The sequence below is a fragment of the Lactuca saligna genome, chromosome 4, assembly GCF_052625555.1.
Source record: "Lactuca saligna cultivar CGN05327 chromosome 4, ASM5262555v1, whole genome shotgun sequence".
Taxonomy (NCBI): Eukaryota; Viridiplantae; Streptophyta; class Magnoliopsida; order Asterales; family Asteraceae; genus Lactuca; species Lactuca saligna.
In genome coordinates, this window is record NC_136420.1 from 312,880,762 (window position 1) to 313,024,940 (window position 144,179).

A 144,179-nucleotide genomic window follows, 5' to 3' on the forward strand; every position below is an offset into this window, starting at 1 on the left:
AAAATCGTCTCTTTTTAGTGCTTTTAATCGGGGGTATCATAATTCATAAGTAATATTGTTTTAACTTTAGAGAGAATTTCAGAAATGACCAATGAACTATTCTGTTTATCTACTTTTACTAACTTAACTTAATTTTGTTCATTTTTACGTAACGAAATTTCCAAAATTATAATCTTTTAGTCTCTTTAAACGATTATAGTCCTTAATGGGCTTACATGACACTTTTATAATGACTTGTATTAAAACTTAATTAAAGTGTTAGAACCACATGTTTCTTGACGGCAAAGGAACCAACCCAATTCGATGTTGGTAATTTTAGTATTATCAATAAATATTATTGTCGAGAAATGTCGGGTTTAGTTTACCATTCGAGACTGAAGGTGCGGAGTGTTAAATATGAATTCGGGTATACATGGTTCAGGGGTAGCGTCCCTTGTGGGGTCCAATGGGAAGATCCCATGGCGCAAGTTCCATCCTAAAACTACCATGCATTTTCCCCCCAAAGACCTATCGATGACATCATGGTGCTGATCCTCATCTGATGATACACTGACCGAAGATCAATCTTGGAAAACCAAGATGCACCCTGAAGCTGATCGAATAGATTATCAATCCTCGGAAACGGATAATGGTTCTTCACAGTTAGCTTGTTCAGCTACTGATAATCGATACACATCCTGTGTGATCCATCCTTCTTTTTCATAAATAGGATCGGTGGTCCCCACGGGGAACTGGTCACTGCTCGGACGAGTGAATCCCCAGTCTAGCAGCTCCTGAAGTTGCGTAGATAACTCCTGCATCTCAGGCGGAGCCAGACGATACGGTGCCTCTCGAGAGGCATCCCAGGCAACTCCTCTAGAAATACATCCGTAAAATCCCGCATAATAGGTACCCCACCCATCTCTGACGTGGCCTCCACCCTCGTATCTGATACATAAGCCAAGAACCCCGAACAACCCTGCTGAAGAAGTCTCCTAGCCCTCGCAACCAAAAAGAGAGTTGGCCCATGCGAGGCTCTCTACCCATGAATAACCAGTTATCCCCTACTTTGGGTTCGAACCTTCACCAGATGACGCTCACAATCTATCATGGCCCCATTGGGCACCAACCAATCAATCCCGATGATCACTTTCAATCCTCTTAAAGGAATCAAAACCAGATTAATAAGAAACCTCTCCCCAAACATATTCAAAACACTCATCCGAAAAACCCTCGCAGCGCTCACAGTGTGGTCATCCGAAATCTCCACCTCAAGTGGGGAATCCAAAGTTCCTGGAGCATCTCGAAACTTCTTGCCGAGTGCAAGGGATACAAATGATCGGGTATCCCCTAAATAAAAAAGAACATAAGTCGACAATCCATTAACCAAAAAGGCCCCTATACAAAATCATAACAACATAAGCATATAAAATAAATAAAGCAGAAAAGGATCACATACCAATCACGATGTCCGACGCTGCTCGAGCCTCCTCCATAGTTAGCTGAAATGTGTGACTCTTCACTGCAGGAGCCTCCGACTTAACCGGGCGTCCATCGGTGATACTCATTGTGGCGGGCACAAGCGTTGCCACTGCTCCTCCTCCTCCTCTAGACAACCACGGACATTCAGCCTTTTATGACTTGTCTGGTTGTAATGGAAACAAATCAAGCCCTTCTTGGGGCAATCCCTGCTCATGTGGCCCGGTTAGCTACACACATAACATGATGAACCTAACACCTGACAGGCTACAAAATGTTGCCTGCAGCACTTGGCACAGCGGCCCCGACCCTGCTGGCCTCTGCTGGGAGGATCAGAGGTCTTAAGCTTCTTACCCTGACCCATAGCCGTCTGAACCTGCTCCGGCTTCCACTTCGTGTGGATCTCTAACTCAATTTCCCATTCCTAGGCCTTCTCCACCATGTCATTCAGGGTCTTGCACCCTGAAAAACTCACAAACTCTCGGATGTCAACTCTCAGAATGGAATGATATCTGGTCTTCTTCATCTCCTCGTCCGCAACATACTACGAGACCAATAGTGCCCACTCCCAAAACTTGGCAGTGATCTCCGCCACAATCTCTGTAGTCTGCTGCAAATCCTGGACCTCTCACACCAAATGATGCGCCTCAATGGATGGTGCAAACTCCTGATTAAGCCTCCTCATAAACTCCTCCCAAGTCATCTCGGCCACACCAGTCTCGTGTTCGGTCCCTCAACATACAACATGCGAACCCCAACTTTGCTGCCTCAGGGAAAAAGCTCGTGTACTGGGCATTCTCCATGTGTGCCAACCAACATCGACTAGTGATGGGGTCCCTGACCCCAAAGAACTCAGGCGTACCACACGCCTTAAATTTCTAAAAGTTCTTTAACTACACAATAGAAATTGGTTATTAAACTTTGGGTGTAGATAACATGGGTGGTGATATGGCAAGAACTCATGCAAAATCATAATTTTTATAGATTTCAAGTTACAAGCTACCCTAAACCTTATGAAAAATTGTAAATTTGTAACTATTCTGAGTAAAAAAAGCATGTTGTCTTTAATGATAGAAAGAGCTATATTAAAATGAGAAGATAGCTCACTAGCCTAGATCGTTCATATAAGGCATGTCTCAAATAACACCTTCTGTACGTCACCACTACTTAACAGCTCCACCACTGAAGCCATAACTTTTAGCTGGAAAAATGTTTATCTATTAAATGTTTTCCATTTTATCCAGTTAAATGAAAGAAAATAATGATCGCAAGTGCCCTTGGTTCATGATATATGGTGTGGATGGAGTCTCCAAGAGAATGACAGGATAAGGTCACGCAATGAATCTTACCGAATGCAATAAGTGGAATATTGTGTTCTATTGTGTAATCAAATGCATGTGACACTAACACCATATGATTAAGTATCCAAATTCAAGATGAATTAACTATAAAAGTATAAATTATAAATTATAAATACAAAAATACATTTAAAATAAGGTGAGAAATTCAAAACAAATAATAAAAAAAAAAACTAAATTTTATGTTTTCCGGTAGCTATCGCAACTTTTACACCTTTTGATAAGCCTCCCTTAAAGCCTTAGCATTTGTAGTAAAAAAATTTCTTTTGCTATTCAGAAGTGTACCTTATCGTGATTTATTGGACTGTAAGGATAAAATAATCGTTTCATCACATTCAGATGTTTTATTAAGAGCATTTGAAGTAAATCTCAACATCCATGTCACAGAAGATATAGCTGAATTTTGGTTTGTAGAATCGAAGACTACCAGCTTTCTTCCTTCCTTTTGACAAATCAAATGTAAAGCCAGTTACAAATATATAATTGTACTTAAAACTTGAAAAAGATATGGATCAAAATTTTAAGTAAATTAAAAATACCATCATAAATCTTTAGTAATGGGGCTTCATCAGATTAAAGATTCAATAGAAGATGCACTTTGTATCAATCCTTTTCCTTTCCATCCAAGATTCTTCAAAACAGGTGAACATATGGAAGATGATTGAGCAATGGAGGATGATCGTAGATTAGAGACAAATGTAGAAAATGATACATAGGAAGAGTGAATCATCATCATATTCTCATTGTGTTACTCAGTTCACATGTATTTGTAATTAACAGCAAAAAACCCTAATGGTATTTTGGGTATGTTGAGTGGTATTTGAATGGTTGCTTTGATTAATTAAGAGCTTATTGGAATAAGTTGGTTTGAACAGTCACCATGACGTGATGGATGGCTACCATGCGACTGTTTCGTCCTCTAGTCACCATGACGTGGCTGGAGCTAACCATGACATGGCGACTGGCTGAGTTGACTTGTTGATTTTGACCTTTAACCAGGGTTTGACCTAAGGGTGTTTAGGGTATTTTGAGTGGTATTTGATATTTGTCATTTCTTGATGAATAGGTGACCGGTTGAGCTGACATTCATAGTTATTGTTGGGTTTTGAGCAATCTAACACTTCCTAAGTGTGCATGCAACCCTAATAAACCTTGGATCTATGTTTGTCTAAATACATGCAAAATAATAATTTTCCAAGGTTTATAACCTATCTAACATGGTATGGGGAACATTTCAACATAAAAGAGTTAGAAGAGATTACATACCTTTTGTTGAGTTTGGTTCTAAGGAGTTTGAGGGCCAAGCACCAATAGTGTGAATGCCTCAAATGGAATCACAAACACCACAAACTCTTGGAAAAATTTGAGAGAGTATACACCTTGTATAAAATCGGCCACACACATGCACACACACACTAGTTCACTAGTTTTCTCTTAGGCTCTATTTCATGCTCCATAAGCATGCTTATATAGTGTGCATGGTTAGGGTGAAACCCTAATAACCCATGTCTTTTCCTTTTCCAAGGATCCATGGGTTAAAAGCTCCATGGATCATCCATGGACTTCCACATAAGCCTAGCCCATTAACAAATGAGTATTAGCCCACACTATATAAAACAAATAGCCCATAATTTAATTAGTATTCCTTTTAATCTCTAAATTAATTCATAATTAATTTAAGACTAAAACTAATTAAATAACGTAACTTCATATTAATATATTATAACTCATAATATATTAATAAACATATGTGTATAACTCTCATAAAATTATCCATAATAGTTTGGATGAGATGCAACCCAAATGGACCATGCCGGTCGGGTCAAGTATATACCAACTAAGTTATGGACTTAGACACCTTATCCAACAGACTCCCACTTGGATAAGTCTAATAACTATATTTGCCTATAACTTCAGGAACCAACCAACAATCGTAGCTCTCGAAAACTCCCTCGAACAATGAAGACTCTGTCGAACTATGAAGCACCATTTTAGATAAGTGATCACATAATCCTCTGTTCTCATGATATCAGCCGGACAAACACATGGAACTATGTCTTGCTTATTGTCTAGCAGTTGTTTCTCGATTTTCCGATTTGTTTGACGAAGAACTTCACTGAACACATCGGTTTAGTTCTGACCAGGCCTGGTACATGGGTCAACACAAAATCATCGAGGGGCCCAGATATCGCTTCTATTTCTAGAAGGAACAGATAAACTTCGACTGATATGCTTGTTCTACTACTTATTGAATTGTACACAAAGGCACGTTTTATAACATCAAGTTACTGATGCGTTTACGTGCAATCAATGCACAACCAACTCATAGGTAACAACTCATATCTCTAGGTTTAAAGATTTATATGATGTTATCGTCTCACGATCACTCGAGATAAATTCCATGAAGTGATACAAGTGAGCGTGGGTTTATACCAATACTCATAACTTATGAGTACTCATGAATGTTGCAGCAACCATTGCCATGTCTAAACACCTTTAAGGCATCTACAAACCCAATTCATGACAATCTTGATTCATACCTACTTCCGACGTATGATCGATTGTGGAGGTTTGAATAAATTAATTATTCTGGAAGTCAAAACATGCAAAACTGAAACAATAGTAAATAATTGACAATGATAGTAACACTTTACTCATAAATAAATCACAAATTTTATTCATCATCAAACATCGATTACATTTTACAAGTTTCAGGAAAACTATCTAATCTGTAAAACTAATATCGTCCCTCAGCCCGATGCGTCTCGCATGCTGAAAATGCTTAACCCTCGTCAGTCCCTTCGTAAGGGGATCTACAGGATTCTCATCCGACGATATCCTCCTTGTCACAAGGAGTCCTTCTTCAATCTTGTGTCTTATGAAGTGATATTTTCTGTCAATGTGTCGGGATCTGCCATGATCTCTTGGTTCCTTGGCTAAGGTAACCGCACTATTGTTGTCACAGAAAATCTCTATAGGTTCCTTAATAGCTGGTACAACTCCAAGGTCTCCGATGAAGTTCTTTAGCCATATCGCCTCCTTCGCTGCTTCACTCGCTGCTATATACTCTAATTCACAAGTCGAATCAGCCACCGTCTCCTGCTTGGAACTCTTCCAAGAAATTGCCCCTCCATTTAAGGTAAAGATCCAGCCCGACTGAGAGCGGAAATTATCCCTATCAGTCTGAAAACCAGCATCACTATACCCTAATATTCTCAAGTCATCACTGCCACCAAGGGTAAGGATCCAATCCTTAGTCCTCCGCAGGTACTTGAGAATGTTCTTTACCGCGGTCCAATGAGCCTTGCCAGGGTTCCCCTGATACCTGCTGACCATGCTCAAAGCAAATGCCACATCAGGACGGGTACAAGTCATAGCATACATGATCGAGCCAACTGCGGAAGCATATGGTAATTGGCTCATCTCAGCTATCTCTGCCTCTGTACTCGAACTCTGAGTCTTACTTAGTTTGGTATTGCTTTGGATCGGTAAATCTCCTTTCTTGGAATTCTCCATGTTGAACCTTTTCAACACCTTATCCAAGTAGATACTCTGACTAAGTCCAATTAGTCTTCTACTCCTTTCTCTTAATATCCTTATCCCTAGGATATAGGTAGCCTCCCCTAGGTCCTTCATAGCAAAGCACTTCCCAAGCCAGGACTTAACCTCCTGCAAGGTTGGGATGTCATTTCCTATGAGTAGTATGTCATCCACATACAGTACCAAGAAGCTAACTATACTCCCACTAGCTCTGACATACACGCAAGACTCATCTTCGCTTCTCAAGAAGCCAAACTCTTTTACCTTCTCATCAAAACAAAGATTCCAGCTACGAGATGCTTGTTTTAATCCATAAATGGATTTCTCAAGCTTGCATACTCTATTAGGGTACTCTGCATTGACAAAACCCTCTGGCTGATTCATGTACACATCCTCAGCCAACTTTCCATTAAGGAAAGCGGTTTTGACATCCATTTGCCATATTTCATAATGTCACGACTGGAAATTTTGTGTCATGTAATCCATACATTCAAACTAATGTGAACCAAAAACTTTGATCAAATACATTATACAAGTACTACAAATAGTCACCAAACAATTGGAAGACCCTAGAAGTCCTTGTTTAAGTCCACTTTGGACTAGGACTCTCTTATTGGATCCAAATGGACCAATAAGCTTCCAATTAGATTATCATGAGCTTAGAACCCTAATTGGGCTCTAATTTGGACCCACATTCATTTATTTCAATACTATGGGTCACATTGGGCCTAGAATGAAATAAATACAAAATTTTGAACCATGATTAACCTAAACTAGCCCAACAAAGTGTAAAAATCATACTATATTTCTTTTGGGACTAAAAACCATCCAACCTAACTTATATATGGGCATAGGGCATTAAAGCCCAATTTTTCCTCCTTCCATTCCAAATTCTCGGCCCAATGCACAAGCCCAAGAGGAAAGGAAGCATGTTGACTTGTGAGTGACACCTCACTATTATCCAATGGACTTCTATGCACATATCACATACCTCCATGCATATATCACTTCAAATATCACCTCTTCTCTCCCTCTCTCTCACTCTCGGCCGTATGCAAACACACACACCACAAATATCTCTTCCAAACTCTCTAAGTCTTGAAGAACAATCCTCCCTCTTTCTTCAAAATTTTCGTGAATCAAGAAGCCTCACAAGGAGAATCCATCACCAAAAATCCTCATCTAAGGTAAGTTGATGATTAATCCATGATCTAGCTACTTCATTCCATCAAAAACCTCCCCTAAATCTATTCCAACTTGTGATCTTACACCTTAGAAGTCATCAAACTCGAGATCTACCAAGGAAAGGTGCTAAGGCCGAAAAATCACTCCATTTCTTCCATATTCTCTTCAAAAACCGAAACTACATCCTAAGGTGAGTTTCATATCCCCTTATTTTCGATTTTTATGAGTTTTTATGGGGGAGAATACAAGAAAATGTGAAGATCCATCATTATGTGTATGTTGTGGTTGATTTCTATGCTTATATGCATGTTTTGTATGATTTTATTGATAGATCTAGGGTGATATGCTAAGAACCGAGACATACATTTTATCATAGCACAAAATAGACTATCACATGCAAAGTGTACTAAGAAAATGGCTAAATAGCTTAACAACACTTAACTTGGGCTAAAAACTCATTTTTTTGACATAAAATGTTGAAAATGCAAAGTTGAAGGGCCTAATATGAAACATTTCGAAATCTGATGGGTGAGATGAACCAAAACAGTTTACATAATGTATTTTTCTGAAAATATACTATTTAGAGGGTTAAAAACATAAATTCCAAGCTTATTGGGCTAAATATGACATTTTCGGCCCAATAAGGCCCAATATGCGAAATTTTCTAAATTGGAGGACCAAAACTGCATTTTTCTGTAAAACAGTGGGCTATAAGTGTTCCATATGCTTTTCAAAGGTTTAAAATGCTTTCCAAATTTGAAAGGGACCAAAATTGTAAAATTTTTCCAAATTGGGTCAAAAATGTAAAAGTTGCGAAAAATAGGGGCTATAACCGAGAAAACTGAAAGTTTCAAGGGCTTAAACTGTTTTCTATGATAAGTTTGCTGGAAAAATACTTATGTCAATAATTTTTGGTATAAAAATGTCAAGAAAATTGATTTAAGGACCAAACCGGAAAGTTTTTAAATAAAGGGGTAAAAAGAGTAAATTCTTCAATTAAGGAGGGGCTGAAAACAGAAAATCTTCAAGGCTAGTTAATATATGCAATTTGACCAATTGATGGTAACACGCTTGTCGACGAAATACAATATACTACAATACCAAAAGTCGTTGTCAAACGAATTGGTTCGGTCTCGAACCAATAAAAATCCAAAATCACTAACACGACGAAGCTACGACATTTTGATTCATAACCATAACGATTACGATTACATGCGAGTGTGCACAGACGTCTACGCACCATCTTTGGGCCCCAAAAGTGTAAAATCTTGTCTGTTGAGCCTAGCTAGCCCAACGACCTGATCTTAAGGCCCGAAGGTCTCTCTCTCTTACGAAGTGTTGGGTTTTACCGACCCTACATGACGTAACAAGACTTTCAATGGCAACATGCTGCTGGTCCCCAAGGGTCCTTCAGTGCTGCTAGTAAAGTCTGTAACTCACGATTGCGAGTTGGGCTTCGGGCCCTTCGCAATTGCATTTGGTCTCGGACGACGCGGGGAAACCCCGAAGGTTTCGTACCTTCTTCCTTCCCTCCGGTCGTGGGACTTTACAAGTCCGGGAGGATCGAGTCGCGTGAAGATTTACGAGTGACGCCTATGAGGATCGCTTGTAAGGTTGTTGACTTGTCGTTTTCACTAACGCATGTCCCAACACTTCACCACCCTCTGTATTCTCGATGCCTCCGGAATACAACGATACAACGATAGGAAAACATCGGGTTTTCCCAGGATTTCAATAACGATTACAAATTTCCGGTCGAATTTCACAACTCTTACGCTTACATCTATAGAATTCAAACAAGCATACTCATGGATCGTTACTTATTTTTATTACACCATTCAATTTCTAGAAAATATCGGATTTTCTAAAGGTTTTCAAACAACACATTGGATTTCAAACTCTACTTATGAACTCACCAACATTTCATATGTTGACGTTTTTCAAAATACTTGTATTCTCAGGTAACAGATAAAGTGAAGATGATTTGTACTCTCTGACGTTTTGCTGTGATTTAAGTAGTACCAAACAGTTATTTCTTTGAATGTAATTTTTGGAACAATGTAATGTATGTAAACGTTACCAGTTGTATCATTTCCAAATGTTGGTGATGTTTTATGTTATGTTTCATGTATATGCATTGTCATGGTATTCAATGAGTCACGATAGCCCCCGGACGTTTCCGCCGTCTGGTTCGGGGGTGTGACACATAATCATGAAATGCTGCAATGGCTAACATAACCCTAATAGACTTAATCTTTGCTACCGGCGAAAAGGTTTCATCATAATCAACACCTTGAGTTTGAGTAAAACCCTTCGCAACCAGTCGAGCCTTATAAGTATGCATTTTTCCTTCCATGTCTGTCTTCTTCTTGAAGATCCATTTGCACCCGACTGTTTTACGGCCTGGTACATTGTCAACCAAGTTCCAAACTTGATTGTCATACATGGACTGTGTCTCGCTGTCCATAGCCTCCTTCCATTTAGCAGACTCTGGGCCTGCCATGGCTTCCTTAACACTGCTAGGTTCATCTAAATTTACTAGTGTACTATCACTAATAAACGTATCACCTTCCGTAGTAATATGAAAACCATAATAAAACGAAGGTGTGTTCCTAACCCGTGTGGAACGCCTCGGAGGTACAGACTCGTCAGCTGGATCAACAGGCTCCTCAGGTTGATTGCTAGTGTCTGAGGTTCCTTCACCAATTGATTCTTGAATTTCTTCAAGATCAATCTGCCTCCCACTGTCTCCTTGGCTTATAAATTCTTTCTCGCGAAAGATCCCTCTTCGTGCTACAAAGACCACATTCTCACTGGGTTTGTAGAAGAGGTAACCGAAGGATTTCTGTGGGTAGCCGATGAAAATACACCTTTCACTTCGGGGTTCAAGCTTATCATGAGTTTCGCGCCTCACGAAGACTTCGCAACCCCAAATTTTGATGTGGTCCAAATTGGGAACCTTCCCAGTCCACATCTCATGAGGTGTTTTGGTAACCTTCTTTGTAGGGACTAGATTAAGGATATGGGCGGCAGTCTCTAAGGCATACCCCCAAAAAGAGATTGGTAACGAAACTCGACTCATCATAGAGCGAACCATGTCCAACAAGGTTCGATTACGCCTCTCAGCTACACCATTCAGCTGTGGTGTCCTGGGAGGAGTCAATTGTGAGACAATCCCACACTCCTTAAGGTAGTCAAGGAACTCGGTACTAAGATACTCACCACCTCGATCGAATCGAAGCATCTTAATGTTCCTGCCCAATTGATTTTCTACTTCCTGCTTGAATTCCTTAAACCTTTCAAAGGTTTCGGACTTATTTTTGATTAAGTAGACATACCCATATCTACTAAAATCATCAATAAAAGTCACATAATACCGATTAGCATCCCTTGTGGCGGTTTTGAATGGCTCACATACATCAGTATGTATTAGGTCCAACAAACCTTCACCCCTCTCACAAGTTCCATTGAAGGGTGATTTTGTCATTTTTCCAAGTAGACAAGATTCACAACTATCATCTGATTTGAGGTCAAATGATTCCAAGACTCCACTCTTTTGGAGTTGGCCTATGTGTTTCTTGTTTACATGTCCAAGACGACAATGCCACAATGATGCTTTATCTAGGCTAGTAGAAGAATCAATATACAACACATTATTTCCTAAGTTGTCCACAATCGACACAGTTTCATACACACCATCTCAAGGTAATGCTTTAAAATAAAACACATTATTAAAGAAAGCATTAATACCACCACATTCATTATCAAACGAAAAGGTAAAACCTTGTTTGTACAAAGCATGAAAAGAAATAATATTCCTCGCCATTTCAGACGAGTACACACATTTATTCAAATCTAATTTTAACCCATTATTAAGCAACAAAGTATAAACTCCAATCTTGGAAACAGGTGAAGCCTTCCTATTCCCCATGATTAAGTTTATCTTCCCGTGCTCCACATCCTCACTTCTTCTTAGGCCCTGCAAATCAGAACATATGTGAATACCACATCCTGTATCAAGCACCCAAGAGTTAGAATATGTTGAGTAATTAAAAAATATAGTGTAAATACCTGCATAGGTGGGTTTCACTTTCCCGTCCTTTAGATCCTGCAAGTACTTAGGGCAGTTTCGCTTCCAGTGTGCCTTTTCATGGCAATAAAAGCATTCAACATCCTTGGGAATGGCAGAAGGAGTGACATAACCGTTCTTAGTCTTTGATGAGGAGCCTTCAAGAGATTTTCCCTTGGTACCCTTCGAAGGGTGCTTCCTCTTTTTCCCTTTGCCTTGCCCAATAGCTAAAACAGGGGTAGAAGTTGGAGTAGGAGTAGTAGAGGTAACAACCGCTTTACCCTTAAGACCGGTTTCAGCGGTCTTCAAGAGTCCTTGAAGCTTGCTGAGGGTAACTTCCTCCTTGTTCATATGATATGTCATTCGAAAATGATCATAACAAGAAGGCAAGGAGTGCAAAATGATGTCAATTGCCAACTCCTCGGGGATGTTAACATTCAGCTTCAGCAAGCGGTCCACATACCTTTGCATCTTTTGCATGTGGCCCGTGACGGATTCACCATCCTTCATGCGGGTAGTTATTATGGAGGAGATTATTTCATACCGCTCCTGACGAGCACTCTGATGGTACCTTTCCATCAGGTCTTGGTGCATCTCAAAAGGGTAGAAATCTTCATACGACTTTTGGAGCTCGGCTGTCATCGTGGCCATCATGATACATGCCACCTTAGTAGCATCTCTCTCATGAGTCCTGAATTCAGCGATCTCCTCAGGAGTCGTAGTAGACTCATCAAGTTCTTTTAACTCCTTATCGAGGACATATTCCTTGTCCTCGTAACGAGTAACCATCCTGATGTTCCTAATCCAATCCATGAAGTTGGAACCATCAAAGATGACCCTCCCACAAAGATTCATGAGAGAGAAAGAACCAGTTGGGTTAGAGCCTGAAGCATTAGTGTTGGAAGACATCTGAAAGAAGAAAGTAAGTTTAGATTAGATAGTTAGGATCCTTAATAAGACACCCAAATGTAATATTAAGGCTAGGATCCAATCACAATATATTACACTTAGAAGAGGGATGCCGTAATCTAAGTAATAATATATTTGAAAGGTAGGTGAATGACGATTCACCAATTTCCACCATGAAAACGAAATGATTTATTAGGTTTAATTGGATTTGAAATTCCTAGATTCTGTTGAGATTCATTGAACTTTTCAATGGCATGTTTCAATCTCGATTGTGCCCTTCAAGTTTTGTGACTGGGATGCCGAGGATCACAAAACAAGGTGTGAATAACCATGCTAATTCACTTGGTACTCTTAATATTATCACCTAATCAATGTGCCGGTTAACCACACACGCTCCATTGATCTATGACAAACATTAAGTCACCCTTCGTGATCCTTACTAGTCCTAGTTAGTGTGCTAGTTAACCACACACGCTCCACCAACGACTTGGTAAGGTACAAAGTGTGAATTCCATGGACTAGCACCATGTTCACATTTTTCCTAAAATAACTAAGATTGGGAATTAAAAGAGTTTAGTTATTTTATAATATTCATTATACTTTTAATGAGGATTTAAAGTCATTGTTCTACCCGTTCGGCTAACGACCTTCCACCGATCAAGCAAGCGGTGGGTGAGAGTATACACCCATTAAGTCGCCATTTTATAGGCAACAACCTTATACCCACCTTATAGACCGGCTTCGTGAATGAGGCCTACTAACGGTAAAACGACTTATTCTTATACATATATATAATAATTAACCATTAATGTTATAAATAGTATAAGGGTTGAATTTTAACTATTAAAACTCTACGGTTTGGAATTAAAGTTTATTAAAGTGTGTGAAACTTTACAAATTCCAAAACTTGAGGGCAAGTTTTGTAACTTTGCAAAACTCTTCATTTCATAACTTATGAATTAAAGGTTCATAAAAATGAAGACTCTTCATTTTCATGTAACTTATGTGTTTTAAGTGTGTGTTAAATGAAAGTGACCTTTGGTAATCCATAACTTGAGGACAAATTATGGACTCCATTAAAAACACATAAATGATAAAGAATTAATCCTAAACAATTCAGCAAATAATTCCTATCATTTTCTAAATTCATAAGAACATGAACATGATCATCAAAAATTCAAGAATTATATGAACACATAAAATCATGGAATTTTGATATATGCTATTGCAAATGGATTAGAACAACCATTACACCAACTAAAATAAGTTTTATAACACCAAAACAGTTTAGGGTAATGTTTCTAGTCCATTTCCAGCAGCAAAAGTCGAGGATCTGCATTCCTTCGATCCTACTCGTCGAGTGCACGAACTTACTCGCCGAGTAGGTTGAAGTTTGCCTTGGACTCGTCGAGTCCCCCCAATGGACTCGGCGAGTCCACCATGCTGACAGCAACGATTTCGACTTTTTTCACTATTTTGCATCAAGTATCAAACAAGCAAGCCTAGGCTCTGATACCACTGTTGGGTTTTGAGCAATCTAACACTTCCTAAGTGTGCATGCAACCCTAATAAACCTTGGATCTATGTTTGTCTAAATACATGCAAAATAATAATTTTCCAAGGTTTATAACCTATCTAACATGGCATGGGGAACATTTCAACATAAAAGAGTTAGAAGAGATTACATACCTTTTGTTGAGTTTGGTTCTATGGAGTTTGAGGGCCAAGCACCAATAGTGTGAATGCCTCAAATGGAATCACAAACACCACAAACTCTTGGAAAACTTTGAGAGAGTATACACCTTGTATAAAATCGGCCACACACATGCACACACACACACTAGTTCACTAGTTTTCTCTTAGGCTCTATTTCATGCTCCATAAGCATGCTTATATAGTGTGCATGGTTAGGGTGAAACCCTAATAACCCATGTCTTTTCCTTTTCCAAGGATCCATGGGTTAAAAGCTCCATGGATCATCCATGGACTTCCACATAAGCCTAGCCCATTAACAAATGAGTATTAGCCCACACTATATAAAACAAATAGCCCATAATTTAATTAGTATTCCTTTTAATCTCTAAATTAATTCATAATTAATTTAAGACTAAAACTAATTAAATAATGTAACTTCATATTAATATATTATAACTCATAATATATTAATAAACATATGTGTATAACTCTCATAAAATTATCCATAATAGTTTGGATGAGATGCAACCCAAATGGACCATGCCGGTCAGGTCAAGTATATACCAAATAAGTTATGGACTTAGACACCTTATCCAACCGTTATACCCTATTCAGAGATCTTTTTCAGAATAAGAGTTGATTTTTCATCGATGTACTTGTGAGTCGAAGGCACCAATGTCGGCCTACTGAGTTATGTAGCCTGGTTTAGGGAATGTTGCTATGTTGCATTGATCTGTTATAACTGAGTCCTGGTATATAGGATGTTATTATGCGGTAGTGATCGGTATATATTCCTGTGAGTCTGTTGTCTGGCTATATGATGTCTGTCGAATATATGTTATATGTTATATGTCGACATAGTATGGTTGGGTTGAGACTATACTGCTTTGTGCGGCTGGTCAACAAACCCTCGACAATCCAATCGGGAGGTTGTATGCCAGGGAAATCCAACCGAAAAGGTTGGGGGCCAGGGTAATCCAATAGGGAGGTTGTGGACCCAATACGTTATTTGTAGGGCAATCCAATCGGGAGGTTGTGGACCCAACATTCATTTTGTAAATATGTTTGGTTGTGCTATGTGGTACTTTGGGGGAACTTAGTAAGCTTTGACTTACGATTTCATTTTTATGTTTTAGGTACTTCGGATGACCGGGGCAAGGCGAATGCGTGATTGTACACATCCTTCGGTGATATGTTTTAGGAGATTTTATGATATATTGATCTTGGGGATATTTGTATGGATACTTGATTTGATATGGTTTTGGTTGAAAACAATGGTTTCTTTTAAGTTAAAAATGAAAAAAATTATTGTGATTATTGGAATGTTACGCACGAACGAAATTTCATTAACATATAAAAACAACTAAATGTTGATATGATGTATTTAAAGCAACCTATCAATCCAAATGACAGATGAATCGAAACTCACGTGTCAACGAAAGCAAACAAAGAGATTCGACCAAAAATTTTAGATGATAGCGAGGAAGAGGCGAGAATGGAGGTAAGATATGTGGGGAATGAGATGAGGGAAAACAGGAACCCTCACATGATACCATGAATCAAAAGCTCTCCCTCTATAATTTGTTGGTATAAATACCACCAGAGAGAAGTTAGAGGAGCATAAAGCCAGGGGAACGTGGGAGGAGGCGGTTCTTGACTGATTTAACATGAGAAGTTATCAGGAGGTTATAGAAGGATACATGGGTATTAAGAAATGAGGGAGAAGAAGAAGGAAGTGTGTCGATGAGCTAAACACGGCTGGAACCTCCGATTAACGGTAAATACAGAGTTATTACGGTCCAAATTGAAAGTTGGAGGAGTTTGAAGGACTGAGATGTGTTGGACGGGTATTGACTCACAATCGTCAATAATATAAAAAATAACTTTTGAATTTATCAAGGTTATTTCAAATACTAATAAACTATTAAAAAAAATAGAGATACTCTTGCAAACATTTTAAATGAGAACTTATTCAAAAGGTTATTACTATCTAAAATAACAAAATAACAAATATAGGTATTTATTAAATGTATATTTTACTTTTTTTTGTTATGTATAAATAACCCTCTCCTCTAAATATAAAAATTTCAATTTTTTATTACATTTCACTAGTTAATTTATACTATTAAAAGATTCAATAAGATTTTCATGTACTAAAGTTACATTTATAACAATTATATAATATTTTCAATGTTAGATTTATCTTTAAAACTATATATAATAATTTATTCACTAATTAATTTCTACTAAGAAACAATTTTAATTTTATTAGAATATTAACGTCTAGCAATATATTTTTATAAAACATATCGTATTACAGCTGCTTAACAAAAAAAAAGACCCTTTATAGAAAGGTTAACCAACAGTTGAAAGTTTTTAATAATTAGTTAAATTTAGCAGATAACTACGGATTTTACAAACATAATAAGTCATAATATACGTTGACCATTGTGGATAACTACTACAATGAAAATATTAGAATAGAACATAAACTTAAAACACTATAGGAGTATTTTGTGTTACTATAATTACTTATTTGAGAACTAAAGGTCTTTATTAATGGGTCAATAGTGCTTGGTGGATACGTTACGGTTATATGTGATTAAGGTGTCATAGACTCAGAATCTGTGATCTTTTCTTTATTTCCTGTTCCTTCTTTGGTTGTGGATTTGGAGTTAGGATAACTTATTCGAAGGTCTATCCTGTTTTGACGGCTTGTAACTGGTATGCACTATGCAAGTATTCAAGTAACTGGTAAAGATCATCCTATAATTATCTTAATTAGTATGTGAGAAATTCAAAACAAATAATAAAAAAAAAAACTTAAATTTTATGTTTTCCAGTAGCTATCGCAACTTTTACACCTTTTGATAAGCCTCCCTTAAAGCCTTAGCATTTGTAGTAGAAAATTTTCTTTTGCTATTCAGAAGTGTACCTTATCGTGATTTATTGGACTGTAAGGATAAAATAATCGTTTCATCACATTCAGATGTTTTATTAAGAGCATTTGAAGTAAATCTCAACATCCATGTCACAGAAGATATAGCTGAATTTTGGTTTGTAGAATCGAAGACTACCAGCTTTCTTCCTTCCTTTTGACAAATCAAATGTAAAGCCAGTTACAAATATAGAATTGTACTTAAAACTTGAAAAAGATATGGATCAAAATTTTAAGTAAATTAAAAATACCATCATAAATCTTTAGTAAAGGGGCTTCATCAGATTCAAGATTCAATAGAAGATGCACTTTGTATCAATCCTTTTCCTTTCCATCCAAGATTCTTCAAAACAGGTGAACATATGGAAGATGATTGAGCAATGGAGGATGATCGTAGAGAAGAGACAAATGTAGAAAATGATACATAGGAAGAGTGAATCATCATCATATTCTCGTTGTGTTACTTAGTTCACATGTATTTGTAATTAACAGCAAAAAAACCTAATGGTATTTTGGGTATGTTGAGTGGTATTTGAATGGTTGCTTTGATTAATTAAGAGCTTATTGGAATAAGTTGGTTTGAACAGTCACCATGACGTGATGGATGGCTACCGTGCGACTGTTTCGTCCTCTAGTCACCATGACGTGGTTGGAGCTAACCATGACATGGCAACTGGCTGAGTTGACTTGTTGATTTTGACCTTTGACCAGGGTTTGACCTAAGGGTATTTAGGGTATTTTGAGTGGTATTTGATATTTGTCATTTCTTGATGAATAGGTGACCGGTTGAGCTGACATTCATAGTTGTACCCTATTCAGAGATCTTTTTCAGAATGAGAGTTGATTTTTCATCAATGTACTTGTGAGTCGAAGGCACCAATGTCGGCCAACTGAGTTATGTAGCCTGGTTTAGGGAATGTTGCTATGTTGCATTGATCTGTTAGAACTGAGTCCTGGTATATAGGATGTTATTATGCGGTAGTGATCGGTATATATTCCTGTGAGTCTGTTGTCTGGCTATATGATGTCTGTCGAATATATGTTATATGTTATATGTCGACATAGTATGGTTGGGTTGAGACTATACTGCTTTGTGCGGCTGGTCAACAAACCCTCGACAATCCAATCGGGAGGTTGTAGGCCAGGGAAATCCAACCGGAAAGGTTGTGGGCCAGGGTAATCCAATAGGGAGGTTGTGGACCCAATACGTTATTTGCAGGGCAATCCAATTGGGAGGTTGTGGACCCAGCATTCATTTTGTAAATATGTTTGGTTGTGCTATGTGGTACTTTGGGGGAACTCAGTAAGCTTTGACTTACGATTTCAGTTTTATGTTTTAGGTACTTCGGATGACCGGGGCAAGGCGAATGCGTGATTGTACACATCCTTCGGTGATATGTTTTGGGAGATTTTATGATATATTGATCTTGGGGATATTTGTATTGATACTTGATTTGATATGGTTTTGGTTGAAAACAATGGTTTCTTTTAAGTTAAAAATGAAAAAAATTATTGTGATTATTGGAATGTTACGCACGAACGAAATTTCATTAACATATAAAAACAACTAAAAGTTGATACGATGTATTTGAAGCAACCTATCAATCCAAATGACAGATGAATCGAAACTCACGTGTCAACGAAAGTAAACAAAGAGATTCGACCAAAAATTTTAGATGATAGTGAGGAAGAGGCGAGAATGGATGTAAGATATATGGGGAATGAGATGTGGGAAAACAGGAACCCTCACATGATACCATGAATCAAAAGCTCTCCCTCTGTAATTTGTTGGTATAAATACCACCAGAGAGAGAAGTTAGAGGAGCATAAAGCCAGGGGAACGTGGGAGGAGGCGGTTCTTGACTGATTTAACATGAGAAGTTATCAAGAGGTTATAGAAGGATACATGGGTATTGAGAAATGAGGGAGAAGAAGAAGGATGTGTGTTGATGAGCTAAACCCGACTGGAACCTCTGATTAACGGTAAATACAGAGTTATTACGGTCCAAATTGAAAGTTTGAGGAGTTTGAAGGACTGAGATGTGTTGGACGGTTATTGACTCACAATCGTCAATAATATAAAAAATAACTTTTGAATTTATCAAAGTTATTTCGGATACTAATAAACTATTAAAAAAAATAAAGATACTCTTGCAAACATTTTAAATGAGAACTTATTCAAAAGGTTATTACTATCTAAAATAACAAAATAACAAATATAGGTATTTATTAAATGTATATTTTACTTTTTTTGTTATGTATAAATAACCCTCTATTATTCGATAATATTTAATTTCACTCCTCTAAATATAAAAATTTCAATTTTTTATTACATTTCACTAGTTAATTTATACTATTAAAAGATTCAATAAGATTTTCATTTACTAAAGATTACATTTATAACAATTATATAATATTTTCAATGTTAGATTTGTCTTTAAAACTATATATAATAATTTATTCACTAATTAATTTCTATTAAGAAACAATTTTAATTTTATTAGAATATTAACGTCTAGCAATATATTTTTATAAAACATGTCGTATTACAGCTGCTTAACAAAAAAAAAACCCTTTATAGAAAGGTTAACCAACGGTTGAAAGTTTTTAATAATTAGTTAAATTTACCAGATAACTACGGATTTGACAAACATAATAAGTCATAATATACGTTGACCATTGTGGATGCTTTTAGGGTTGTTTGATAAAACCGAAGGTTCAAAGAATGAGAATGTAGGGTTCCTTAACTTTCAAATGCCGTATCAAACACACTGAACAACACCTCCGATTGGTTCCATTAAGAAGCTATCAAACAACCTTTCAAATGATTTCAACATCTTAATGCTTCAGAGACGAGAAGGTATAGGTCCTTAACCGCATTGGATGATTCCATTTAGAGGTTATCAAACAACAACTTGGTACATACCAAAGACAACAAGTAAAATTATAAACCCTAAAATGTTACAAAGTGTTTCTTCAAAGTAGAATGCCTAAATCAACAATGTTACAAAGTGAAATACTATAGAAGCAAATCACATTTTGGTCTCGAGAAAATAAGTTGAAGAAACAGCTAAACCATCGATGTCATAAGTGCGAACGAGTCTCTGTCTTTTTGTAGGGGATTTGGGTTCGACCCAACAAAACTCTAAATGAAAAGACTTTGCTTCACCCACTTGTTTTCCCACATCACATGGACACCCCATGTACATGCCTCCCGGTAATAATGTGATTTGATAGCCACCATCATATTTCACCAAGTTACCCGACATCTTGCCTGTCCATCGCACATTTGTCGATACATTTTTGTCCTTGTATGTTGATGTTTGATCCTGTTTACCATGATTTGTTACAGTTTTAGTCCCTATGTTTATAACTTTTTCTCGGTTTTCATCCCAAGAAGAATCCGTTTGCAATTTTGGTCCTTATCTTGATGTTACAAAATTACACAAATGGTCCTTGTGGTTTAGTATTTAACCCTAAATTTTTTTAAAGGACTTATGGTGCAATGTTTTCATACTACAATGATCACCGGTGTCATAAAGCTCTCATAGGGACCATCTGTGGCCTCTTTTGTAAACCACAGGGACCATTCATGTAATTTTGTGTAATGATATTTAGACCTGAATACTCAGCTTTTAATTTATTTTGAATGACCATTTTACGGTTGGAACAAAACTGAAAAAACTGTATACAATTTGGGCCCAATTCATAATTTTCTCGTTATTTTATTATTAAACTATTTTCTAAATTTAATGTATTTTATTTTTAGTTATATATTAAAAGATTTAAAATTTTCTTGTTTTACATTGGAAAATTTGTTTTGGCAATTTTGGTCCTGATGTGGTGATGCTGATGTTTCATAATGATAATGGTCCCTGGATCGTTAAACCTACCTACTCAAATTAAATTTGGGTAAATGACCATTTTGCCCTTGGAAGAAAACTGAAAAAAAGGAATACAATAGGGGCCAAATTTGTAATTTTCTCTTTATTTTATTACTAAACTATTTTCTATAAGATATTTTATTTTTAATTATTATAAAATTAAAAAGTGAGTTTTAAAACTATTTTACATTTAAAATGACCATTTTGGACCATATTAGTAATTTTCTCTTAATTTTAATTATCTTTTTTAACGGTTTCAAGAATAGGTTTGAAATTTTTGTCAATATTTTAATGTTTCATTATGGCTTTCGTCCCCGAATAGCTAAATTTAAATCTAACTATTCAGCTGTTAATCTTTTTAAAATGACGAATTTGCCCTTTGGACCAAAACTGGAAACAGTATACGGTATACCACAGGGACCAAATTTGTTAATTACTCTTAAATAAAACTATACTATTTTCTAAACTATAACGTATTTTACATTCAAAATGACCATTTTGCCCTTGGTCAACCAAAACTTTTTTTTTTCTATATTGCATGTACTAATGTATTCAATACGATGATATAAATTATACTATTAAAAATTCATTCTTTATATATATATATATATATATATATATATATATATATATATATATATATATATATATATATATATATATATATATATAGAGAGAGAGAGAGAGAGAGAGAGAGTCAAGATCAAATAAGAAGGAAAATTTTGGTAGGAAGGTAAGAAGTTTTTTTTCTACATATTTTTTTAGCGAACAAACAAAATGAATCATCACATGAATCATTTGTAAGATGATTCACAAGAAAAAATTCTCAAAAAAACATGTTGATGATTCATTTATACAATGATTTTATTGTTATTCACTAAAACTATCACAAAAATGAATATTTTCTTAATTTACTTAAAAATGAATCATCTAGTGATTCATTTATTTTGTTCGTCAAAAAAATATACAAAATAAACTTCTTACCTTCCTACAAAAAAATATTTCTTACCGGATCTATATATATATATATATATATACTAATTCAAGAAAAAATAAAAAAATAAACCTGGATTAGCTGACCCTTGTCATCAATTTTAAGTGATGTCACTGTGTCAGCTTCAGCATCAGTGGCACCATAAACACCACTACGCTTTGTTACAGAGTGACCTTTCCATGTTCCAAGATGCTGATTGATCCTGTTTTCTTTCTCCTAATATATAAAGAAAAAACAAAACAAACACAAGAATTCAAAAGAGAGTTCATATCACTTGAAATTTGATAATAATAAATAATCATCATAAAGCCATGAAAATACCTTAGATTCATCAAGAAAAGGAGGAGTAACCACTCCAACACCTTTTTGTTCAAGAAAAAGGATAAGCATCTCAACAATACCTTTCGGATCCATTATGTGGAATGCTCTTGCTCTCAAATCTTTGTCTAGTGAATAAAGACAGTTTTCACATACAATAGAAGGTAATTTAGAAGGAAGCTTCAGGTTTCTGCATATGGTAAATATAGTATAAGATAAGTTACAAGCAGATAAAACAAATTGTAACATTAATTTATACCATTAAAATACTCACTTGGGTGATGCTTCTCCAATGTCATCTTCACCTAATACTCCTTCTCTTAATACTGTTTCTAACATGCCTGCTGTCTGATACCTTAATGCAAATGCCTTCTCTTGGGGAAAGAAACCAATCTGTAGACTAATTACAGTGGATATATTTAGTAGGAGAAGATATCAAAAGTGTTGAACACTTAAAACTATTGTTACACATTATCTAGATGCACAAATAAAAAAACCTGTTGATATTTTTCAGCAGTAAACATGTTGGTTTCTTTGATTTTGTACTCTGCCCATTCGGCTTCATGATCTGTTTTGGAAGCTGAGTAGCTTGATGAAGATGATTGTTTGATGTACAACCTGAATTTGACAATGGGAACCATGGTTAAGTGAGTAACACATAGCACACACAATGCTAGCTAACAAAGCATCCAATATGAATCAAACTGATAAACTCATCTTGAGCTTGAATAGGTATGTTGCATTTCTGTATTAATTCTAAGATACAATTGTTACAGAATCACAAATCTAATATTCATGTAATTTAAATAAATCAATTTGATTGAAGAAGAATCTTACGTCTGAATCAAACTAATCAACTCATCTTCACCATAAGATCCCGCGGATAGCCTGGTATCCACCTTATGCATCAACTTCCCCATTGAATCGAATTGCTGATCAAAACACCACATAAATGTCTAATTAATAACAAAACAACTTCGAAAACCAAAACAGATGATCCGAATTGTGATACCGACGTGAAAAGAACCGGTCCAGTTCCCCAAATTGAGTCTGATGAATCGCTTAAGAGCGTCGATGCTCATCGATTCCTGATTTGTTTTTTGAGGATTATTATACGAAGTCGACGAAGGAGACGTTGCGTTGGTTAACAATGACGTTTTGTGAGGAATTGCTCGACGGTATGGTTTAGGGTTTACGAAAATTGAATTGACCGAATTACTACTGCTGCAAAAAGCACCAATAGGACAGAAGGCTGCCATTCGAGTAATCAATTGAGGCCAATTGATATCTTTGAGTTTTGATGGAAGCTTAGTTCGTTGTGTTTGAAGTTATGTTGGAAGATGAACTGAAAGCATTTCCATACAACCAACAGATTTGCAAATATCTTATCCACACTAAAATCTGTTACTGCATGTTTTTTTTTCAGCCGTTTTATGTTTTTGTTTATTATCCCTTTTCCAACAATGTTTTGTATATTGGTTTAAATGGTTCTTCGTGATTTTTCTTTTTTTGCGTTTAAAGGGTACGAAATTGTGTTTTACCGGTTAATTTCGTACATTTATCTATTTTTGAAGGTTACACTGCCTTTTTCACCTGCCAACTAAGCAGGTGAGTCAACAATGACTCAGTGGTGAGTCGACTCATCGTTGCCACGTAAACCAAGAGTCTAAGCACAAAATCGAACTTCGTCTTCTTCATCTAAAAGAAAAGCAAAAATACCCAAACCTTTGGTTCCTTGTGTTCTTTATCAGAACTCGAAAGACACCTGACTAACACAACCTTCATACCTATTAATCCGAACCCAACACCAAAATCCCCAAAGACACCTGATTCTCCCTTACTGATATCCTAATTACAACTTCAATTCATCGCCATAAAACCACTGAATACACAACCATCATCCCCAACTGTTGCCTATGCTAAAAATAAAAGAAACAAACAGAAGAAACATAGAGGCGATTCAACGAAAAAAGGGAGGGGTCTGCGATTCAGCTCAACATGATCAGATCCAGAGCGATTCAGCTCAACATGCTCGGATTCAGGTTATGGCCAATCGAAGGTTGACATGAGGTTTGTGACCCAATCTTAGGCGATTCAGTGAGAAAACGGGCAATCACCCTCTTGAAACTTCCCGTTTCTCCCGCGGTGAGCACTAAAGCATCGAACACTTCCACCGACAACACTGTCGGGAGTTCCAATCGCCAATCAAATTGGAGTATCCAAGTAGGAGGTAGTGTAGATCAATCCGGTATGAGAGGCATCAAGTTTCTAGTAATTCATTTGGAGGAGGTGTCAGAAGTACATGGTGGTTCACCCTTTTCTATCAACGATGATAGTGGTGGTGTATTCATCTTCTTCAATGGGAGTTCTCAACAGAACTCCATTAGACTACATAAATCTATCTTCGATTTCGATTTCTTGTATCACCACATCATCGTTAACTATAGATGTTGGACGATTCTGGTGGCAGATGATGGTGGATTAGTGGTGGTGTTGGAACACAGGTTAAAGGGAATAATATAGGCAGACATCGATGGAAGGAAACGGGGAATTAGGGCTTTCTGGCGATGTGGGGATGAGAGAGAGAGAAAGAAAGAGAGAGAGAGAGAAAGAGAGAGAGAAGGGAGAGAGAGAGATCTTAATTGATAAGAGACTTCTGATGAGGTGGCATTTTTTTAACTTTAAACATGCTGACTAGGAAAGGGTTCACCGGATGACCCCTTCATTTTTTTTAGAAAATGACTTTTTAAACCCTAATAATATGAATTTGTACCCTTTAAATGCAAAAAAAAAAAAAAAAAAAAAAAAAAAAATTCACAATGGACCATTTAAACAAATATACGAAACATATATATATATATATATATATATATATATATATATATATATATATATATATATATATATATATATATATAATAGAAACATTTTTTTCATGGATTTCATTTGAAACTTCCATGCATTTTTCTTTTCATCATATTCATTTGAAACTCTTGTAACTTTTCAATTTTTTGCTAATAATAATTATAAATTGGTTAATAAGATTAAATAAATATTAAACCTAAAGTGTAATTATATATAAACTAAATTTTAATATTAAAATAATATATTTACTTCTATCTATATAGTTATGTTTTTTTTTTAACTTTTAACATATTATACTTAATTTATTAATTTTAATATATTGTTGGATGTAACCATTATCATTTTAAATATACAATTTTGGAACAATTTGTATAAATTATTTATATTGTTAATTTAAATACAACATTACAGGCTAAACTTAAATATGAATTTTAGTTTAACTTAAACAAACCAAAAAATATTTTTTAAATAGTTAACAGTGATAAATTATAGTCTTTCTAATAATAATTATAAGCTGGTTAATAAGGTTAAATAAATACCAAACCTAAAGTGTAATCATAAATAAACTAAATTTCAATTTCAATATAATATCTTTAGTTTTACTTATAAAGTTATGTCTTTAGCTTTTAACACATTATACTTAATTTATTAGATTTAAAATGTTGTTTTATGTAATCATAATCAGTTTAAAGGTACAACTTTTGAACAGTTTGGACAAAATACTTAAATTGTTAATTTAAATATAACATTACAGTATCAACTTAGATATAAATTTTAGTTCTACTTAAAAACCAAATAATATTTTGTAAATAATTAAAAGTAATAAATTGTAGTGATAAATGCAAAAACCAAATTGTAATATCAATTTAACTAAAATATTTTCTAAATAAATTTTTATAATCGGTAAAAAATTTCAAATAAATAGCTTAAAATAATTACAATACCAATAGTTAAAAATAACTATATATAAATGATTATATTGTTATATTTAAAATCAAATAACAATGTTTGATGTTTTAAATAATTTTAATGATAGAAATTAAAACATTAAGCAAATAAATTTTTAAAAATTAATTAGCAATAACAACTATAAATAACATTAAACCATATATCATATTTAATTTTATTTATGTGTAATTCGCGGGTAGAAATCATTCAAACGATTGAGATTATGCAGTTATAATAGATGTATATAGTATCATATAATTCAAAATAATTAATATATTATATCAATTTGGTATACGAAATATTATATAAAATTTAACAACAGTGTTATTGTTATATATATATATATATATATATATATATATATATATATATATATATATATATATATTTCTAAAACTTCAACTATATAGGTGTTTCTGCATAACATGCGGTAATTCGCCTAGGATACTTATAAATGAAGTATTTTTCCTTTCACTACATTCATTTGAAGCTCGCATGTATTTTTTTTTTCTTTCACCACATCCATTTGAAATTCCCATGACTTTTCAATTTTTTCTAATAATAATTATAATTTGGTTAATTAGGTTAAATAAATATCAAACCTAAAGTGTAATCATACATAAACTAAATTTCATTAATAAAATAATATTTTTACTTTTGCTTATAAAGTTATGTTTTTTAACTTTTAACATATTATACTTAATTTATTAGTTTTAATATATTGTTGGATGTAAACCATTACCATTTTAAAGATATAATTTTGGAACAATTTGTATAAAATACTTACATTATTAGTTTAAATATAAAATTATAGGGCCAATTTAAATATAAATTTTAGTTTAACTTAATCAACTGAAATAATATTTTGTAAATAGTTAAAAGTGATAAATTATAGTGTCTTTCTAATAATGATTGTAAGTTGTTTAATAAGGTTAAATAAATATCAAACCTAAAGTATAATCATAAATAAACTAAATTTTGATTTTAAAATAATATATTTACTTCCACTTATAAAGTTACGTCTTTAACTTTTAACATATTATACTTAATTTATTAGATTTAATATGTTGTTATATGTAAACCATTATTAGTTTAAAGCTACAAATTTTGAACAGTTTGACAAAATACTTAAATTGTTAACTTAAACATAATATTACAATGTCAATTTAAATATAAATTTCATTTCCACTTGAAACCTCAATTTAACTTAAATATTTCCTAAATAAAATCGTTAAAAGTTTTCAAATAAGTAGTTTAAAATAATTTACAATAATTACAGTTAAAAATAACTATATATAAATGGTTATATTGTTACCTTTAATTTTTTTTTTAATAATTATAATGATAGAAACTAAAACATTAAGCAAATAAAATTAAAAAAAAATAGTTAACAATAACAAGAAGAGAAAATGACAAAAATAACCATTTACACTAATGACATTACAAAAATAGCCAAAAAATATCCAAATTACAAAAATAGCCAACGATTTCGCAGATGAAAATGCCCCATCTGCGAAATCACCTTGTCATCTGCGAATGTACAAGCAAGTAAAGCACAGCTGTGCTTTAGCTGCTTGTACTTTCGCAGATGGCTTAGGCCATCTGCGAAATTGTAAAGCCATCTTCGAAATGCTCTTTGTTTCGGTATATAAGCGTTTTTCTTTTCTCCATTTTCCCCCTTCTCTACACAAAAACTCTCTCTAACTCTCTCTATCTTTGGAGTATTTTCGCGATTTTGGCTACTTTTTGAAGAAAATGGAGGATTATGTCAACAATCCGGCGAATATGGTTAGATTTTAACTCTTTAAATGTTGAAGTTTTTTTTTGTTATTATTTATTGTATTATTTAGTGTTAACAAAAGGGTAATTTTGTTGTATTTTGATAGTTTTAATATTTCTTTATTATACTTGAAGCTTAAATGGTATTTTGTTAGTGTTTGTTTGAATGTACAAGTAGAGACTGCATAGATAATATTTAGAATTTGTTATTTTTGTTGTTTGTTTAGTTGTTGTATAACCTGAAAACTTGTATATTGTTATCGTATAATTGTTTATATAAAGTGAAAAATAGTTAAATTATAGTATGTGTAAAATAGTCGTTTGTATATATATTTGTTTTATAAGTACAACATTTGTATAAGTTGAAAATTTGTCGTATATATATTGTTAGAAATTGGTTGTGTTTGTCATATAAGTTGAACAATTGTTGTCGTATAACTTGCAAAATTGTTAATTTGGTTGTCGTTTTATTTGAAAAATTGTTTGTTTATATGATTATAAAATGTTAGTTTATAGAATTAGAAATATAAAAATTGTTTATGTATTTGTCGTTTAAGTTGAAAATTTATCGTTTATATATTTGTCGTTTAAGTCGAAAATATGTTTAATAAAATGTTTATATAATTATATATGATATTGTTTTTTAACGTAAATATTTTTGTTGTATAACTTGGAAAATTGTTTATATATATGTATGTTATTGTTTTTTATCGGAAATATAAAAATAATTATTAATTAAGAAATAGTATTTGCATTACCAATTGTTTATGTATTGCAGTTCGTAATCATATATTTTAAAAACAAAACATTTTTTAGTTATCTAATTTGTTTTTGTGTTTTTTTTGCAGCATGATTTTAGTTTTATCAATGTGAAAGCGTTTGCGAACTTAAAAGGTTCTGGCGGTAACATATGAGAAGTATTTGAAGTTTTAGATGATGCCAGACGTGCCATTTTCAGAAATACCGTATTTGGTTACTTTATTGACGTCCCTCGTTTACAAGGGGATGCATTGTTGTTCCATAAAATGTTCCTTCATCAGATCCGGCCGGACCCTGTTTTATCTCCAAATGGAATAAAACGATTATATTTTCGAGTAGGCAATACGAAAATGGTTTATGGGCCGGAAGAGTTTTGTTTGATAACCAGCTTCAATTTTGGGGAGTATCCAAAAAACATTGGGAAAAAAGGGTCGGAAAAATTATTAAGCAGTAAAAAAAGATGTTTATTGCGTGAACGGCTATTTCCGGACCATACCAATAGTTCAGTGAAAATCGGCGACCTTAAACGTTTAATTTTAAATCGAACATTCGTAGCACTTGACGACGTTGATGCAGTTAGAGTATGTTTGATATACATTCTATGTGAAGGTTTTTTGGGTAAAGAAGTTAATGATCGGGTGCCACAAGATTGTTTTTTTTTTTTTTTGCTGAGAATTTGGATCTCTGGAACAGGTATATTTTGTTTACGTTAAAAGTTATATTTTATTAAAGTTATAATTTATATAAAAACTAATATTGTTTTTTTGTTTTGTTAGTTTCGCTTGGGGTAGCTATCTTTGGGATTTTACTTATGTTGACCTTGAGGATACATGGAACAAAATACATCATTATTTATCACTTTTTGAGCGTGGTCAAACTTTAAAGTACTCCGTATCTGGATTTACGGCTCCAATTAGGGTATAAAAATATTCTAATATTTAAATTGTTTTATTGTTAAGTTTTTTATTTTAATTTTAACTTTTATTACTGTAATTGTAAAAATTTGTAGATATGGATATATGAGATGATTCCGGCTGTTCGCGCATGTGGATTTGTGTTGAAAAAAAAATAAAGACTTACCTCGGATGAAACGATGGAGTGGAACTAAAAAATTAAAATGGGTTGACGTGAACAAGATTTGATCAAAGATGCAGGTTTATAAATATTTCGTTTATTATTAATAAATTTGATTATTATACTTTTATATGCATTTTTAATATGTTTAATTTTTTAGGATGGTCTACCACCAAGATAAAACATGTTACCGGGTGATGGTGAGATGACATCTTCTTATTATATGTCATTTCAAGAGTATGTATATGGTGAAGGGAAAGCAGTTCCATCCCCAGTACGGGACCCTTTTAGGAGACAAGACGAATCTTCGTCTAGTATGTCGTCCAGTGGTCGCTCTCATGGTACAGGTAGGGGCAGTGGAAAACACAAGTTAGACGAGGTGTTGAAATGGCTACATGCACTGGAGCAACATGTGTTTATGAACCGACAACCTACAGAGTTTTTTGGTGAACAAGTGAATACTGAACAATTTTGGAACGACATTTTTTATGATGATCCGATAGTGTCACAAAGAAATTATGATGAACAGGTTAGTTACACGCTACATTATTTTTTAAATTTTATTAACAAATATGAATACCTGTGTTCATATTTTATATTTGAAAATATAAGTTGTGCAAGATGAAGTGTTGAATAAAAACAATACAACTGAAAATACATTTGGTGATATTCAAGACAACAAGGTTGTTATAGATATTACCTTTACGATTTTAATAATTACTTTTTAATAATGTGTCTTTCGTTATTAAGTAAAAAGTTATATTTTTAATGTAGGTGTCGGAGGAGAGGAATGAGTAAGCGGGGAACAAATTTGATGATGATGTGTTTGATGTAAATGATTATACTGAATTTAAAGAGGTTCTTATAGTTACATTAATTTATATTTTGTTTTTAGTAGATTAAATCATTTATTTAATTAGATATTATTGCTTATTAAATTATGTGTTTTTCGTTATTAAGTGTAAAGTTTTATTTTTAATGTAGGAGTCGGAGATGAGGTGTTTGACGTAAATGATTATAGTGAAGCTAAAGAGGTTCGTATACTTACATTAAATTATATATTTTTTTAGTATATTGAAACTTATTTATAATTAGAGATTATTGGTTATTAAATTAGGTGCCGGACGAAGATGCAATAAGAATTACGGCAGTTGTAGATTATTTTTAGTATATTTTATTTTATGATCCTTATACAAGTCTTATTGCCGATTCATTCATCCCCTAATCATTGGCTATTTGGGGAACTACGATTAGCATCAATGGGAGTCTATATTTATGACAGTCTTGGAAGATCGGCTTATGAAAAATTCTACTCTGAATGAATCTTTTCCAAATTTGAACGTCGGGTGGCAAATTATTTGGACAAGATTAAGTATTGGGCCTGGAGGAACACCCAAAGGATTCCATTGAATATGCAATTCATTTATGAAGAAAATGTTCCCCAACAAAGTAGTCATTTGGGAGATTGCGGTGTTTTTCTTTGTATGTTTATGGAGCAATTCGTTTCAGGTCAACCAATACGTGTTATTATTGACCCAAAGACCGCAGCTTTAGAGTTCCGTCAACGGATGGCAAAAATTTTTTGGGGGTCTAGTCTTGGTCCTATGTAGTAGGATTATATAATTGTATATCTAAATTAATGTTGGATATGATTATTAGTTTATTTTTTCAGTTTCGTGAATGGATGGCAAAAAATATAACGTTACGACAATTACAACAAATTAATGACCTACTAATAACTTATGAATACATACAACATACATAAGAACGACTACAACATTTGTTTTAACGTTACAAGTAGACTGTTGTAAACGTAAGTACAAATACAACAATTTATTGACCTAACAACTTCAAAACCATAAAAACAATATTAAAAAGCTTACAACTTGTAAACAAGAACTACCAAGAACAACACCCAACTACAAATCAACGCTATCTTCAACTTCTTATTTTCTGATTGAAAGAGCTTATTAGACTTAACTACTTTCGCTATTACCATAGATGATTGGTCCTTCTCTTCATCAACCCAACTGATAAACCCGCATTTTGATCCCTGTTAAATTTAACATTGACAGTAAGAAAAGAAATTAATTGTTTGTCATGTAGACACGAGGGTTTAAATTTGAATGACGTTAACAACATGATACCAAATATGGGCAAGCGTAAAACAATCTTCCTGGGTTTTTAGATGTTCCCGAAATCCTAACGATACGTTCTCCTCCGCAGTTGCAGTATGCCATTAGCCTTGTTTTTCTTATAAATAGGAGTTGCTTTGACAGATACAGTTTTCATACTGAGTGACACCCTTTTATAGAAGAAATCATGTTATAGACAATTCTTTTTGACTATGAAATGAACTGGTTTGACTATGAATTCAAAAAGTTGAACTACGAAATCCAGACAAGTACATTCTGTAGTATTGTCTTGTCGGTCAGTGAAATTTAACTATGAAATGAAATGGTTTGACTATGAATTCAAAAAGTTGAATTACGAAATCCAGACAAGTACATTCTGTAGTATTGTCTTGTCGGTCAGTGAAATTTGACTATGAAATGAACTGGTTTGACTATGAATTCAAAAAGTTGAACTACGAAATCCAGACAAGTACGTTCTATAGTATTGTCATGTCGGTCAGTGAAATTTGTCTATGAAATGAACTGGTTTGACTACGAATTTAAAAGGTTAAACTATGAATTGTGAACATTAGAGATACAATATTTTCTATTTATAATCTCATTTTATTGATATTGCATTTGTGTGATGATTGCAGAGCACTTTCATCGGTTTTGAAAATGAGTACTAACATCGGAAGAAGCTTTTCTCAACTACCAATTTTCTTGCATAACCTTCAAAGAACAAATCCTAATACCTTCACAGCCATCAAGAAAACCGATACCAACCGCTTTCAATTCTGTTTTGTGGCTTTAGGTTGCGTGTTATAACATACTACTTTTATTGAGTTATATAATATTTCATGGTAATGTATCTCGATTAGTTTTTACTCATCACTAATATGTGTTCGTTTTTATGTAGATTCGTACCTTCCTTAGGTGCATGATACCGCTGATATATGTGGGTTATTTACCCCTTATTGGGAGCTATCTGACAACAATGTACTTCGCAGTGGCTTTAGATGGAAATCATGAACCACTACTCTTAGCAATTGGTTTGGGAACCTTAGAGTGTGAAGAATCATGGAGATGGTTCATGATGAGGTTAAAAGATTGTTTAGGTAACGACATAGAGGTTGGTTTCATAAGCAACCTGTGTGATAAAATAGAATTTGGTGTTCAAAGTGCCTACCCGGATTCCTATCATGGATATTGTCCTAAAGATATAGCTCAAAAGATACGTGACTCTGTGGGACATAACAGTACGGAAGTTGAATCGTTGTTTTGGAATTCATGCAATGCATATAGCGTTGATGATTTTTACTTGTGTTTGGAAAGGTTGCAAACTGCATGTAGGAAATCACCTTTCTTTTCCTTGCTTAGGAGTCCAATTTGCAGGGAGGGAAGTAATACGAAACAACTACAACGGATATTAAAATCTATTTATAAAGACTCCTTACTTTCCTGCTGCAATGGCTTGTCAATTCAAGCAGCAATGTATTGTGTTGTCATTCGACCGGGGATGACTTGTCAACTCGAACAGTGCTCTGTTATGTTATAAGTATAGTACACTGCATTCGTCAGTTAATTTTGACTATGAAATGCAGACATATTAGAAGATTGGACTGCGATTTTGTGTAGAAACTACTATAAATTGACCTTATGTTACATAAATACTTTATTAAATAAACCAATACATCTGTTCAAATATTGTTTTTTATATTCCACTCTCTTAGTTTCAATCAAAATGAGTTCTATATCATGGAGCAATGAAGAGTTCTTGGTTCTTACACATGCTTATATTCATGTGTACGAGACAAACAAGTTGAACGATCCAATGTTTTGGAGCTGTTTAACCAATATTTTCAATGCTGAAAACCAAAGGGCTACAAGAAACGATCGTGACGAACTAGACATCTTAGCAAGATGGTATGAAATGAAAACCGAAGTTCTATTATTCAACGATCTTTATACCAAAATTGACGACACCCGTTTAAATGCTACTGAGGAGGTTATCTTGGAAGCTGCTAAGGAGGAGTACAAGTCATTAAGTAACGGGTTGGAATTCCAGTTTGAAGCCCCTTGGAATATTTTGAAATATATCTCGTTTGTGTAAAATCTATTATAGTTTATTATGTGAGTAGTAGGTTATTTTCATGTACTAGGTTATTTTCATGTATTTCGTATGTATTTCGTATGTATTTCGTTTGTTTAAAATCTAAATTAGTTTATTATGTGAGCAACTCGTATGATTAATTTGAATTAATAAATGCCCTTTGCATTAGTTTTCACAATACATTAACAAGGATTCCATGAACCATTACAAACATTACAACAATTACATGAAAAACAACGACATAATACGAACAAACCATTAACGTAAAACACAAGTCCATGGGTTATTCTTAACAGAAATTAGAGCGGTCTACATGAAATACTGTTTATTTTTAACAACCTTCCAAACTTCCTCATATTCGAAGTCTCTGTCGTCATGCTCACAGATGTAAAAATCTGTAACAACTTCCAAGAGCTCTTCTTCATCCCGATAACGAACATTGTTACGTTTCGCATAATTACATGCTCGATTGAACCATGTCACTTCTTCCTTTACATCCAGCCACTTAGTAACAACATCTGATTTTTCTCTTTTTTGTCCTTTTCCCATCTTATGGTTAAACAAAGATGTTATGCGAGTCCATTCATCACCAATTAGGTAATGCAGGGGAGCAAGTAACGATACACCATCCTTAACACTTAGCCAGCAACGTGTTAGAACTAACACCTCGTTTGTCGTCCATGGCCTTTCAGAATTGGAACCAGATAGTTCATTCGAAGAACTTGCTGCATTCGATGACATTTCTAATAAAGGGAGTTCGTTTCGTTTAGGTGATTTGGGTGTTTGGTTTTTAGAACTTAAACATCTATTTATATAAATAAATAGACTACGAATTAAAACTTTGACTATGAAATGGTTACATTTGGAATACGATTTTCAGCTTTATGCAGTGATTTATCATGTCAAACTATCTTTTATGTCATGTCACTTAAGGGTTCCACTACGATTTGCAGGTTACTACAGTAACTTGGCATTACTGCCTACTCATTTCAAAGTTGGACTTGTCATTACTGTCTAGTATGTATAAATACCGCTTATAGATCAAGTTTATTAAAAACTAGATACAAAATTGTTGTTATATTATCATGATACAGATTAGGTTGCAAAAGGATCGTTTGTTATTTTTTTTTTTAAATAACAAGTTGTAATTGTTAAAAAAGTTATGCAAACTATATTTTATAAAATAAAGGCTTCATTAATTGTTATAATCAACAAACTAAACAAAAATATGAAAGCATAGCAATGTGTTGTAAGATTTAATAAAAATATTACAATACATGATAAGTTAACAACTCGTCATTAGTCTTCATTTCAAGGTTGTTTTAAATCAAAATCAGCGTTAAAGGTTTGTGAGCAACTCGCTGAACCACCAATATTAAATGTCATTTCTGCAGTAGAAATTATGTGACGTGCTCCGCTACCGGACGCCCTTCCAGTACAATTATTTCTCGTGTGTCCTATTTGACCACATGTAGAACACTCTTTTATAATTGGACCCTCGCCTTGGGATGGAATGCGGTATGTGTTTCTTGGCCTGCCTAGCTGACGTTTATCCATTATTGGTGGCTTAACAATCATCAAATCATCGGGGATCTCCCATTCGGATGGATTTGGCAGAGGGTTTATTGATTCCTCATATGTTTTCCTCAGTGTTTCGGTGAAGTAAGCATTTAATGCATACCTCGAGCAGTCTTGGTAAGTGTTCACTGTTAAACATCTTATGACATGACCACAAGGGATCCCATCAAGTTGCCAATGCCTACATGTACATGTCATATGTTTGAAATCAACAATCACATTTTGTGCCCCCTTTTTGACCTCGCATTTCGTATTTGAGATCATGAGAACATCCCATTTGGTAAAAATTTTCTTATTTTCTTTTACAATTTCATCCGCCCAAGGGGTAAGTGTTATTGTTGCTTCCGCTAAAAAAATAGACGAAATGAAGAAGCTAAGATCAATAACATCAAAATTAATAAAACATTAATATTAAAAATTTACTTAATACCTGCAAAGTTACGTCTTTGAAACCACCATTGTTGCATTCTAGCACGAAAAAAATCGATCAACATAAGTATTGGCACCTTACGTGCGTGTCTAGATAATGCATTTATAGACTCCGCACTGTTGGATGACATAAGATTGTATCGGTTCCCTTTAAAATGTGCTCTTGACCAAGTTTCTGGATTTATACTTTTTAAGTACTCCCATACTGGTTCTTTTGTCTTTTTCATAACATCGATGGCAGCATCAAAATCATCAACTGTGTACACTCTACATGCATCCCAAAAAATTACTTTAACCGTCTTACTCTTGCCGAATCTAGATACTATGTTGAAATACAAATGGACACCACATATTCCATGATGAGCGTGAGGAAAAATGTTGGCAACGGATGTTGCTATAGATGGAGACCTATCAGATATAATTGTAAACTCCTGCATATTTCCTATGCACTCACGTAGTTTTTGAAAAAACCATGTCCAAGAATCGGTACACTCATTTTTGCATATACCATATGCAACCAGTAATATTTGGTTTTTTCCGTCCTTAGTAACTGCAAGTAATATGATACCTTTGAACTCTCCCTTTAGGTGAGCTCCATCTACTACTAGGGTCGGCTTACAAAAATTGACAAAAGCGCGTACCTACAATACATTGTATATCTATTCAAATACATCAAAACAAATATTAAAACATTAATATAATATGATAATACTAACCGAGCAACCGAGTGCGACATACAAAAACTCAAAGCGATCATCAGCATCTGTTTTAATATGTGTGACGGTACCGGGATTATGTTTGGCCAATTTGTGACAATACGCCGGAAGTTTGGTAAAAGAATCCTCTTTCGTACCCCTTAACGACAACAATGCATATTGCTTCGCACGCCATGCCTGATGGTATGAGATATTGATATTCAATTGAGCATTCATATCATTAACAATTTCTTTTTCCCGATAAACTCTACTATAGTCTTCAGCCAAAACATCAGCAACATATTCACCCAAAACATATTTGTTTGCTTGTCGATGATTAGGTTGCAACAATGGTGAAGAACATGTGTGTGCATCAACAAATTTATTCACTTGGAAAAGTCCATCAGAATTTTTTATTGCTTTTGCTCTTAGTAACCAAGAACAATTTTTCGAAACACACACAGCTTCATACCTGGATTTGGTGGATCTACTTGTCCTCGTCTGGAAACCTTGTCGAAGACATTTTTTACCAATACATCGCTTTAAAAATTCTTTGTTCTTAAATATACTCTCACATTGAATCTTTTGAAGATTCATGTCGACAATCTGTGTTGGGATATCTTCATTAATATCAACTGGCCATGCTGGTACAGGGGGCATACCGTGAAAAAGGTTATCGGGAAACTTAGCTTTAACTTCATCACCCAACTCATCTCTATCGGAATTGCTTTGTAGCTCGGTTATATCTAAACATACATCACCAACATCAACATAATGCCCGTAAACATGATTTTTTTTCATTTTTTTGACTTGAATTTTTTTTCTTTTTAGTTTTATCTACCACACGCCTACTTATAACTTTAACTTCTTGTTCGGCAACATCATCACAACGACCCACATCATCAAGATAAGTACCAACATCATCATCACCAACATGCTTGTAATTCTCAGGATCCACATAGTGAATAGGTGAATAACTAACATTAACATTTTCAGCAACATTGTGAAACTGAGGTACACTAGGAGTATTGAAAGTACCTATCGGATCGTTGCTCCCTTTATAACTGCATAAATTACCAACAAGCTGGTTTCCAATTTCACCACCCCCATTAACCTCCTCATCTTCATCAACCACCACAAACACTTTCACAACCCTTCCTCCACTACATTTGATTACGTTTATCAACATTCTAACATCCATGTCTTCAACTATAGCTATATAATAATTTAATTCGGGATGGTGGAAACGAAGACTAATTCTATATTTGTCTAACAAACCAATTTTGCTTCTTATCAAAGATACAAAATCACTATAAGTAATATACTCAGAAAATATCAAAGCAAGTTCAGAAATACCTCCCTGTGGACATATGTATTCCAGATTAGTTCCATTAACTTGCCATCTCCCACCGGTTACAAGACAAACCAAATATTCAATCATTTTTTGAGCAAATTGTAGAGAAAGTTCCTAAACAAATAAAAACCAAAATGATATTTTTCTACAAAACTTTTTATATAGTAACATGATTTCGTAGTCAAACCAATTCATTTCATAGTCAAACTAACAAAAAAAATACAAAAAACATCAGTATTTCGCAGATAGGATGAGAGGATTTCGCAGATGGACCTTCTCCATCTGCGAAATTACCCCTATATATACACAAAAAAATTTTAAAAAAAAAATAATACCACCTGCGAAAGTACAAGCAGCTAAAGCACAGCTGTGCTTTAGTTGCTTGTACTTTCGCAGATGGCAAGGTGATTTCGCAGATGGGGCATTTCCATCTGCGAAATCGTTGGCTATTTTTGTAATTTGGATATTTTTTGGCTATTTTTGTAATTTCATTAGTGTAAATGGCTATTTTTGTCATTTTCTCTAACAACAACTAAAAATAACATTAAACCATCTATTATATTTAATTTTATCTATGTGTAAATCGTGGGTAGAAGTCATTCAAACGATTGAGATTATGAAGTTATAATAGATAAATATATTATCACATAATTCAAAATAATCAATATATTATCTCAATTTAGTATACAAATTACTATATCAAATTTAATAACAACGTTATTGTTATATTAAAAAAAAAACTTATATTTGTAAAAACTTCAATTATATAGGTGTTTCTGCACAACGCGCGAACATTCGCTTAGTATTACTATAAACCCGGTGGGTGTGATGTCACACTTATCATGGTCCATATCATATTTGTCACATTGTTTTCATTCATTTTTTTGTAAATTAATTATATTAAAAATAATTAATTTAAACAAGTTATTTTAAAACTAAAGATTATAATAATTAACTTATACTTTGGGATATAATAATAATTAACTTAAATATAAGGGATTTATTTAAAGTAATCAAAAGTATGAAACATTAAATGAAAATGAATAAATCTAATGTCAATTTTTATAAAGTTAAAGGGTAAATATAGTATTTTCATTTTAAGCTTAGGGTAAACGGTGTAGCTAAAAAGAACTCTCAGGGGCCAATATTGAAACTTTCAATTAAAAAATATTTCTCTTGTGTTTGCCACCGTCACCTCGCGGTGTTGGCCGAAGCCACATCAGCTTTGCCGAGCTTTCTGTTGAACCGCACCCACCAAACTAAGATATTAAGTTACTATACGATTTATTGTTTTTTTTAATTAATTTTCTCTTAATTTATTGTTTGCATATTTAAACAAGAAAATAGGCCAACTCCGATAATCTTTTACGTTTTTTTAACGGAAAACATATACCTTCTATACTATTTTAAAAATACTTATTTTATCTTCAATGATACTGTGACAACCAGCAAATTTTGAGTAAAAAAGGTATAAAATGTATCTATGTATAAATAAAACTACATCATAATATTGTTGCAATAAATCATTGAAAGCTAAAAGACATCATATATATATATATATATATATATATATATATATATATATATATATATATATATATATATATATATATATATATATATATATATATACATATATATATAGCTTGAAAACCATGTTGTTCTAAAATATAACAATGTGGTAATTTGGGGTCGACTTACTGGCTACGACTGATCGTACACATCACATCATTTCTTGATTATTTTGGAAATAATTTTGAAAATCATTTTTAAAACCCTTTTCATTCCTTAGTTTGAGACTTGATTCACATGAGTGTTCCACCAATTCACTCAAATCAAGGCTCTGATATCAACTTGTAACATCCCAAAAATTCTAACAAAATTGAAACTTTCAAAACGACCCATTTATTAATAAAATTGTTTACAAACCATTATTTCCAAAACATTATTTAAAATTAGAGTCTCCTAAGATTCAGTCAGTTGTAAAACCAATGATGTGTACGGTCACACCTTCACATTGCCACGGTCCACTAAAGTACCTGAAACCATAAACCAAAACTGTAAGCACAAAGCTAAGTGTGAAACGATAAAAATTTCAACAAATTTTAGACTTTTCAAAACATCCCAATTTCTTTAAGTTTTACAAAAAGGTTTTCAATACATTTATTATCAAAGTATTCCCAGAACCATAATCATAAAACATAAACACGAGGAGCGGTACGATCACGTCTTTGTCTTGCCACGGTCTCCTGAAGAACCTGAAAAACATTAAACCACAACTGTAAGCCCGAAAGCTTAGTGAGATACCCCCAAAATACCAACCACATATACCATACACACATAACATGCTATATCATAACAAATCACAGAATACAGAACAGCCATGCACTTCGGGTCTACTGTGTGACTAGTCCACCGCACCGGTCTTCAGTCCACCTGGTCCACCCTCCGAGTCTAGCCTTATCCATCGAGTCTGCAGTATGGTTGGTCCGCCCGCATCGGGCCTTCAACCTACATGGTCCACTCTCTGAGTCTACAGTATGACTGGTCCGCCGGTACCGGGCCTTCAATCGGCCTGGTCCACTCTCCGAGCCTTGGCACGTCTGGTCCGGACTCGTGGGGCCTACAGCCTATCCGGACCGCTCGCTGGGCCTTCGGGATATCCGCTCCGCCCTGGGTATGTTGGCCTACAGCACGAAGCAGGACCCACCTCAACCCATCCCCAGTCAAACAACCATGTGCACATAAACATACAATCATATAACAATTCACATCCAATCAAACCGATCTAACAGATCACATAGCATAGCATCACCCTATATACCAGGATACCGACCTTAACCAGGTCTCTAACATACACCATCCTAACTACCAGGATGCAAACATAGTAAAACAGCAACATAACAACAATATCCGGATTACAATCCGATAAAGGGCCGGCCTTGGTGCCTTAGACCCTGTTGATATAGTGAGGATAACTCACCTTGCAACTGCTGACTGAAAAGTTAAGATCACGCTGCTCCAACCTCCCACACGAACTCCACCCCTGATAAAGCCGAAAGACTAAACCCAATAAATACCACAAAATACCAAAATGCCCTTAGAAGACAACTGGTCAACTCTTGGTAAAAGTCAAAGTCAAAGTCAACCTTTTGGCTGACTCTACTCGCCGAGTCAGCCTGCTGACTCGCCGAGTCCCCCAACACTGAAAAGACCCATCTCAACTCACTGAGTCATCCCTTGACTCACCGATTCTTAACTTAACCAGGAAAGGCTAAGACCTCAAGACCATACTCGCCGAGTCCAAGAACAGACTCGCCGAGTCCAAGAACAGACTCGCCGAGTCCAAGGCTATCTTCAACCAACTCACCGAGTTGTTCTTCCAACTCGCCGAGTTGTTCTTCCAACTCGTCGAGTTCCTGCCCACCTTCAAGCAACTCGCCGAGTACACCCTTGTGACTCGCCGAGTACCACTAGCTCTTAACCCATACAGAAGCCTTCCAGGCCATGCAATCGATCCAAAATGTAGATCTACCCTTCTACAACCCTTCCATCACGTAAAGTGGCAAACTTTATGTGAATCCAAAGAGATCTAGGCATTTTACACTCTAGGGCTAGGGTTTGGAGCAAGATGGCTTCACCAAACACTCAAGAACAGGGACTTTAATGCACTCTAGACCTTCTCCATTCCAGATCTGAGGTAGCAACCTCAGATCTAACCTTCAAACTCAAAATACCACAAGCTAAACTTTCCACAAATTCCAAGATGATGAATCTAGATGAATAACAGCCCAAGAAACGAAGTAATACCTCAAAAGGAAGCCCCAACAGAAGAGAAATCTGAATCTTAGCAAAGCCCCTTGCTCCAAGCCTCCTAATTCTCCAAGATCTCCTCCAAAATCTCTTCTCCAAGGTTCAAATGCACTCAAATCCCTCACAAACGCGTCTTAGGGTTTTCTGGACTTCAAGAGAGGGTAAAGAGGCTGGGGAGAGGCTATAATGTCCTTTATATAGGGCTCATCCCCTGAAATTAGGGTTTTCTCCACTCAGCGCCTACTCGCCGAGTCCAGCCTCCGACTCGCCGAGTTGGCTACTTAACACGCAACCAGAGTCGCGACCCTACTCGCCGAGTCCACCCATGGACTCGCCGAGTTGCCCTTTCATATTTACACTTTGAACCCTGAACTTGCACTCCTGAACTCGGGATGTTACAAAGTGAGTTCCCCCAAATACCAATGCACATACATATAACATATACCAATAACATCATGTATTGGGTCCACAGCTAAAAGAATGGATTACCTCTGAGCCCATAATATGAGTTTGACTTGCATATCAGGCCCATAACTCATATCTAGCTTGCTCTTGAGCCCACAACATAAGTCTAGCTTGCCCTCGGGGCCCACAACTTATGTATGGCTTGCTCCTTGACCCAATCAATCATCGGATTGGAATACCAATGTTCAGCCCTCAGTACGAATTTGGCATACCAACCGGTCCTCAACTTGTATCTAGAATACTAATGAGTAGTACAACCATAACCCAACACAATATGTCGACATATAATAAATAACAAACATATATAGATAATCATACAGACAGAATCATAGGTCGTCCTACACATCTACCATACTAGCATATTAGCAACTAGCATATAATCATGTTGATCTATTCCATACTCAGCATACCAGTGAATAACATGATATCAAACCAATGGTCCGGCCTTGGTGCCTTCGAACCATAAGTACAGTGAGGAAAATGTTGAGTTATGATCATTCTAACACTCCTATGGTGTACATGCAACCCTATAAACCTTGGATCTATGTTTTCTCTATTATATATGCAAATAAGAACTTTCCAAGGCTTTAATCCTAACTAGCATATTATGAAGTTCTTATACTACATAGTATTAGTTAGATGACATACCTTTTGATTTAGCTTGATGTCTTCAAGCTTTAAGAGCTTAGCCCTAATAGTGTGGAAGCCTCAAGTGGAATCACAAATCACCAAAACACCTTGGAAGACTTTAGATAATATGGATACTTGGTTCTCTCTAGTGAAATTGGCTAGCCCTTCATAGTGTACCCACACTAGTGCCAATTTCACCAACCAATGACATCTTTATATAGTATGGAGACTAGGATTAAACCCATGACCTTTCATTTCATATGATCCATGGGTTAAACACTCCATTGACTATCCATGAGAGTTTAGCCCAACCTAAACGAACTTGGCCCATTCCATATATATAAGAGTCCATATTTAATTAGTTCATTTTGATCACTTTATTAATTCTAAATTAATTCTTGATCAATACTAATTAAATAATATGATTCCATATTAATATATTAGAACTTATAATATATTAATATTAATCATAAATATACTATTCTCAAAAGACTATCCATATAAATTGTGTTGGTGAAGTGCAACCCAAATGGACCACGCTGGGTCGGGTCAAGTACATACCAAATATAGTTATGGACTTAGACATTAATCCAACAGTCTCCCACTTGGATAAGTCTAAAACGATTATTGAGTATGACTTCAAAACCTAACTGGCAATCGTAGCTCTTAAAGCCGCTGTCGAACTCTGATCTTGTCAACGAACTTGTCCATTAGATAAGGGATCATATATTCCTCCATTCTAGATATCATATGGACTGAGAAATGGATTATAATCATTCTCTCTATCCATTTGTTGTTTCCCGATTTCCGATTTATGACGACTGACTAATTGAACAAATCAAATCAGTCCAGGCCCGGCCGAGCACTTCCATTTGTCATCATCAAATCATCGAGGGGCCCACAGATATCGCTTTTATCCTGAAGGTAAAAGGAATGGATAAACTTCGACTCATATGGTGTCACAACTAGAAATTTTGTGTCTTGTAATCACTACATTCAAGTAAAGGTTGAATCAAAAACTTAAGAGCATGTGTGATACCTATTATTATGACATCAAAAACTTCAATCAAATACATCATGCAAGTGCTACAAATAGTCAACAACCAATTGGAAACCCTAGAAGTCCTCGTTTAAGTCCATTTTGGACTAGGACTTCCTTATTGGACCCAAATGGACCAATAAGCTTCCAATTTGACTATCATGGGCTCTAATTGGACCCACATTAATTTATTTCAACATTTTGGGCCATATTGGGCCTAGAATGAAATGAATTAAAAGCTTTGATCCATGATTAACCTAAACTAGCCCAACAAAGTGTAAAAATCATATTATATTTCCTTTTAGGTTAAAACTCATCCAACTTAATTTACACATGGGCTTGTGGGCATTAAAGCCCAAATTTCTCTTTTTCCTTCTATATTTTCGGCCCAAAACAAGCCCAAGAGGAAGGGTTGACCTTGTGAGTGACACCTCACAATTAACCAAAGGATTTCCATGCAACATGTCCCATACTTCCAAGCATGCATCACTTCATGGTCTATTTCTCTCTTCTCTCACTCACTCTCGGCCGAAACACACACACACATACACAAATATCTCTCCAACTCTCTCAAGAACACTCAAGAACACTTCCTCCCTCTCCACTCCAAAATCTCGAAATTTAGGAAGTTTTTAAGAGGATATTTCCACAAATTCTTCATCTAAGGTAAGATTATGCTTAGATCTATGACTTAGATTCTTTTTGTTATCAAAATCTTTTCCTAATCCATGCAAAACCCGTGATCTTACATCCTAGAAGCACATCAAACTCGAGATCTTCAAGAAAAGGGTGCTAAGGCCAAAACCCACCAAGTTTTCTCCCATCTTTTCTTCAAAAACCGAAATCACATCCTAAGGTGAGATTCATACCCCCTTATTTTCGGTTTTTATAAGTTTTTTTGGGGGACAATACAAGCAAAGGTGTAGATCCATCATTATGTGTATGTTTTGGTTGATTTCTATGCTTATATGTATGTTTTGTATGATCTTGATGCTTAATCTAGTTATGAATTGCTAAAAACCGAGATATATTTTATACTAGCATAAAATATACTACTACATGCAAAGTATACCAAGAAAAATAGCCAAAAGGCTTGACAACACTTATTTTGGGCTAAAAACTCATTTTTTTGACACAAAATGTTAAAAATACAAAGTTGAAGGGCCTAAAATGAAATATTTCGAAATCTGATGGGTGAGATGAGTCAAAACAGTTTCCATAATGTATTTTCTGAAAATATACTATTTGGAGGATTAAAAGCATAAATTTCAAGCTTAATGGGCTAAAAATGACAATTTCGGCCCAATAGAGCCCATTATGCGAAATTTTCTGTTTTGGAGGGCCAAAACTATGTTTTTCTGTAAAACAATGGACCACTAGTGTCACAAGTACTTTTCAAAGGTTTAAAATGCTTTTCAAATTTAAAAAGGACCAAAGTTGCAAAAAATTTCCAATTTGGGCCAAAAATATAAAGATTGCGAAAAAGAGGGGTTACAACCGAGAAAACTGCAATTTCAGGGACTTAAACCGTTTTCAATGAAAAATATGCTGAAAAATATTAATTTCAATAATTTTTGGTGTTAAAATGTCAAGAAAAATGGTTTAAGGACTAAACCGGAAATTATTTTACCTAAAGGGGTGAAAAAGTAAATTTACAAAATAAAGAGGGGTTGTAAACATAAAATTTTCAATGATAATTCAATACACTCGTTGTGAACAAAGATTGACACTACGACTCTCGATGGATTACAATACACAATATCACCAACAATCGTTACCAAACGAATTGATTCGGTCTCGAACCAATAACAAATCCAAAACTACTAACACTACAACGCTCAATACACATATGGAACTCTTTACTCTCGTGGAATTACTCAATACGTCGACGTACACTCCTTAGGCCCAAAAGTTGCAAATCATGCTTGTCGAGCCTAGCTAGCCCGATGACATGATCTTTAGGCCCAAAGGACACTTGCTTACATGTAGTTGGGTCTAATACGACTCGACCGCGTGTAAAAGGACTTTCAATGGCAAACATGCTGCTGGTCCCCAAGGGTCCTTCAGTGCTGCTAGTAAAGTCGGGAACTCACGATTGCGGGTTGGGCTCCGGGCCCTTCGCAATTGCAATGGTCTTGAACGACGTAGGGAAATACCGAGGGTTTCGCACCTTCACTTTTCTCCTCGGTCGTGGGACTACACAAGTCCGGGAGGATTGAGTTGTGTGAATAACTGCGAGTGACGCCTAAGGGATCGCTAGCACGGTTGTCAACTTGACGTTTTCATTAACGTACGTTACAACAATTCACCACCCTCTGTATACTCAATGCCTCCGGAGCTCAACGAACACCTCTAACGTAACGAAATAACAGTACACAAACTAAGTAAAGCAAAGTGATAGGAAAACATCGGGTTTTCCTAGGGTTTTCAACAAGTACACTTATGAACTACATGTCGAATTTCACAACTCTTACGCTTACATCTATAGAATTCAAACAAGCATACTCACGGATCTTCACATATTTTTACGCTATTCTATTTTTAGAAAATATCGGATTTTCTGGTGGTTTTTCAAAACATTACAAACATTGGATTTCAAACATTACTTATGAACTCACCAACATTTCACATGTTGACGTTTTTCAAAATACTTGTATTCTCAGGTAACAGATAAGTGAAGAAAGGACTGTACTCTATGATTGTTTTGCGGTTGTTTAAGTAACAACGAACAATGTATTTTGGAATGTAATATTTTGAAACAATGAAATGGATGTAAACGCTACCAGTTGTATTATTCCAATGCTTGGTGATGTATGATGTGACGTTTCATGTATATTCACTGTGATGGTATTCAATTGAGTCACAACAGCCCCTGGACGTTTCCGCCGTCTGGTTCGGGGGTGTGACAGGTTGGTATTAGAGCTCTGTTTATAGTGAACTAGCATATCTAACCATACATTGATATGCAACTATAAACCAAAAGAGGGACTAACATAACTCTGAACAAAACAAGTAAAACATAACAATAAAACACCCTTGCTTGTATTAGGAACGAGAACCTAACACCGAACCAAACAAGATAATGCTAGTATCTCGGTTAATCCAGGACTGTTCTTGGTTGTATCAAGGAGCGGATGTAGCCTGATCAACTACATTCCCTCCAAGGTACAACCATCACATGTCTGGAAGAAATCGTGATAGCTAGGGAATCTAAAAACATACCCCTTAATCTCCAAGAAGGGAACCCCAACTAAATCTATGCAATAGTTGTAGAATTATAGGAGTAATTGGTATGCTATGTGTTTCTAGTATTCATAGTCCTTCGTGCAATACGCTATAGACAAGTATCATTAGTCAGGAAAACTCTATCTCCCTAGTCAAGGAACAGTAGGGTGGCTCGATCCAGAGGAAGAACCGCAGGAGGAACACGAAGTAGAACTCGCCGGTGAACCCGCCAAGTCAATAAGTGGACCTCGAGGGAGGAAGAGCCCAAGGGCAGAGATGATGATGACTCGGATGCATAATCTGATGCCATTAACCATCCATGAAAAGCCAGAGTACCGACTTATCGTGTGGGCCCCAGTGGCCCCATGCCCCCTTGGGCATACGAAATTTGGAAATAGAGTCACCAGCAGGGGATATGACCACACTAGGGCAGGAACCGAGGTCTCTCCGACCATCGGCCATAAAGGACCCGCTGACCAGGCTCTCCCAGTCTTGGTCTGACTCACCCGAGGTATTGATAACCAAGCTCAGGACACCCCAAATCGAAAGAAACAAATGTGGTTTGCTGATAGGAGGGATGAAAGGCAAACACGGGAAGTGAATGGAGACTCTCGAGCGAGACAGTTAGTTTGGGAAGTACGCCTACGAGATACCGAGCAACAAGTAGCTCGTCTCCAAGGTGCATCCACTTCACCAGCACCACCACCAGACACTTCCCGCCACGATTAGGATCAGCCTTTTCTAGTTTCCCCCTACTATCCGACATGACTCTTTTTCGTGTACTGAGATGGTACTTACCCCTGAAACAATTAGGTGCTATATTGATTTCACATTACTGCAAAGACTCAATAATATGCACAAGCGAACCCTCAAGACCGCTAGACACTCAAGGATCTCAAAACCAGAACACCTATATACTCTAAGGATAGACGCAACGATCATGCCAAATATGTGATTACGTACTACCACAAATACATCATAGCGATGTAGATGGAAACACATGAAAATGCCATCCCGCAAGGATAACAAGCGCGCCCGCGAGACACCGCTCCTGCAGATGGACTCTGCTACATTTCAAGTTGCTGTAATGGTGGCAGTAACCGCTACTATGGAACAAATCGATGCAAACAACCCAAATGGAGGCGGGAATAGCATTGACATCTCCAGCTAAAGGGACGAACATGGAAACCAACAAGTGACAACCTATCAAGGAACTCCAAACCCCAAGCTTAAGAGCAGGAAGCTGAGGTCTGTAAGTAAGAGAAAGGGACATCCCACTCAAGGGTTCTCAAGGAAGCAACATGTTGTTGTTGTTCATGAGACCATGACCCCTATTACACCAACAACCAGGAGACCATATGTTGGAATCCTTCCAAAATGCAACCAGTGCAAATTCCATCATAATGGAGCCTACCGGGAGATGCACTGTGACAAATGCAACCAAAAGAATCACCCCACCAAATTCTGTAGAACTTATCCATGCCAGAAGCGTCAGCCAAATGAAAACGACAAAAATTGCAACAACCCTAACAACAACACCAATAATGAGACCATTCACACCTGCTATGGGTGTGGAGTAACCAGTCACTTCTGGCGTAGTTGCCCCAAGGATAACAATCAAGGTGCAGAAAGATCAGAAATGGTCCTGACCTGGGGTCAAGGCGAAGCAGTCCAAGACCCAACGGTTGTTATTGGTATGTTCCTACTTAACAACTCTTTCGCTTACCTCTTATTCAATGGTAAATCCGCGTGAAGTTTCGATTAGTAACATATTCAAACACTTACTAAAACAACATCCCCAAAGCTAAGCTAAGCCTTCTCAATGGACATGGCCAATGGGGAAAACTGATTTAACCTAGGGTACTTATGTGGAGTACACCTTAACACTAAAAAAAAAAAAAAAAAAAAAAAAAAAAAAAAAAAAAAAACATTCGTTACAAATAGATTTCATGCCAGTAAATATTAGGAGTTTTAATGTGATAATCGTCATGGTTGGGTTAAGCCCCCACCGTGATGATACTATGTGTCGCGAGAAGGCCGTTTGCCTTCACCTTCCTAATCACAAAAACTCTAATAATCCATGGTGATAAACCTGGCGCCAATCCTCTTCCTATCTCGTGCATCAAGGCGCAGAAGTGCCTGCACCAGAAGAACTACGTTCTCCTCACTCATGTTGTGGACAAGACCGAAGAAGAGGTAGGCATACAAGGGATTCCAGTAGCATGTGATTTTTCCAAATGTGTTTCCCGAGGAACTTTCAGGAATATCCCAGAGAGACAGGTCGAGTGTCGAATCAACCTCATATCGGGAGCCACATCAATTGCCAGTTCACCCTATAGGTTGACTCCCGCCAAAAATTCACAAGTTATCCTGTCAACTGAGTAGAATTGTTGCATAAAGGATTCCTTAGACCAAGCTTCTCATCCTAGAGAGCTCCGGTCTTGTTCTTCAAGAAGACGGATCCTTCAGAAGGTACATCGGTTTTAGGAAATTGAATAATCTCCCCATTTAAAAATTGATACCTACTTCCACGGACTAACGATCTATTTGGCCAGCTCCAAGGAGCTAGCTACTTCTCTAAAATAGATCTAAGAATCGGTTATCAACAACTTCAAGTCCGAGAAGACGACATTTCAAAAACTACTTTCCGAACTCGTCACGACCATTTCAAATTCATTGTGATACCCTTCGGTCTAACGAATGCTCCCACACTATTCATGGACCCTACGAACCAAGTTTTCCCAACCATCCCTAGTTAGCCTTTTCATTATTTTCATCAACAACATACTCGTCTGCCCACGAAGCGAGAACAAAACACTGTCAACACCTACTACCAGCCTTGAAAGCATCAAAGCTGGGGAATATCGCAATGAAAGCACTGCACGGATGGATAAAACTCTCGAAGTTGAAAGACGAAGCTTATAGGTACGCAAGTTAAATTGGGCGTTAACTGGGTGATCGTCGATAGGTTAACCCAAGCTGCCTATTTCCTGCTAATACTAAAATCAAACAAGACAGAAAGGTTTACATGCATCTATATCAAGGAGATCGTGAGACTCCACAAGATATCGGTATCTACTATCTCGGATCGAGATAACGGGATTACTTCAAGACTTTCACAGTCACTTCCGAGGGCTATGGGAACATAGCTAGATATGAGCGTTTCTTACCACCTTCAAACCAATAGCCAAGGAAAATGAACCATTCAACCACTTAAAGTCATGCTATCAGTCTGGGTGTTTGAATACAACAAGTCAGGGAATACCCAGTTTCCCTTGGCTGAATCCTCATACAATAACAATTATCGCACGAGCATCAAGATTGTTCGTTTCGAAACTCTCATAGTCATAAATACATATCACTCGCCAGTACTCTCATGAGACCAGAAACCATTTGCGAAGCAACAGAGAAGTTAATCCAAATCAAAGCTCGATTGCAAGCATCGCGTGACCGATAAAAGAGCTACGCCGATAAGTGGCGAAAGCCCTTAGAATTTCAGGACGGTGATCGAGTACTGTTGAAAGTCTCACCCTGTAAAAGGGTTATACGTTTCGGAAAACGGGGAAAACTGAACCCACGGTACATTGGACCTTTCGAAATCGTCGCCCGAATAGGTCCTGTAGCATACAGACTGCAACTACCCGCAGAGCTAAGCGGTGTACACCCCGTGTTTCATGTCTCTAATCTGAAGAAGTGCCTATCTGATGAAACCCTTGTCATTCCTTTTGACGAGATTGAAATCAATGAGAATCTCCTGTTCGTTGAAGAACCAATTGAAATCATGGACAGGGAGGTGAAGCATACTAAGCAAAGTCGCATCCCGATCGTGAAAGTACGGTGGAACGCAAAGCGTGGGCCAGAATTCACGTGGGAACGCGAAGACCAAATGAAACAAAAGTACCCTCACCTATTCTAGCATTCTCAAATCTAGCTTTCAAACAGAATTTCGGGACGAAATTCCCTCTAACGGGGGGATGATGTCACAACTAGAAATTTTGTGTCTTGTAATCACTACATTCAAGTAAAGGTTGAATCAAAAACTTAAGAGCATGTATGATACCTATTATTATGACATCAAAAACTTCAATCAAATACATCATGCAAGTGCTACAAATAGTCAATAACCAATTGGAAACCCTAGAAGTCCTCGTTTAAGTCCATTTTGGACTAGGACTTCCTTATTGGACCCAAATGGACCAATAAGCTTCCAATTTGACTATCATGGGCTCTAATTGGACCCACATTAATTTATTTCAACATTTTGGGCCATATTGGGCCTAGAATGAAATGAATTAAAAGCTTTGATCCATGATTAACCTAAACTAGCCCAACAAAGTGTAAAAATCATATTATATTTCCTTTTAGGTTAAAACTCATCCAACTTAATTTACACATGGGCTTGTGGGCATTAAAGCCCAAATTTCTCTTTTTCCTTCTATATTTTCGGCCCAAAACAAGCCCAAGAGGAAGGGTTGACCTTGTGAGTGACACCTCACAATTAACCAAAGGATTTCCATGCAACATGTCCCATACTTCCAAGCATGCATCACTTCATGGTCTATTTCTCTCTTCTCTCACTCACTCTCGGCCGAAACACACACACACATACACAAATATCTCTCCAACTCTCTCAAGAACACTCAAGAACACTTCCTCCCTCTCCACTCCAAAATCTCGAAATTTAGGAAGTTTTTAAGAGGATATTTCCACAAATTCTTCATCTAAGGTAAGATTATGCTTAGATCTATGACTTAGATTCTTTTTGTTATCAAAATCTTTTCCTAATCCATGCAAAACCCGTGATCTTACATCCTAGAAGCACATCAAACTCGAGATCTTCAAGAAAAGGGTGCTAAGGCCAAAAACCACCAAGTTTTCTCCCATCTTTTCTTCAAAAACCGAAATCACATCCTAAGGTGAGCTTCATACCCCCTTATTTTCGGTTTTTATAAGTTTTTGTGGGGGAGAATACAAGCAAAGGTGTAGATCCATCATTATGTGTATGTTTTGGTTGATTTCTATGCTTATATGTATGTTTTGTATGATTTTGATGCTAGATCTAGTTATGAATTGCTAAAAACCGAGATATATTTTATACTAGCATAAAATATACTACTACATGCAAAGTATACCAAGAAAAATAGCCAAAAGGCTTGACAACACTTATTTTGGGCTAAAAACTCATTTTTTTGACACAAAATGTTAAAAATACAAAGTTGAAGGGCCTAAAATGAAATATTTCGAAATCTGATGGGTGAGATGAGTCAAAACAGTTTCCATAATGTATTTTCTGAAAATATACTATTTGGAGGATTAAAAGCATAAATTTCAAGCTTAATGGGCTAAAAATGACAATTTCGGCCCAATAGAGCCCATTATGCGAAATTTTCTGTTTTGGAGGGCCAAAACTATGTTTTTCTGTAAAACAATGGACCACTAGTGTCACAAGTACTTTTCAAAGGTTTAAAATTCTTTTCAAATTTAAAAAGGACCAAAGTTGCAAAAAATTTCCAATTTGGGCCAAAAATATAAAGATTGCGAAAAAGAGGGGTTACAACCGAGAAAACTGCAATTTCAGGGACTTAAACCGTTTTCAATGAAAAATATGCTGAAAAATATTAATTTCAATAATTTTTGGTGTTAAAATGTCAAGAAAAATGGTTTAAGGACTAAACCGGAAATTATTTTACCTAAAGGGGTGAAAAAGTAAATTTACAAAATAAAGAGGGGTTGTAAACAGAAAATTTTCAATGATAATTCAATACACTCGTTGTGAACAAAGATTGACACTACGACTCTCGATGGATTACAATACACAATATCACCAACAATCGTTACCAAACGAATTGATTCGGTCTCGAACCAATAACAAATCCAAAACTACTAACACTACAACGCTCAATACACATATGGAACTCTTTACTCTCGTGGACTTACTCAATACGTCGACGTATACTCCTTAGGCCCAAAAGTTGCAAATCATGCTTGTCGAGCCTAGCTAGCCCGATGACATGATCTTTAGGCCCAAAGGACACTTGCTTACATGTAGTTGGGTCTAATACGACTCGACCGCGTGTAAAAGGACTTTCAATGGCAAACATGCTGCTGGTCCCCAAGGGTCCTTCAGTGCTGCTAGTAAAGTCGGGAACTCACGATTGCGGGTTGGGCTCCGGGCCCTTCGCAATTGCAATGGTCTTGAACGACGTAGGGAAATACCGAGGGTTTCGCACCTTCACTTTTCTCCTCGGTCGTGGGACTACACAAGTCCGGGAGGATTGAGTTGCGTGAATAACTGCGAGTGACGCCTAAGGGATCGCTAGCACGGTTGTCAACTGGACGTTTTCATTAACGTACGTTACAACAATTCACCACCCTCTGTATACTCAATGCCTCCGGAGCTCAACGAACACCTCTAACGTAACGAAATAACAGTACACAAACTAAGTAAAGCAAAGTGATAGGAAAACGTCGGGTTTTCCTAGGGTTTTCAACAAGTACACTTATGAACTACATGTCGAATTTCACAACTCTTACGCTTACATCTATAGAATTCAAACAAGCATACTCACGGATCTTCACATATTTTTACGCTATTCTATTTTTAGAAAATATCGGATTTTCTGGTGGTTTTTCAAAACATTACAAACATTGGATTTCAAACATTACTTATGAACTCACCAACATTTCACATGTTGACGTTTTTCAAAATACTTGTATTCTCAGGTAACAGATAAGTGAAGAAAGGACTGTACTCTATGATTGTTTTGCGGTTGTTTAAGTAACAACGAACAATGTATTTTGGAATGTAATATTTTGAAACAATGAAATGGATGTAAACGCTACCAGTTGTATTATTCCAATGCTTGGTGATGTATGATGTGACGTTTCATGTATATTCACTGTGATGGTATTCAATTGAGTCACAACAGCCCCTGGACGTTTCCGCCGTCTGGTTCGGGGGTGTGACATATGGCTTGTTCTACTACTTGTTGAATCATACACAAAGGCACGTTTTATAGCACCGAGTTACCAAATGCGTTTTCGTGCAATCAATGTACAACCAACTCATAGTAACAACTCATATCTCTAGGTTTGAAGAATATAAGATATTATCGTCTCATGATCACTCGTGATAAAATCCATGAATTGATTCCAATGAGCACGGGTTGAATCAAATACTCAGAACTTATGAGCACTCATGAGTGTTGTACCCCTTTGTCCAACACCTTAGACCTCTACAAGCCAACCCATGACAGTCTTAATTCATATCTACTTCCAACATATGACCGACTGTGGATGGTTTGAATAACTTAGTCATTCCGGAAGAATAATCTAGTTTATTCGGGAAGTCAAAACATGCAAAGTGAAACACAATAATAATTGAATCCAATATGGTATCAAAACCTATGAACATAAATAAAACACCTTTTATTTATCACCATATGATTACACATTATTCATTGTATACTGTTTCAGCTATCAACTTTATTCTTGAATTTAAAACAATAGTTGTCCCATGCTCCAAGCATGTACACTATGTTTTCTAAACACTAGTCATGCCATACACCAAGTATGCATACTATGTTTGTCTATGATCTTTACTTTGTGAACTAGATCCATTGAACATAACTTCAATGATTCTATTTTCACACTCCCAAATCCATACTGCAAATACAAGAATTCCAAATTCATGTCATTTACAGAAATCTGTTAGATTCTAGACTTATATGCATTGATCCTCTTGTAATGATTATGCACAAAGTCAGAAAGACTTGACAACAACCATTACAGAGCATTCCAAAGAAGATCAGCTCCTTAGAAACATCCTTCTTGCATTAAGTTTCCTAATCTTAGACATATTGAAAATTCTAACTTTGAAACATTTCCAGATTCCATTTTGACTATCACTTCTGAATAAGAGTTGCCTCCTTACAGATTATGTCACTATCTTCCTTCCAGAATTATCACTATACTTCTAATTGTCCTTGAGCAACCAATCTTTGGTAAACCTTAGATTGTCCTCGACAATTGTTTAATCCTTTTAGTCATATCCAGTTCTAAACCTTTTCCCTTCTTAATGTCCCAGGCATTTGGGAAATTTTTAGAAATGATGAATATAGCACATGTAATCGATCCTATATCCGAAGCATATGGGACACGATTCATGATGTCTCACATAAAGACTAAACCAGTCTTTTGCTATAACATTTCCATTTCTATTTGCCAAGTTCTCATAATTCAGATTATGAAAAGGGATGTCATAATCATAATCGAATTTAAGAACGCAAATAATGGACCCATATACAGAATTTCCTTATGTTGAGCCATTCCAGCATGAAATTCATATATATTTCCTTGACTAAATGATTAAAGCCTCACGATCTAAGCTTATAGATTTGAGATGAAGTATAATTTCCTCTCCCTTAATTATAGCAAAACAACTTTTTCCCAATTGAAACCTTTTGTTTTCTATAATTAACATTGCTAACTTGCAACTTTTATCATAATTATCATGCTCCCACTAACATGATGATTATTAGCATAACACTTATGCTCCCACTAGCTTTGACATATACTCAGAAATCAGATGACTTTCTTACCAAAGTTCAGATTTCTAATACTAGATTGTTTTGATTGAACTTTATCAAAAACATACAGCTTCCCTTAGATAGCACACTTGTATGTCTAAACAATTATGAAGAGGGATGCTGTAATCATAATGGTTAGACCTTTTTGCCACTTCTCACAAGTCCAGGTTAGTGTGCCGGTAAACCACACACGCTCCACTAACGACTTTGAGAATGCAAATATCACAATTGCTATCTAGCTAAAATCTACTTAGTGAAAGTGTTTCCTCACCATCATTTTCATGAATCGCAGAGAAACCTTATGACACTTAGATTTATTGGTGTATGTGTTCTTATCCATGTGAATTGTCAAAACCATAGTCACAAGACAAGGATAATGACAAATCCAAACTCGTATGGACTGAACTCAATCTTAATTTCTTGCCACCTGGCAGCTCAAGGGCCTACCATTGCTTCCAAGTTGTTGTGCAACAAATTGAGAACTCTAAGAACTCATATGCAAAGCCAACTTTAACTAGAATGGGCACAAAATATGTCAACACGGTAGGTTATAAACCTTAGTCGTGTGCTAGAGAAGAACTCTAGGTTCTATTATTGATTAGTTCTTGAGACTTTCAAGACCTTTAAGACTCCCACTGTCCTCTTGACCTATAAGACTCCCTTGTCAAACATCCAAGAGATAGTGCGGATTCTAATCAAGACAAACACTACACACAATTGGCCTTAGTTGGTCTTTGTTTAATCCAAAACATCACAGCTTACCAATTTCAAATGTACAAGAGTACATAACTTTTACTCTTACATTTGACTTGTGTTTTTAAACCTTCTCTAAGACTTTTCACTCAAATTACAATCTTGGAGTATGACTCTAAGACTTGTATTAGAACGAAGTATGACTCATCTTCTTGATTTAACCACTTCAACAATTCAAGTTCCTCTTCTTAGTTATAAGAATGCACTAAGATTTTCCTTAGAGAACTAATTTTGATATGGTTTCTTAATCATTAAGATGATCACAAAGCTGATACTAAAGTACTCTCCCATTTTTTCAGATTTGAGAAACTTTTATCCTTCTACCTAATTTGATTCTTCTTATTCGCTCTGCCTTACATTGGAACCTTTTTCCAATGTCTCAGAATTACACTTAAGCTTGTAAGTATAACCATATTTACTGAACTTTAGTAAATTATGACGAATAATCTTATTGATCTTTTGTGGTGGACTTAACCAGTGCACAAGAATGTGTACTCGATCCCTTAGTCCATTACTTTACTCACACATCCATGTGAATAAGTAATTAGTCTTAATTTTTCCAATACTTTAAAGTTCTCATTCATCATGTTATACAACTTGCATGATTCCAAGTTCCGGTCCAACTGAAACTTGGGTGATGAGAATCTTTCCTTATTTGGTAAATTTAGACATTACCACAAATGAAAGAATCAATTTCATACTTCCACTCTTGCTATTAATGGAATCATATAAGCAACAATTTTTCCTCAAATGCCATTCTAAGGATATTTTAAAATATCTAAAATCAAAAATTTTCTTTTATTTTAAAACTATGCGGAAAAACTTATCCTTACAATCCATATGAAAACTTGTTGTTATCTATTCCTAAGCAATATCTCATAACTCCTAAGAAGTAGCTCAAGAATCCGATCTTCAAACTACGCGATAGAAATCCATCTATGCGATCAGATTCAGCATATTCTTTCTTTAAGTTCCTTCACTTTTATTTGATTCTTAAAACATCAACATGTGACCCAGTCACATCATGTAATAAGAATCTCAGAATAGAAACTTAGCAGAGTTAGATAGTGGACTTTACCTGAAGTAGAGTCAAACTTATTGACTTTAACATCCTTAGGTGAATTTGGCAGCTTCGCAACTAATGACCCTTTCTTTGGCAATATAAACATATGGACCCTTTGATAATGGTACACGAGACTATCACAGACTTAGCTTTTCTCTTTACCATTTGTTCAACCGAGTTGACTATGACCGATCCCTTTCCATTGGGAAGAAAATGCTTTTCTGGATTTCCTGTGTCACTATTGTCAATGTCCATCAAGTTTTGAGGAAGTTGATCTTAACAAATAGATAAGATCATTAAGGGTCTTATCATAGTCTGTTTCATAGGTGTTCCAAAAGAACTCACTATGTGACTTAGAAAGTGATTGAACCACCAACTTTCTCAAGACATTGACACCCAACTCTCCCGGCTTGTCAATATGTGACTACATCTCCAAGATGTGACCACACCTAGACCTTTACTTGCCAATAGGGCTTGAGTGACCTTAAACTTTTCAAGAACTTGTGGGGTAGGGATAATAATTGGAGGAGGTGAAAGAAGTATGATTTCCATGGAACATCATCTTCATTTAGGAAAGCTTGTTTCAAGAGATTTGGGAAGATCATAAATGTCTAAACCAGACATGTTTTGGGAGATATTCAAGATAGTTGATCTTAAAGTCCTTAATATGACACCCAATATGAAATATTAAGGCTAGGACCCAACAAACTATTTTATAACTTAGAAGAGGTATGCCGTAATCCAAGCTATAAAACAATTTGAAGGTAGGTGAATGACGATTCACCAATTTCCACCAAGATAAACGAAATGTATTATTAGGTTTTAATTGGTTTTGAAACTCCTAGATCTTTTGAGATTCATTGAACTGTTCAATGGCATGTTTCAATCTCGAGTGTGCCCTTCAGGTTTTGTGACTGGGATGCCGAGGATCACAAAACAAGGTGTGAAGTAACCATGCAAATTACTTGGTACCATTAAGTGTTTACCCCTCAATCGATGTGCCGGTAAACCACACACGCTCCATCGATACTATGATAAACATTAAGTTACCCTTTTCCTACCTTGTTAAATACGAGTTAGTGTGTCAGTTAACCACACACGCTCCACTAACCGACTTAAACAAAGTGCAAAGTGTAATTTCATGGATTAGCACCTTATTCACATTTTCCTAAGTAACTAAGATTGGGTATTATTAAGAGTTTAGTTACTTAGTATTTATCATTAATACTTTTAATGAAGGGAGAATTATAGTCCTGTCAAACCCGTTCGGCTAACAACCCTCCACCAGTCAAGCAAGCGGTGGGTGAGAGTGGACACCCATTAAGTTGTCATTTTATAGGCAACAACCTTATACCCACCTTATAGACCGGCTTCGTGAATGAGGCGTACTAGCGGTAAGACTGACTTTACTCTTATACATATATATATTATTAACTTATAGTATTATAAAGTATAAGGGTTGAATTTTAACTCTTAAAATTCTAAGGGCTAACTTTGAATTAAAGTATTCATAAGAGAAAACTTTACAAATTCCAAAACTTGAGGGCAAGTTTTGAAACTATTCAAAACTAATTAATTCCATAACTTATGTGTTTAAAGTAGTTTTAATCCAAAAACTCTTCAAGTTCCATAACTTGAGGACAAGCTATGGAAGACTTTAAACTAATAAAAGAATTAACTTTTCCTTTATTTTATAACTCATGGAATTAATTAAGGTTACACTTTTATTTATTTATTATTTAATGAAGAGACTCTTGGTCCTCCATAACTTGAGGACAAATTATGGAGTCGTAACACCAATTAATTAGAACTAGACTCTTCATTTTGTAACCTTTGCCAAATTTTATAAGTTTTATGAATATTAAATGTGACTTTTCATATAACTTGAGGACAATTTACAAAAACACATTTTAGAATCAACTCTTAGATTAATTTGGATTGAAAATAACTTTTTCACTCAACTTTTCTATTAATCTAAGCAACTCATAAGAACAAGATAATTCAAATCAAACTTTTTCATGTAATTAGTCTAAACCTTAAACTAATACAAAACATGAATCTATTGACAATTATCTTTGAAATTGGATTAGCATGAACATTACCACATCAAAAACAAGTTTATAAGTCCAAAAACATCTTAGGGTAATGTTCCTAGTCCAATTCCAGCAAAAAAAAAAGTTGAATTTATGCTGTCTGGGGGTCCAACTCGTCGAGTGCACTAACCAACTCGGCGAGTTGGATGCTTTTTGCCTTGGACTCGTCGAGTCCCTTCATGGACTCGGCGAGTCTGCTGGGCAGACAACATCAAAACTCGATTTTTCAGCTCCATTTGCAAGTATAACAAGAAAACAAGCCTAGGCTCTGATACCACTGTTGAGTTATGAGCATTCTAACACTCCTATGGTGTACATGCAACCCTATAAACCTTGGATCTATGTTTTCTCTATTATACATACAAATAAGAACTTTCCAAGGCTTTAATCCTAACTAGCATATTATGAAGTTCTTATACTACATAGTATTAGTTAGATGACATACCTTTTGATGTAGCTTGATGTCTTCAAGCTTTAAGAGCGTAGCCCTAATAGTGTGGAAGCCTCAAGTGGAATCACAAATCACCAAAACACCTTGGAAGACTTTAGAGAATATGGATACTTGGTTCTCTCTAGTGAAATTGGCTAGCCCTTCATAGTGTACCCACACTAGTGCCAATTTCACCAACCAATGACATCTTTATATAGTATGGAGACTAGGGTTAAACCCATGACCTTTCATTTCATATGATCCATGGGTTAAACACTCCATGGACTATCCATGAGAGTTTAGCCCAACCTAAACGAACTTGGCCCATTCCATGTATATAAGAGTTCATATTTAATTAGTTTATTTTGATCACTTTATTAATTCTAAATTAATTCTTGATCAATACTAATTAAATAATATGATTCCATATTAATACATTAGAACTTATAATATATTAATATTAATCATAAATATACTATTCTCAAAAGACTATCCATATAAATTGTTAGTGAAGTGCAACCCAAATGGACCATGCTGGGTCGGGTCAAGTACATACCAAATATAGTTATGGACTTAGACATTAATCCAACAGAAAACTCACCTCACAGACTGAACAATAGTTGATGAAGTCCTGTCTCTGAATCTCAACTCTAAGCGCCACCTATTCATCCAAAATACCAAATACTTAAAATCCAACCAAAATACCCCTTAGTTAAACTTGGTCAAAGTCAAAGTCAAACAAGTCAAAATCCATAAGTGAACTAAGTCAACCTAACCGAGCCGACACAGTGCACGTACGCGGGGCGTACTCCAGCTATGACCGCCATTGAGGGACTTAACCACGTACGCGCTACATACTCAAATTATGCAGGGTGAACGCATAGTTTTCCGAAAATCTCTTTAAGAGCTTATTTCATTAAGTTCTTATGTCCAATCTTCAGATTCACATTCAAAAATACCACTAAGAGTCATAAAGTTTCCAACTTTATGACTTTGCATGTCCAATAAGTGCTTAATCCATGAAATCTCAATATCTTAATGCTTTAAGACTTTCCATACCATGCATGGAGCAAAACCAACCCTTAATACTGCATTTTTATGGCTTAAGACCCCTCCTAAGGTCTGAAAGGACGGCTCAGTGGGTCAAGAACATGCCATGCTCAAAACTCCTCAACTTGGGACCAAAAAGGACATAAAATCAATCAACACATAAAAAAGATTTAACAAACTAGCCATCAAGGTATGAACTTTATACCTTCTAATGATAAGGAATGATGCAACACTTCCAGATCCAAGCTTTCTTCTAGCTTCCAAGCTTTACCACCACCTTATTTGTGATAACCTGATATTTTCGAATCAGTGTACTAACCTAAAAGGTCAAGAATTGTAATCTCTTTTAAGGTAATGAAATTTGCATCAAAATTTGAATGTTCAAAAGTCTCTATTGGGTACATAAAATGATAAACATCGTATCAAGGGTTTTAGAAATATAAAGAACACTAAAATTCGAATTATAACGAAGAAGTTATGACCAATCTAAGAGTCACAGTAAAAATCAGCAACACTGATAAACGTAAAACGCGAAGTTTCAATACAAATATATTTAGCCTTAACTATCGAAATGAAAGTTATAGATATCATTAAACCGCATGCGTATATAAAAAGAACGTCCAAATCTGACTTCGTATGAGAAAGTTATGATTTTTCCAAGTTCCGGATATAGTAGCAGACAGCTAAAATACTCAAAATAGAGATCGATAGATTTTTAGCCGATGCAACCTAAATGAGAATCGAAGATCTCAACAATAGTAGCACAATGGTATAAAGTATGACGAGAACGGACATCACATGAAGAATTTATGGATTTTTAACGGACTTTTTGTGTCCCGGCTTGTTAAAAAAAAAAATCAAAATTTGCCGATGAAGTCTAAACAAGAGTTGTAGAGAATAATCTCACATACGTGTGGATATAAACAACGTTAAAAACGGAGCTCGTACGCGGAAGTTACGAATTTTACAAGTTTGCGACACAAAATCTGAGGTTGTCAGGCCTACCATGACGTGGTATTGTGACTGATGGGTGCCAGGTTCGTCCGCAAACGTCTCGTCAATGGAAGAGGATAGAATCCCTCACCACGACGTGGTGAGGTGTACCATGACGTGGTGCCCAATATAGCGCTATAAATAGCAGCCAAAGGTGTTGGGTTTCATTGCTCATTTCTTCTCTCTCTTATGCCGAAGCTCTGCGTTTAAAACCCCCCGAAGCCCCGGTCTTCATACCCAAGTTCCGAAGGAAGGTTTTTCACTCCCGAGACTCCCGAGATTCCCGAGAATCCCGATTAATTCAACTTTCCCTAGTCGAAGTTCTGCTCAGTTTTCGTTTCACCTTATTCTATCTATCAAGTGAGTTCATACCCCTACAACTACATTTTCAAATACTTTATAAATGCTTTTATACACTTTCAAGGGGGGAAATACAAGTAAACACACGGTTACCCTCATGTGGAAAACATTAAACTCTTACTACACTTATCTTTATATAACAAATCATATGTGATTCATAACTATCATATGAAAACGTTCGCATGCAACACCTATTCAATAACATTTTGTCCTTTAAGAGTAAAAACATGTTGTATACAAATATCAAACACTTTATTTATATTTTGGTGTATAAATGTTCAATAGTGTTATTACAAATGTTATACTTATATACCAAGCTAATACTACACTAGGGTTCATCATACAACGAATCATTCATTTGAGAAAAACTATAATAGGTATAATTTACTAGATATTCAAGAGATTTTACACTATAAGTACTATATCAAGGAAACACTTTCATATACAAGAACAAATGAACTTTTCATACGTAAATCTATTCGATACTAAGTTTTCTAAGACGTTCAGCTTCACGTACTTTCGAGTATGCAGTTAAAGTCCTATATTATATACCATAATCTCTTGTAGGGAGAGTGCGATACTTGTGTATATATCTATACGGGATTGATAATCCCGCACCTAAACTGTTAGCTACAGTTAGACCGGCAGGTTTGGGGTGACAAACGTCATAACATTCCAACGCCTGAAGAACGTTGTTACAGGCAGTCTGGGTCAATAGTATGGTTATAAAACTCATATGGAGTATTAAAAACACGTTGATTTACAGGGTTATCCAATGCCTTAGCGATTTTTTTTACATAAATTAATCTACTATTCTAGGCATGAAAAACACTATTGCATAATAGTTTTTTGGAACTTTTTAACTACCATACACTTATGGAAAAATATCGGAATTTTAGAAACAACGTTCAAAACAATCGGGTCTTAGTAGAAGACTACTTTTATACTAGTAGGAAATATGAGATTTTCTAGGAGTTTTCAAACATCTACAAAGAAATTCATTCAAATTTATATAAACATTGACATTAAATACTTATGAACTCACCAGCTTAAATGTTGATCTATTCTTTCAAATCTACTTGTATTTCTTAGGGATTCAGTAATATAGGTAAACTTCAGCTTTTGGAGAAGTGATGTTAAGATGTCAGTTTTAAACTCATTTTGTCATCATATTGTAATTTATTTTTGAAACAAGTATCATCCAACAATGTAACTCTTAAATTATATCTATGATTGTTGTGTTTACTTTCTTTATTATGTATTCAACTGTTACGATACTACATGAAGTCATCCACCCTCGAACGATTCCGCCGTTCTGGTTTAGGGGTGTGACATTATTCTTCCTTTGAAACACACCAAAGCTCACACTAAGACATCCAAATGCTTAATGGTGCTAGGGTTTGCAAGAGAAGACGTTATAGCGATGGAGGTTGGAAATGGGGCTTGATGATGTTTAAATATGGGCAAATCCCTAAAAACTAGGGATTGGAATCTGGATACGTACGCCTTGCATACGAGTGTACACCTAGCATATTAGGGCGTTCCCTAGTACGCCCAACGTATTCACGTACGCACCGTGTGCTCCTCAAGGTCTGAATTTATGAAAATGCCACTAAGGCCTCTTTATCTTTTCTCACTGAGGGACCAAAAATGCAATAAATCTCAATACAAGGGTCAACAATGGAAGTGCCTCAAAACCAAATGTTACAAATCTCATCCACAATTGCAATACCAAAATGTTAGGCAAAACGGAAGGGTAATGAGACTTCTTATAGTGCGTCAGATGTCAACATGGACATAGACGAAATGCGGAAACTGACGTTGCATTTGATCAATACAATCCGAACTTCACTGAACATTTAACATTCGACAAAGAAAAAGAAGCAAAAAAAGAAGGAATGGGTGGAAAGGTAAGAAATGGAGAATGTGAAGTTCTTGATGAAAAACATTGATAATCTTTCAGAATTGACCCTCGAGCTAGTTTTAAAGAAGAAAGAGAAGATCATGAAAAATTATTTTTCGTAGATTGTTTTGTTTTGTTTTTTTTTTTTTTTATCTTTTTAAATCTAGGTTATGTTTTCTTAAATCTTGGTTGTTTTCTAAGGTCTTTTATTCTTAGTTTGTTTTTATGTAATTTTTATTTGAAGTAATGAAGTATTTTTATTTTAATTAATTTTTGTGTTTATTAATCATTTTATAAAAAATATATATTTATGTTTTGAATTATAAATCGTAAAAATCAATAATTTTTATTTAAAAATAAAATAAAAGTGAAAGGTAATGAAATGTGACCATTTCCTACCTTTCTGGTGAAGAGAAAAATAGTGAGAGAAAACTGACATGTTGCTCAAAAAATAAAAAATGATTCCCATATACTTGTGGTATAAGGGTAAAAGACTTTTAAATCTTGTTATACATGGATAATGACATGAAAAGGTAATGAACTTTTAACTTTGGTTACATTTAGTAATTGATTTTTTTTCGTGCATGATATACCCTTAAATTATTTGAAATTGTTCACATTTTACCCTTATGACCAGTTGTTATCGAGCATAAGAGTAAAATATGAGCAGTTGCAAATAATTCAAGGGAAAATCAAGTACGAAAAAGTTCAATGACTAAATATATCAAAAACAACACTTAGAAATGCCACAGAATCAACTTCAATCACATAGAAACTGAAGGAAAAAAATTATGGTGGTTTCAGACATATATTTAGGACATAAGTGGCGGTTTACACTCCAGTTGGCGGAGACGTCGTTATAGATCGATACTTTTTTCCTAGATATTACTTGCATATATCTTTACTACTTGTATGTTGGTTCTATATGTATTTCTTCTTATTCTCCTTTTGATTTTCGTTCTTATTTTTAGTTTTATTGCTCGTATATGTGTACTTTTGCCTTTGTGAAACTCTACTGATTATTTCTTCTTTGTGAGTTGACGTTTCATTTATTAATGAATAAAGAAACTTTAGTTAAGCGTTTATCTCATGAACTAGTACTTAAAGTCATGAACTAAAACATGGTTATGTGGTACGTATTCTATTATGTAATACTTTTTACAAACACAACACAAAACAAATCGTAGTGAATGAAATCAAAATTATTAATCCGAGTAATTGCTACCAGTAGACAAAATAAACTAACGTATTATTACAAAACTGGATAATGACTTGAAAGAGTAATAAACTTTCAATTTTGTTCGTATTTAATCACTAAACTTTTTTTTATTGTTGATTTATCTTTGAATTATTTGAAATTGTTTACATTTTACCTTTATAACCGGTAACCTAGTCATAAAGGTAAAATGTGAACAATTTCAAATAATTCAAGAGTAAATCAAACATAAAAAAAATTTAGTAACTAAATGTGACTAAAGGTGAAATTTCGTTACCCTTACAAGTCCTTATCCATGTTATATAAATTAGCGTCGCATTATTTTTTAACTAAAAGTGTTTTTATTTGATTAATTTTTACAAGTCTCAAGAATGTGTTTCCAATTCCCATTTTATATAATATTCAACACATGCTGCTTTTCTATATATTACATAAACAAAATTAAAGGGAAATTGTTATAAAAGTCTCAATATTTTAGAAAAAGTTTCATTTTAATCACAAATTTTATATTTTTAATAGAAAAATCCCGATTATTTGATTTTACACGATAATATGTAATTTCCTGTTGGGATATATACAAGAAAGTCCCAATATTTTCAATAATTTGACAAAAATATCATAAACTTCATATTTTTGACAGTAAAATCATAACTAAATGAAGTTTTTGACATACTTACCCTTTTTTACCGGTTAGACGGTAATTAGGGCTTTACTGTCAAAAACATAAAGTTTAGGACTTTCTTATCAAATCGTGAATTAGGACTTTACTGTAAAAAAATAAAGTTTGGACTTTCTTGTTAAATTGTTGAAAATATTGAGATTTTAGTGTATAGTCTTGGTTTCCCGAGACACAAATAATTTTATCAGCCTTTTGAGACCCAATTCCTATCCCAAGAACTTTTAATTGAGATTTTCGTTGCATCACCACTATTTCTCTTACCATCATCATCTTTACCCTGCTATAATCAGGATCAGAGGAAACAAATATAAAAGAGAGAGAGAGAGGGTGAGAAGACTTATAAAACTTTCTTCTTGGTTCACCGCCAAATCGTAAACTAAAAATAGGGGATAGATTATAGAAACACAAACAAAACACGCCTAGTCAAAAGGGTGTGAATATGAAGAAGGGGTGTGAATATTCTTAGTTCTCTATTTTTAGGACTGCAAAAAGCCAACACAACTCTGGTTCTTTCTTTCTTAATTATCTCAATTTTTTTCAATGTTAGTTTGTTGAGATTAAAAAAAAAAATTATTTAACAAGAAGTAAACGTTAAGAATTTCAATAGGATCTAGCTGACTAAAGTAGATCGGCCAGATTCCAGTAACTCTTATACTTAAAGACTATCATACATTAAATTTCTAACAAAAAAATGAATATATACATTAAAGTTTCAATATTTTCAACGATTCGAGAATAAAGTCCTAAACTTTATTTTTTTACAGTAAAGTCATAATTCATTATTTGACAAGAAAGTCATAAACTTTATTTTGTTGACAGTAAAATCGTAATTACCGGTTAAACTGCAAAAAAATGTAAACGTGTTAAAAACTATCAGTAATTAGGATTTTACTGTTAAAAAAATTAAGTTTAAATTTTTTTATTAAATCGTTGAAAATATTAAAACTTTAGTGTGTGTATATATATATATATATATATATATATATATATATATATATATATATATATATATATATATATATATATATATATATATATACACCTTTCCAGTTAAAAAGAAAAAAATTATGAATTTGAACGAAAATAAAATAATTAAGATTTTTCTGTTCAAAAAATAAAATTTAGAAGGAAAGTGAAACTTTTTCTAAAATATTTAGACTTCTCTCACAATTTTACCAAGTTAAACTATATATGTTTTATTTTTCATAAATATAACTAGAAATTTTACATTTATTATAACTTTTTTTTTAATGTTTTGATAAGCTTGTTTTGATATTTACTACTATATAAAAGATTGGGATTTTCTAATATGTACCCTAAGGATTAGAGCAGATATAATAATCATTAATTGAAGATATATATTACAATAATTAATTATAAAATACATTAATAATAAGAAATATTACGATAATTACATGTGAAGTGCATTAATAATTTCCATAATAAATATATTTTTAATTTAATTATGGTAATATTTTTCTATAAAACATTTTGAATAATCTAGAAAACATTGATATACATCACGAGCAATAAAACAAGATATAATAGGCAAGTGTGATAACACGTTTCCAAAGTCTAACACATTTGTAATGTATGCAATCCACTATTACGTAATTTCTGAATTAATATCAGTAGCTATTTAACTATGATTAATTTAGTACCTGAAACTGTTGGATTCTTCATTGACGATTTCTTGTGAGAAAAAGCAATACACACATCACTTGCAATGGAAGAAGATACATCATCATCATCATCATCGGAGGTTGATAAACATAAACAATTTCAACCACGTTAACAGCCACTTTCATGTCATTATTGTAGCAGTAATCTCCATTTGCAATGAAGTAGTATGTCTTTGGTTGAGTGAGCTTAATCACGTCGCTTCCAAAACCTCCGGTGACGTTGAAGATAATTCCTTCATCTGAACAGTTTTTGTAGCTCGTTTCATTCACCTCCAACACCGTGAACATCTCCTTGTTGTATACGAAATCTGCACCAGAGATTTAAACAGAAAATCAAAACAGATCGATTAATTGGAGATTTGGAGGTGTTATAGAAGAAGAGATCTAAAGAAATTAAAACTGTGTGTAAATCAGAGAAACAGAAAGCTTACGGAGCCAGTCGCCGACGTAGAACGTCTGTTGAAGAGACCAATCAGTGTAGTTATGATTCGGTTTCCACAATTCCTTCCCGCCGATCAGGTGACACACCGTACTTCTACAGCTCACGGATGTTAACATCGCTGCCGCCGCCGCCAGCAGCACCACCGTCTTCAGCCAAACGACGCCTCCTGATCTACTCATTGTTACAGGAATGTTCTTCAAGCAACGATCACACACACTCTCTCACATAGACTTATAACAGTATAACACACAGAGAGATAATGAGAGTGACGGAGGTTATATATATCCCCATAAAGTTCGGGAAAAGGGTCAAAATATATGGGTTACAAGCACCACCGGTGCAGGTTAGCGAGAGACGTGTAAAACAGACTTCACACTCAGGCCACGCTAACACCACTGCATTATATTTTTGAATTATTATAATTATATGAAACATTATTCTTTTAGGTAGTAAATGTTTCAGAAATAAAATGAGTATTATTTTTTGGTTTTTCATTGATAATATATAGATGATCATGTTATAAAGTATACGATACAAAATTAAAAATTGGCCATATATACATAATTAGTAAGTGGTCTCTTTAGTTTACAAAAAATCAATGTCTCATATATACAACTTAGTTACCACGTTAAATATCTAGTAATTAAGGGCATCAGCGTAAGGATGGTACCTAAGTGATCTCTCGTATAGAGTTGTGTTCACAACATGTGAAATTATATATGAGGAAACCACTTAATTCGATCTCGTTCATTGATACAAATCGATGGTCTTGATTGGTAGGGGCCATGGATTTTGTAGATGAATCGTTTAATATTCGTTTTAAATATTAGTTATTAGTTTTTGGGACCAAATGGTCTACATCATGATTTTATGTGCTCATATAACCTCACAAACGATACATAATCCGGTAATCCTAGTGCTATGATTTTTTTTTGAAACATGTTACTCTTTAAATGGATAGTTTCTTCGGTTTAAAAGGCAAACATACCACGATGTATTTAGTCGACTTAATCAACCTAAAATTAATATATAATTATAAAAAAATACAATATTCTTTTATGCTGCATGTAGGTTTTCTTTCCCATGTAGGCAGTTTTTTTTTTTTTTTTGGTATCTTTTTTAGAGTCCGTCTCTTTTAGAATGAAACTAGATTATAATGCGCGTAAAACGCGAAGGAACGTATTGACAAATACATAAAAGGTATCTAAATTAAATATGACGTATATAACGAAAGTATGATGTGTGTTCTTTTATTTTTCTAATATTGTGTATATTACAAATATAAGAATATACATAATCATTTATAAACCACAAATAAATATCTGAGTACATAGAATAATTTGTGGGGCTTACTCCTTAGTCCTCGGTCACAGTTTTATAATCATACAATCCTAAAATAGCGCTTTGAGTTGATTAAATAAGTTATTTAATAAAGAGTAAAAGTTAAGAATTTCAATAGGATCAAACCAACCATAGTTTTTCCCATAACTCTTATTCTTAGAGACTATGATACTGTTCAACAAAAGGTCTAAAAAATTCCGAAGTTCCAAATCTAGAACAAAAGTATCAAACACGGTAAACAAAGTCATAATAACATACATGTATACAATGGTTAAACGCAAGAAATATCAACAACTTTTCATCTATATAAAAATGATAGATTAAAAGCACTATATTTTCAATAACTTGGTCAATTAAAGCATTATACTTTCAAAATTTTCTTATTAAGATATTGTATTATGAAAATTTTACCCTTTAACTAATAGCACTATACTTTCAAATTCTTTTCATATTAGGGCTCTCTACTTTGAGAAATCCACCAAGTTATTGCACTGAAATTGCTATGTATTTAGATGACATTGCTATTATTCAATAAATTTTCTAAAGTAGAATGCTGGAAAAAAAACAAAAGTTGGATCCCATAATAAACAACTCAATAAAGTATGTTGTTATTTATTGCAATTACCTTATACAACAATAGTGCATATAATCGATATCAACCAACGATTACATGTTTTTGGATTCCAAAAATATAACAATATTCATTTATCATTCTCAGATGTCGATGATAGTATTACATATTTGTAATACTAAACAAATTATAAATTTATGGATTTAGGTATATTTCTATCTTTATAGTTGAACAACATAATATGATACATGTGAATGATAACAGTCTTTCCAAATACATCTTTATCCTTGAAGTTTCTTTGTTCAAAGAGGGAAATGGGAAACACCGTTTCATAAATTTTATAGCTTAAAAAACATATAATAAATACTCACATCATTATATTTGCAATCTTTTCACAAATTATATATTTTAAAAAATATATAATTTTTTTAAATTCTTGGAAGTGGGTGTATTATGTTTTGATAATTAACCTTCTATATGTAAAAAAAATCTCAAAGCTTCTAGATTATAAACTTTAATAGTACACAATCATTATAAAAAGAATTGTCTCAATAGATTAAGCATCTAATAACGGCTTAATGATATGAATATAAATTAAAAACTACATACGATACATACCTAATAACCACAGATGCTTTGTCTACAGAGCTTTAGTTATTCTTCTCACACTTCCTCTCTCAACTTTGGCATATTTATGACATCTCCAATGGGTTGAAGTGCTCCAATGGTGTCCTAACTTTCTATTATAAGAAAAAAAACCATACATTTTTTTGCAACTTTTTCATAAATTGCATAAAGCGATCTATCAATCTTTCTCTCGTCAAGGATTTAATCCCCTTATCATACAAAAATCATAGTAGATTAATGATTAATGATTCATCCGAGCCAATTGCAAGATTTCAACGATGAGGATCAACATGAAAGAAACCGGTTGTTGGTATTTGCATAAAATATATAGGAAACTTTTATTAAAATTCAGTAAAATATAAAGCACTTTTTACTTTTTTTAATGGGTGTGTTCATTTGAGTGTTGGGAATTTTTTTAGGAGTTTTCAAAGTTTTGTGCCCCAATATCCTTTTTTTAGTCCAAAAGGTAAAAGGTAGTGATATTAACTATACAAAATATCTCATTTTATGTTTAAGGAATGAAACAACTTGATTTTATTCCACCTTTGCAACTCTCCACTAACTCTGGACAAACATGTTATTCATACATCATTTGTCCATAAAACCATATAAGTAATAATCTCTTTAGAGTGATCCAGGTGTTGTAGTTTGATAATTTCTAGCTTTTGTTAATAAAGTTGCAAGGTTTCAACGTAAAAATAAACATATCACCAATTCCATTGCTTTTATTCAAAAGAGTCCATTCCAATCCTATAAAAAGTAATATTCATAAAAAAGTACTCTCATAAACAAAAATCATATGACCAAATAACAACAAAAAGAAAACAAAGAATAGTCAGAAACAAAAAGGTTTACCGTATGTCATCAGTGTAAAACAATTCATTGGTTATTTGATGCGTTAAAAGCATAAATTTATAAAATTTTATACTTCGATTTCTTTTTAATTTCATTTCAAAGCACAACATTTTTGTAATTTATTTGAATTAGAAAAATTATATTAGGAATAAATTGTTGTCATGCTTTTGAAATCGATCACTTTGGGTTTATCTATACCTGGAATAATTGATATCTCTTTCCAACATCAGAAAAGTCAAGTGATATTGTCTAAATCATCATCAAAACTCAATATATATTTATTAAAAAAGTTGTGTAAAAGTCTTTCATAAGGATATGTTTCTCACTCTGCTCTAAATGATTGCAAGATAACATCAAATAAATTGACATAAAAACAACTAAAAAGGAATTCAATAACCTAAAAAAATAAAATAAAATAAACTTTTAGATTTAAACTTCATAATCATTTTTATTTTGTAAATGAAAATGTTACAAGAAACTTACTTTCACACTCATCCTTGAAATATTAGTTGTCTACCATTTTACCATCAATTCCTCTTGTTGATTTCCATCTCTGGCAATCGGCCAATCACCTTACCCTGAAGGTTAGGATGGTAAAATTTGTCATTAACAGTTTAAGTACCTAGTGAATTTGATTAAAAAAAACTTGATAGAATCTAATGGTCATAAAGGATGGAAAGAAAGAAAATTTGATTTATCGCATTGACATAATCTTTTATCACTTTTTCCTAAATGATTGACAAGAAAGTAAATTGTAATGTGGTTTCCATACGATATAATAATTTTCTAAAAATTAGCATATTTTTTTTTAACAAAATACAAAGATGGCGAAATGTTTAATCAACATAATTTTGTAAATTGAGATGAATCAACGAAAGAAAAGTTTTCTTATCCATATGGAAAAATATTTTTATCACTTTTCCAATGTTTTTTTGCGATTAAAATCAAGCCACCAATGGTAGTGCAAGTTGTTATAGTAGGGATTCAAGATATACAAAGCTAATCAAACATTACCCGTTATAGGAGACCAACATAACCACTATATCTTTCTATCTAATTTCCACTAACACCCCGTTCCCGAGTTCAACTTAACGAGAGAAAGGAAAGGAAATGAGTGGAAATGAGAAGAAAATAAAAGAAATTGGTGTTCCCAAGTTTCATTAAAAGAGGGAAGTGAAGGGAAATGGGAGGATCACTTTCCTTCCTAACTTTCCTTCCGATTTGGGAGGATTTGGAAAGCAAGAAGAAAATGATTCATTTTCTTTCCACTTCTCTTCAACACGGGAATACAAAAGAAAATTTTATTTTCCTTTCCTTTCTCTTCTTTTATCTCATGATTTTCTTTTCTCTTCTTTTCTTTTCTTTTGTTAAACTCGGGAACGATGTGTAAAAGTTTTCTGACGACATAATTAGGCTAACAAAAAGAAACCAAGTTAGTTTTGTTAGGCATTCATAATATATAAGATAAGAAACTCCAAATAATAAAAATCAAATATGATCATAATTGTAGTTTCCCATTATAGTACTTGGATTAATCCATGAATTCATTTATTAGTCAAAATCATCTATCAAATCCATGAAGATGGAACTCAATACCTAAATCTCTAAAATTAACCCATCCCCAAGCTTCAATTAGTATACAGGCATCATAGACCTCATTATGAGGTCGTTTTGTAAAACTGTAGTCACACTTATCGAAACTTAGAAAAAGTTTTATACACCTTCACAAGCAACTTCATTTAGCCATTAATATCTTTGTTTCAAACAACAAAACTTAAACAAATAACTCGGTGAGACATTGCGTCAAATACCCTATGTGCAAGATTAAATATATACTTAGAATATCATAATGACAAAAAAAATTATAAGATTTGATTTACACAAACCATTGAAAACATAGAACCAGATGTGAATACCGTTCACATGCAAGAATTAAATCGTTTCATGATAAGCGAATATAAAGGTGAAGGGTTTTTAGGAGGAGTGATGAAAAGATGATTGTCTTCAATTTCAAGTAATTTTAGGGTGATTTGTGCTTATGAGTGATGAAACAACCTGGTTTGGACAATATCCTCCACAAGTTTTGGTAACTTCTCCATACTTTCTGCATGAGAAAAAAGTTTAATTTTTTTACTTTTACTTACTGATGATTTCGGTATAACATCATATAAAATGATGGAAGTTCCTAGCACCAATTAAGAAGCTAGAAGTGTATTTGTGTAAGATACAAGAAGAACCAAAAATGAAGCAACTTGAAGTTGAAAAGTAAAAAGATCTTGTGTTTGTGCTGATTGTGACTCTGAATATCTTGCATAGAGTCTCAACATATTTATATTTTATACTCGATGAATTCAGTTCATAAAGAGGACATAAGGGTGCGACTATATACAAAATATCTTTACTTTCGATTTTTCCAGATCCAACCTTAAACTTTCATTTGTGCTTTTATTTACCAAAATCCAGCCTTGATCTTCCACTCATTATTGTTCATACAAATAATATAGGGATGCGGCGGCTAAGCTAAACAGACGATTAAGGTTCTTGCAAGGGTTGGAGCTGAATTAAGGTTAAAGTTTCTGTGATTTTTAGGTTAGGAATGCAATCGAGTTTGGAAACTATGGAGAGGTTAGGAAGCAGTGTAACCGTGTTTAATTTAACATGATGTCATCAATTTTGAGCAATTTGATCATAGGGTTGAAATTAATCAAGAAAACATAATGAATGATTCTGATTGTTGAAGGTGATATCATCAAGTTTCTCTTTTAATATATATAAAGATGTGACATAATTAATCTTCGCTAAAAGAGTCACTACTACTGCCTTTATGTGAAATAAAAGACAAAACTGTTTTTATTTTGTTATATAAATTGCGGATATAGATTCGGTAAAAAAGAAAGTTTTGGTAATGTATGAAATTTTTAATATGTATATTTTTTAGCGAAACAAAAAAAAACATTAAATAAATAAAAAATAATATAATTCATAAAAAAAAATCTTGAAATTAATGTCTCAATAATTCATTTTTACGATAATTTTGTCATTATTCACTATCCGTAAAATGAATTTTTGATTGACATACTAAAAATGAATTATGAAAGTGTTTTTTGAGATTTTATTATTATTATTATTATTATTATTATTGTGAATCATATTACTATTGATTTATCTAATGATTCATTGTTGGTTTGATAAAAAAAAATATGAAGAGACAAAAAATCTTACCTTCCTACAAATAAATTTCATTCTTATTTTATTCGGATTCAATAAATGGCAAAGTATTGTTTTTTATTTCACAAATAAAATTAAACTATGTTTTAATTTTCATATATATATATATATATATATATATATATATATATATATATATATATATATATATATATATATATATATATATATATATATATTGTAACACCCGATGGTTCCAAGGTATTAATTATATATTTAGTCATTTATTTTATAGTTTTAATCATGTAAGTTGTTGTTGCGCTTAAAAGACTTGGGCTTTCATGAATGGGCCTTGCTGATACCATACGCTGGGCGTCAGCTTGGTGTGCACGAGACGTAAGTGAATCATTAAGGATCGCAGAGGCATGCACGTACACCAAGCGTACGAAGTGGTATGTGCAACGTATGTGGTCAGATCCCTAAAACCCTGACTTTAGGGTGTAAGCCCTATATAATGTCATTACGTCCCAAGTGTTAGCCTCATTATCAGCCTCTTATGTCCAGAAACCCTAAATTCGAGTCTCATCCTCCATTGTTGAGTGTGTGAGCTTTTGGTGTTCATCTTTGTGTATTTTAAAGGAGTTGAAGAAGCTAGAAGTTGCTTAGCCTGAAGAAGAGGTATTGGATCCAAAACCTCTGCCCATTTTGCAAGAAGTTTGAGGTATCAAGTTCTTATCTTAGTTGCTTGATGTTTAGATATTCTTTTTGGTTAAATAGTTATGTTTTTAGCCATGGTTTGGATGAATATCGGGATTAAGACGTCCCAAAGGCTTATTCATTCAGATTCAAGATCTTTATGGACTCCTTTGGCATAAAGGTGCCAACTTTATGGAGTTTATGTTGGATTTAGTGTCTAAGCCCATACCTATAACTAGTATGTGCTTGACCTGATAGTAGTATGGTCCTTTTGGGTTGCCTTCACCACTGCAATTTTATAGGATGGATTTTTGAGAATAAGGTTATTTGTGATTTATTAATATATTACAAGTATAATATATTAATATTATTTAATTAGTATTGATCAAGAATTAATTTTGTGATCAAAAGAGACTAATTGAATATATGGGGATTGATTATATAAATCAATGGCTCTTGTAATGTGGGCCAATGATCCATGATTATGGACTAAACTAATCCATGCATAGTCCATGGAGGTTAAGCCCATGAAGCATGAGAATGTGGAAAGTCATGGGTTATTAGGGTTTACAAAGTGTAACCCTAGCATTTGCCACATTATAAATAGTGACCCCATAAGCCAAAATCGACTACACACTCTTTAGAGTCAAGTATCTTATTCTCTTAAAACCTCCTCTTGCATATTGGTGTTTGTGAACCATTAGAGGCATCACACTTGAGGTGCTCAAGCTTTCAAAGGTCAAGAACTCTACCCTACTCAAGAGGTAAGCATCCAAACTAAGTTTTTGTTATATAGCTTCAATTGTATACTAGCTAGGGTGAATGCTTTGGAAAAACAAAATACATGTATAATTTGAGAAAACATAGATCCAAATCATTTAGGGTTGCATGTGCACCATAGGAGTATTATAATGCTTAAAACCCAACAGTTTAGGGGCTTCATGCATCCATTAAGTCCTTCATTAGGTTCTTATTAAGATTTAGAGTTTCTTATGGTCATGTATGGACGTAAAGTTAGCAACTTTACATGGCATTTCAGCTTAAAGGGGTCAAATTTACATTCTGGAACAAAGTCTTAACATATTAGGAGCTTAATCTCGAAGTTGGCTAATTGGTTGAGTACGATGGTCGTACAAGCCTGTACACTAGGTGTGTAAGCCCTCAATGCGGTTTGCTTAGTGTACTAGATGAGTACGCCTATCGTACTCAGTTTATTGGCATTTCAATTTTGGACTTTCGGTTTGGGCCTTGGTTTGGGCTTGAAAGGTTAGGGTGAGTTGGGCCATCTGACTTTGGTAGTTTTTAGGCCAAGTATGATATTGGGGCTTAGGCTAAGGCCCATGTGAAGGATTTAGACCTAATTTGAAATTGGGCCATATTTTGAGCCTTGATGGATTGTTGAACTTTTAGGCCCATTGGATTATGGTTATGGGCTCCATTCTTAGGCGCAACTAGGGTAGGGGTAAAATGGTCTTTTTACCCTAAGTAGAGATTGTTAGTTGTAATGTAGATCCCAAATGTTAGTTAGTTTTTTTTGTGGAAATTGATAGCTTGGGGAGCTGTAGGACCAACAGTCAGGGATCATTTGTTTCATTCAGCTTTTCGAGGTGAGTTTCCTCACTAGGTTTAGCAGGTGTAAGGCAAGAAGGCTGAACGTTGATTGCTTATGTTGATATACTTGTTGTCTGTGTGATACTTGTATGTGCTTGTATATGTATGCTTATTGGGTGGGGCACGTATTACGAGTGTGGGCGAGGCCCGTATCTCATTAGGCGGGGAGCGTTACGCGAGTGTGGGTGGGGCCCGTTATACGAGTGTGGGTGGGGCCCGTTATGTGATATGTTTGGTATGTGGTATCTTGGGGAACTCACTAAGCTTTGTGCTTACGGTTTTTAGTTTATGTTTCGGGTACTTCCGGTTCCAAGGGGAAGAGCTCGGGTTGACTACATCGCACACACATTATGGATTTTGTTTACGGGACATACTCTGATTTTCATGATGTTGAAACGTTTATTTTTTTGAGATGTATGAAAAATGATGTATAATACTATTTTTACTTAAATCACAAATGAAATTTTTTGGTCATAATTTTCGGTTGTTTCAAGTTAGTATCAGAGCCTTGGTTTGAGGGATTCAGGCACACTCTCAGGTGTGTCTAAACTCAAGCCGAGGATTTGGTAAGTTTGCAAAGGATAAACATATTTAAGAAAAGCTTTTCTAAAATAAGAAAGGGTGTTGTGTGTGCAATCAGCTGAGCTCAAGTAAGTTATCCCAAAATACCTACACATGCTTATAATATGTTTGAGTTGTGAATTGTGAATCACATGCTATTTTAGGGCTAAGGATCTAGGAGAGATTCCTTTGTATGCCTCATGTACCAACTTATAGACTTGCATGCTAGTTCTGATCAGTCAGTAATAAAATGGCCTGATTAGGTTATGCTTGGTTCTGATTACTTGGTGCTCGAATGCTGCTTGTTTTGTGCTTTTAGGAGTTCTAACTAGCATCAACTAACTAGTAAAGGAATATTCTAAGTTACATATTTTGGGAACTAAATAATTTTAGAGGGTTAGGTTTTAAATCTATTATGCAACTCTTGTTGGAGTCTAACCGTTGTAGTGTGAGACCTCTCATTCGAAGAATTATCTAGTTTTAGTAATATGTAATTGTATTCGTGAGCTAGTTACAGGAAGTTAGCAGGAGTTCCTCCTGTAGCTGATAGCGGAGAGTGGTGTGGAGTTTGCTCTAGGAAAACCTAGGATGAGATTTAGTGTTAGGATCATTGTCTGTGAAGGAATTGTGAGATGTAACGTAACTTGGTTGAGTTAATGCACTCCTTGAGAAAAGTACGGATATATGTGGACGGTAGTATGAGCCTGTACTACTAGAAGCAGAGGATTCGTACTCGATCCAAGAAGGTTTTGATGAAGACAAGGAGCTTGTGGAGTTTTGATTTCCCCGATGTGTATGTTTGATGCATATTATGATGCTTTATATGGTCTATTTTCAGTATAGTGGCGTTGCGGGGCAGGCTAGTGGGCAGTTCCGGTGCTGGGGGAGGGTTCAGGCTCAGGTTCTGGAGTCGGGCAGCTTGATGACCAGACGAGGGAGTTCATCTCGTCGGAGATTACAAGTCGTGTCCTTAAGCAGACTCTTGTGATCTTTGGCATGGTCAAGGAGGGTATTGGGGAGAATCTTGATGAGTGATTGAGCGCCTTTTGCACTGAGATTGTGGCTTTGTTCGGGACATGTTCTATGACTTTCAGGGAGTTTCAGTCATTCCGAGCACTAGATTATCATGGGGTGAGGGATCCCATTGAAAGTAGTAGGTGGTTAACAGATGTTGCTAACGCCTTTTATACTAGTCGATGTCCCGAGGGGGACACTGTCAGACTAGCTTCCTGCCTCTTGAAGGATATGGAACGTGATTGGTGGGAGGAGGTAGGGCGTGCTATAAGAGATGATGATGTCATTGATTCGATGACCTGTAGTGATTTCTCAACCAGGTTCCGAGCTGAGTTTGTACCGATGGTTAAGGAACATCAGCTGGCACAAGAGTTCTAGGATCTTCACCAGACTACTGAGACGGTGGCTGAGATCAACTGAGATAGTGGCTGAGATCACCACTATGTTTAGGGAGAGGGCACTTCTGGTTCCGCAATATGTGGCAGACGAGGAGATGAAGAAGGCCCAGTACCATGCAATGTTGAGGAGTGATATTTGGCAGTTTGTTATAGCCGATCCAGCTGTAAGATGCTGGAAGACATGATAGCGAGGGCTAGAGAGAGGGAGATTGATTTGGAGATGGAGAAAAAGAGGAAGCCAGATTCTGTTTCCAATGTTGTGGGTTTGGGCAAGAGGCCCAAGGTAGTTGGTACGAGGGGGAAGGACCTGCAGGGCCGAGGCTGCTGTGGTAACTGAGTAGCTTGCACGTAGGGACATGCAATGTGGGTGGTTATGGCTGCTTCAAATGCGACCGGACTGGTCATATCAGCAGAGACTGTACTGATACCACCATCATCACTCCAACATCTGATCTGATTTTCTTTCAGTGCAATCAGAGGAGCCACAAGAAGGTCCAATTGTAACATCCCCATTGGCATGTGCCACAATATTGTCCGCTTTGGGTTCCTAACGCGAAAACTTTCCAGGGGGTCACCCATCCCTAGATTGCTCTCACCCGGGCACGCTTAACTGTAGAGTTCTTATGGGATCTGTTGTCCTCACGACTTTAAAACACATTATGTCAAGGAAGGTATCCACACCCCTTTTAAGGAAATGTTTCGTTCTCCTTCCAAGCCGATGTGGGATCAGGTGCAACCCACCTTCAGCCCCATTATAGGTTTTGACGTCCTCATCGAACATATCGACCCGTGCCCCAACTTTGATACCATTTGTAACATCCCCCTCTGGCACATATCATAATATTGTCCGCTTTGGGCTCCTAGTGTGAAAGCTTCCTAGGGGGTCACCCATCACTGGATTGCTCTCGCCCATGTACGCTTAACTGCAAAGTTCTTGTGGGATCTGCTACCCTCACGACTTTTAAATGCATTGTGTCAAGGAATGTATCCACACCCCTTTTAAGGAAATGTTTCGTTCTCCTTCCAAGTTGATGTGGGACCATACAGACTCTTGAGGATATGCTGAGAACCTGCGTCATTGACTTCGGTGGGAGCTGGGACTCCTACCTACCCCTTGTAGAGTTCTCCTACAATAACAACTTTCATTCCAGTATTAGTGCTCCACGTTATGAGCTGTTGTATGGACAGAGATGTCACACCCTAGTCTGTTGGGGTGAGATTGGTCACAGGGTGATGGGATAGACCGAGGTAGTTCTGCAGACTATTGAGAGGATTTAGCAAATCAAGCAGCGGCTAGAGAGGAAAGTGAAGGTTCTACGGAACAAGGAGGTACCTTTGGTAAAGGTATAATGGAAGCACATGCGAGGATCTGAGTGGACTTGGGAGCCGGAGGCGGAAATGCGAGAGCATTACCCGGATCTGTTTGCGACAGTGGACTTTGAGGACAAAGTCTAGTTCAAGTGGGGGATAATTGTAACATCCTGACTCCCAGGTATTTATTTAAAGCTTTCATATTCAAAATTTTGGACCTACTTGACGAGTTGGTTGCCCTAACTCGTAGTGTAGAAATTGATAAATCCTCGTGAATTCTAGAATCTACTCGACGAGTTGGATAACCTAACTCGACGAGTAGAGGCTGTGCATGAAAATCCCAATTTTTAGGGTTTGCACCCTATTTAAACGACCTTAAGTCCTTTCCCCCAACCACCCTTTCCACTTTCACGTCCAGAGAGCAAACCCTAAGCGAACTAAACCCTATTTGAGTAAGTGTGTGAGGCTAAAATCGTCCATACTAAGCTTAGGAAGAGTTGTAGGGCATGGAGGTGGGTCAAAGCTTCATAAAGATTGAGGCTTTCTATCAAAGAGGGCCTAAGGTGTGACAACCCGGAATTTTCATTCGGTTAAACCCTAAAGTCAATTATTCCAAATTATAAGTCAAGTTCATTTTTATTTGTTTAGCAAATTTAAAGTTCGTATGATTATTTTAATAATTATTCTTTAAACAAACGGGTGAAAGAAAGTGTCGTCTCGAGTCTTGAAATTCCAAAACCCCAAGTACCATGTAGTTAAGGAATTCCCGGCCAAACTTTTATGTTTGGGCCGAAAATTCTTCCAAAACCGTAAACTCATGCCATAAGCATGAGTTTACTCCCCAAACTACCTCATTTGTTACTTGCAATCTCAAGAGCAAACTCCAAACACTCTCAACTACCATCCCGGTTTTCACCCGATTTCCTGAGAATGTAAGTACTTCTTGGCTTGATTTGTTGTTATATCATAACAACTAGTGATTATACATCTTTTAATCCATCAAATTTCGTGTTTTGATTAGATTTCCAAAACACCAAGAACACACACTAGTGTTCTTGGACCTTAAACACCCAATCGAGCTCCGATCTTGTAAGTGCACTTGCTATAGCTTCTTGTATGCTTAGTATGACACTTATAACACTTGAAAATCATCAAATAACACAAGAACAAAGGATTTTATGGCCAAGGATGTTCTTGGGCCGTAAACCCATTTTTAAGTGGTAAAATGGACATTAGTCCCTTCCTAAGCCTTGGATGCCAACCTTGAACCTTACTAGAAGTGTTTAAGACCTTAAACAACAATCAAAACATGTCCCTAAGAGAGTTTACAACCGTGAACACATAAGAATATGGTCATTTGGCCATAAACTCCACAAGTTGGTCTTATTATGACCCTAATGCTTTCCTAAGGCTTGGAGTTGATCATTTGATGCCCAATCATGACTTGTAAGACCTCAAAACACAATTTGGCACTTAGTACCATGATTTTACGGCCCTAAACTCATGGGGAAATGGTCATGGGCTGCAAACTCGATAAAGGGGTGGTTCATGGGCCATAAACTCCAATGTTATGTCATACAACCCTTAGGTGCAACCCTTTGGTACCTATAACACTTGAATCAAAGTGTTTCCACGACCTAGGATGTCTTAACTTGATTAATTAGTTATTAATTGACTAATTAGATTACATCTATGTTTATTATATGATAACTAGGACCATTGTGTGTCAAGTCCTCACTTGACACCTAGCACATTGACCGACACTTCCGAACAAACCACTCACTGCAGGTGAGTTCATACCCCTTAATTAACCTTTTAAATGTTTATAAATACTTTTATGGGGTGGGGGGGAATACAAGTAATGTTACGATAGTTATTATCTCAATCACATGTGATTAATAACTATCAACAAGTGAATCTCTTACTTTCAAACTGTTTTACTTCAATCTGTCTTAAAAACTCTTTTACATATCAAATTCTTTTACGAAACTTCTATTATACTTTTATATTGTCAAATGCATGCCTAGATATCTATAGTTATATAAGTAATGTTTGAAGGACTTAGGAAGGTTAACCCGCCTTATTTCCTTTTCCCCGTTGGGATGTGGTCTGGTAGGATGTCGGGTAACCGTCCGAAGGTCGTTTAACTATTAGTTATATATCATGTGTACATATATAGTCATAAAGGTTCTTCCCGTCAATTCAATACCCTGGGTAGCAAGGGTATACTCCCATGTTCATACGTACAAGTTATATTACTAGTAAACTACAATAGGCGTAGTTTAGGGTTTTACTAATACTAATACTAGAACAATGAATCATACAAAGAGTCAGTTCATACATGAGTCATAACTTATAGTGATGAGAAACAAACATAATACATAGTGATGAGAAACAAACATAATACATAGTGCTGAGAAACAAACACAATACATAGTGATGAGAAACAAACATAATACATAGTGATGAGAAACAAACATACATGCTAGACAGAGGAAGAACACACAATACAACTAGCACATACATTACATATACTTTACATTCAGTTATGTGAGCCATTAAACGGGTCATGGCACTACCTGCCATGACCGTTTTTGTATCCAGAATCTCCTTAATTGGGGAGCGTATGAGTTTGCATATAGATCTATACTGGATTGACTATCCTACACCTTGTTGCTCACTACAGTGGGACTTGTAAGTCTACGGGTGCCAAATTTCATTTCTTACAGCGTCTTACATCGTCGTTTTACTATTGAGTCGGTAGTAGGGTACAAGCCGATCACATGGTACTTTAAATAGCAATTGGTTTAAGGTAGTTAGTACAACATTAGTTACTTAATACAACACTACGGTACTCAGTGTTGTAAAACTCACCGAGTTGGCCGATTACTCCTCCGAGTACTCTCTACTCGGTCCTTTACCGAGGCGAGTTATAGAATCCCGAGTACTCCCCGATCGGGCCCTTACTAAACTAAGCAGTGTTGTAAAACCTGGTCAGCTAGGTGATTAATATGAATATTATACTTAATGACTTATTATTTAACATACACACATTCGATTATTACTACATATATATCATAAATTTTCAGTAATTATTCATGAAGTGAGACCATTATGTGTTTTTCAGTTTTTGTGTATTCACATGTATCTAATTTTGTTATATATTTCAATCAACTTATGATTTTGACATATATAATTTCCCTTAAAATATTTCCACATTAATTACCGAATCCGAGTACTCCCCGGGTACTCCTGAGTACTCCCGAGTACTCGCTACTCGGTAGTCGGCCAAACAGGTACCGAGTAATGAGTTCTACAACCTTGACGGTACTATAATACTTTTCCCTTTACATTTACTTCGTGAACATTCACACGATGCACGGTAATGTAAAAACTATATTTTTGGTTAATGATAGTCGGATTTGGGAAATTACACACTCTTACTAGAGAGACACACAGTTACTAGATGCCTTGGTAGAAGGCTACTCTTAGTAGGAAACATAGGGTTTTTCTAGGATAGTTCAAACAAATACAAACTTTACAAAACTTATACATTACATCTTTCAAACATCTTACAAATTCTTTCATACAAACTCAGACACTAATATACTTATGATCTCACCAGCTTTAAAGCTGATACTCGCTTTCAAAATAACTTGTATTCTCAGGCCACCAGTAGACAAGTACCGGTGCCAGGTTTTTGAGAAGATGGAGCTTGTTCAAGACTCCTATTTTATTTTGATGTACTTTTTGGTGTCTATATAACTTGACAGAACACACTTGTATGAACTTATATTATTAGTGCAATGGATGATGTTGTTGCTTGTTTACTACTTTGCATTGTTGTGATATTATACATGACATCCTCCACCCCCGTACGATTCCGCCGTTCAGGTTTTGGAGTGTGACAGATGAGTCTAGATCTAAATCAATATCCTTGTGACAAGTTCTAACCCGAGAATGACCCCCATTTTGCACCAAAATGCCCATAAAACTATATAAGAAGAGATCTAAGGGATTGAAAGCCAAGGTAAAGACTTTTTTTACCTCCAAATGAGTGCCAACATGATGGGCGCTGGGACTCCTACCTATCCATTGTAGAGTTCTCCTATAACAACAACTTTCATTCCAGTATTGGTGCTCCACCTTATGAGTTATTGTATGGGCGAATATGTCGCACCCCAGTCTTTTGGGGTGAGATTGGTCAAAGGGAGATGGGATGGACTGAGGTAGTTATGTAGACTACCAAGAGGATTCACAGATCAGGCAGTGACTGTAGACCGCTCAGATTCGGCAGAAGAGTTACGTCGACAGACGCCGATCTAAGTTGGAGTTCCAGGTCGGCGACATGGTATTACTAAAGGTCTCACCCTGGAAGGGTGTGATTTGCTTCAGAAAGAAAAGGAAATTAGGTCCCCCAATATATTGGACCTTTTCGGGTTATTGCCATAGGCGGAAATGCGGTAGCATTAATCAGATATGTTTGCGGTAGTGGACTTCGAGGATGAAGTCTAGTTCAAGTGGGGGAGAATTGTAACATCCCAACTCCCAGGTATTTATTTAAAACTTTCATATTCAAAATTTTGGACCTACTCGACGAGTTGGTTGCCCCAACTCGACGTGTAGAAATTGATAAAGCCGCGTGGATTCTAGAATCTACTCGACAAGTTGGAGGACCCAACTTGACGAGTAGAGGTTGTGCATGAAAACCCTAATTTTTAGGCTTTGCACCCTATTTAAAGGAACTTAAGTCCTTTCCCCTAGCCACTTTCACATCCAGAGAGAAAAACTTAAGCGAACTAAACCTTATTTGAGTGTGTATGAGGCTAAAATCATCCATACTAAGCTTGGTAAGAGTTTTAGGGCATTGAGCAGGGCCAAAGCTTCATAAAGCTTGAGGCTTACTGTCAAAGAGGGCATAGAGGAGTCTAGATCTAAATCCATATCCTTGTGACAAGTTCCAACCCGAGAATGGGCCCCATTTTGCACCAAAATGCCCATAAACTTGTATAAGGAGAGATCTAAGGGATGGAAAGCCATGGTAAAGACGTTTTACCTCCAAATGAGTGCCAACACGATGTAGATGCTGGATCTACAAGCTTCTTCTCGTTCCAAGACTCCAAATCTTCAAGCCTCCTTCAAGAAATGCACCAAACACACTCTTTTAGCCTCATATACACTCAAATAGGGTTTAGTTCTCTTAAGGTTTGCTCTTTAGACATGAAAGTGGCAAGGGTGGCTAGGGGAAAGGACTTAAGGTCCATTAAATAGGGTGTAAACACTAAAAATTAGGATTTTCATTCACACCCTCTACTCGTCAACTTAGGTCCTCCAACTCTTCGAGTAGATTCTAGAATCCACACGACTTTATCAGTTTCTACATGACGAGTTGGGGCAACCAACTCATCGAATAGGTCCAAAATTTTAAATATGAAAGTTTTAAATAAATAACTAAGAGTCGGGATGTTATAACATTATCCGAGTTTGGCTGCTACAGGACCGGTATTGGCACCTGCTCCTGCGAATCTTCGGATTACTAACGGCCGCCAGGGCCGAGCAGATGCACCAGCGGCGAAGAGCAAGGCTTTCCAGCTAACGGCAAAGGAGGTGTGTGCATCTCCCGATGTTATGACGGGTATGTATCTTCTCCTTATCTCTTTATTTATAAATTATGAGTGATAAGTTAGGTTATTTATTCCCTTTATTGTATTGTTGGCTTCTCTCTCCTTATAAATAGAGAGAGGTGGTCATTGTAAAAGTAATAGTGCACTAAAATGTAGTTTGTCTAGAGAGAGAAAGTATGGTGGGATCTCTCCCACCAAGGGAGAGTTATCTCTCCCAACCATGTTCTTCATATCTTATTTTATCTCTTTTTAGTAAAAATTATTGAATTACTCATCTCTTTTATGTTCTTCATATTTAATCGTTAAATCTGAAGATGTTCTTATTATTCCATATCAACATATCATCAAAATGGGTTTCAACAATTGCTATCAGAGTCGTACCTTGAAGCTTTAAGCGATTAGTTCGAGGGAACAACTCCCGTTCGGTGTTTATCTTGAAGATTTGTTCGATGTTTGCAAGAATTTTCGAGTTCAAACTGGAAACTTTTATGATGAGTTTTTCTCTTTTTGATGTTTATTCAAGCTTAGAAGAATAAACCAATTGTTGTTGTATTGTTCAATTTTTTGTTGGAAGATCCAAGTTTACAAAGTTTTCTTTATTATGCTGTTGAAGAAGAATAAAAAATGGGAGAAGATTGTTGTGTTCTAAAAATATTTGAAGATCTTTAAGAATTTGTTCCAGGAAGTTTTTTTTTCTTAGAAAAGTGACACAAAATCTTGGGCATTTATTGACGAAAGTGGAGAAGAGAATTTTTTTTTCTTTGAAGATTTTCTTTCCCAGCAACTATTATTCTTCAAAGAGGTATAAAGTTCACTTGTTCTTCAAATTTTTGTTACTGTAGATCTCTATATGTTAGATCTTGGACGTGCTAATTTGTTTGCAAAAAGCCACATATCCTTGCTACTATTTTTTGGAAAGCATACTCCACTTTAGTTACCCTTGCAAGCAAAAAACAATGTGACTTAACTAATCCCATCAACTTTTTTCCCCTTAAACCCCATACACACTCCACTTTTTTCCTTGACCAAAGCCTTGTCCCCTCAAGTTTTTGCCTTCCCAACACCTCTTTGTGACCCAATATGCTCGAGAAAAGATTCCCCTTGTTAAAATATGAAGAAATGACCTTTTCGGTATCATTTTTTCATGAAAAATAACATTTTTCGTCGTCATCATTGCCCTCCTTGGTTCCTAGAACCGTTGACCAAAAGCTATCCTACCGAAGCCTCCTGAGAAGCCTCTGTGGTACCCCTCTTAATCTTGGTACGAGAGATCTTCTCAGCTACTGAAGCCTTCTCAGCTACCGGAGACCCTCTCATCAGAGGACCCTACGGTACCCCTCTCAGGCCTAGTATTGGAGACCGAAGCCTCTGCGGTCCGAATACCCTCTTACATACACTCTACGACAGATTGAAGCCTTGATATTTTTTTCAGACCTCGCACCACAGTCTTCCCCATGACTGCAACCTTTGCTTCTGCCCTCTTTTCACCGCAACTCAACTTCTTCTACCTACCCCTCTCAACCGCAGAAACCTTCCCTCTATTCAGTACCTTCTCATCCTCGGTAGCTCCTCCAGCCTCTCATACTACTTCGGTACTCCTCCCTCCCCACTACAATCCTCTCACCCACAACTTACTTAATCTCCATTATAGTCTTCTCAAACCCGCAACCTCCTTCCTATCCGGTACCTCCCTCTCTTCAGCCCCTCTCTCTTCGGTACCTCACTCTTCGTCCTCCTCCTTCCACTTCCTCCTTCCTCCCCCCTCTCATAGAAACCCCTCCCCCTTTTTTCTTTATTCTTTTGCCCTTTTTTTAATTAACACCAATTAGTTTTTAGCCAAAAATTTTATTTAGCCAATTTTTTTTAACACCAATTTTTTTAATACCAACTTTTTATTATAATCAATTTCTATTAATAAGATTTTTATTTTAAAAACCAATTATTTTTTTAATACCAATTTTTGCCACAACCCAACCTTTGATAGTCACATTTGTTCACTTCATGCTGATTATATTGGAAGAATATTATTCTTTCCATGATGATTACTCCATACCGCAGTCGGACATCATATTTTTCTTCGCGAGGATTGTACCGCCGTTGCATTTGATTAACAAAATTGTTTCGCAACCTTCAGTTTATGGGATTTTTATGACTTGTCACTCTTGATCTACGATTGACGAACCATGTATCTTGACCATGTGGACTTTATTTCTTTTTGAAGATCACTTCGGGAGTTCCGACACCGTAGTTTGGGTATATCGGTATTATCTTTCAGCACAACAGAGATCTTGTTCATGTAGAGTTATTATTGTTACTTTGGTATTTGTTCAAGCAATTTTCAGCGACTGAATCAGCCAGCTACATGATGAACAACAAAACACTTTTTCAAAACAACCCAATAACACCACAAACAAATTATTGTTTCGAATGCAATTGATACTAAAACAGCCTTAAGTCGGTTTTAAGGCTCTAATACCACTTGTTAGTCCCTGAATTCGGATCTATCAAAGTATCAATGCAATCGTTTGATTTAATGTGGAATCTTAATCAAACAATGATACGAAACAATAATTAGATATATCAAGAACACGTTTCAATAACATGAATGCACACAATTATATTGAGTAGTTGTCAAGTACACTCAATCACACTTTTGTTGTGAATCACTAGGATTCTCCAAAAAAAACACATTAGCTAAGAACGGCAATACACAGATCATATATATACTAAACCGATAACCTAAAGCCCATACATAATAAGCCCAATGAGAATACACTAATCCCATCGAGAACAACATAATACATTCAAAACAAAGCATAAACCACTAAGTATAGCCCAACAACATTGATTGACCACTTTTTGAGATGTTTTATAGGAGGAAATGCAGCGGACGAGGTCGTTCAACGAGTTATGGGGAGTACCGAGGTGGCGCTCAAGACCACCGAGCTGATTCAATAGGTTCGGTGCAGGCTCCAGACAACTCAAAGTTAGAAGAAGAGCTATGCCGACAGGTGCTGGTCAGACTTGGAGTTTCAGGTAGGAGATATGGTTCTCCTGAAGGTGTCATCCGGTTTAGGAAGCGGGACAAGTTGGGCCCCAAGTATATTGGTCTCTTCAGGGTTTTGGCTCTGGTGGGCCGGGTTGCATATCGTTTAGATCTTCCATCCGAGCTTATTCAGATTCATAGCACAGTTCATGTCTCTTAGCTGCAGAAATGTTTAGTGGATGATTCCGCAGTTGTACATTTGGAGGGTATTCAGGTAGATGACCGCCTGAATTATATTGAGAGACCGGTGGTAAATTTAAACCGGAAGACGAAAACCTTGAGGAACAAGGTTGTGGACTTGGGAACCCGATGGGAAGATGAGGGAGCACTATCCTAAGTTGTTTGAGACAGCAGACTTCGAGGACGAAATCTGATTCAAGTGGAGGAGAATTGTAATGCTCGATAATTTCCAAGGTATTTATTTTAATTTATGGGTTATTTAATTATTATGAGTTGGCCCTTAAATCATTGGATCTTTTCTTATTAGGCTTAAGGTATGAAGTATGCAAGGCGTACCACCCTATGTACGTTGGGCGTACTGATGTGGAATGATCGCGGGTGCCAAGCACGTACGCGCTGCATACAAGTATGCATAACGTACGTGTCCAGTCCCCAAAACCCTAATATTTAGGGTTTGAGCACTATTTAAAGAACATTATGACCTAAGGATCTTCTTTATCAACCCCATCTTGTCCCTAAATCGCCTCCACGAAACCCTAACCCCATTATTGAATGTTCTCGAGCTTTGAAGGTCTTTTGAGTGCATTTTGGTGTGTTGTGTCACGTTTTCAAGGAAGAGAAGGTTCGAGCAAGGTGGTGGTTCAAGAAGGAGCTTGTAGATATGGATTATCTGCTTTATTTCTAGCTTGTGTAAGGTATAAAGCCTTGATCTTGATCTTTAGAAGCTTAGAGCTTCATGTTTTAGCTTTTGGACCCTTTTTGGTCCCATAGATGAGCTCTTGTGTATTATTTCCGTTTCTGAAGCTTAGAGTTGCCACTCTTAGTTTTCTATGGGTCCTAGAGTCATAAAGTTGCAACCTTTGAAGCTTTAATCCAACCATGCATGAGTAATGGCCATTTTTATGGAAGTAGATTGTTATATTTCGAGTTTGGGCCCATTTGGGGAATGTAAAGCCACTAAGTTGTTGACTTTACGGATTAAGATGTTGTATATGATTCAGATCTGTGATCAGGACTCTTGGACTTAAGTAGTTAAGGACTTATTGTAGAGAAGGCTTAATAAGTGAGTACGTTGGGCGTACAACCTCATACGCACAGCGTACAAGCCATGCAGCGTGTACACTTAGCGTACAACTGAGTACTCAGGCAGTTAGGCTTGGCGTTATTTGGTCCATTTTCTTGGACCTCTTTGTTTTGGGCCTTCTGGGCCATATGGAATTTTGGATTAAGGAATTTTAGTGGGCCATAGGGCAAGGCCCATTTGGGGGTTTGGGCCCAATTTGGAAAATTTGGCCATAAGTGGGCCTTTGTGGATCTTTTGGTTTTGGGCCTTAGTTTTGGATTAAACTAGGCCAAGGGGTAAAATGGTCCTTTTACCCCAAGTATGGATTAATTAATATAATCTGGAACCCAATTGTTGAAAAGGTGTTATTTTATATTGATAGCTTGGGGAGTCGTTAGGGCAGCAGCTAATTCTATGAGATTCAGTATTTGAGGTAAGTTTCCTCACTGGTTTAGCGGGTCTAAGGCACCAATATCGGCCTTATTAATTATGTTAGGATGCTAGGAGTCTGCACGACCCTTGCATGTGTTATGTGTTGGTATGTATACCGAGTAGGTCTCAATGTTAGGTGAGGCCTGAGGATTGGAATATATGCTAGTGTTATGATCATTATATGTGTTAGCATGATTATGTGATATTAATTGTATGTGTATAGCGGGCGAGGCCCAGTAACAGGAAAGGCCTGAAAGTAACATATCTATATACTGAGCAAGGTTCAATGTCAGGCGAGGCCTAAAGCCGGGTGGGGGCCCAGTGTATGATTTATTATGTATGGTATTGGGTAGTTTGGGGAACTCACTAATCTTTGTGCTTACGATTTCAGTTTATGTTTCAGGTACTTCCAGTGGTAAGGGAAAAAGCTCGGGATGACTGCATTGCACACATCATATGGATTCTGTTTATGGGACACTCTCTGATTTTTCTAATATCTGACATACGTATTTTATTTGGGTTATGAACTATGATTTGAAATAATGTTCTCACTTGAATGAAAAATGAAATTTTTGGGTCGTATTTTTGGAATGTTACAGAAGTGTTTGGGGGGCTATTGATGCTTATGTCCATCGCGATCTCGACTGCTTGGTTATGTAGGTCTTGTTGTTTGGCTTAGATATTGTATTCCAATCGTCGTAACTTCTTCATACGATATCAGATTTTAACGATCTTTATATTCATGTGTTCGTTTTTTGAGTCAACTACAACTTTCGTTAAGATTACCCCCGTTAACATGTAATATATTTTTACGTACGATTTTATAAAAACAAACGTCCATACATGCATTCATTAAAAAACGTAAGGATATAAAGATCTTAAGCAAAAAATATATTACTATTTAACGGAAGTAATCAAAATGAAAGGTTTAGTAGACAAAAATACGAACAAATGGATATAAAGATCGTTAAAATCCGGAATTGTATGAAGAAGTTATGATGTTCACAATACATAACCTAAGCAACCAAGTATTCGAGATCGTGATGAACATAAGCATCAAAAGTCCCAAACACCTCATTAATGAATGTTCCATGTAAGATGTCGTGAGAAAAACTTAAATAAATCATTCATAAGTACTGAATGAGTACAAAAACAAAAATGTCTTATTTTGTAACAAAAAAAATATTAAAGACTAAATACGTACAAAAATATTAATGATTAAATGTGTAAAGTGAGAAATATATTACCTTATTAAGTAATTTTTACCGTCTAACTTGGAGTAGCCATAAAAACTGAATGCATACAATTTAACAAGTTAAAGGGTAATATGGATAAAAAAAAAACTCAGTGACCAAATATGATAAACCGAAAATATATTATCCTTTTAAGTCATTATCCTTTTTTTTAAATGTTTCAAGCTTTTCATTTATGTTTTTTCACATTAACATTTTGTTTACAAAAGGTTTTGCAAAAAAACATTCCTAAGTTTTTTTATTTTATTTTATTTTATTTTATTTTTTATTATATTTTATTTTTATTTTAATTCGGATTATCCATTTTTATAAAAGTCAGTTTCCAATAGATGAATAAACCTTCAAAAAAATTATGATTAAATAATGTAAATGAATACAACGTCAAAAACCGTTAAAAAAAATAAAGATTAATGCCCTATGCGCGTGGAAAAGAAATGACACATGGTAAATTAATATGTATGTGATTTCTTTACATAGTTTTGAAATAATTTAATGAACGAGAGATTAACAAAACGTTGATTTAAATATCTATTGTGTTTTGAAAATCATAAGAAGTGACGATGTTTGTGTTCTCGTAATAGATTTGTGGTGGTGGCAGTTTGGTTTGGGTTCCTTTTAAACATTTATTCACCAACAGAAACTTTTTGAAGGAAAATTTAGTAATTTACCATATATTCACAAATATACTAACTTGAATTCCATTTCATTTTTTTCTCAACTAAACACCCTATAAGATTTTAATTGAATTTCAAATCCATTGAATTCTATTTTCTTTGATGAATTCAATACTTCCAAAAGGCTATGCAAACCAAACCTCAGTTTTACATAAATATATGCCAATTTGTTATTTTTTATGATATAATCTTAAAAGTAACACAAGGTAACATGCATTAGAAACACATGAAAGCAGTAAAATCACATGCCTCTCATCCTTAGTCATCCTATCATGACCAATAATAAGTGTGTCTAATCACATCATAAAGGAAATTAAGTAATCATTGGTGATCCTTTGTAATCGTCGTTATGAGCCTCCTAAAGTCCATAGACGTTAATTTGTACTTTAATTACAGAGACATTAATCCATATAAGCTGTTTGTTTGTATTCTCACACAATAATACAACTTAGTTACAGAGTCATTTACTAAAATGACAACAAATTACCAATATTTAGGTTTTAAACCAATATTTAGGTTTTTAAACCAACGTTTAGGTTTTTAAGTTGTTTGTTTGTTTTCTTTACAATTGAATAATAAATTAAACAATATAACAAAAAAGTTAGAATTAATTCAACGAATCGCAGGTGGCTTCAAACATTCGTGAGATATGTAAAATATGTAAAACAACACACATATTTAAACAACTTGCTTTGATGTAGTCAACAATATATGTTATATCACCGTCTACCTTTTCAAAGTTGATTTTTTTTTTAATATTTCAAAAATGAAAATAATAAGGGGAAAACATAATGCATGATACTTGTTCTTCATTGATTCTATGTAAAGCGAGTTTATGATACATATTGGATTTTTTTTTTTTCTTAAGTCTTAACAATCTAAGATCATTTAATAAAAAATTCGATTATGAATGGAATTAATAAAATGTTTAGATCATTTGTAGTTCTTTTTTTTTTTTTCCAAAAAATTACCAGTTTTGAATATAATTCTGCGTTAAAAGAAAACACATACATGATTATAAAATAAAAATAAATATACAAATATACTATTATACTTTATGTTTTTTTTCCTCTTTATGACCTATGTTTCTTTTTTCCTTTATCTTTTGTTGTGTTGAAGTGTGGCATACTCTCTGCTAAAAGAGGACTGCATTAGACATGTGAAGGAAAAGGTATATGGAGTTCAAGAAGTAACAATTCATTTCATTGGAATTAACGAACAATATATGTTTGTTATGCCGCATAAAATGGTATATATCATTTTTATTTATAAATATTTAATAAAACAATTTCATTTGAATCTCACAAGGCAAACTAAGTTACCTTTTTTTTTTTTTTTTTCATAAAACACCTAAAGAACATATGTTTTTGTTTATTATAGTCCTATCTAATTGGTTCATTATAAGCTTTAGCATGTTTACGTATTTTTTATAAAGAAAATTCAATAAAGTGAATAAATAATGTAGACAACAGAGATAAAACTATACATTTATCAGCTTTGCAATCTATTAAAAAAAATTGAATTTTAACAAATAATGAGATAGTATGAATATTTTCTATTAAAGCTTCATATAATTAGGCAATTTATATCTTCTAAATTAGCTGTCAAGATCAAATTATATCAGCTTAAAAAACAGAAATAATGTGCACATTGTGTTTTTAGTACTATTAAAAAATATATAAAAAAGAACAAAGTATTAAGTACGATAATCACTTACCAAAATCTAAAACACTTTAGTAATCCAATCCAATGATCTAATATTATATCTATATATATAATATATATATAATTTCCAAATTTATATAGCTATATATGATAAATGTGTAATTGTACCTGTTTGAATAATCTTCATTGATTCATGACGAAAACAGCCCATGTGGTAATCAGGATTGATGAGATAAGAGGATAACTGATTCCGGTGATTGTGGTGCCACCACTTTTGGCCGGAGAAGGCTGAGGAGCCGGAGGTGGAATGAATTCAACCACATTCACAGCGACTTTCATGCCATTGTAACAATAACCTCCACTTGCAAGAAAGTAATATGGCTTTGGTTGAGTGAGCTCAAACACATCACGTCCAGCCCCTCTCGTGATGTTGAAGATGAATCCTTGATCTGTGCAGTTTTTGTAGCTGGTTTCGTTCACCTCCAACACGTTGAACATGTGCTTGTCGTATACAAAATCTGGAAAAAGTGAAAACAGATCGATTGGATGTGATTTAGAAGAAGAAGAAGAAGAAGTGATCGATGAATTAGTTGACGATATGTTATATGTATGATCCAGGTCTGATTAAGGATGCCAGAATAAGCAAAATCGAATAACACTGAGAACAGAATATTTTGCTAAAAGAAGCAAAGAGAAGATTGATACGTATATAGGTAGAAGAAGATTCAAGAGTTTGCTAGTAATTAATGACAATAACTACAAATATAGAAAGTTTATGAGAATTTTCCTGGCATACGATGGTACCTCATTCAGAAAGAAATTTATTGCACAGATTTTCTCTTTCGATGATTGATTGATGAGAGACAATTAAGTCGAAGAAAATTCTGATGAAAATGCAAGTAGATGTAATGTACACAGTAAGGAATGAAGAACAAGCAAAAGAACTAAACAAAATTGATAACAACTTACCCGAAGGACATGAAGTACTAGGAAATAGATAAAATCTCAACAAATTTAGAGAGTTCATTAGGATTCCATTCGTTCGATCGTTGTTTGAATGTGAAGATAGATTAGATAAACAAAATGTAAAAAAACTGAAGTAAACGAATCCAGAACAAGCAAAAAGTTGAACGCAGAGAATTAGCTACACAGAATCAAAGTAAAATGTTATGCATACGAAAAACATTCGACTATCTGTAATTGAATTACGAAAAATCAAATTTCGTAAGCTCGATGAGAATTCTCCTGCTATTCGATGATTCATCATCGAGACCAAAAAAATTACAGGACAGATTGCATCACGGATCATAACAAATGTTGAAATTAGAGACAGAGACAAAGAGGTGTTGCTTACAGAGCCAGTCGCCGACGTAGAACGTCTCCTCACGAGACCAATCAGTGTAATTATAATTCGGTTTCCACATTTCCTTCCCTCCGACAAGGTGGCGCACCGGACTTCTACACATCACGCAGGCTAACATCGCTGCAGCCGCCACCATTAACACCACCGTCTTCAGCCAAACGACACCTCCTGATCTGCGCATTGTTCCACAAATCTGTAATTACAACAAGTATGCAACGATCTTGTATTTGGCTTTATCAATCACTCTCTCTCACATACACTTACACACTAATAAGAGTGAAGGAGGTCATATATAGCACCAAAATCGTTCGGAAAAAGCTGAGAAAATAAAGGCAGTGTGAGGGTGGCCGAGCAAGGGGTAATTTGGGAAACATAAAATATCTGGGTAACGTGGACCACCGGCGCAATTTAGCGAAAGCGGGGCATAACAAACTTCATCTTCTCATGCCATGCTGCCACCCTTTTAGTGTTGGACCAATGTACAACTTTCGTGTTCTTCCATTCTCGTGGAGGTTTTCGTGTGAGATGTGGTACATGTACTATATGCATTACATGTTGTACATTCAAAATAAGTGAAACAACAGAAATACTATTTTTCCCTAATTTGTTTTTAATATATGTAGGAAATAATCATCAAAAGCCAGTTTTCAAAAACAGATTTTAAAATTTTGAGAAAATACAAAAATAACTATTATGTTAAAAAAAATGACCAGTTTAAAAATCTACCATAAATTGTATTTTTTTTTTCTAAAAAAATATATATTTAGACTTTTTTTTCCAGCAAATTCTGAAATTGCGAACTCCAATATGAGTTTCGAACTTATTATTTTTCACAAAAGTAAGTTTGAAATTTCGAACCCAACAAAATTTTTGAATATAATTATTTGTTTGAGTCTATTTATCGATGTTATTTCTATAGTTCGAATTACACAATCTTTTCCAAATTTCTATAAAATATCAATGTGTAATCTTATGTATCTGTAATCCAAACTTTTTGGCTAAGCTGTTATCTAACCTAAAGGTACCATCAGTCAAAGAAGACAAGTAGACAACCATAAGAGGTTGCATGCGACTTAGGCCGGTCGGTATGGTTGTAACGGACAGATTCATGGTCTAGGTGGCCACGAACCACGACCGTGCATATCATCCCGGTGGTTCGTGGTTGTGGGGATTCGTGGTTGGGACAACGAATGGAAACGAAAAATGTAATTGGTTGTTGAGTAACAACCATATTTAGGGTTTAAAATCTTTTTTTTTTTTTTTTAAATTTTACCTTTCAAACAACATTAAACATCTTCTATAAATACCACACCTATTCATTCAAAGACAAAGAAGACAACGAATGGTAGACGAGGAAAGTGCCGACGGTCATTTTGACCATTTTCTATCTGTTGCTATATTCATTTTCCTTTGCATCCATGAAAGTTAAAATAAAAATGATAATGACCCGTTTTCTAGAAAACTGTTGAAGAAGACGACGAAAAAGGAAACAGGTGACCTTTATATTTGCTTCCAGTTAAGTTACAAATTTGGTCTCTTGAAATTGTCTCTTTTAATCTTATTGTTTCCTCTCATTTTTAGTTGAATTAAATTAAACCATCAACTATATATTTATTTAATTTTAAAAATTAATAATATGTTTATTTGAATTTTTAATTAGTAAAATGATTATTTAAGTTTATAATTATTTTTTAATTAATCTAATGTTAAAAAAAAATTAAAAAAACTAAAAATATAGAGTGATAACCATTTCCAATATCTAGTTGGTTGATGGTGAAGCTAATTTGACACAAAGGTGACATCACTTTTTTGTTTCTACGGCTAAATTACTTCTAGTTGGAAGACGATTTAATAAATGAAGTCAGACAAAAACATTAACTTTTCTTGGCATATATAATACATACACCATTGTGACATCGTGTGGGGTTTCCGTTAACATCTAACCAAGAATCATCAAGACAATTTCTCATCGTAGTCATTTTACAGCATGCAATTTCATTAAGGTCCCATTTCAAAGTATATACCTTATTATCCAAGTTGATTATGTTTAAAGTGAAATAAAGGACATGATTTGCTATGTGATCTCCTTCATTTTAAAAATGGACATAAAATAGATTCCACGAAAATCCAACATTGTTTTTAGAAGCATAGCACCCCAATGGAATGAAGCTTGATCTTCTAATTCCACAACTTCTTTTGGAATCTATATATTAATCTTATCTATTTCCAACTCGTTTACATAACAGAATTATACAAAAAGACCCATTGTCGCAACATATAATACCCAACAAAACCTCTGATGAGTCATCTATTTCAAATTCTTTCGATTTTGATTATGACTTAATTTTTATTGTTCCTGACAGGGCAATAGATGTTGAAGTACATGCTGATGACAATCAAATTCCTAAAATTTGAAAGCACTCTGATGATTATACATTAAATTAGGATGTTGGTAGTTCTCAGTCATCAACGAACTCTCCACTTAGTGTCAAAAATCATCCAGAATTGCAAGATGATCAAATGGAGGGGGGCACTTGGAATTGATGTGATGGTTTGGTTGTTATACGATTTTCAAGGAAATAGTGCACATCACTTTTCACTTTTCAGACATGGCATATGTTGTGGTAACTGGTCCTATTTTCAAGGAAACACGTTCCATGATCTTAATGAATAACCGCTTTAAATTAAACTTGGGGTTTACGTATAAAATGGTTTTGGGGACGTTTCATTCACTATTTACGCGATCAGACTTACATTTTCCCTAAATTCTCTTTCCTTCTATTCTCAAAGCTTCAAACCCTAACAACGGCGACCACAAATATGAATGTTGATCCTTCTCAAACCACCAATGATACCACATCTCAACCTCTGTTGAAGATTCAGAGTACCAACTATGCTATTCAACCTAATGTTAGCAAGTATCCTGAAGAGTTGAAGATGCTGGTTGTAACGTTGAATCACTCGGTCTTATAAACTGTAACGCCCCGTTCCTGGTACGTATTTATTTTAATTAAATGTTTCTTTTTGGAAGAGCTACTCGGTGAGTTGTAGTCGTAACTCACCGAGTAGATGTCGAGTTGGATGCGGGCTTTAAGTGATCTACTCGGCGAGTAGGCCAATCAGGAGGAGACCCTAATCCTTAGGGTTTGCACCCTATTTAAACGTCCTTATAGCCCCATCTCAGCCTCCATCACCTTCAGAGCATTCCTTATCGAACCTTAGCCTTCATTGGTAAGTTTGAGTGATTGTTGCCTTGTGAAGGGACTTTTGGTGCACTTTGGAGCAAGTGGAAGAATGGAGAGGTTTAAGAGGTCAAGGGGACTTAGATCCAGAACACATTCGTTTGTGGTCATTCATTCTGGTAATAAAGTTTCCATCTTGATTATTGATTTATTAGATCTTGTTTGTCCCTAAATTGTTGCTTTTAAGCACTAAAACCCCAAATCCTTGTAGAGAAACCTTATGGTTGGGTTATACTTCAGATCTGGACTCTCATTACCTTCTAGAAGTGTTAAGTTTCATTCATATTTGTGATTAAGGTCCCACTTGAGCTTAGAGCCCCATTAAGAGCTTAGTTTGGACATTTGAAGCCCCTAAAGCTATGCATGCACGTAAAGTTTGCAACTTTACGTGATAAGCATGCCCTAGAAGCCTAGATCTGTGGTTTGGAGCCACTGCATGGCTCAAATCAGGTCTGTATGGAAAAAAGACTGAATGAACTCGGCAAGTAGAACGTTGGACTCGGCAAGTCCTATGAAGATATCCGTGGACTCGGCGAGTTGGATGAGCAACTCGACGAGTCCGATGAAGATTTCCTTAAACTCGACGAGTTGTTCTTCAACTCCGCGAGTCGGATGAACTTGGACTTAGTATGTATGCATCGAAGAAGAACACGTCGAGTCTTCGCTAAGCTCGACGAGTAGAAACGGGTATAGAACTAGAACAGATAGAATGGACTCGACGATTTGGCGAGCCAACTCGGCGAGTCCGGTCAACCAGGAAGTTGACTTTGACCGGGGGGTAAAATAGTCACCTTAGAGGGACTCACCAGTCAAGTCGACTTTCAAGGCGACTAGTAGTCTTAGTGGTAATGTGGGAACTGCTCATATGGACACAACCACTAATTTGGGTGAACATTTTTGTATTATCCATCCCTGAGCAGGCTTCAGTCATACCACCCGAAGTTTCGATTGCCAAGGCCAATATGGAGGAGGTTCGAACTGCAGACATCACTGTGGACATATCTAATATGGACACAAATGTCAACATGGGTGATGGGGTGTCGACTTTCGAAGCCCATGGTATTTCAAATGTATCTACTATCATTGTTCCTATTTCCATTATCATCTCTTCTACTTTCGAAACCACACATATAAATACTTCCACTTCGCTACCACCATTTGATTCACCCATTCCTACATCCTTACCCGCTTTAACTATCTCACCTACGTATTCTAACATCATGAATCAACCTATTACTTTGTTGTTTCCTTATTAATCCACTGAAGGACCCAAATCCAATCTGGATGATACCACAAATGATGATGATGTTTGTGTATCATTTTCTAATATCCAATTTGATCCAGAAGAAGAAAACATTCTAGATCATATGCTAATGTTTGGGAAACAGTTCAAGATTCTGAATTGCAAACTCAATTCCTTGTTGCAACTTCAAGCAAATGTTGGAAATTGTAATAGCATCTTTGGGATTGAAGTAGATGTTATGTTGAAAGCCCAAAAACTTAGGTTGCAAGCCATGTTGGATCGAAGTGATAAAAACAATGAACTACGTGTGAAACATCAGTCTGAGTCATTTAATCATGAAGTAAAATGTTTGAGATCCATTGCCAAAGAACACCACATTCTTTTTTTGAAGCTATAAAGAATGTCAGAGAGGATGTTAATTTCAAGCTTGAGGAAATTCATACTGATATGAAGTTGTAAAGAATGCCAAAGAACACATACTTTTCTCAAGGCTTTTATGAAGATCCAAGTGATAAACTTCATGTTCAAGTAAAGATCTAAAATTTAAACACATAAACATGCATATATACATAGATCTAACACAAAAGCACTTGTATTCTCGCTCAAAAAGATTATAAAACCGAAAACAAGGGGGTATGAAGCTCACCTTTGGGGTTTTTGAGATGTGGATGAAGACGAAGATGGAACTTTAAACCTAGCTTGAGTTTTTGGTGAGATCTCAAAATGGTGGTGGATGTAAGAGCATAAACCCGAAAATAAAGTGGATTTTAAAGAAAAGATCTTAGCATACAATGGGGTTAAACAACTTAAGTGTGAAGTAAACTTACCATGATGATAATACTTGATGCAAAGCTCTTAAAATACCCCACCAAAGTCACGATTTTTAGATGAGAAAAGGAAGAACCTATTTGTGTTCTAGAGAGGGATATGAGAGAGTTATTGTGTTGTTTGAAGGGAAGAATGAGGTGAAATGGGGAGGGTTGGGCTGAGATATGGAGAATGGAGAGGGAAAAGACTTGTGCCTTGATGTTTGATGGTTAAAACTTCCTTCCCTAGATACATGTTGGCTTATAACCTAGATATATGATGTGTAAATATGAGGTGGCACTCAAAAGTCCACCCTTTTTTTTTCTCTTTTCTTTTATTAAATGGGCCAACCTATTAGCAGTGTTTCTCGGCCCATATGATGGCCCAAAATGATGGGCTTCGATTTGGCTTGGCCCCATGAAGGATTCTCGACTTATTAAAGCTTAGGAAAGGGTTTTTGGTTCAAAGGGCCCAAAAATAATAACTATCGGCCCAACTAAGGTCCTAGTATATGTTTTCGGCCCAAAAGGCCCAATAAGAATGTCTTATGGCCCAAAAGAACTAAGTTGAGGGCTTATTGGATCGAGTTCTTGGACTTAAACAAGGAGATTATATTGTTTAGGAATTCACATATTAACCTAATTTTACTAGTTGTGACACAGAAAATCCAATACCACATGCAAGTAACTAATTAGTCTACTTAATTAATAACATACCACAACATAAACATATCCTATCCTACAAATGATACATACAACAATATGTAATATATTGAGAAAACTCACCTTTATCTAAAAAGCAGAAGCTCAACAGCAACCCAACAACAGAAAAAACTAATACAAGCCACCTAATGTCAAACTGAGATCATTCCTTAGTTAGATACTTAATTCTACCAAAGTTTGACCAAATGTCAAACATGTTAAAAAGTCAATGGTCCAATAGATATTGCACCACGACTAAGCACATTGTTTGTGCTGCATACGCAACATAACAAAACAGACGTGATCTAAATACGATACCACATCGTGGAGCCTTCATGGTCACGCCACGTTTGCTCTGGAAGAAGCCAAGTTCATTAAACACTCAATCCCTTAAGATTAAGACTCCAACTTTCCAGATCATAATAAAACCATGACATAATGGATAAAGTTTCCAACTTTATCCATTTGCATGCCTCAAAACACACAAAGATCAACATAGGTCAAGAATGGCCAAAATACCACCTAAATCATGCATAACACTCAAATGAAGTTAAAGTATAGATTTTAACACCACAATGAGTCTAGACTACTCAAAGATTCAACCTTTAACACTGGAGTTGTCAAACTTCAACTCAAATCCATCAAAAAGGACCAAAACGTTCATATAAACTATGATCCATAAAACTATAAGCGTAAAGGTGAAAGCTTGAAGACTTATAGAGGTCAAAAATGGATTAAGAAGGCTGATGATACTTGAATCCAAGCTACGAATGCCGGCATCTATTGAATCTTCACACCAAAAGCTTCCCAAGACACCAAAATCACCAAGGAAGGAAGAAGGGAGCGAGGAGAGGCTAGGGTTTCATGGTTAGGTTTCTAAAGGTGGAGGTTGGAGAACATGAGCAAACCCTTGAATCACATTCCTTAAATAGGGCCCAAGGTCAGGGACCTAGGGTCTTGGGTTGTGGTGGTCACCGCTTCACGGTCAAACATCAAACCATTCCGCCACAAAAACATGTGGTCAGGCCGTGACACTCTTACTCCCATGTCGTGTACCCAAGGGTTTTCCGAAAAACCTTATTCTCAAACTCTAAGAGTCTTTAGTTACCAGCCAAGAAAATGGGTGTTACATATAGATATATTTTCATTACAACTTTATGTATTTAGTATTTAAATTAAATATTTCTATATGGATTTTGTTTTATAATTGTTAAAATCATTCAATTTATATGTTTTATCACCTTTACTATTGTGTATTTTTTTTTATTTTTTTTTTGCAAAACTAGTCATATAAAAAACAAAATGTTTGTCAAAAATGCTAAAATTTATAGGGTAACAAAACTTAATGTAACCAAAGGTTATACAATAATCAAAATAAAAAAAAAAATCCAATGTCTAGAAAGTGTTTATAGTCACACTTATTTGATACAATACTTGATTACAACAATATTTTTGCTACTTTAAAAAAAAAAAAAAAAAAAAAAAAAAAAAAAAAAAAAAAATCGATGTAACTAAAACTCAATAAACAATCATTTTTGTGAATAAATAATATCCACGACCACACTAATATGTGGTAGTTGGATAATCAATAATCACAATAAAAAACACTTGCATGTCTCTAAATCGTTTAAAGTCACACTTATTCGACAGAGTGCTTGATTACAACACTTACCATGTTTTTCTTAAATCGAAGTGACTAAAAACTTAATAAACAATCTTTTCGATGACTAAATAGTAGATATGGTCAAGTAACAATAAAATCATGTGGCAATTGTATGCGCAACAGTCACGACCAAAAAACGTTTGTGTGTCTAAAAATCATTTATGATCACACTTATTCGATTCAATGTTTGATTATAACAACACTTTTGATACGTTGTTTTAAATCAATGTGACGAAAAACTCAGTAAACAATTTTTTTTGACTAAATAATAGTTACGGCCAGACTAACAATAAACCCAGGTATCCGTTGGATAAACATTAGTCACAATAGGAAAAAAAATGCTTGTGTGTCCACAAATCGTTAATGACCACACATATTCGACATAATACTTGATTACAACAACACTTTTGCCAGGTTTTTCATAAATCATTATGACTGAAAACTCAAATAAATAATCTTTCCCATGACTAAATAATAGTCACAACCAAAATAACAATAAATTCATATGGTCGCTCGTTGTATTAGCAATAGTCACAATAAAAAAATGTCTGTGTATCTATAAATCATTTACGGTCACGCTTATTCGACACAATGTTTGATTATAACAACAATTTTGCCACGTTTTTCTTAAATCGATGTAACTAAAAACTCAATAAATATTTTTTCTGTGACTAAATAATAATATGATCACACTAACAATACACATGTGTCAGTTGTATGAGCAACAGCTACAATCAAAAGATGCTCGTGTGTCACATTTATTCGACAAAATGTTTGATTATAACAACATTGTTGTTACGGTTTTCTTAAATCGATGTGACTAAAAATTCAATAAACAATCTTTTATGTGACTAAATAACAGATACGACCACACTAACAATAAACTAATATAACATTTGTATGGACAATAGTCACAATCAAAAAAACGTTTGTGTCTAGAAAACGTTTATAACCACACTTAATGGACGGAATCATGGATTACAATATAAAATGTTGGTACCATTTAGCCATATTTTTTATGATACGGTCACAATTGTCCAGTTGTTACAGCCACTTAATTTTAATGTGGTCGCATGATACGTAAAAAGACATGATATTTCATCTCACTTGAACTCAAAAAATAACATGTGGTTAACAATGTGTGGCCAGTGTCGATTTTTGTACTAGGGTATGTTTTGACATCTTTTGGGGGTGCAATGTAATTGGATCATGTAAGTATTCTTGCACTTGTTATTGTTGAACTTTGGTAATGCTCGCTAGACTTTCCAAAGTCTAGAATACCTATTTTAACATGGTTCATATTCGTGGATTAGAGGATGGATGCTGATAAAATGCTCGCTACTCGCTAGACTTTCCAAAGTCTAAAGCTTAACTTTTAAGACCTTATTCTGCAATTGCATTTTATAAAATGTTAGAAACTTTGATTTTTAATTAACTATTTCAAATAGCCCATTTGATAGGTGTTTTCGAATACGAAATGGTAAATCCAAATGTGCCATTGCGATTAGGCTCCTACAAACCTTGGTAAAAGCTTGTTGGGGTGTTGTAATTTCAACGTTTGTATTTGAAGTCAACTTTTTAAAATTTAAATCTACTTCAGCTACATATTATGTGTGTTCTTATCCAGAACAAGAGGAAAACTGTAAACATCTTTGATAGATAAATAAATATTCTAATCTTATTCTTTGATTCTAAACTATTAAAATCGTCATAATTACTTCTAAAAACAAAAGTCCAAATACCTCAGAGTCAAAGAGCCACATGCGTACAAAGACAACACCCACAACTGCCATGTGCAATGCGAAAAAGAAAATAAAGAAAAACGAATCCGCCAGTTACGCAGTTATAATAAATTAATAATCCCATTAAAAAAAATCAATATTCAATTACATCCAATCAACCCAACACAATCAAAACCCCATAAACAAATTTTCAAACTTCGATGATGAACCATAAAACAAAATTCAAACACCCAATTTTCTTAATTTAAAAAAAAAATTAAAAAAAAACCCAAAACTCACCTAAATTGGTTTCTGGATCAGATTTAGAAGATAAGGGAATCCCATATGGCGGCGATGGCAAAGGCGGCGGGGATGACCAGCTGGCTTCTGAGGGCGGTGAATCTTGAAGAATCGCTTTTTGCAGCGGCGGCGCGTGGTGGTGGTGGTAAGGCGGTGAGATGTACGTGAAGCTTCATGCCGCCGTAGCAGGAGCCTTTGCTGCTCATGAAGTAGCGGTCGTGGGTGACGTTGAGTGCCACCACGTCTCTTCCGGCGCCGGTGGTGTAATTGTGAACAGGGTGCTCGGCGTTGCACGTTTCATAGTTCGTCTTGTTCACTTCAAGTATGTCGTTTTGGTTCCTGTCGTATACGAAATCTGACAGAACGAGGAAATTACAATTATGCCCCTCAATGGAAGTTCTATGTTTTTAGGGGTTAAATGAATAAAGAAAAAAGCTTCTTAGATCACGAATTCCAATAAGTAATCCCTGATAAAGAGTAAAGACTAATTAAAAAAATAATCTTTGATGAAGAGTGGCATTGAAGTTTTGTTTGTCGGCGAGATCTTGAAAAGCGAAAGAAAGATTCACAACTTTCTTGATTAGAACAAGAGATTGTGTTCAAAATACACCAAGATAACATCAAAAAGAAACTATGGTCCCATGGTTAACATCAAAAAGAAAGTAAACTTTCATTTCAACCAGTTTGAAATTCGAAGTCCATATTTACTCCAAAAACCTCATTTTTCCATTTCTTTCGTGATTTTAAAATTTCTATGGCGAATGAATAACAGAAAGGCAGGATGAGATCTATGATTTATTGTCTGATTGTACAATCGAGTTGTACAATGTATACAGAGTGCTGTCGATTTTGTATTGCAGATCTCCATTGCCCTAACATTACTCGAAGCACAAAAAAGGAGGTGGAAAACTGGAAATATTGAGTAATGTCCTAAATGTTCTTAACTTGGTGATTACTGATTATAATCCACATTCGGTTCAAATTAGTAAAAATCTAAGCTTAATTAACTGAAATCATTACGAGAAACATTAAAAGGAGACCACATTTCAAATCACGGAAAATTTGGGGAAAAAAGTCAGCATATCTGTCAAAAGATCTAGCACGATTAGCTTTAAAATCACTGAAATGAAAACGTACTCGATGATCTATGTAAACAAACTTAACAATTAGAGAAGCAAAAGTGCAGATCTGAGCGAGATACTTACAGAGCCAATCGCCGAGGTAGAAAGTTTGGTTTCCGGCCCACAGAGTGTAGTTAACGTTGGAAGTCCAGCCCATGTTGCCTCCGACGATGAATCGCTTGGCGGAAACTTCCGGTAACATCACCAGCAATGTGGCGCAGAAGGCCAAAGCCACCGCCGTCGCCCATCTACCGTTGCTGATGCTCCGCCCCATTGGAGTTGAGAAATTATTCGGGTGGCGAATTTCGAGGGTTTTTCTAGAAATGTCGAGTAAAGATATCCGTTGCACTATATAACACGAATAGGAGCGTCACCCAATAGATCGAGTGTTCCAGCAACTTCGTTTATAAAAAGAAAAAAAAAAAAAAAAAAACATTATTTATTATTTTAATTTATAATGATTAAACTTTATATTTTGCATTAAAAGAGTATAGGTTACAACTAATTTTTAAGTCACAAAAAAATTAATCGTGTCAAATATGTCACTTTGTACAATTCATCTTCGAGAATTGTTTTTTTTAAAAGTATAAAATGCTTGGCTTAATTGGTTTTGATCCATATTGGTATTCTACGTTGCAAATTTGAAAATTTATTATACATGGTACCATCTAAGGTGTACTTCTTATTATTACTTAACTATATACAAACCTAAAAAGGTGGATGCATAACTCTTGGTGATATGTGTATTATACACATTTCCTATTATCTATTACGAATAGTTTTTAATGAGGCTTTGTAACTATAAATGTATTGGTGATCAATTAATAAACCAAGCAATCCAAACCATTTGTTTCATAGTATAGAGTGGGTTTTAAGTTTTAACCTAAACCCTAAAACATAACAGTCGGCGAATAACCATGTAAATTAGTTTGGTACTCTCGATGTCATTTATCATCCAATCGATGTGTCGATTAACCAAACACGCTCCATGAATCAATGATAATTTACGAGCTACCCATTGTCATCCTTCATTAGTCTCATATCAGTGTGCCAGTTAACCACACACGCTCCATTAACGACCAATAAAGTGCAATGTGCAATTTCATGGGTTAGCATCAAATCCACATTTTTCCTAAAGTAACCAAGATTTGAAATTTATAAAATGTTTAGTTACTTTTTATGTTCATTATACTTTTAATGAGAGTTTAGTGTCTTATCCTACCCGTTCGGCTAACGACCATCCATTAGTCAAGAGTGCAGTGGGTAAGAGTAGATACCTAATAGCAGTCATTTTACAGGCCGCTTCCTTAAACACTCCTTATAGACCAGCTTCATGAATGAGGTTTACTAACGATAAGACTGACTTATTCTTATATATATATATATATATATATATATATATATATATATATATATATATATATATATATATATATATATATATATAAATTAAACTTTTAGTGTTATAATAGTATAAGGGTGTATTTTAAACTCTTTTAAAATACTACCTGGTTAAATCTTTTAAATAAAGAGTAAATTACTGAAATCGTCTCTATGCTTTGATTAAAATTGCACGTTTGGTACTAACTTTTATTTTGCATTCGGATCGTCCCTGTGGTTTGATTTTGTTGCGTTTTTCGTCCCTACGGTTTGGTCAAAATTGCACATTTGGTCCCTAACTTTATGTATGCAAGGGACGAAAAACGCAACAAAATAAAACCATATGGACGATCCGAGTGCAAAAGAAAAATTAGGAACCAAACATGTAATTTTAACCAAACCATAGGGACGGTTTCAGTAATTTACTCTTAAATAAATTAAAATTTGAATTTAATAAACTTTAAACCATATTATGTAATTATTAATTGTTCTTTTTTTAATTAATCTTTTAATTAAATTATTAATAAAAACCATAATCATACCTTCTAGGTGTTTCCATTTAAATTTCCAAAATTAAAACTTGTAATTTTAAATTTAAATCACAAAACCAAAATGGTGTATTTTAAAACTTTTCAAAATACCAAGGCTTGTTGTCCGTTTGCCTTCCATCGATATGTATTGACCGATATTAATCAATATACGTACATTTCAAAAAAAAATTAAATTCTAAAACTTAGAGGGTTCAATTTGAAACTATTCAAAAATTCTAGGTTAAATATTTGAATCAAAATAATCTTATATTACCCATATTTAACCAAATCTTCAAATTTGATAAGGATATCTTATATCAATCAGAAAAATCGAATTTAGGCATTAAAAACGATTTATGGTAATTATTCTAATCAAAATCTAGCCAAAAAATCGAAAAATCTGGCATCAGGCGAGTCAACTCGCCGAGTTGGCAAGTGAACTTGTCGAGTCTAAGCAACTTGTCGAATCCTCTATGGAACTCGTCGAGTTCATCTGCCAGATAGTAGAAAATCGATTTCTTGTTCTTTTGGTAGTCCATTCTTGCACCAATTCAATTGAATAAACATCTTAGGCTTAGATACCATGTAACATACACATTCTGAAATCATGTTATATATTTATTAAAAGTGAATAAAATTGAGTGTTGAGTTCTAACAGATAGTTTTTTCTAGAAATAAAGTAAAACTATGTTTAGAATTACTCATAAAATATTGGGAGTCTTATGAGATTTCAGTTAAAAGCCAAATATTGAAATTTAGCGAAAATATAAAATTTTGAAATAAGTGAAATTTTATTATTTAAAGTTGTAGAGAATCTCGTTAGAAACATTTAGGCGAAAACCTCGTCGAAATCCGAGTTATAACGAAGAAGTTATGAACAATCGAAGATCCGTGACAAATCCGACAAACACTATTTCGCGTAAAAAGTAAGTTTTCGATAAACTACTTTTTAGCATTAGTGATCTAAATGAAAGTTGTAGAACTCGTAAAAATAATCAACTTTCATATAAAGACGTTTGAATCTGACTTCGTATGAGGAAGTTATGATTTTTCTAAGTTTCGGATTAGCAGTAGACAGCTAAAAACTCGAAAAAAAGATCGAGCGATATTTAGCCGAAACAACCTAAACGAGAATCAAAGGTCTCATCAATAGTAGTACAACGGTAAAAGACTGACGAAAACAGACTTCATATGAAGAAGTTATGAGTTTTTAACGGATTTACCAGTCCCGATCTGTTAAAAATAATAATATTAAAACTAAAGTCAAAATTAGCCAACGGAGTCTAAACGAAAGTTGTAGATTATATTCCCGCCTACACGTGCATATAAAGAACATCAAAAACGGAGCTCGTATGCGAAATTTATGGATTTTAGAAAATTTGGGGACAATTTTCAAGAATTTTCGCAAGGATAAGGTTCTTATCCAGAGATGCCACGTCACCTCGCATGAACAGTAGCTGCGTGTTGCCTTCTGATTGGACCAAACTTCGGTATGGTAAGCATCCGATGCGCCTTTCGCCATCCTAGGCGACGTCTAAGACGCCTCCTAAGATGCCTCACATCAGGCTGCCACCGAGCTGCTTCGCTGCTGACACGCGCCTCTCCCTCCTTGCTTCGGATCCGACCATTGTGAGTATATATAGAGGCTACGGACCAGTCCGGGTATTTTTAAGAAATTGCCATTTTGGCCCCGTTTTCCATGTTTTTAGTATCTCCAATTTCCCCGAAACCCTGGTAACATTTCTAACACCCGAAACACACCCCGAAGTGCCCGAGAAGCCTGAGAAATTTATCTTTTCGGTTTAAAGCCCTACCTTCGCAGAGCCCGGTTTTCAAGAAAGCTCCCGGTTTTTATAGAAGAAAGCTATTTATAGTAACAAAGTGCTACCCAAATTACTATTTTAACCCCCGGTTACTTCAAAGTGAGTTCAATATATAGAAACAATTATATGTTATGTGTTATATGTGCTATGTGTTTTTTCCGTGTTATTATCTCGTGTTGTTATTTCATGTTGTATTTGTAGCAAAGTTATACCTTTGACCATGTGATCAGTGAAAGGACTTAGATTCACGGTGATACTGGTATGTAGCCTCTGGCTATGTAGAACATGCCTCGTAAGAAAATGACTTCTACTTTATGGTATTGGCAGAAGGTTAGATAGGACTGGTATGTAGCCTCTTATCATGTAGAGCATGAATCCGTAAGAGAATAACCTTTATTCTATGGTATTGGCAAATGGTTAGACAGGGCTATAAGCCTGAAATTTACCAAAATGTTAATCAAAAATTTTATGTCTTCTGTGCCATTTGGGCCAAAGCTTTATTGATGCATATCAAGTATTGAAATCGTTATGTCTCATTGATCGTAAATCTTTGAATCAAATCTTGAGTTGATATTGAAAGCCTGACATATGATACGCATATGTTATTGTTGTTCTTGTTCCTCTTTGCTTCTATTATATTGGTATATATAAGGCATAAGATTATATTGTATCTATTTATTGAATTCACTAAGCGTTATCGCTTATCCATCTCAATGTTTTAATATATTGTAGGCAATAAGCATCCGATATAGCTTTATACTGTTGGAAGAATTAAAATAGTTTGTACTATTACTTTTGTATTTAAGCTTTAGTATGTATAAAATATACAATATCCTGGGTAGTTTTGTAATAAACTTAAACTTAGCCAGTTTGTATCCAGTTGTTTTTAAATAAATTATCAATGTAAAATATTATTTGTGAATATGCATGTAGCATGTTCTGGAGTAACAACTGTTTTAATATTATGAAGGTGAGGGTCTTTCATGCCACTAATGGGTTTTGAGCATAACTACATGTTGGATTAGATGTCTAAGCCCATAACTATTATTGGTATATACTTGACCCGAGAGTAGCATGGTCTATTTGGGTTGCATATCATCAGGACAATTTGTTAGGATGGACTCTTGAGAGAAGGTTATATATGATTTATTAATATATTATAATTACTAGTATATTAATATGAAATATGGGTGAGCAAAAACCGAACCGACTAAAGAAAAACCGACAAAACCGCAATAAACCGCAACCGAAAAACCGAAACCGATGCAAAAACCAATGATGCGGATTTAATTTTTGCAAAACCGAAGGTCAACGGTGCGGTGCGGTTTCTATCCTAAAAACCGGTTCATCAAAACCGAACCACACCGCAAGCGTGTATAGTAATAAATCAATCAATGTATATTATATACATTTTATTTAAAATAATTATAAACGATAATATATTTATTATATGTTTATTTTGTGTTTGTATAAAACTATATGGGGTGCAAAAGAAATGTTCTATTGTTAGCCAAACGTACTAATCGATTACATATAATAAGCTTGTAACAAATTAAGTCAAAATCAACCAACCTTCAATCATTAATTAGTTTGTGAAAGTGGTCATAAGTTGTATTTTAAGTGACTTACAGTTTTTGATTATGTAATTTTGTTTTGAGCTGAAAATGAATGTATTAAAAAAAACAGCACAATACAAGCTTATATGCACATGGTTTTCAGTTCTTACAGTTTTAAAAAACCGCACAAAAAACATAAAAAAACTGCACCAAATTCTTAACACGGTTTAAAAACCGAAACCGCACCGATACAAACTGAAACCGCATTTAAAAACCGAAAAACCGAACCATTGCAAAACCGCACCTAACGGTTTTAAAAATGCAAAAACCACACCATGCAGTTTGCGGTTCGGTTTGGTCTAAAAACCGCACCAAACCGCACCATGCTCACCCCTAATATGAAATCATATGGTTTTAATTGCTATTGATCAAAAATTAATTTGGAATTGATTTAGTGATCAAAAAGAGACTAATTAAATATATGGGGACTAATTATGTTAATTAGTTATATTTATATGTGTTGGGCTTATGATTCATGTTGGACCAAGTTTATGTATGGATACGTAAAGAGTTGGGTCACATGAACCATGAATCATAAAACCCATGGGTATGGGTATGGGTTTTACTCATGACTCTTAGAATTCAACACATATAAATACATATATGATGACCTAAAAACTGCCAACCCTAGTATGTGGGTGCATGTTCTTGGAGTTCATGAAGGTTTTAGAGTGCATGAAGATTCTCTCTCAAGTCCTACCTTTGTCCTTGATGTATTGTGATTCCACTTGAGGTATCCGCACTATTGAGGATAAGCTCTTAAGGCCAAATGCATCAAGACTTCCAGCCCTATGAAACGGTATATTAACTAACTAGTATCTTGTGTATTTTACATCTTTGTATACTAGTTATAGGCTTAATACCTTGGAAACACATTTGCATGTATAACTAGTGAAAAAATAGATCCAAGGTATTTAGGGTTGTATGAACACCTTAGGAGTGTTAGAATGCTCAAAACCTAGCAGTGGTAGCAGAGCCTAGGCTTGTTTTCAATTATACTTGATGCAAAGTGCTGAAAAATGCTAAAAGAATTAATGGACTCACCGAGTCCATGCACAGATTCATCCAACTCGTCGAGTTGGTTCATGCACTCGACGAGTTGGACCCCCAGACAACATATCTTCGAGTTTTAAGGTTGGAATTGCTCTAGACTCATTACCTTAAACTGTTTTGGACTTACAAAACCTGTTTTTTGATGTGGTAATGATCATTCTAATCCAATTCAAAAGATAATTGTCAAAAGTTTCATGTTTTGTATTAGTTTAATGATTAGGCTAATTACATGAAAATTGTTTGATTTGAATTGTCTTGTTCATATGAGTTTGATCAAGATTATGAATATTGCAAGACATGTTTGTGATAGTTGTTTTTAATCCAAATTAATCTAAAAGTTATTCATAATATGTGTTTTTGTAACTTGTCCTCAAGTTATAAGAAAAGTCTCTTTAAAAAAGTTATTAAAACCATAGGTTACAAAATGAAGAGTGTATTTGTCATAAATAGTTTTATGAACTCCATAACTTATCCTCAAGTTATGGATGTTCAAGAGTCTCTTCATTTAAAGTTTTAAAAACCTATATTAAATTCATATGTTATGAAATTGAAGAGTTTTGAAAAGTTTCAAAACTTTCCCTCAAGTTTTGGAATTTGCAAAGTTACCTCCCCATGTATACTTTAATTCCAAATCAAACCCAAGAATTTTAATAGTTTAAAATTCAACCCTTATACTATTATATATATATATATATATATATATATATATATATATATATATATATATATATATATATATATATATATATATATAAGAGTAAAGTCAATCTTACCGTTAGTAGGCCTCATTCACGAAGTCAGTCTATAAAGGGGGTATAAGGTTACTGCCTATAAAATGACAATTTAATGGGTGTCCACTCTCACCCACCGCTTCCTTGACTGATGGAATGTCGTTAGCCGAACGGGTAGGAAAGGACTATAATTCTCCCTTCATTAAAAGTATAATGATAAATACTAAGTAACTAAACACTTATAAATTCACAATCTTAGTTACTTAGGAAAATGTGAATTCGGTGCTAACCCATGAAATTACACTTTGCACCCTTGTTAAGTCGTTAGTGGAGCGTGTGTGGTTAACCGACACACTAACATGGGACTGACAATGTGTGGCACTGGAAAATGGTGACTTAAGTTTTATCATAGATCGGTGGAGCGCGTGTGGTTAACCGACACATCGATTGGGTGATAAAATTAAGGGTACCAAGTAAATTTGTATGGTTATTCAAATCTTTTTTATGATCCTCGGCATCTCAGTCACAAACTTGAGAGGGCACAATCAAGATTTAAACATGTCATTGAAAGTTCAATGAATCTCAAAAGATCTAGGAGTTTCAAATCCAATTAAAACTTAATAATTTATTTTGTTTTTCATGGTGGAAATTGGTAAATCGTCATTTACCTACCTTCAAATATTTTATAGCTTGGATTACGGCATCCCTCTTCCAAGTTATAAAATAGTTTGTTATGTCCTAGCCTTAATATTTCATATCGGGTGTTATGTTAAGGACTTAAATCAACTGAAATTTGAATTTCTCCCTCATAGATGTCTAAGTTCAGACAACTATGGTCTTCCTCATCCTTTTGGATAGAGCTTTCCTAAAGAAGATGATATCCCAAATGGCAATCAAGGTGAAAGATCAATCCCTTTGTTGTGCATTAAATGGACTAGACATCATAATTCACTTTCTCCACCTCCTCCAATAATTCACCCTGGCCCACTAGTTCAAGGTCACTCAATCCTTATTTGGCAAGAAAAGTCTATATGTGCTTACATCTTGGAAATTAAGTCACATATTGGCAAGCTGGGAGATTTGGGTGTCAAATTCTTAAGGAAGTTGACTGTTAACTGGGTTCTTCAATCACTTCCCAAGTCATATAGTGAGTTCTTTAGGAAATGCTATGTGACATACCATGACATGACCTTTAATGATCTTACATATGTGCTCGAAGCTACTGAATCAGCAATGATTTGGAGCAATGGTAAAGCAAATTTTATTGGAAGATCTACTTCCCATGCTTCCATGGACATTGGTAATGGTAACATTGAAAGTCCCGAAAAGCTTTCTCTTCCCAATGGAAATGGATCGTTCATGGTCAAGTTATTTGACCTAATGGTAAAGAGAAAGGCTAATTCTGAGATAGTCTCGTGCACCATTTCCAAAGAGTCCATATGTTTCTATTGCCAAGAGAAGGGACATTGGTCGCGAAGCTATCCATTTTACCTGAAAGATCATAAGGATGGTAAAGTCAAAAAGGTTTTACTCCACTTCAGGTAAAGTCCATTATCCAGCTCTATTAAGTTCATATTTGGAGATTCTTAATACATGATGTAATTTAATTACATTTTGATGTTTTGTAGAATCAAAGAAAAGTAAGGAAGATTAAAGAAATAGTAAGCTGATTCTGATCGCGAATAGATGAATTTCGATCGCATGGTTTGATGATCAAAATTTTGATTTGCTGCTTAAGAGTTATGATATATTGCTTAGGAATAGATAATAACATGTTTTCATATGTATTTGAATTGTAAGGATAAGTTTTTCCGCAAGTTTTAAAATAAAAGAAAAGTTTTATTTTATTTATTTTAAGTATCCTTACAATGGCATTTGTGAAAAAATGTCGTATACATGATTTCGTTGATAGCAATATTGGAAAATGGATTTAATTCTTTCATTTGTGGTAGTGTCGTAATTTACCAAATAAGGAAAGATTCTGATCACCTAAGTTTCAGTTGGATAGAAAATTGGAATCATGCAACTTGTATTGTATGATGAATGATAATTTTCATCTTTGGGAAATTAATACTAAGTCCTTGCTCACATGCATGTGTGAGTCAAGTGAGGGACTAAAGGATTTGGTACACTTGGTTTTGCGTTGGTTAGGTCCACCACAAACATCGATAAGATTATTCGTTATGATTTAGTAAAGTTTAGTAAATATGGTTATACTTACAAGTTTAAGTGTAATTCTGAAACATTGGAAAAGTTTCAATGTATGGCAGGACGGATAAGAAGAATCAAATAAGGTAGAAAGATAAAAGTTTCTCCAATTTGAAGTGATGTGAGAGTACTTGAGTATCTTGTTTTATGATTATCTTAGTGATTATGGAACCATATCACAATCGATCCTCTTAGAAAACCTTAGTGCATTTGTTTGGCTAAGGAGAGGAATCGTGAAGTGTGGAAATGTTCAAATCAAAAGATAAATCATACTTCGTTCCATTGTAACTTGAGTGACATAACTCTAAGAAAGGTTTATAACACTTATCAAATGTAGAGTGACATGTTTCTTACTCTTGTACATCTGAAATTGGTAAGTTGTGATGTTTTGGATAAAATAGAGACCAATTAAGACCAACTGTAAGAAGTGTTTATCTTGATAAGAATCCGCACAAACTCTTGAATATTTGTTTTGTTAATGAATGGTTATTGACAAGATAATCTTATATGTCAAGAGGTCAGTGGGAGTTTTAAAAGATCTTGAGATAGTTTCAAGAACTAATCAAGAGTATTGTTAATCACTAGTCCATGACTTGAGGTTTGTAACCTATCGTGTTGAGATATTCTTACTTATGTGTCTATTTCAGTTAAAAGTTGAATATTCTTGTGAGTTCTATGAGTTCTCAATTGTTTGCATAACAACCTGGAAGCAATGATAGGCCCTGTGCTGCCAGGTGGCAAGAAAGTAAGATTAAACAAGTTCAGTACATATGAGTCTGGATTTGTCACTAAACTTCTCTTATGATTATGGTTTTGACAAATTCGCATGGATATGAACACTTACACCATAAAAATAAAATCTAAGTGTCATAAGGTTTCTCTCCGATCCATGAAAATGATGGTGAGGAAACACTTTCACTAAGTAGATTTTAAGTAGATAGCGATTATGATATTTGCATTCTCAAAGTCGTTAGTGGAGCGCATATGGTTAATCGGCACACTAACATAGACTTGTGAGAAATGGCAAAGGTACAAACAATTGAGACTATGATTACGATATCCCTTTTCATAGTTCTAAAATTGTTTATACACATGTGTGCTATCTAAGGAAAGGTGTATGATTTTAATAAAGTTTTATCAAAGCATTTCGTATCAGAAGTCTGAACTTTGGTAAGAAAGTCAATAAAGTATTGATTTCTAGAAGTCCAATTGATTTTTGGGTACATGTCAAAGCTAGTGGGAGCATAAAGTGTTATGCGAGTTAAATTATAATTATCATGTTAGTGGGAGCATGATTATTATGTTACATGTTGCAAGTTAGCAATGTTAATTATAGAAAACAAAATTTTCAATTCGTTTTGAAAAGTTGTTTTGCTATAATTAAGGGAGAGGATTTTATACTTCATTCTAATTCTACAAGCTTAGATTGAGACTTTAATCAACATTAGTCAAAGATATATATGAATGTTATGTTGGAATGGTTCAACATAAGGAAATTCTATATATGTTGCATTCTCAAAATTCAATTATGATTACGGCATCCCTCTTCATAGTTCGAATTATGAGAACATGGAAAATAAAAAATTTTATAGCATGAATCGTGTCCCATATGCTTCGGGTATAGGATCGATTGCATGTGCTATAATATTTATCCTTTCTAAATTTTCCAAATGCCTGGGGGCATTAAGAGGGGAAAAGTTCTAGAATTGGATATGACTAAAATGATTAAGCATTTGCTGAGGACAATCTGAGGTTTACCAAAGATTGGTTGCTCATGGACAATCGGAAGTATAGTGTAAACTTTGGAAAGGACCATATTGACATATTCTGAAAAAGAGGCAACTCTTGTTCAGAAGTGATAGTCAAAAGGATAATATGGAATTGTTTTCATAGGTGGAAGTTATTCTTTGAATCTGTGTAAGATTAGAAAACTTAATGCAAAGAAGGATGTTCAAAGGAGTGTACTTTGAATATGAGACTTCGTTTCCATGGAATTGATATCGATTGGAATACTTTTTAATGTATGTTGCCAAGTCTTTGTGACTTTTGTGCCAAATCATTACAAGAGAATCATTGCATATAAGTTTAGAATCTAACAGATTACAGTAAATGGCAAGAGTTTGGTATTCTTACATTTACAAAAGGGATTGGGATTGTGAAATGAGCACCAATGGAGTTGTGTTCAATTGATCTATTTCACAAAAGAAAGGACCATAAGTAAAAATAGTGTGCATGCTTGGATCATGGCATAACCATTGTTTTAATTCAAGTATTAAGTTGATCAATCGAAACATTATACAATAAATAATCAGTAATCAATATGGTGCTTAGATAAAAGGGTTTTTTACTTACACTCAAGAGTTTAGGGCCATATAGGATTAGTATTATTCTTCTGTTTCACTTTGCATGTTTTGACTTCCAGAATAATTATTTTATTCAAACTCTCCACAGTCGGTCATACATTGGAAGTAGGTATTGAATTAATATTGTCATGAATTTGGCTTGTAAGATTTGTCTTAGGTGCATTAGACATAACAATGGTTGCTGCAACATTCATGAGTGCTCATATGGTTTGAGTATTGGATTAAACCCACGCTCATTTGAATCACTTCATGGATTTTATCACGAGTGAATCATGAGACGATAATATTTTATATTCTTCAAACCTAGAGATATGAGTTGTTGACTATGAGTTGGTTGTACATTGATTGTACAAAAACACATCAGTAACTTAATGTTATAAAACATGCCTTTCTGTATGATTCAACAAGTAGTTAATACAAGCATATGAGTCGAAGTTTATCCATTCGTTTTACATCATAAGTATAAAAGAGATATTTGTGGGCCCTTCGATGATTTCGTGATGACACCCCTAAGTGCTTGGCCAAGCCTGGACTGATTTGATTTGTTCAATTAGTCAGTTGTCATAAATCAAAAATTAGGAAACAACAAATGGACAGAGAGAATGATTATAATACATCTCTCATTCCATATGATATCTAGAATGGAGGAATATATGATCACTTATCTAATGGACGCGTCATTTGAATTGTTCAGAGTTTGACAACGGCTTTAAGAGCTACGCTTGCTAGTCGGGTTATGAAGTCGTACTTGCAATAATAGTTTTAGACTTATCCAAGTGGAAGACTGTTGGATTAGATGTCTAAGCCCATAACTATAATTGGTATGTCCTTGACCCAAGAGTAGCATGGTCCATTTGGGTTGCATATCATCAGGACAATTTGTTAGGATGGACTCTTGAGAGAAGGTTATATATGATTTATTAATATATTATAAGTACTAGTATATTAATATGAAATCATATGGTTTTAATTAGTATTGATCAAAAATTAATTTGGAATTGATTTAGTGATCAAAAAGAGACTAATTAAATATATGGGGACTAATTATGTTAATTAGTTATATTTCTATGTGGTGGGCTTATGATCCATGTTGGACCAAGTTTATGTATGGATACATAAAGAGTTGGTCCACATGAACCATGGATCATAAAACCCATGGGTATGGGTTTGGGTTTTATCCATGATGCTTAGAATTCAACACATATAAACACATATATGATGACCTAAAAACCACCAACCCTAGTATGTGGGTGCATGTTCTCGGAGTTCAAGATGGTTTTAGAGTGCATGGAGATTCTCTCTCAAGTCCTACCTTTGTCCTTGATGTGTTGTGATTCCACTTGAGGCTTCCACACTATTGGGGCTAAGCTCTTAAGGCCAAATGCATCAAGACTTCTAGCCATATGAAAAGGTATATTACACTAACTAGTATCTTGTGTAGTTTACATCTTTGTATGCTAGTTATAGGCTTAATACCTTGGAAACACCTTTGCATGTATAATTAGTGAAAACATAGATCCAAGGTATTTAGGGTTGCTTGAACACCTTAGGAGTGTTAGAATGCTCAAAACCCAACACTACAATCATATGTGATCATGCAACCCTAATTGCTTTGGATATAAGTTTTTCTCTATTGAACATGCAAATACAAACTCCAAAGCAATAACAAGTATAATCCTTGCTTGATCTTGACTTTGAAAGCCTAGTGCCCTAAGTGATGTAACTATAGTGGAGTCACAAACACCCAATGCAAAGAATGACTTAGGAGAGAGGTGAAAATCAAATACCCTAGGGTTTCATAAAACTTAGGCCGAAAATCCCATAGTGAAGGGTTCCTTATATAGTTGTGTGGGCTGCTAGGGTTTCTGGAGGAAACTCTAATTCCTGCTTAAGGTTTAAGCAGCCCATGGACCCCCACTTTAGAGCCCTTGGACGAAATCTATAGGGCTTCCCCATAGGATTTCATCCACTCCACTTTATGGAGTCCATCAGCCCAGTTATGCAACTATCAATGATTTTCATAACAGTCCCTCAATTATTAATCAGTTCCTTTAAACCCAAAATCAATATCAAATTAATTTCTAAATAATTATTGATTAATAATATGATTTCCAAATAATATATTAATCTTATAATATATTAATAAAATCATTTTGAGTACCAATTTATTGTTCATATAATAAATCCTACTCTCTCTCTCTCTCATTCTCTCTCCACTTGTCATCCTATCAAGTTGCATGAGTGAAGGCAACCCAAAGGACCATGCTCATAATCAAATTAAGTACATACCAAATATAGTTATGGGCTTAGACACTTAATTCAACAAAACCGTCCTAACTTCAAATGGTCATAACTTCTTCGTTTCAACTTCAATTTCGACGATCTTTATATCCACGAAAAGTTATTGAGGAGCTTTACAACCTTATCTAATTACTTTTAACTTAAAACACATTGAACTAAAATCCTTAATTCATTAAAAAAAGTCTGAAACACCATTTTTCCCATTATACTCGTGGGCTGCAAATCACAAACCAAACTCTTGGATCACATAATCTACATAACCCACATCCAAATGGGTCTAAACCTCTCCTTCCTCGGGTCCTAAAGCCTTATGATAATTGATTTTCGGGCCATGGCCACGAACTATAGAATGACTCCAAACAAGGTGTTACAAGCGGATAACGGTTCTTTACCGTTAACTTATTTAACTCCCTATAGTTAATGCACATCCCGTGTGAACCGTCCTTCTTTTTCACGAAAAGGATCAGTGCTCCCTACGGCGAACTACTCAGCCTTTTAAATCCCTTGTCTATCAACTCCTTCAACTACATAGACAACTCCTGCATCTATGGAGGGGCTAATTGATATGATGCATTGGTTATCGGAGCCGCACTGGGAACGTAATCAATCCGGAACTCAACCTGCCTCTAAGGAGGCACTTAATCCTTAGGAATCACGTCAGGAAAATCTCAAAGAATGGGAAAATTGCCCAAAATCGTCACCCCTCGATGCGGGTATCCTACAAATATGCCAAGAATCCAGAACAACCATGCTAAAGATATATCTTAGCTCTCACAGCTGAACAGAAAGTTGGTCCCCGATGAGTACCCTCGCCATGAATAACCAGTTCTCTCCCACTTAGGGTTCGAACTCTCAGCAACAATTTCTCACAATCAATCATAGCCCCGTTGGGGCCTAACCAATCCATCCCCACAATCATCTTCGACCCTCACAGAGGAATCGGAACCAAATCGATAGAATATCTCTCGCTAAACGTATTCAATACACATTGTTGATGAAACCACGAAGCACTCGTTGAATGATCATCCACAATCTCTACCTTCAAAAGACACTCCAAATTCCAAGAGCATCACTAAACTTCTTGTTGAGCGTAAGAGATACAAAAGATCGGGTAGCACCCGAATTGAACAGAACATGAGCATTCATTCCATTGACTAACAAAGTCCTAATACATAATCAGATAAAACATAAGCATAAATAAAGAAAGCGATATAGGATAAACTAAGGAAACGTACCAGTGACCATATCAGATGTTGTCTGTACCTCCTCAGTTGTCAACTAGAATGCCCGACTCATCACCATGGGAGCCTCCGCCTAGCCCTGACGGTTGTCAGTAATTCTCAGATGCAGGTGCCACCACAACTCCTCCTGTCAATCTAGGGAACTCGGCCTTCTTGTGGCCCGTTTGATTGCAATGAAAGCAAATCAGACTTGAAATCTAGGGACAATCCCTGCTCATGTGACTAGTCTTGACGCACCTATAGCAGCTCGAACCACTGGCTCGACACGCCCCATCGTGTGGTTTCCCATACTTTTCGTATCAGCTTCGGTCGTACTGGCCTCTAGATCGCAAGGCAAACACCTTAGGCTTCTTCCTAGAGCCCTCCACTGACTGAACCTGCACCCACTTTTGCTTCTTAAGAAGCTCCAAATCAATCTCCAGTTCCTGGGACCTAGAGATCACGTTCTCATGGGTTTTGAAAGCCGACAAACTCACAAACTCAAGGATGTTATCTCTTAACAGATCATTGTATCTCGTCTTCTTCATCTAATCATCCTTCACATACTACGGAACTAAAAAAGCTTGTCTTCTTCATCTCCTCATTCGCAACATATTGTAGAACCAACAAAGCTCTCTCTCAGAACTTGGCGGTGATCTCCTCCATAGTCTCAGTAGTTTGGTGAAGATCTTGGAACTCCCTCGCCAATTGTTGCACCTCAATCGTTGGTGCAACTTAGCTTGAAATTTCGACACAAAATCATCCCATGTCATGGCCACCACGCCTACAAATCCCAAAATGTGACCAACCTCCTCCCATTAGTCACGAGCTTCATCCCTTAGAAGGCAGGACGTGAACCCCACCTTCAACCCCTCAAGATAGAAGCTCGTTCGCTAAGAATTCTCCATGTCAGTGATCCACCAGCAGCACGCAATATAGTCCATAGCACCAAAGAACTTCGGGGCTCCATAAGCCTTGAACTCCCTAAACGAGATAGTCCTTGCCCCTAACTGCCTATCCATGGTCTCAGCCCTAATATCCCTGAGATGCTTATCCAGAAGCTCCATGATACCCTCTTTGATGGTACCGAAGATAACCGGGGTGGCCTCCATAATACCACGAGTAAATGAACTCGCACAACTGATCATCGATCGGTTCTTCACCAGTGCCAGAACCGGACCCAGAAGCTCCTCCTTGAGTGGTCACCATACTGAAGTACAACATACAAAAGATCAAATTAAACTCAAGGGAATTCTTACTTAGCAAGCTCCTTAGAATCTCCGAGATCGTCCTTGAATCGAGTACATATCATGTGCTTTTAGTAGTACGGGCCCAATACTATATTCCACACCTATCTGTACTTTCCTCAAGAATCCTCCTAAATCCTCTAACTCACCCCATTAAAGCCAAAAAATGCACAATCCCTATGCTAAGCAACATACAAATCCCATTATGGAACTCCCTAGGCTCTCCTAGGAATCCTCTACTCACCAGCCTCTGCAGCATTAGGAATCTCTACCAACACTATTGGTTGCCTTATGCATGTAAATTATATACAAAATGGAACTACATAGAGTGTCGAATCAATGATTCTAACCAAAGCCCGCAACCAAATAAGGAACAGGAAATAAGGACAAACCAATCATTCTAGGGCTATATGATCCTAAACATATATAATTTTTAAAGCATACACTTAGCAATTAACTGAGTCGATATAAATCTCGAGTAATACATAGCATCCACCCCTAGGCTAAAAAGCATCACACAATCAGACAATTCTAGCATACAATTCTTGAAGGTATCCTTAGCCCTACTCTAAAATGCAATTCACATAACAACCATACTAGTCATAATACATTGGTATGAGTATTTTGGAAATCACTTACTTGAGCTCGGCTTATTCCATGCATCATACCCCCTTTTCTTTGTAATTTTTTTAGGAAACTCATTTTTCTTTTGAAAAAATTATAAATTGCTCAGTTTGAGTTCTGACACCCCCAAGAGTGTACCTGAATCCCTCAAACCAAGGCTCTGATACCAACTTGTAACATTCCAAAATAATGATACAATTTTTCATTTTTTAAAAATCATCAATTCCATACATCAAGTGTCTCAAAATCAACCACAATACATTGTATCAAAATCATCAAAGTAAAATAGTCATAAATGCGAAATCATGAGGGGGTGATGTGTGATCACGTCGGTCCCTTCCCTTCCGAACTGAAGTACCTAAAAATGTTAAACCACAAAACCGTAAGCACAAATATTAGTGAGTTCCCCAAAATACCATATGCCATAAATACATGGTCTTTTACTGGAATACCACGGGCTACCTCCAGGATCTTACAACCAAGTGTCATGGGCTACCGCCATGGTCTTTCCTTGAAATACCATAGGCTATGCCAATGGTCTAACATCCATGTGTCATGGACTACCCCCATGTTCTTTAATACAAATGCCACAGACTACACTCGGGGTCTTCTATGTAAATATCACAAAGATAACTAACATCCTACATAATCTAGTGGGCCGACATTAGCGCCTTTGACCCACAAGTACAATAACAAGAGTCACCTATCAGATGATAAACAACTGCTACCGCTCTCACTACCGATAAAACAGATGCTATGCACCACCTATACAGCCACACAAGGAAAACTCTTAACTCACCTTCCAAAACAAGGAGTTTAACCAAAAGTCAACTCAAGACAAAATTCAGTGGTTAAATTTAACTTTAGTTCACTTGCCACATCATGTCTATCCTTGAATATGTCATGGACCACAACAAAAAAGCAGACGCTAAATCCCTAGTCGCCATGCTGTGAGCACTGGGTTCAAAACAACTTAATGGGTTAAGTCATTTCCTTTGATTCCAAGAGCTCCAATTCTCAGAACTATTCCTTTTTTTTGGTCTAGGTGGATAAAGTTTCCAACTTTATGTAAGACTCTCCGAGAGATCAAGATCTCGAACCCTGGGTCCAAAAAGCAAAACATGACATGGACTCAATCATTAAGCACATAGTCTTGAAAATTCTAAGCCCATCAACTCCAGAAGAGTTTCCAACACCAAAAATAACCAAAAAGTTGGTGCTTTATATACATGTGTAACGCATTGTTCCTGGTATGCATTTAAATTATAGTGTATTCATTTTTGTAGAGCAACTTGACGAGTTGGTAGCCCCAAACTCATCGAGTAGAGATCAGAAGAGACGTGGGTTTTTAAGTAACATACTGAACAAGTTGAGATCCCTCAACTCGATGAGTAGGCTGGCAGGGGTGAAACCCTAATTTCGGGGTTTTGCACCCTATTTAAGCATCTTAATCCCCATATGATGGCCTCATTTCCAGCCTCTAAGTCCCAAACCCTAATGCATTTGTGAGCTTGTGAGCCATTTTTGAGTGAAGATTTGTGTGTGTTGAAGCTTGTGAAGGAAAGAGAAGCATGGGGATTCAAGAAGAAGCTAGTAGATCCATAGACTCCATTTCATCTTCATAATTTCCTGGTAAGCAAGTGTCCAAATTGCTTAGTAACTTGTTAGATCTTCTTATTATCATTATATTGGGTTTTTGGTCCAAGAAGCACGACCTTTGGGAAATGGACATCCCAAGTGAGTATACCATCAAATCTGGAACCATGGAGGGATTTCAAGGCATAAAGGTGCAAAATTTATGGCCATTGAAGCCGCATGCAAGCTATAGGATGTCATTTTGGCCTTTTAAGCTCCAAAAGGCCATGCATGGAGAGAAAGGTGGAAGCTTTACGTGTTCTTGTAGTGTCTTGGGTCCAGATCTCAGTTGATATGCCTTGGTTTAGAGTACTGATGGCTTTAGGATCAAGATCTAGGTCTTAAAGAGTTGGGATTTGAGCTAAACCCGTTAAGTGAGGGTATTAATGGGTAAAGTTGAAAACTTTACCCTTAAAAGGACATTTTTAGTGTATATGAGAAGTATGAAGCTTATATCTGAAGAATAGGAGCTTAATCCATTAAGATGGCTTAACAGACTGAAGAACTCGTCGAGTCCATAAAGGAACTCAACGAGTTGGGTCGAAACGCCCTGATCCCATAGAAGGAAAAACTCGACGAGTAAAATTGGAAAGTCCCGATTCTGATGACAGGAGAAACTCGACGATTTGGATCGCGATTTCATGGTTTTTGAATTATGGAACTCAGTGAGTTAATTGATCAACTCGGAGAGTTGAGCCAACCCAAAATGTTGACTTTAACCAAAATGTTGACTTTCACTAGGGGTAAAATGGTTATTATACCCTAAGAATGATTATTGGATTTTGATTAAGCGTTATTGTGATAAGGATAGTCAGGGAGTCGTTGGAGCAGCTGTTAGAGATTCCTCACCGCGAGATTTCACAGTCAGCATTGCGGGGTGTAACGCCTGGGTTTTCAGGGCTAAGCATTTTTGTCAATGTAATAGTCTAGGTCAACTATTGTAACTCTTTTTGAATTAATAAATATGAAATATTTGAGTATTATGTGAATTATGTGTGTTTATGTGTTTATTATTTAATTATAAATGTATAATTAATAAAGAATAAAAATGAGCGTCAAAATTAAAGTGTGAGATAATCCCGATATCTCTACATAAAGTTGTAGAATATGTCTCAAGGTTTCCGTGCATATAAAGAATGCCGAAATCCGAGCTATAAAGAAGAAGTTATGGCCCGCCGAAGTTTTACGACAAAACCGGCACGACACCGGGAAACGTAAATAGTGAATTTACGATAGAAGACTTTTTAGCCTTAGCAATCTAAACAAAAGTCGTAGAATATGTTAAACTAAGAACATCGATAAAAAGAACGCCCAAATCTGACTTCGTATGAAGAAGTTATGATTTTTCTAAGATTCGGCTTAGCAGTGCACGGCCTGAAACTCGAATTTTAGTTCGAGCGGTTTTTGGCTTACGCAACATAAATGAGAGTTGAAGATCTCATTAATAGGAAATCAACGGTAAAAAGACAGACAAAAACAGAGTCCGTATGTAGAAGTTATTAATTTTACGCAGACGTTTAACAGTATAATCTCCTTGTACTGTTAAATTTAAGATCAGTCGAGAATTAGCTGACGGTGTCAAAATGAAAGTTGTAGATCTTATTATTACCTACGCGTGGATATAAAGAACGTCAAAAACGGAGGTCGTATGTGAAAGTTACGGATTTTAGAAGTCGGAAGTGTGCTGTGCGAAAATGGGTGATGTGGCACAATCTTGGCCATTGCTTTCTCCCCAAGGCTTGCCACCAGATGGTGACATGTGGCACCAAGTTCAGCCACATTTCACCCTATAAATACCACCTCTCCCACCCTCATTTTCTTCACACCTTTCCCATTCTTTCTTCTCTTTACTCTCTCTCTCTCTCTAGAACCTCTCTCTAGCCCCGAAATCCCCCGAAAAGCCTAGGGAACCTCCCTAGCACGAGGCGGAAGCCCCGGAGTGCTCGAAGGCTCCAAGAAGAAGAGCTTTTCGGCTTGGGAACGCTGCTCCAAGCAAAGCCCGGTTTTCTATAAAACCCGCTGTAAGTGAGCTACGCCTACGCTATTTTTAATATAACTTTTATTTAATTATAGTAACGTTATTAGGAACTTATAATAAATACTTGGGCTATTATTATGGGTTATATAAGTATTTTTTTTGACGCTTATATAATAATAATAATAGCTAGACTATTAATTAGTCTCGACGAATAATAAACTAAACTCTAGTGGTAATAATACTAGGTTTCGTCGAAGAAAAATTCTTTTTAAGAAGCGAAGCGCTGTCTGAGTTCGGAATCACCACCTTTTCCGGTGAGTGCATAGTTACCTTCAACTTACACATAGATATGAAGTATTTTATATAAATTACGTGCTATGTGTGCATATTATCTGAATACTTGCTATCTATGCTAGATGAACGTTGTTATACATGTTTTCAATGATTTAAACTGTATATGTATTTTATATCTACGAAAATGTTGGGGTAAAACATGGGTAGATGTAATAGGTGATGTGTGATAAAATGATGAGAGGCCTCGATGTTGTTGTTGTTGATCCAGTCATCTAGCGGAGTATAGATGACGACCACGGACTCTTCTAGACAGTCCAGTGGAACACTAGCAGGTTCGCAACCTGTAGGTGTTGTGAACGATGTGTTCACCGGTGTACTCCATCCCCCACATGGTTGCCTATTAGGACATTTATTGCTGAGGAATCCCCTTAGCAGTAGTGTCCGTCCCGATGATAATCCTTAGGCTAGGTCCCTTATGATAGGTGTTTAGGGACGTAAAGTGAGGATAACGGGAACGGGTAATCGGGTTATTGTTGATTGATGAAATTAATAAACTTATTTATTGTGGGTTGAAAACCCTATGTGCTCACCAGGCTCCCAAGCCTGACCCACTCAGTTTTATGTATTACAGGTAGTGGCGCATGAGCATAGGTGTGATGTTTTGGACGAGGGATTACGGATATAGGCCTGTAGATATGAAATAATGTAGTAAGGCTTATATTGTACTGTTTATACTTTTGATCTGTACGAACATGACATCCCGAGTCTTTTAATGAATACATTTCTATGGAAATGCTTTTGATAAATCTTTATCATATTATTGTTTTGGGACAAATTCCGCAAACCATTTATTAAAAGATAACTCTGATTTTGAAATAAAGTATAAACAAAACCGGTCTTTTCTGGCCGTGATTTTGGGGATGTCACAGTTGGTATCAGAGCATTAGTTTAAGCGAACTAGGAATTTGTAGGATTTCTAGACTTAAACTTAGAATGCTAAGCGATGATTGTGAGGTGTGAGCACTAGCTTATTTTAGGAATTGTGCCTAAAATGCTTTTATGTGCTAAATGTTTTATGCATGATATGCTGTTATTTTGTTCGGGATCTATGGTCTGTTGCCGACCGGATCTGGAACCTTATGTGTTTAGGATTCTAAACATACGACTACGATATTAGAACTAGCATGTAAATGTTTCGGAGTGATAAGGATGATTTAAAACGTCTCTCCTAAATAAAGATCTAAATCCACCTTATTCGGTATATAGATCAAGATGGTAAGGACCCGTAGCGGAAACGTAAACGCAAATGGGAACGGACACCAACCCCCCGTGATCGAGCAAATACCAGTTGTGGAAGCCGCTGCCGGACCAATAACGATGGCCGGAGTGCAAGCGATGATCCAGGCAATGTTGGATCGTCAAATGGAGGAAACCAGGCGTTTGCTCCAGCAAAATCGAGAGGAAGCGACTATTCAGCTCGAACAGCCCGAGTTGAACGAAGGGCAGACTGAAGAAGGAAACTACAGTGGGACTATTGGTCAAGCCAACCCACCGATAGTTAGGCAAAACCACCAGGATGGAGGAAATGATGGACGTGGATGCAAATACAAGGATTTCATGGCATCCAAGCCACCGAGTCTATCCGGAAGCCCGACGCCGGTGGAAGTCATGAACTGGATCTCTGAGATGGAGACAATGTTTGAGAGTTGCGAGTGTAGCAATAGGCAGAAGACTGCTCTTGCAGTTCCTCTATTGAAATCTGGAGTACTAAGCTGGTGGAAGCTACTAGCTGATTCAATGCCCAAAGGTGAAGCAAGCAAAATGTCGTGGGAGGATTTTCTGGTACAGTTGAAGATGCAATACTGCTCTGAGCAGGATCTTCTGGAGATCAGCAACGAATTCCAGAATCTGAAGAAGGGAAGAATGAGCGTTACTGAATACGCTGCAAGCTTTACTGAGAAAATGAAGCTTGTTCCTCACCTCGTCCCAACTGAACTCTCCAAGGTTAACAAATTTGCCCTCGGATTACCAGCGGACTTCGGTCCAATGGTCAAGCAAACTACCACTCTAAAAGCTGCCATCTGGGCTGCTAAGAATGTGGAGACCCAGATACGAGAAAAGGGTCTGGAGAGAGCGGAAGTGGGAGAGAAACGGAAATTTGACGGATCCTCGAGGTCCAGTAAGAAAGGTAGATTCTCGAAGTCTAGTTCGAGAGGAGGAGGATCAGAAGCAAAGTGGTGTGACAAGTGCAAGAAGAAGCACTCTGGGAAGTGTGATGGAGGGGTCACTTGTTACAAATGCGGAAAGCCTGGGCACTATGCCAACGAATGCACTCTTAACCAGAAGGCCTGTTATGGGTGTAATGAAGAAGGGCACATTTTGAAGGACTGCCCGAAGAAGAAGGAGGCAGGAAGACCCAACATACCACCAAAGCCGAAGGCGAGAGCCTTCCAGATGACGCTCGAGGCTGCAAAGGAGGCAGCAGACGTCGCTTCAGGTACCTTTCTTGTAAATGGTTTGCCTGCAAATATACTGTTTGATTCCGGAGCCAACTACTCCTTTGTGTCGCATAAATTTAGTGCGAAATTAGCATTACCTGTAGAAAGACTTGATAACGCCCTAATTGTAGAAGTTGCCAGTGGCAAATTCGTACCTGTTAGTAATCGTATTAGGAACATCGTCATTGACCTAAACGGAAACGAATTCCAGGAGGAACTATTACCCATAGAGTTAAACGGTTTCGACATCGTTTTGGGTATGGATTGGCTTAGCGCCAACGATGCCGAGATATTATGTCGAAAGAAGATAGTTAGGATAAACCCACCCGGAAAGGAATCATTTATGGTGTACGGGGACAAACGCAGAGTGAGTTCTGGAATCATCTCCTTGATGAAAGCCAGGAAATGTTTGTCCAAGGGATGTGTATCGTACTTGGCATTCGTAATCGATGCTAAGAAAGAAAAGAAAGAGGTGCAGAATATACCGGTTGTGTGCGATTATCCGGAAGTCTTTCCCGAAGATCTTCCTGGATTACCACCTGATAGGCAAGTAGAATTTCGTATATACTTATTACCAGGAACAACACCGATAGCAAAGGCACCTTACCGATTAGCACCGACGGAGATGAAGGAGCTCATGATGCAACTTCAGGAGCTGTTGGATAGCGGTTTCATTCGACCTAGTTCATCACCCTGGGGAGCTCCGGTGTTATTCGTGAAGAAGAAGGACGGAAGCATGAGGATGTGCATAGACTACCGAGAGTTGAATAAGGCAACGGTGAAGAACAAGTATCCATTACCGAGGATTGATGATCTATTCGATCAGCTGCAAGGTTCGAGCTACTTCTCAAAGATCGATCTTAGGTCAGGATATCATCAGCTGAAGGTGAGAGAGCAGGATATTGAGAAGACTGCATTCAGAACAAGATATGGACACTACGAGTTCTTGGTTATGTCATTCGGACTAACCAATGCTCCCGCAGAATTCATGGATTTGATGAACAGGGTTTGTAAACCATTCCTCGATAAATCCGTGATAGTGTTCATCGACGACATTCTCATATACTCGAAAAGCCAGGAGGAGCACGACAAGCATCTACGAGAAGTGTTGGAGGTGTTAAAGAAGGAGAAGCTTTTTGCAAAGTTCTCCAAATGCGACTTTTGGATACGGGAAGTCCAATTCTTGGGTCATGTTGTTAACCAAGAGGGAATAATGGTTGATCCCGCCAAGATCGAGGCTGTAATGAAGTGGGAACATCCGAAGAATCCCACGGAGATTCGAAGCTTTCTAGGATTAGCCGGATATTACCGACGATTTATCCAAGGCTTTTCTTCGATAGCTGCTCCATTAACAGCTTTGACCCATAAAGGAGCTACGTATACATGGAGTGAGAAACACGATGAGGCGTTCGAGAAGCTAAAGAAGAAGTTATGTGAAGTGCCGATACTTTCTCTACCCGATGGAGTCGAAGATTTCGCAGTTTATAGTGATGCATCTGGAGTCGGGTTAGGTTGTGTTCTGACCCAAAGAGAAAAGGTGATAGCATACGCATCTCGACAATTGAAAGAGCACGAAAAGAACTACCCCACTCATGATCTGGAGTTGGCAGCGGTAGTATTCGCCTTAAAGATATGGAGGCATTACCTCTACGGCACGAAGTGCAAGCTCTTCATTGATCATAACAGTCTCCAGTGTCTCTTTAATCAGAAGGAGTTGAACATGAGGCAACGACGCTGGCTAGAACTTCTCAAGGACTACGACTGTGAGATACTTTACCACCCAGGTAAAGCAAATATTGTTGCTGATGCTCTCAGTCGGAAAGTCAATCTTGAAAGAAGAAGGCCGAGAGCGTTAAGAATTGAAGTCGTCTCGACGATTGTGGAAAGTATCAGGAAAGCTCAAGAAGAAGCCTTAGAAAAGAATGACCGAAAGGAAGAACGTTTGGGAAAAACGTTAGTGTTCGGTACGAACAGTCGAGGACTGAAGGTATTCCAAGATCGAATTTGGGTACCTAAGACGGGAGGAATAAGAGATCTTCTAATGGAAGAAGCACACAAGACCATGTACTCGATTCATCCCGGTAGCACTAAAATGTATAGGGACCTAAAACCCTACTACTGGTGGCCGACGATGAAGCTCGATGTTGCGAAGTATGTGGCTGAGTGCGTAACATGTGCGAGGGTTAAGGCACAACATCAAAAACCGTATGGGAGTTTAGAACCCTTACCTGTACCCATGGGTAAATGGGAAGACATCACCATGGATTTTGTGACTAAACTGCCCAGAACGAAGAATGGTCACGACATGATTTGGGTAGTCGTGGATCGTTTCACCAAGAGTGCACACTTCATAGCAGCCAACGAGAAGTGGTCTATGGATAAGCTCGCAAATGCTTACGTGAAGGAAATTGTAAGACTTCACGGTGTCCCTCTTACTATTGTGTCAGATCGTGATAGTCGTTTCACATCGAGGTTTTGGAGGAGTCTACAAGAGGAGTTGGGTACAAATTTGTGTTTGAGTACTGCTTACCATCCGCAAACTGATGGTCAGAGTGAAAGAACGATTCAGACGTTGGAAGATATGCTGAGAGCATGTACCCTCGAATTCCAAGGGAATTGGGACGAGCACTTACCTCTGGTAGAATTTTCCTACAACAATAGTTTTCACTCGAGCATCAAGATGGCTCCTTATCAAGCCTTGTATGGGCAGAAGTGTCGTACGCCGTCTTGTTGGCTTGAAGCCGGAGAGAAGCAGTTTATGGGCCCCGAGATAGTCCATGAGACTGCTGAGAAATTGAAGGTGATTAAGGAAAGAATGTTAGCAGCTCAGGATCGTCAGAAGAGCTATGCCGACAAGAAAAGACGACCGATAACCTTCGAAGTTGGGGATTCCGTTTTACTTAAAGTCTCACCGTGGAAGGGACTTATACGATTTGGGAAACGAGGAAAGTTGAGTCCAAGGTTTATTGGACCATTCAAAGTTCTTCAGAGGATTGGGAACCAAGCTTACAAGCTGGAATTGCCCGAAGAACTCAATGGTATTCATAACACCTTCCATGTGTGTTATTTGAGGAAATTCATGGGAGATGTTCCCGACATAATTCCAATCTCGGAATTAAGGATGGATGAGAATAAAAGGCTGATCGAAGAGCCTGAGGCAATTATTGACCGTAAGACTAAGAAGTTACGACGCAAGATGGTCGACTTGGTGCTAGTCCGATGGAAACATTCGAATGGGCCGAATCTCACTTGGGAAACAGAGGATGACATGATGAGTCGCTATCCACATCTGTTTGCTGATGCATGATTCCGGGACGGAATCATCCTAAGGGGGTGAGAATTGTAACGCTTGGGTTTTCAGGGCTAAGCATTTTTGTCAATGTAATAGTCTAGGTCAACTATTGTAACTCTTTTTGAAGTAATAAATATGAAATATTTGAGTATTATGTGAATTATGTGTGTTTATGTGTTTATTATTTAATTATAAATGTATAATTAATAAAGAATAAAAATGAGCGTCAAAATTAAAGTGTGAGATAATCCCGATATCTCTACATAAAGTTGTATAATATGTCTCAAGGTTTCCGTGCATATAAAGAATGCCGAAATCCGAGCTATAAAGAAGAAGTTATGGCCCGCCGAAGTTTTACGACAAAACCGGCACGACACCGGGAAACGTAAATAGTGAATTTACGATAGAAGACTTTTTAGCCTTAGAAATCTAAACAAAAGTCGTAGAATATGTTAAACTAAGAACATCGATAAAAAGAACGCCCAAATCTGACTTCGTATGAAGAAGTTATGATTTTTCTAAGATTCGGCTTAGCAGTGCACGGCCTGAAACTCGAATTTTAGTTCGAGCGGTTTTTGGCTTACGCAACATAAATGAGAGTTGAAGATCTCATTAATAGGAAATCAACGGTAAAAAGACAGACAAAAACAGAGTCCGTATGTAGAAGTTATTAATTTTACGCAGACGTTTAACAGTATAATCTCCTTGTACTGTTAAATTTAAGATCGGTCGAGAATTAGCTGACGGTGTCAAAATGAAAGTTGTAGATCTTATTATTACCTACGCGTGGATATAAAGAATGTCAAAAACGGAGGTCGTATGTGAAAGTTACGGATTTTAGAAGTCGGAAGTGTGCTGTGCGAAAATGGGTGATGTGGCACAATCTTGGCCATTGCTTTCTCCCCAAGGCTTGCCACCAGATGGTGACATGTGGCACCAAGTTCAGCCACATTTCACCCTATAAATACCACCTCTCCCACCCTCATTTTCTTCACACCTTTCCCATTCTTTCTTCTCTTTACTCTCTCTCTCTCTCTAGAACCTCTCTCTAGCCCCGAAATCCCCCGAAAAGCCTAGGGAACCTCCCTAGCACGAGGCGGAAGCCCCGGAGTGCTCGAAGGCTCCGAGAAGAAGAGCTTTTCGGCTCGGGAACGCTGCTCCAAGCAAAGCCCGGTTTTCTATAAAACCCGCTGTAAGTGAGCTACGCCTACGCTATTTTTAATATAACTTTTATTTAATTATAGTAACGTTATTAGGAACTTATAATAAATACTTGGGCTATTATTATGGGTTATATAAGTATTTTTTTTGACACTTATATAATAATAATAATAGCTAGACTATTAATTAGTCTCGACGAATAATAAACTAAACTCTAGTGGTAATAATACTAGGTTTCGTCGAAGAAAAATTCTTTTTAAGAAGCGAAGCGCTGTCTGAGTTCGGAATCACCACCTTTTCCGGTGAGTGCATAGTTACCTTCAACTTACACATAGATATGAAGTATTTTATATAAATTACGTGCTATGTGTGCATATTATCTGAATACTTGCTATCTATGCTAGATGAACGTTGTTATACATGTTTTCAATGATTTAAACTGTATATGTATTTTATATCTACGAAAATGTTGGGGTAAAACATGGGTAGATGTAATAGGTGATGTGTGATAAAATGATGAGAGGCCTCGATGTTGTTGTTGTTGATCCAGTCATCTAGCGGAGTATAGATGACGACCACGGACTCTTCTAGACAGTCCAGTGGAACACTAGCAGGTTCGCAACCTGTAGGTGTTGTGAACGATGTGTTCACCGGTGTACTCCATCCCCCACATGGTTGCCTATTAGGACATTTATTGCTGAGGAATCCCCTTAGCAGTAGTGTCCGTCCCGATGATAATCCTTAGGCTAGGTCCCTTATGATAGGTGTTTAGGGACGTAAAGTGAGGATAACGGGAACGGGTAATCGGGTTATTGTTGATTGATGAAATTAATAAACTTATTTATTGTGGGTTGAAAACCCTATGTGCTCACCAGGCTCCCAAGCCTGACCCACTCAGTTTTATGTATTACAGGTAGTGGCGCATGAGCATAGGTGTGATGTTTTGGACGAGGGATTACGGATATAGGCCTGTAGATATGAAATAATGTAGTAAGGCTTATATTGTACTGTTTATACTTTTGATCTGTACGAACATGACATCCCGAGTCTTTTAATGAATACATTTCTATGGAAATGCTTTTGATAAATCTTTATCATATTATTGTTTTGGACAAATTCCGCAAACCATTTATTAAAAGATAACTCTGATTTTGAAATAAAGTATAAACAAAACCGGTCTTTTCTGGCCGTGATTTTGGGGATGTCACACGGGGTGACTTTCCTCCTGATTTGAATGGGTTGAAGGCACCAAGGTCGGACCATATATGTTTTGATTAGTAGCTGAGTATGGGAGAGGCATGTATCTCGTAGATAGCCGAGTATGGGAGAGGCTCGTATCTCATAGTATTATTTGAGTATGGATATAGGACTGATTGATAGATTTGATTATACTTGTTGTTTGTGTGATACTTGTATGTATGATTAGTAGCTGAGTGTAGGCGGGGCCCGTATCTCATAATTAGCCGAGTGTGGGAGGAGCTCGTATCTCATAGTTAGCCGAATGTGGAGGGGGCGTATCTCCTAGTAAGCGGAGTGTGGGTGGGGCCCGTATCTCCTTGAGTGTAGGCGAATGGGCAGGGCCCGTATCTCCTAGTAGCATGATTATGTGTATGGTATGTGGTAGTTTGGGGAGCTCACTAAGCTTCGTGCTTACAATTTTCAGTTTGGTTTCAGGTACTTCCGGTAGCAAGGGGAAGAGCTCGAGATGACTGCATGGCACACACCGTTTATGTTCAACCTGGGATGTTTTACTCTGATTTATTTGACATGTGATTGATATAGATACACTATTTTTGATACTTGAGATATTATGGTTCATGTTTTAATAAATGATTTTTAGTAATGCTGGTTTAAATATATGAAATTTTTGGATCGTATTTTTGGGAGGTTACAACATTAATGTCCAATGCATGTCTTGTGCTCATATTAGGTCAAAATGAGGATTATAACCAAAATCCCATGCATGGTTCAACCAATCCACCATACTACTGATACAAACCAATAATCACTCCAAATAACCTATAGATTCATAAAGTTGCAACCTTTATGGGATCTCACCATCCCAACTAACAATAACAAGAAGAAAATGGGATAAAACTCAAGATCTAGCAACCTAGAAACATAAATGTGGAGTCTTGGACACTTACAAAGGTCCATAAACGTGATATGAAGAAGAACTGGAACTTGCTTGATGATCCTTGGCTTACTCCTTTTTTCTTCCTTCAAAATCTCCCAAAAACACCAAAGTAATCTTCAATAATGGTGGAAAAGGAATTAGGGTTTCATTAGAGCTAAGGATGGTGGTGGAGGCTGAGGATGAGCAATCCCTAGCCTCCTTATTCCTTTAAATATGGTGCAAAACCAGGAAAATTAGGGTTTAAGACATCAGTGGCGGCCAGGCCATGGCCTTTACCTGCCACGTTGTTGCGGGTTAAAAGAAACCTGCATCCAAAAATGCCTCGCCACACCATGGCGATCATTCCCCACGCTGTGGCAACTCTCAAAAAGCCAAACTTTAATTAAATAAAATGTACCTCTAGATTTGGATGTTACATTGACATGTAGGTTCATTGGTAGACCTGCCAACCTGTATATTATATTAGGTTAAAAACATACTTGTTATTTCAAATAAGTGATATCGTAAATCCACGTGGCCGTGAAAGTAAATCCCTTTAATACACCAACCTACGTGTGTTAAATTGTTATGTGGTATTTGTTTTTAGTCTAAAGATCTTCTTGGCCTTTTTTAAGTCGTGCAAACCAAGTGCATACCATTAGTTTTTGCAGATTGCTTGTTTTTATAAGACCGCATACCTAAAAAGGTCTGCACGTCATTTTCTTGGTGCAAATGTGGACTAAAGTCTTTAACATTTTCTAGCATAAAAAGGACACCCTTCCCATTTTTTTATATCAATGACAAAATTATATTTGCATTCGAGTTACATACTTACATTGTGGCATGCACCTAAAATCAAATCACTCATCGTAAAACATCAACAACTATTAAAATGATTAATATTTTTTTTTTGTTCGAATACCTCTTTCTTGTAATATTTCGTCATTTTGTCTAAAATGGAATATAATAAATATCAAATATATCCATTAATTTATACAATTTTACTTTCATTTTTTATATTATATCACATTATTTAAAAAATGACATAATTATCATATAGTCATTAAAATACAAAATAATTTTGGCAAACAAATTAATCATAATATAATGTCACAATAAAGAAATAAAATAAAAATGTGGTTATGAAAGATGAAAGTGTTATACAATAATATATAAAATTTGTTCTATATTTTTTAACTGTTTGTAATAAAGTCATAAAAGTAAAGGAATTTTATTATAATAGAAAATATTGACCAAAGACAAAAAAAAAAATGTAGTTTCTCATTTTATTTATTTTAGCAGTTTGCATGTGTTAAAAAAAACAAGCAGTCTGCTTTTTACAAACTGCAGACATTTGATTTAGCTTTTCTACTTTAGCGGTCTGTAGATATGGTCCCCAAACTCGGATATTTTGTCTCTGAAAAAACAAACATCATCTTAGTCTCATAATATATCATGTTTTGAATATGCAATGCCATAAATCCTAATCATTTCAACATCCTACTGCTCCATACTCGCCATAATCGACTATTATTTAATATAACATCTTATATTAATAACTTTTCTTATGTATATAAGCTTTATTGATTATACATCTTATATTAATAACTTTTCTTATGTATATAAGCTTTATTGATTAAGAATACACAAAATAACTTTAAGAATACACAAAATAACTTTATCAGTAGTATGCAAATGTATATAAAATGAATGAAATAGAGGTATAAATGTTCTTACATTATGGTGACCCACCAATGTGATTATGAGATGCAAAGATGTTTTATGATTTTTGAACATGATTATGACCTACAAACATGTATAGTTAAACAAGTTAGACAGTTTGTGTCTCTGGAAGATATGTTTAAGTGTTAAACTATATGACACATTTAATTATACAGACCATGTCGATGTTGTGTTTTTTTACCTTCCATCCTGAATACGACACAATTTCCACCCCCATTAACTCATACACACACATACACACACACACGCACATATATATATATATATATATATATATATATATATATATATAAGTATGTTGTTATCCATAAATATATTTTTTTTCCAATTTTGGGAGGGATGTACATTGTATCCAGAAACTAGGGAATGTGATCAATTTGGGCCTTGATTCTCTCTTGATTTTGACGTACAAAAAAAGAGAACGAAGTTTATCTGCCAATACCCTTCTTCCCCACCTTCATATTCATCGCCTTACACCTTCATCATTTCTAACCAGATTTTTGTTTTTTTTGTAACGTTCCAAAAATTAAGACTAAAAATTTTGATTTTTAAATTAATTAAACCATTATTCAAAACAACATCATAAAAACCATAGTAAATCAGAGTGTATCAATAAGCATCCCAGTACATCATAGTAATATAAAATGTGGAACAATGTGGTGTGCGCACTATAATCATCCCGGCCTCTTCCCCTTCGAACCAGAAGTACCTGAAACATAAACTGAAAACGTAAGCACAAAGCTTACCGAGTTTCCCAAAATACCACATACCATACATATCAAACTTATAATGGGCCCCACTCGGAACAAAACTGTCAATCATCAGGCCCCGCCTGGAATCGAGTCTGCCTAGGTATACATACAAACATATAAACACATGCAAAATCACAAACATAAATAGCATACAATATAGTCAACATGCCTCGTCCCGCATCGGTCCCCACCTAGTAAACATATCATAAAACATACATGCAGAGCAACACATCCTAATCATAATAAATCATGAGCCGGTATTGGTGCCTTCGACCCGCTAAACACAGTGAGGAAACTCACCTCAAGCTGTTGAGTTTCTCAGATAAAGTCTCGGTCTACTGATCCGGAAAATCCCCGCATTACATCATCAAATAATATCCAATTAATAATTGGATCTTGGCCCATAATCAAGATTCTAAATTACTTGACTAACATTTAGGGTAAAAGACCATTTTACCCTTTTTTTACTTGGCCCAAAACCAAGGCCCAACCCATTTACTCAAAAGGCCCAAATTCCTAAATTGCATCCTAAGGCCCAATATAGCCCCAACTTCCTAATTAGGCCTAAAAATCATCACAGACCTAATTCCAAGAAAGCCCATAGCCAAACCATGACCCAAAGTCAGGAGTTCAATGGCCCAACAAGGACCAAACCCTAAAAGCCCAAAATAATCACGATTCCAAAAAGGCCGAAACGTCGAAAGCCCACTTCACCGAGTACACTCGACGTACAAGTGTTGACTCGAAAATTGGCAGTTAACCCAGTACATGCAACGTACTAGGGATTACGCCCCACGTACTGGCCAGAGCCCCATTTGACTAATTTTTGTCTTAACCACTTAAGCCCTTAACATCCAAACTTTAGATCTACTTCATTTCAAGGTATTAATGCCTAAAGTTGGCAACTTTATCATCTTGCATGTCTTAATGGGACCCAAAACCCGGATTTTGGCCATCAAGACCCATAATAAGGACTCTAACTCATGCATGGACCAATATGATTAATCAAGATAGCACCTTTCTACACAAGGAACATCAGAGGGGTTAAGAACAAGCATCCTAGCTCATAGAGTGTCTCAAACTCCCAAAGAGAACCCAAATGACCATAATAAGCTCAAAACAAGCCCTAATCTCAATCTAACACAAAGAGGTTCCAAGATAAGAACTTTATGCCTTTTAGAGCGAGCAAACTTGATGAAGATTCTGGATCTACAACTTCAAGTCCAACCAAAGCTTGGTCACCAACCACCACCTTCTTCAATGCATACAAAACAACACAAAATTACTTCCAAAGCTCAAAAACACACTAAAATGGTGACTAATGGTCGAGATTAGGTTTTAGGAGGTATGGAGGTTGATAAGAGGCAAGGCTCAAGGGACATAATGAGCTTATATAGGGGTAAAACCCTAAAGATTAGGGTTTCTAGCTGGCTAAAGTACGCCCTGCGTTCTCCCATGTATGCCTTACGTATGTGGGTGCATCCGCGATTCATCGATGAGCCGGTACGCTCAGCGTACCCAAAGAGTACACCCTGCGTACTGAGCTAGGGACCAAAAAGAAAGGTTTTTGCATAAAGGGTTTAAAAGGAAACATACCAATAATTTCGAATGGTACACTTTTTATCCACCCAAAATCTCAAAGAGACAAAGGAAGTTCATTAGCAAAAGAGGTGATGTGTTCACAATCGCGAGTACATAAATTAGTTGGATGTATAAGTTACAGAACAGTAATGCTCTTTCAACCACAAAAACAAAATACATGGTGATTGTAGAAGCAAGTAAGGAGCTCAGATGGTTCAAGAACTTCCTATTAGGGATATAATAGGAATATTGTGTACAACATTGTGACAACCATATTGCAATCCATTTGGCAAAGAATCCATTGTTTCACCGTAGGACGAAACACATTTAGATATCACCAACATACATGTTTAACAAGGTGGTGACCACAAATAAGTTGAAGTTGTTCATGGCATTAATTGGATTTCCATTTTTTGAAGAGAGAGAGAGAGAGAGAGAGAGGTTACAAAATTGATGACAATAGTTTTTTTTCATCAGCCTCCAAGTAGGAGATTGTTAAGTCGTGGGATAATTTTTGTATCAATTTCGCCTTTAATTTTCGTCATTAGCTAATTTTGTCACAGTTTTTTAAGTTTGACCTCAGTGGCAGTTTTAGGTTAACCAACTAATATTTATATCCTTTGAAGTCGTGTAATCTCATATATTAAAAAACCATTCACCATAAAGTAATCAAATTCTCTCTCGAGTGTTCTTGTGGACATAGGTGATCATTGTGGTCATATGAACCATGTAAATTGATTGTGTATTTGTTTTCATTTTGCATTATTACTCTCTGTGAAATCGTATATTATTTGATGACGTGCTTAAACGGGACTTATCTTATTAAAACCTAAAATTACATACTAAAATCTCAAATGTTTAAGCAATTGCCGATATTATGTTCGGATATCGTTTGATATTTACGTGAGTGTGATTTAAATGCACATATTTTATATTGTTTAAGGAAAATTTTATTTTAAAGAATGTAAGATTTTACGCACAGCATATTTAATTTTTTTTCATTTCATATAGCGTGTTTTCCATATTTTATTATAACAAAACAAAATATCCTCTCTTTTTATCTTTTCAAATTTGCATCTATTTATAATTCATTGTGTATTTTAATTAGATTAGTCAGATGCCGCATCGTAATTTAATATTTAAACCACTTATAATATATTTGCTACAGCAATCAAGGACACTACCTATTTTGATTGAAACTTACGCATCAAGAAGTTTTATTATTTTCCTAAACAATAAAATTTAATTAAACCATGTTGCTAAAGATTTACGAAATTACCAACTAACACTTATATTATATTTTTCTTGAACTTGTCAACCGTAATCTCCTTTCACGTTACCGACACATAATCGTTCGTTGACCGAGGAACCCATTGTTGGAGCCTTGAGCATTCGATAACAAGAGGATATTACGAATCGTATATTAATAGAAATTAGAGTAAATTACACGAATGATCCCTATGGTTTATGGTAATTTGCACGTTTGATCCTAACTTATTTTTTTAACTCGAAAGATCCCTAATGTTTGTTTTTGTTACGTGTTTGGTCTCTATCACCTAAAAATACCATTTTGCTCTTGATTTTTTAATCTATTTAAATAAAGACACCTCCATTCCCACCTCCTTTACGTTTCCTTACCTAACTCATTATTTTCCCTTATTTAAATAATAGTTTTTTTAGGTAAAAAATGGACCAAACGCATAACAAAAACAAACAGTAGTAGTCAAGCGCATAACAAAACAAACAATAGAGACCTTCCCAGTTAAAAAAATAAATTAGGGATCAAACACACAAATTATCCCAAACCATAGGGACCATTTGTGTAATTTACTCTAGAAATTAAAAAATACGTGTTAATGGAGATTTTTTTTGCAAAAAGCCAAAAACCTCCGTTCACATTACCGACACATAACAAGAGGATATTACGGATCGTATATTGATCAAAATTAAGAATTACGTGTTAATGGAGAATTTCTACAAATAACCAACGTGTGGAGTATAGCTTAATTGTATAAGAAACATAATAAAATACTTAGATTAAAGTTCATTATTTTGTCACTATTGAAAAATATGTGCGTAAAATTAAAAAAAAAAGAAAAAAATGTTATGTTGTGGATCAAAGCAACGAGGTTGCTTGTATAGTGATTACATCGTGTTTTTATTTTCGCTTAAAATTCTTTGCATCATATGCATTAAATCAACAAATATAATCATATGCAAACCTCGTAATGGAAAGGATTTGGAACGAATAACATTTACCAAAACATTATTAACAAATTTCAAAGAGTCTTATTCTTTAATGGAGCTAGTTATAAATGGAAATGATCAATAATAATCCATAGTTCCATACCTAACCCATACAATAAAATGCTTAAGAGTAATTGTCATAAACAAGTAAACAAATAAAAAACTAAAATCTAAACTCACATAATTCTTATAGGTTTGGATTAGGGTTAAAACCTGCTCAGTTGCTAGGGCGTAGGTTTATCCACAAGATTATCTAATTACAAAACACCAACGCACAATAAACAAAGGAATAAACTTGTTGTTAATGTTAATAAAGTAACAAACTTGTTGATTCAAAAAATTGAATTATATTGGCTATTTAGACTCTTAAGAAATACATAAAACTGATAAGGATGAAAAAAAAATATACGGTTTCAAAAATCGTATGCAATTACAAAAAGAAGTTATAACTATTTTCCAAAATTTTATATACAAGCTTTAGCCATCTGCTTTGGTCATACATTTTTATCCATACAACTTTTGCAATAAAGTAGTTTTGGTCAAATAGCTAGCTACTTTGGTTACACAACATTGCTCATGCAACATTTTTTGTTTTCATCTTTGCATTACGTTTCTTTAAGATCAGACAAATTTTTGCTAAATTAAATTTGAAATTTCTACATTAATCGGTTAATTTTGGTGGAGGTTTTGCACTACAATCAAAATCGTACAGACGTTTTTTTAACTGTTTTGAGTAAAACACAAAAATCAAATACTCAATAATAAATAAAAATAATTTTATACAATACGGTTATGTCATATGTCATTTTGTTATAATTTTAAAGTATTTATTTTTTATTTGTCATTTATTTTATTTTCTATTTTTCAATATATAATTAATTTATTTTTATAAATTAAACATACTATATAATGACTATATTAATTTGATTTTAAATTTCAAATTTCAAACTTCAATTTCAATTTTAAATAAATTTACAGTGTAAACATTCGTATTTAACATTTGTTATAATTAATACGTTTAGTATACGGATCAAACAACTAAATACATAATTTTA

General features: G+C 35.5%; 5 protein-coding genes across 7 annotated transcripts; all 5 read right to left on the reverse strand.

The window, feature by feature from the left end:
* Window positions 1–1,036: 1,036 nt before the first annotated feature.
* On the reverse strand, window positions 1,037–1,547 carry LOC145040868 (uncharacterized). The gene is made up of 2 exons (XM_078988758.1): window positions 1,439–1,547; window positions 1,037–1,377 (listed from the first exon to the last, which is right to left on the reverse strand). The coding sequence occupies exons 1-2, from the start codon at window positions 1,545–1,547 to the stop codon at window positions 1,037–1,039; spliced, it is 450 nt and encodes a 149-aa protein (XP_078844884.1).
* Window positions 1,548–20,075: 18,528 nt separating this feature from the next.
* On the reverse strand, window positions 20,076–23,744 carry LOC145043977 (glutamate NMDA receptor subunit epsilon-1, putative (DUF3598)). The gene is made up of 7 exons (XM_078992773.1): window positions 23,365–23,744; window positions 23,186–23,280; window positions 22,846–22,966; window positions 22,623–22,741; window positions 22,352–22,538; window positions 22,103–22,246; window positions 20,076–20,481 (listed from the first exon to the last, which is right to left on the reverse strand). Exons 1-7 carry the CDS (start codon window positions 23,605–23,607, stop codon window positions 20,185–20,187), a joined length of 1,206 nt encoding a protein of 401 aa, XP_078848899.1. The 5' UTR covers window positions 23,608–23,744; the 3' UTR covers window positions 20,076–20,184.
* A 16,491-nt stretch (window positions 23,745–40,235) lies between these two features.
* On the reverse strand, window positions 40,236–68,748 carry LOC145039546 (early nodulin-like protein 19). 2 transcript variants are annotated; one of them, XM_078987583.1, is made up of 3 exons: window positions 68,470–68,748; window positions 68,018–68,346; window positions 40,236–40,314 (listed from the first exon to the last, which is right to left on the reverse strand). In XM_078987583.1, exons 1-2 carry the CDS (start codon window positions 68,657–68,659, stop codon window positions 68,036–68,038), a joined length of 501 nt encoding a protein of 166 aa, XP_078843709.1. In that variant the 5' UTR covers window positions 68,660–68,748; the 3' UTR covers window positions 40,236–40,314; window positions 68,018–68,035. The 2 variants fall into 2 exon arrangements, with proteins under 2 accessions (XP_078843709.1, XP_078843708.1); XM_078987582.1 differs by lacking the exon at window positions 40,236–40,314 and having other exon boundaries at window positions 67,885–68,346.
* Window positions 68,749–72,326: 3,578 nt separating this feature from the next.
* LOC145039553 (early nodulin-like protein 20) lies at window positions 72,327–96,301 on the reverse strand. 2 transcript variants are annotated; one of them, XM_078987589.1, is made up of 3 exons: window positions 95,925–96,301; window positions 94,739–95,088; window positions 72,327–72,452 (listed from the first exon to the last, which is right to left on the reverse strand). In XM_078987589.1, the coding sequence occupies exons 1-2, from the start codon at window positions 96,112–96,114 to the stop codon at window positions 94,754–94,756; spliced, it is 525 nt and encodes a 174-aa protein (XP_078843715.1). In that variant the 5' UTR covers window positions 96,115–96,301; the 3' UTR covers window positions 72,327–72,452; window positions 94,739–94,753. The 2 variants fall into 2 exon arrangements, with proteins under 2 accessions (XP_078843715.1, XP_078843714.1); XM_078987588.1 differs by lacking the exon at window positions 72,327–72,452 and having other exon boundaries at window positions 94,550–95,088; window positions 95,925–96,286.
* Window positions 96,302–105,432: 9,131 nt separating this feature from the next.
* Window positions 105,433–107,103, reverse strand: LOC145043978 (early nodulin-like protein 17). The gene is made up of 2 exons (XM_078992774.1): window positions 106,816–107,103; window positions 105,433–105,965 (listed from the first exon to the last, which is right to left on the reverse strand). The coding sequence occupies exons 1-2, from the start codon at window positions 107,003–107,005 to the stop codon at window positions 105,634–105,636; spliced, it is 522 nt and encodes a 173-aa protein (XP_078848900.1). The 5' UTR covers window positions 107,006–107,103; the 3' UTR covers window positions 105,433–105,633.
* Window positions 107,104–144,179: the final 37,076 nt, after the last annotated feature.

Bases quoted from the DNA above. Each gene is read 5' to 3' on its own strand.
- LOC145039553 (XM_078987589.1), bottom strand. From the start codon at position 96,114: ATGCGCAGATCAGGAGGTGTCGTTTGGCTGAAGACGGTGGTGTTAATG. The intron at 95,089-95,924 runs GTAAGCAACACC...CACTTTTTCCAG, and splicing joins CTACGTCGGCGACTGGCTCT to ATTTTGTATACGACAAGCAC.
- LOC145040868 (XM_078988758.1), bottom strand. From the start codon at position 1,547: ATGAGTATCACCGATGGACGCCCGGTTAAGTCGGAGGCTCCTGCAGTG. The intron at 1,378-1,438 runs GTATGTGATCCT...GATTTTGTATAG, and splicing joins AGCGTCGGACATCGTGATTG to GGGCCTTTTTGGTTAATGGA.
- LOC145043978 (XM_078992774.1), bottom strand. From the start codon at position 107,005: ATGGGGCGGAGCATCAGCAACGGTAGATGGGCGACGGCGGTGGCTTTG. The intron at 105,966-106,815 runs GTAAGTATCTCG...TCGTTCTGTCAG, and splicing joins CTACCTCGGCGATTGGCTCT to ATTTCGTATACGACAGGAAC.
- LOC145043977 (XM_078992773.1), bottom strand. From the start codon at position 23,607: ATGGCAGCCTTCTGTCCTATTGGTGCTTTTTGCAGCAGTAGTAATTCG. The intron at 22,967-23,185 runs GTAAGATTCTTC...TGTCAAATTCAG, and splicing joins TTGATTAGTTTGATTCAGAC to GTTGTACATCAAACAATCAT. The intron at 22,247-22,351 runs GTATTTTCATGG...TTTATATATTAG, and splicing joins CTTTTCTTGATGAATCTAAG to GAGAAAGAAAACAGGATCAA.
- LOC145039546 (XM_078987583.1), bottom strand. From the start codon at position 68,659: ATGAGTAGATCAGGAGGCGTCGTTTGGCTGAAGACGGTGGTGCTGCTG. The intron at 68,347-68,469 runs GTAAGCTTTCTG...TCTCTGGTGCAG, and splicing joins CTACGTCGGCGACTGGCTCC to ATTTCGTATACAACAAGGAG.